This window comes from Ranitomeya variabilis, chromosome 1 (genome assembly GCF_051348905.1).
Source record: "Ranitomeya variabilis isolate aRanVar5 chromosome 1, aRanVar5.hap1, whole genome shotgun sequence".
In the NCBI taxonomy this organism is placed as follows: Eukaryota; Metazoa; Chordata; class Amphibia; order Anura; family Dendrobatidae; genus Ranitomeya; species Ranitomeya variabilis.
In genome coordinates, this window is record NC_135232.1 from 100,757,578 (window position 1) to 100,901,756 (window position 144,179).

At 45.0% G+C, this 144,179-nt stretch overlaps 2 protein-coding genes across 4 annotated transcripts; both read left to right on the forward strand.

Annotated features, from left to right (window-relative positions):
* Positions 1-13,940: 13,940 nt before the first annotated feature.
* On the forward strand, positions 13,941-46,019 carry CDK7 (cyclin dependent kinase 7). 3 transcript variants are annotated; one of them, XM_077286689.1, is made up of 12 exons: positions 13,941-13,990; positions 15,870-15,929; positions 18,894-18,927; positions 32,159-32,226; positions 35,672-35,740; positions 36,999-37,109; positions 37,363-37,481; positions 41,020-41,119; positions 41,206-41,292; positions 42,453-42,602; positions 43,135-43,282; positions 45,686-46,019. In XM_077286689.1, exons 1-12 carry the CDS (start codon positions 13,973-13,975, stop codon positions 45,712-45,714), a joined length of 993 nt encoding a protein of 330 aa, XP_077142804.1. In that variant the 5' UTR covers positions 13,941-13,972; the 3' UTR covers positions 45,715-46,019. The 3 variants fall into 3 exon arrangements, 2 of the variants coding, with proteins under 2 accessions (XP_077142804.1, XP_077142789.1); XM_077286674.1 differs by lacking the exon at positions 13,941-13,990 and adding an exon at positions 14,033-14,228; XR_013221440.1 differs by lacking the exons at positions 13,941-13,990; positions 45,686-46,019 and adding exons at positions 14,069-14,228; positions 43,761-44,758 and having other exon boundaries at positions 43,135-43,393.
* Positions 46,020-53,215: 7,196 nt separating this feature from the next.
* SERINC5 (serine incorporator 5) lies at positions 53,216-113,748 on the forward strand. Its single transcript, XM_077286702.1, has 12 exons — positions 53,216-53,597; positions 78,799-78,966; positions 88,907-89,085; positions 92,167-92,249; positions 95,697-95,790; positions 102,359-102,570; positions 105,155-105,250; positions 106,837-106,963; positions 107,772-107,838; positions 112,819-112,858; positions 113,022-113,166; positions 113,296-113,748. The coding sequence occupies exons 1-12, from the start codon at positions 53,568-53,570 to the stop codon at positions 113,441-113,443; spliced, it is 1,389 nt and encodes a 462-aa protein (XP_077142817.1). The 5' UTR covers positions 53,216-53,567; the 3' UTR covers positions 113,444-113,748.
* The last annotated feature ends 30,431 nt before the right edge of the window (positions 113,749-144,179 follow it).

Genomic DNA, 144,179 nt, shown 5'->3' on the forward strand with positions numbered 1-144,179 from the left:
TCAAGACTGGGTAAGTTCAAACGAAGCACTTTACTGGAACCCTTGACCAGAGCGGGTGGTAGAGTCCTTGGCTCAGAATGACCCATGGGCATAACAGACAGTATGTGGAAGACAAACTTCTTCGTGTATAAGGCTCCTACTTGGAGCTGTAGTTGTCCTTGTAGGACTAGACTGCTCTTTAGCAGGGCTCGGCCATTATCAGGCAACGCCCACACCGGGTTCTGGAGCTGTAGAACGGAGACCATACACCGACTCCGTATGACAGGCGGCTTAGACACACCAAAGCTCCCAGAAGGCAGAGAAACAGTCATAGACTTTAGCGGCAGGGAGTTATTCTCACCAAGGGCAGTCTCTCCTACTGACCCGAGGTTTTTGAGCTTGAGATCCCCTGGACAGAGGCCATCCAGGTGTTCCTCACAACAGCAGCGACATTGTATGCCCTTCTTATGGCTGATTTCAGGCTGCTGCTTTGCCAGCCCACTCTCATCAACCTTCTTAGGCTTCATACGGGTAGCTGCTTTAATGGGTACAGGAACTGGAGGGTCACAGACGGTCATGGCTTGACGTGGGGGTTTCTTCACGGGTTTCGCCCGTCTGGAGCGCCTCTCGGATCTAGATGGGGAAGACTTAACAGGAGCAGCAGGACAAGGCTTGTCAAATACTTTACGGAAGGCCACTAGGAAGGCCCCTAGGTTCATGACGATAGGATCCCCTGCTTCCCAGAGGGGAGTTATCCATATTAGAGCATCTTCGGCCAGGTAGGACATGATGTAACCCACCTTGACCCAGTCAGAGGGAAAACAAGCTGCATTCTGCAGGATGTAGCGTAAGCACTGTTTCAGGAACCCCTGGCATTCTTCAGGATTCCCATAGAACCTAGGTGGGTCAGCTGGGTAGTGCTCCTCCTCATAGGCCTGAAGTTGCTTGAAGAGAGCATTAGAGACTATAATTGGGTCAGAGGTCTCTTCAATCTGAACCACCCTTGGTGGAACAAATTTATCAGGTTGCTCATACGGGCAGAGAGAAAGTTCATCATGCTCTGCGAGCGGTAGGACATGGGATACAGCGGAGGCCATGGCCTGTGCAAACTGTCATGCTCGCGCCCAGACTGGTTGGCGCGGGCGTGCGGGGGAGTGGCCCCACTGGACCACAGACCAAACCTCCCTGGAAGGGGTGTAACTAAGTAGCTTCCTAGGTGTTCGCTGGAGCCTCTGATGATGAGGTCAGACTTGTGCAATAGGAAGCTACCAGGTACCACTCCAGGGTGGAGTCTGGTTGTGGCTGCTGATCCCACCAGGGAACGGAACATAGACAAGCAAGCGGGCACGGCTGGCACATAGGCAGGCAGACGGGTACAACAGGAACACTGTCAGGCAGGCGGGCACGGCTGGCTCTCTGGTAGGCAGGCGGGCACGGCTGGCTCTCTGGCAAGGCAGGCGGGCACGGCTGGCTCTCTGGCAGGACTGGTGGACAAGACTGGTACACTGGAAGAACCGGTAGGGACCGGTCTGCAGGCAGGTATGTAGAACGGGTAAGAACCTGTTCAGACACGAGGACCTAGGAATAAGTAGATAAAGACCGCAAGAGCGGATGCAGAGCGAAAGCACAGGAGCTAGAGCCAAGAACAGAAATGCAGGAGGCGGAGCCAAGAGCAGGAGGCGGAGCCAAGTGCAAAACCGCAGGAGGCGGAGCCAAGAGCTGGAGGCGGAGCCAAGTGCAAACCCCGCAGGAGGCGGAGCCAAGAGCTGGAGGCGGAGCCAAGTGCAGACAGGCGGGAGGCGGAGCCAAGAGCTGGAGGCGGAGCCAAGTGCAGACAGGCAGGAGGCGGAGCCAAGAGCTGGAGGCGGAGCCAAGTGCAGACAGGCAGGAGGCGGAGCCAAGAGCTGGCGGCGGAGCCAAGTGCAGGAGAAGTAGAACCTCAAAGAGCGGAGCCAGGTAGAACCGCAAGGAGCGGAGCCAGGTAGAACCGCAAGGAGCGGAGCCAGGTAGAACCGCAAGGAGCGGAGCCAGGTAGAACCGCAAGGAGCGGAGCCAGGTAGAACCGCAAGGAGCGGAGCCAGGTAGAACCGCAAGGAGCGGAGCCAGGTAGAACCGCAAGGAGCGGAGCCAGGTAGAACCGCAAGGAGCGGAGCCAGGTAGAACCGCAAGGAGCGGAGCCAGGTAGAACCGCAAGGAGCGGAGCCAGGTAGAACCGCAAGGAGCGGAGCCAGGTAGAACCGCAAGGAGCGGAGCCAGGTAGAACCGCAAGGAGCGGAGAGGAGCTGCGGGAGAGGTCTCTGCAGCAAAGCTGAGCAGAGCCACAAAGAATGTGGAGAGAAGCTGCAGCAAGGGATAACTGCAACAGCAGAAGATAAGCTGAGTACAAAGGAGCAGAAACGCAGAAGTGAGGAGCAGAGGTAAAGTAACAAAGGTTCAGAGCAGGCAGAGCTGCAAGAGAGCGGAGTGTAAGCAGACTGAGAATACAAGGAAAGACAACAGGGAAGGAAGCCAAAGACTAGGAGACAGAGATAAGACTAAGTACAGACAAGGCAATGGAACAAGACACAAGGACAAAGACACTGGGACCAGGATATTCTGCCTCCTGGTGGGCGGACAACAAGACCAAGGAAATAACACAGAGAATCCTCCAGAGAGGGAGTAACTCAGAGAAAGGCCAGGCAAACTCAGAAGCAAGACACTAACTGAGCTAACACATTGCACAGGCCCAGACCACTGGGTGGAGCTGAACTAAATACTGGAGGTCTCCTGGCAATTGGTCAGGAACAGATTGGACAGATGCACCTGATTCCTATAAGAACCAGAGAGTTCAGGAGCCGCCCCTCTATACACAGAACTATGAAGCATGCAGAGAGCAGAGACACAGAACATGGAGCTGGCAAGAAACAGAAACCACATCATGACGTGGAGCAGTGGGTAAGATAGTGTGAGAAATGCAAGGCCATGCCGTGATGCCAGCAGAGTTGTTACAATTTCCAAATGAAATGCAAAATTTACTTTAATCTGAAAACAACACCTTGGACCACTGAGCAACAGTCCAGTCTTTTTCCTCCTTGGCCCAGGTAAGACGCTTCTGGCATTATCTATTGGTCATGACTGGCTTGACACAAGGAATGCGACACTTGTAGCTCATGTCTTGGATACCTCTGTGTGTGGTGGCTCTTGAAGCAATGACTCCAGCAGCAGTCCACTCCTTGTGAATCTCCCCCAAATTTTTGAATGGCCTTTTCTTAACAATCATTTCAAGGCTGCAGTTATCCCGGTTGCTTGTACACCTTTTTCTACCACACTTTTTTTCTTCCACTCAACTTTCCATTAATATGCTTGGATACAGCACTCTGTGAACAGCCAGCTTCTTTAGCAATGACCTTTTGTGGCTTACTCTCCTTAAGGAGTGTGTCAATGACTGCCTTCTGGACCTCTGTCAAGTCAGCAGTCTGTAGGAGAAGGAGGTCTTGGGAGGACCAAAGATTACGTGAGGGAAGATATCTGGACATAAGATCAGAGATATATGGAGGAGACAGGTTATGGATGGCTTTGTAGGTCAGTATTAGTAATTTGAACTGGATACGCTGAGGGAATGGGAGCTGGTGAAGAGATTTGCAGAGGGAGGAAGTGGAGGAGTAGCGAGGAGAGAGATGAATTGGTCTGGCAGCAGAGTTATGGATGGACTGGAGAGGTGCAAGAGTGTTAGCAGGGAGGCCACAGAAATGGATGTTGCAGTAGTCGAGGCGGGAGATGAATAATGCATGCACAAGCATTTTAGTAGATTGAGGGTTGAGGATAGGACGGATTCTGGAAATATTTTTGAGCTGGAGGTGGAAGGAGCTTAGATGTGCGGTTTGAAGGACAGGGCAGAGTCAAGGGTTACTCCAAGGCAGCAGACTTCCGGTACAGGGGAAAGCGTGATGTAATTTATTGTGATAGATCAGGTAAGGAAGATCTGTGAAATGGATGAAAGATGATGACAGCTTGAAGTTTTTTGTGGTAATTGTGGATGAGGTTCTTTATTTTCTTAGATGCTAAAGCTGCCCACTCTTCTTGGCAAAAAGCCTACAGTTCCTGTAAATTCCTAGGCTGTCTAGCATGAACTGCGCGCTTGAGATCTCCCCAGAGTGGCTCAAAGATATTGAGGTCAGGAAACTGAGATGGCCAATCCAGAGACTTCACTTTGTTCTGCTGTAGCCAATGACAGGTCGACTTGACTTTGTGTTTTGGATCATTGTCATGTTGGAGCGTCCAAGTACATCCCATGCGCAGCTTCCAGGCTGATGAGTGCAAATTTGCCTCCAGTATTTGCTGATAATGTGCTGCATTCATCCTCCCTTTAACTTTGACCAAGTTTCCTGTGCCTTGTAGTTCATACATCACCAAAACATCAGCGATCCACCTCCGTGCTTTACAGTAGGAATGGTGTTCCTTTCATCATAGGCCTTGTTGACGTTTATGGTTGTGGCCAAAAAGTTCAATTTTGGTCTCATCACTCCAAATTACCTTGTTCCAGAAGTTTTGCGGCTTGTGCTGTTTTACATATTGTAGGTGATATACTTTGTGGCATTTGCACAGTCATGGCTTTGTTCTGGCGACTCGACCATGCAACCCGTTTTTCTTCAAGTGCCTCTTTATTTTGCATCTTGAAACAGCCACACCTCTAGTTTTCAGAGAGTCCAGTATTTCAGCTGATATTATTTGTGGGTTTTTCTTTGCATCCCGAACAATTTTCCTGGCAGTTGTGGACGACATTTTCGTCTGGATCCCAGACACTCACTCAGCTTTTATGCACACACTGATTACAAGCAAACAGGTCAAAGGTGAGGCTGTTCCCTTTAGAAGCCATTCAAACCCATTTGTGTTAAATTCTGTGCATGTTATCAGGCCAAAATCACCAGGGTATGTAAACTTTTGATCAGGGTCATTTGGATGTTTTTGGTTGTCATTATGATTAAGAGAAAACAGAGTACCGTATTTTCCGGCGTATAAGACGACTGGGCGTATAAGACGACCCCCCAACTTTACCAGTTAAAAAATAAAATCTTCTTAAAAGTCGGGGGTCTTCTTATACACCGTATGTCGTCTTATAGGGCCGGTGAATATGTGCCCTTTTGGGGGGGGGGGGGGGGAGTGATCCTGATGACGACGAGGGGGCGTCTCACAGGAAAGTGAGTATCCCCCATTACCTTATCATAGCGCTGCAGCGTGGGGTCTCTGTGCTGGGAGCGGCGGCTGCTGTGCTGGGAGCGGCGGCTGCTGTGCTGTGGTGCGGCGGCTCCTCTTCTGCAGTGTGGGGCCTCTGGTGCTGTGGGGCGGCGGCGTATCTTTATGCAGTCGGGGCTCCTCCGGCATCTCATTAAAGCCTGGAGGCCTCGCCGGCAACTCCATCGGTACAATGCGGTGGCCTCCGGGAAAATGGCCGCTGCTCAGATTCAGATCTCGTCCCGAGATCTCGGGAGACGAGATCTGAATCTGAGCAGCGGCCATTTTCCCGGAGGCAGCTCAATAGGTGCGATCCGGTGGCCTCCGGGAAAATGGCCGCTGGGGGCTGCGCATGCTCAGATTCAGATCTCGTCCCGAAATCTCGGGACACGAGATCTGAATCTAAGCAGCGGCCATTTTCCCGGAGGCCACCGCATTACACCGATGGAGTTGCCGGCGGGGCTTCCAGGCTTTGAGATGCCGGAGGAGCCCCGACTGCATGAAGATACGCCGCCGCCACCGCCCCACAGCACCAGAGGCCCCACACTGCAGAAGAGGAGCCGCCGCACCACAGCACAGCAGCCGCCGCTCCCAGCACAGAGACCCCACGCTGCAGCGCTATGATAAGGTAATGGGGGATACTCACTTTCCTGTGAGACGTCCCCTCGTCGTCATCAGGACCACTCCCCCCCCCCACCCACCATATACACCCGGCGTACAAGGCGATTCCCGGCGTACAAGACGACCCCCGACTTTTAAGAAGATTTTCAGGGGTTAAAAAGTCGTCTTGTACGCCGGAAAATACGGTAGTTTGACAATAAATGGCTTCACCCAACCACTAACCATGAGTGGAGAAAACGTTTTAGTGTTATCATTCACATTCTCTGAAAAAAGGCCAAGAAAGCAAAAATTCTGCGGGGGTATGTAAACTTTTGAGCACAACTGTAAATCACTCTGTTTGTAATAGCTCTATATCAGGGGGGGGCAATTACTTTTCCCGAGGGGCCACGTGAGAGACCGTGACTGTTGTGGAGGGCTGAACCAATAGGCTGAAATTAATTAAGCTCAATATGAATATCAACATATAATTATTAATATGATAATTATAATTAATGTTAATTATCACTCAATATTGAGCGGAATTAAGTAGGCCAACATTACCGTATATTGAACCTGAATAAAACCTCTTCTATAGCCTCTTCATTAACTTCATTAACCCTTCACGTGCTTTTCAGGAATTAATGAAAAGTGACTTGACAGGCATGAAAACGTCTATTTTTACCACCAAAATGATTATAACTTCTGAACAGGTTGCTATAGCTGGAAGACTCTAAGGCCACTATTTGGCCGTGAACTGCCATGACAAACATCAGGACAACACAATCAATATCTTGGGGTGCCGATGGGGTTAAAGTGGAAGTCCCCACACTCTGTTAACCATCTAGATGCCGTAGTCACTATTGTCAGCAGCATTTAATCAGTTAAACGACCATAGTCAGTATCAACACTGATCGTGGCTGATGCAGCAAGTTGTCAGCTATAGTGGACAGCCGACAGCTGCTGGATTGTCACCTCTATGGGGCTGCTATTCTCTTCTATCGCAGGTCAGTAAAAAAAAAGTATTGGTGGTCACTAAGGGGTTAAAAGGAAAGGGACAGGGTGGCTCTTGAGCTATGTGCATTTTACAGTTCCAGCAGTGGATGGCATTTATAGAAATGTCATACCTGCTGTGCTTTTTTTTTTTTTTTTTTTACACTGCCCGATCTGACCTATGGTGCGTTTTTTAAATCCGCTATATGTCAGTTTTTTTTCTGCAGGTACACTGAGTTTTATGTGCAAATTCTCTCCAAAGAATAACAGTAGAAACGGAAAATCGGTAGATAAAAACGCATTTTACTGTGATTCCACTACAGAAACACATGTAATCCACACATGACTGTATCACTAACGTTTTGTCAAAGCCAAATACCAGGAAGTGTAAAAAACAAAGCAGCTTTATTTATAATGTGAAAAACCGCAGAGTCAAAAACACAATAAAAACACAGTGAAAAAAACGCAAGTCACCAGCTTCTCCACCATTACTGAAGATAAACTTAAGCATCTCCCACTCTCAAACCACCTCATGTCGCCCTGTTGGTGTCCCCCAAAGTTCAGTTCTAGGACCCCTGCTCTTCTCCATCTACACCTTTGGCCTGGGATAGCTCATAGAGTCCCAAAGCTTTCAGTATCGTCTACACTGTGTTCCAAGTTATTATGCAAATTGGATTTAAGTGTCAAAATGATTTAATTGTTTTGATTTTCAAATAAACTCGTGGATGGTATTGTGTCTCAGGGCTCAATGGATCACTGAAATCAATCTTAAACACATGTGATAATTAGTTTTCCAGGTGATTCTAGTTAAAGGAAAACTACTTAAAAATGATGTTCCACATTATTAAGCAGGCCAGTTTTCAAGTAACATGGGTAAGAAAAAGGATCTCTCTGCTGCTGAAAAGCATCAAATAGTGCAATGCCTTGGTCAAGGGATGAAAACATTAGATATTTCTTGAAAATTTAAACGTGATCATCGTACTGTTAAGAGATTTGTGGCTGAATTTGAGCACAGTCGTGTTCGTGCTGATAAAGGCATAATGAGGAAGGTTTCTGCCAGGCAAGTTCATCGGATAAAGAGAGCAGCTGCTAAAAAGCCATTACAAAGCAGCAAACAGATATTTGAAGCCGCTGATGCCTCTGGAGTCCCTCAAACCTCAAGGTGTAGGATCCTTCAAAGGCTTGCTGTGGTTCATAAACCTACTATTCGGCCACCCCTAAACAGTGTTCACAAGCAGAAATGGTTGCAGTGGGCCCACACATACATGAAGACTAATTTTCAAACAGTCTTGTTTACTGATGAGTGTTGTTTACCCTGGATGGTCCAGATGGATGGAGTAGTGGATGGTTGGTGGATGGCCACCATGTCCCAACAAGGCTGCAACATCAGCAGGGAGGTGGAGGAGTCATGTTTTGGGCCGAAATCATGGGGAAACAGCTGGTAGGGCCATTTAAGGTTCCCGAAGGTGTGAAAATGACCTCTGCAAAGTATATACAGTTTCTGACAACTTTCTTCCATGGTATAAAAAGCAGAAACGTGCCTTCAGGAGAAAAATCATCTTCATGCTGACAATGCACCATCTCATGCTGCAAAAAATCCCTCTGAGTCATTGGCTGCTATGGGCATAAAAGGAGATAAACTCATGGTGTGGCCACCATCTTCCCCTGACCTCAACCCTATAGAGAACCTTTGGAGGATCATCAAGCCAAAGATCTATGAGGGTGGGAGGCAGTTCACATCAAAACAGGAGCTCTGGGAGGCAAAGAAATACAAGCAGAAACTCTCCAAAAACTCACAAGTTCAATGGATGCAAGAATTGTGAAGGTGATATCAAAGAAGGGCTCCTATGTTAACATGTAACTTGGCCCGTTAGGATGTTTTGGAGTTAAATAGCTTTTTGTTCAGTGAATGTGACCTCCTAATGCTGCAAATTCCACAAATGAGCATTTTCAGTTCTTTAAAACATATCAAATGTTTAGAAATTCTACTGTGCCTAATAATTTGGAACAGTGCATTTTGAGGTTTTATTCATTTTGGAGATTATGCTGTTATTATTGGGAGGTTTCGTCAATAAAATTCGATGTATACTCTAACGGGTGATGACTTTTATTAGACTGACTGTCATTTGGACTGACCAATTAGGAAAATCCGAGAAAAATATAATTTGCATAATAATTTGGAACATAGTGTATATGCTGATGACACACAGATCTATCACTTCCTTACTAATCAAAATCCCACAATGTCTGTCTGCAACTTCATCCTTCTCTGCTCAGTTAATAAAACTTAGCATGGACAAAACCAAATTCATCATCTTTCCCCCCCCCCCCAACAGACCAATCCATCAGTCATTCTCCCCAAGCTTGGTGCCTCGGGGTAACTCTGGACTCTGCTCTCTCCTTGAAACCACATATGCAAGCCCTTTTCATATCCTACTGATTCCAACTCAAAAATATTTCCCAGATCTGTACATTCCTTAACCAAGAATCTGCCAAAAAAACCTAGTCCATGCCCTCATGGTCTCCCTGTCATAACTGGATGGGCTGGTTCTGGCTCCGGCTAGATGGTCTCTGTTTTTCTCCCGGTTCCAGTTTTCGATTACTTTTCGTCCTGGATCAAAAAAAGGCTGATGCCTTGTCCCGGAGCCTGGATCTGGTTTCTCCTCCCGAACCTCCGTCCTCCATTCTTTATCCTGGGGTGGTGGTGGCTGATGTGTTGTCTGGTTTGGAATGGAAGATTTGGGAGACCCAATCTCATGCCCCCAACCCCCCCTCCAAACGGGTTGAAAAGCTGTTTGTCGCAATTCAATTTTGTCTCAGGGTTCTTCAGGAGTTTCATGACTCGGCATTGGGTGGACATCCTGGGATCTCGGCTACTCGTGGGGCCATCGCAATGGTTTTCTGGTGGTCCTCGCTTTCGTCTGATGTGAAGAAGTTTGTGTCTGCATGTGAAGTTTGTGCCCGCGCTAAGAGCTCTCATAATCGGCCGGCCGAGGAATTGGTGCCTTTGCCAGTTCCTGATAGACCCTGGACACATTTGTCCATGGATTTTATCTCCAATCTTCCCTCTTCTAAGGGTAATATTGTCATATGGGTAGTGGTGGACAGGTTTTCTAAACAAGCACATTTTATAGATACCAATAGAGAACCATGAAGACACTGGATCCAAAGTATAACAAGTAAAAACCATAAGTTTTATTACAAAAGATTAAAAACAATACATACCATATATCTAACAGTATAATATAACAATGAGTCAGTACAAGGTCATAACAGAAGCTCCAGACTGATACGGCCCCCTTTATCCTGCCTCATATGTACTAATATGCTCATAGGTCCTTGTTTTACCAAAGAGAGCTGGCTGACTTACAGGATGTATTTCAAGCTATACCCTACCACATATAAAGGTGGGCGCTATAATCAATTGCCGTTTAAACATGAACATCGGCTAACAGTCATAATTACCTGTAGTCATCTTGAACCAGGGAGAGAGGGGTCGGACAGACAGAGCGCACCTTGACGCGCGTTTCACTGCAAACATTTTATACCCTTTGTGGCTTAACCGTCTGCAGAAACCCTATCTAGGTTGTTTGTACAACATGTGGATTGTTTGCATGGTGTGCCCTTGAGTGTGGTGTCTGATCGTGGAGTGCAGTTTGTGTCCAGGTTTTGAAGGGCGTTTTTCAAAAAATTGGGTATTGCGTTGTCTTTTTCGTCCGTATACCATCCAGAGACCAACGGTCAGATGGAACGGACCAACCAGTCGTTGGAGCAAATTTTGCGTTGTCTTTCCCCTTCCAGACAGGAGGATTGGTGTGATGCCTTGTCGTTAGCGGAGATCGCTTTTAATATCTCTGTGAATCATTCCACAGGCATCTCCCCTTTCTTCTGCAATTATGGGGAGTTCTCTCGTTTGAACTCCGGGTGCCCTGGGGCTGATATTGCTGTACAGCGGTTGAGGAATTTATGGTGAGAGGTCCAAAGGAACATTGAGGAGGCTCAGAGGAAGTTTAAGGTTTTTGCAGACAGGAGACGGGCTACGGGACCTTCTCTCTGGGTTGGTTATAAAATGTGGTTGTCAACATGGAACATTAAGCTTAGGGTTCCTTTGGAGAAATTGGGACCTAAGTTTATTGGCCCTATGAAATCATGGAAGTGGTTAACCCTGTGGCTTTTCGTTTGCGCCTCCCATCATCCTTTAACATCTCTAATGTGTTCCATAGGTCCCTGCTGAAACCATTGGGGTCTGTGGATGATGGGTCATTGCTTCCCACACCACCCGTGTTGGTCGATGGTCAGGAGGAGTACAAGGTGGAGCGCATCGTGGATTCTCGGATGGTCCGTCATACTCTCCAGTATCTGGTGCACTGGAAAGGGTATGGTCCTGAGGATCGTTCTTGGGTTCCTGCCAGATCGGTTCATGCCGACCGTCTGGTTCAGTCTTTTCATGCTCAGTTTCCTGAGAAACCTGGGGGTCCAGTGGCCCCCCAATGAGAGGGGGTACTGTCATGACTCTGGATGGGCTGGTTCTGGCTCCGTCCTGGTCAGGTCTGGGTTAAATTATTTTGCCTCTCTTTGGTTTTGGGGCGGCAATTTAATGCTGGTAGTTCCTAGGTTCTAAGTTGGTTATTCTTCCGTCTACCCGGTTTGAGATAGCTGACCCAGGTTATTCGTCTGTAATCGTTGTGCCTCGCTGTGTATGACCCAGTTTGCCCCCTGACTACTGCCCCTCTTTTCTGCTTGGTACGTCTGTCTGTCCTGGCTTTCTGACCCATTGGCTTGTCTCAGACTAATTTGCTGTTTTGCCCCTTGGTACCTCGCTCCTGTCTGGCTCCCGACCCTCGGCTTGGCCTTTGACTACGCCTCTGTTTTAGTACTCTGTGTCCTGTGTTTGTTGTAGACCCTCTGTTCTCGCACGGTAGCTCCACCCCATCTTCCCTGCAGTGATCACGTGACCTGCCTAGCTCAGGTCCTGTGTGCACTGCGTGCCTCATTCCTCCCTACGCTCCCGCTAGCACCCCCTTAGGCTGCCTCTCTACAACACCTGGAGCGCCATTACAATCCCGCCTCCTGCTCTGTGGACTCCCTTCTAACACTCTCGTAACCCTCCGATCTATCCTAAACTCTGCAGCCCGACTAATCCGCCTGTCTCCTCACTTTGCCCCTGCTTCTCCTCTCCACCAATCCCTTCACTGACTGCCATTGCCCAAAGACTCCAGTTCAAAACCCTAACCATGGCATACAAAGCCATCCACAGCCTGTGTCCTCCATCCTCCGATCCTCACAAGATCTCCTTCTCTATTCCCCTCTTCCCACAATCGCATATGATTTCTCCCGTGCATTCGCCCCTCCTCTGGAATTCTCTACTCCAACATATCAGACTCTCAACTACCGTGGAAATGTTCACAAGGAATCTGAAGACCTACCTCTTCCAATAAGCCTACAACATACTGTAACCCTTGTTCCACCGCACTGCTGCACGACCAGCTCTGCCCTCACCTACTGTATCCTCACCCATCCCTTGTAGACTGTGAGCCCTCGCGGGCAGGGTCCTCTCTCCTCCTGTATCAGCCAGTCACTTGTTTTGGTCATGTTTATTGTACTTGTTTTTGTTATGCGTACCCCTACTCACATGTAAACAGCATGGAATAAATGGCGCTATAACAATAAATAACAATATCTAAAAGCAGCAGAAATGCTGCAGTAAATCTGCAAAGTCAAAAGCTCCATGAGAACTGAAGTCTTCTACTTTAGGTTTTGAAAACGTCTGGTGGGAAAAAAGAAAGTGCATGTTTCTATGTAGCGTCTCCTAATGGAAAATGCTCCAAACTAGGCCCTGTCCAATTAGCCTAAAAAGAGGTTTAAAAAAAACAGTGCAAAAATGCTTGAAAAATTGTTCAAAAGCGCTTCAGAAAATTAAGAACTTTTCCCCAAAAATTGGATTTATGGACTTTTTTTGAATTCCATAAAGCAATAAATTGTGTACAAAGACGCCCAGACATTTTGTAGATTTTTATTTGCCTTCCCATTGATTTCTATTGTAAAGTATGTAGCGACTTCACAGCAGTCAACCTCTGAAAAACGCTCCGCTCTCTTCTTTTAACCGACTGGCAGTATGAAAACCTGAAGCATTAAAAAGCCTGAACACGTCTTTAGGGATGGACCCCAAACCGCATGAAAAATAGGTCACATGAACGAACCCTACAGGCACCTGCGGCTGCAGATCAGTAGCGTTACGGTGACACAAAACTCGTAGTTTATATTTCAAGTGGTTAGAAAAAAATTGTAAGAAATAAAAATGTAGCTTGGGTCACGTAATTTCTGATACCTGCAAGGCCTCGTTCACACGGTCAGTAAATGGTCAGTATTTGACCTCAGTCTTTATAAGCCAAAACCAGGAGTGGGTGATAAATACAGAAGTGGTGACATGTTTCTATTATACTGTTCCTCCGATTGTGCCTATCCTGGTTTTGGCTTACAAATACTGAGGTAAAATACTGACCAAATACTGCTAGTGTGAATGTGACCTTAGCAGTCATCCAAGAGACGCTGCCATTGACGCTTTCTCCTGACAGCCCAGCAGTATCACTTATCTGACCGGAGGACACCAGAGGATCGGCCACATACAGTAACGCGGCAATGCTCCTCTGGAGATTAGTTACCTCTGTGTGATAATGGGATTTATGAAATCTTTACTGCTATTATTACTATTATTATTATTTATTTATATAGCACCATTAATTCCATGGTGCTGTACATGAAAAGGGGTTACATCAAAATACAGATATCACTTACAGTAAACAAAACTAACAGTGACAGACTGGTACAGAGGGGCGAGGACCCTGCCCTTGCGCGCTTACATTCTACAGGATACTGCTACTGTAAACCACTGATAATGTTCTGATTAGGAAACCTAGCAGGAAAGTCCCCCGTGTAGCTGCACGCCCGCACACTACACGCTGCGCCTGGTAAAGAGAGAAGGAATCACTGTGTAGAGTCACCGCCCCTTGTTCTAGAACGCAGACGTTTGTAACCATAGAAACCGCCTCAGCACCACACACGGGCACGCACATGGCCCAGTAACCGGACGTGGGATCTACTGGCAGTTACGAGAGTCGCTTACGTCACCGCTAGAGGCAGCGCTTACAGATCAGGAGTCTTCGTTTGTACAGCGGCGTCCTCTGTGTTCTCTATGCAGAGTATCACACAGGTATCACCACAAAGATGGCGCCGTCCGTGCAACCTCTAGTGTTTGGCTGTGTGGCACCTCAGGGCGGCGCTGCAGCCGCGGCCGGAAGTAGAGTGTGGGCGGGGCTAATGTTAAATGCCGGTGTTGTTAGGAAGGTGGAGGTGACCCAGGGATAATGGAGGCTCCCGGGGCTGGAGGCATAGAGGTCCGCTCCCGGGCTAAGCAGTACGAGAAGCTGGAGTTCTTAGGGGAGGGACAGGTGAGTAATGGCACCCCGGACCCTGCTTTTCTGGTATCTGTAGTTCTCCACCTGTGCTGATAGAATGGTCAGGTAATGGTAACATCTTTATGGAGCTGGTTGTCATAGTTCATAGTTACAGTCTTGGAAGGTGATTTTTTTTTTTTTTTTTTTACACTTTTCTTTCCGTATTTCACAATCCATGACCTATTCTTTCCTTGTCCGCAGCCGTATGAGGCTTGTGCTATGGGAGACGACACGTAAGTCTGACTGCCGGTATAACATTCCAAGTGAGGTGGAAAAAAGAGCACATCCGCCATTGTCTGTGGGATGTTGTTTCTACAGCGTCCCTGTGCTGTGATCGCCCGTCCCTGTGCTGCCATCGCCGCCCGTCCCTGTGCTGCCATCGCCGCCCGTCCCTGTGCTGCCATCGCCGCCCGTCCCTGTGCTGCCATCGCCGCCCGTCCCTGTGCTGCCATCGCCGCCCGTCCCTGTGCTGCCATCGCCGCCCGTCCCTGTGCTGCCATCGCCGCCCGTCCCTGTGCTGCCATCGCCGCCCGTCCCTGTGCTGCCATCGCCGCCCGTCGCTGTGCTGCCATCGCCGCCCGTCCCTGTGCTGCCATCGCCGTCCGTCCCCGGGCTTGTTTTTCCCGTGATGAGCTGCAGGTTATTGGTCCCATATTCAGTGTTTAGATCATTGTTTTGGGTGGAGCAGTAACCAGAGAACAGTTTATTTTACTCCTTTATACAGCGCCATTAATTCCACAGCACACTACACACATTATCATCGCTGTCCCCATTGGCCTCACAATCTAGATTCCTTATCAGTATGTCTGTGGAATGTGGGAGGAAACCGGAGAACCTGGAGGAAACCCACACAAACACGGGGAGAACATACAAACTCCTTGCAGATGTTGTCCTTGGTGGGATTTGAACCCAGGACTCCAGCGCTACAAAACAACAGTTAACCACTGAGCCACCGTGCTACCCCTAAGTGCTAATGTATGTATTTAAAAAAAAAAGCGTTTTCTAGTCCTCTGGGACTATAACCTGATCGCTTGTTCTATATACTGCAATGCTACATTATTGCTGTGAATAGCAACAGTGATAATCTGCTATGTAGGCACACTAAGATTGTGGCACTGAGGTTTTACAGCAGACCCCGGCTGCCATGGCAACACAGCAGTACGTATTAATCGCACTGGGGCTGGTGAGCGCGATCGGTCTTACACGCCATTTTAATGTCGCTTTCAGAGATTTGCAGTTGTTATAGTGCAGCGATTGGAGCGAGCTCCAGTCGCTGCTGTTAGAGGCAGGTGCTGGCTGTATAGCACAGCTGGTTTTTGCCTTTTGAGAAGTGGTCTCAGCTTGTGAAGCCGCCCCATAGCAGATATACAAGTCATGGAGCAAGAAGGGGTTGTCCATTACTGAACCTCACTTCAGGACCCCATAGAAATGATACAATCTGGGCTCCTGCAGCGGCGCTGTCATTCTTGATGGGTCATGTGACATTGTTGTCTTATGTGGTCACTGATCGGCTGCAGCATTTACTAATTTGTCTTACTCTGATTCTTTCCCAGCTGCTGCGGCGTCCGTCATATCTGTATGTGGCGTGTAACATGTGTTCCCCAGATTAAGAGTATTTTCTTTGCTTCTTTCTAGTTTGCCACAGTCTACAAAGCGAGGGATAAGAACACGGATAAAATAGTGGCCATTAAGAAGGTGCGTTAAACTCTGACAGTTTTACACTTTTCTACCCATATTTTTTTTTTTTTTTTCTTTTTTTTAAATTGATCCATTGTTTTTAAAATCCGAATTTGGATGTAGTGTTGCTCTGCCTTTCAGATGGCTTGGTTAAAGTGACTGATTCTCTGCAGCTGCTTTGGTCTTTGTTTACTGGCTGCAGCGGTTACGTCACGACTATAGCGCACATCACCGCTGCAGCCAATCACTGAGGTCAGTGGCTGCTGATGTACAAGTCGCTGAGCTCGGTGATTGGCTGCATTGGTGATGAGCGCTGTAGTTCTGATGTCGCCCTAACTGTGCAAGCTGATGATAAACCCTATTCCTGGAAAACCCCTTCAATTACAAATGTCCTATCATTTTGGAACTACAGCTACTATTTAAGCGGGCTGTCTAAATAGCCTGGCAATCGACCGACTAACGAGCAATGTTTTGGGGAGGGTGTTTTGTTGTTTTTTTTAAGCCAGGAAAAAAAATCATCACTCTCGGCAGCACACCTTCCAGGATGTGCTGCATAGAACAATGATATTCTATGTGCACTGAACAATCGTTCTGCGCACATGGGTGTGCAGTTGGCCTGTATAAACAAGATATTAAGGAGAACCTGTCAGCAGGATTTTGCTTAGTAAAGTACACAAACGGCCATGTTAAGGTTTTTTGTTGTTTTTTTGTGTAATGAGTGATTGCATGAAGCTATGATTACAATAAAACTTAAAAAAAATAAAAGGAAGAAATATTAGCACTGCTAACGCTCCCTGCAGGAATGCATTCAGACAAACAATTGCGGATTGCCAGATATACCATATTTTTTGGAATATAAGATGCACCTACGTTTTAGAGAAGGGAAATGGGGGGGGGGGGGGGATGTAAAAGCAAAGAATGTGGTAAAATATTTAATAAAATCCCTGCTGACTCTGTTATGGGGGAGATCTTCTGTTGGAGGGCCACACGTTGGACAGCAGTTTTGCACAACCCTCTGTGGCTCTGCAGCTGTTGCCAAACTACCGCTCCCATCATCCCAACCTGTCCAACCAAGATTGGAGTTGTAGTTTGCAACAGCTGCAGAACCACATTGAAAGGTTTCTCTGCAGTGGAATATAAAAAAAGGAGGCGCATACAAATCGTGATGACAGAACCTATCAATCTCCTTTTTAAAAAAAAAAAAAATAAATTTCACGCTAGCAGCGCCTTTAACGTGGGGAGCACTTGCGCACGTTCATGTCCTGGTGTTCTCCAGCAAAATGAGGGCGGCGCATGCTCAGATTAACTAACGCCAGTCTCCAGCAAAATGGCGGCTGCGCTTGCGCAGATTGGGGTCTCTACTCCATGACAATCCAAGATCTCGATCTGTACATGTGGCACCCCCGCTCCTTTGACGCCGCCGCCCATTTTCCCCCTCCCACAGCGAGCCGCGTAAGCTTCATTCAGACTATAAGATGCACCCCCATATTCCTCCCAAATTTGGGGGGGGGGCTCTGTCTTATAGTTTGAAAAACACGGTAGTGGTGCTCAGCGATTAAAGCAGTACAAAACTGTGAGCAAAAAAAAAAAGCCTGAAAAGCTAATTGATAGAGGCACTCGCCACTGTACGAGAAAAAGCAGCGTTTATTGTGGTTGTTGCATGAGGAGAGGAGACTTTCAGAGGTAAGTGACAGCAGTTTCGTGTAAACTACACTTCTTCCAGATTTGCTTTTTTCACATACTGGTGGTGAGTGCCGCTCTCAATTAGCTTCTCATGCTTTTTTCCTTACAAGAAATATTCGACCACTCATTACACAAAAAGCATTTCCTCACCACATGTATCATTTTTAATCAGTGTAACCGTGCCAAAATGGCCATGTCTGTACTTTACTTAGCAAAATCCTGTTGACAGGTTCCCTTTTAAAGGAACAAATGCTATTAGGCCTCCTTTACGCGTCCTAGTTATTCCTTTACTGGGGAGATCCATGGTCAGTATCCATGTGACATGCGTGTATCCGTCTGCTGTCCTTGTCGCATCCTTGTGACACGTACTGGCGCCTGGGGAAAGCAGTACAGTTAGTTCTTCCCAGGCGCCGGGTGCTGAAGAGTTCTCTCATCATTGTCGCCTGGTCTCCCTGAGATTAGCGAACTGAGCGTGGGAACAGCTGGCAGTAACATTACTGCTCGTCATTGAAGCTGCGCCCCAAGCCAGTAAAGGCTTAGGCTACGTTCACATTTGCGTTGTTGGGCGCAGCAACGCAACCAACAACGCATGTACACAACGCAGCGTTTTGTGACGCATTCGTTGTCATAAGATCCTACAGATCGGGAATTTCGGCGCAGGGAAAACGCTACAAGTAGCGTCCCCTGCACCCTGTCTTGTGTGTCTATATGACGCATGCGTCGTAAAACGCAGTACAACGCATACCGGCGCATGTCCATGCACCCCCCATGTTAAAGATAGGGGCGCATGACGCATGCGTCGACGACGCTGCGCCCAACAACGCAAATGTGAACGTAGCCTAAGCAAACAGCTGTGAGCTGTTATTAATATCCTTTGTACCTTTTGGAATATTGTCATGTTTCCGACATTATTAACATCAGCCCCCAGCCGGCTTTCCCTCTGCTGGTTATCAAAATTACGCTAGAGCCCATGCCATTTTTTTTTTTCTCTTTAATTTTACACAGTGTATATACATAACTCTCATAATTGTTGCCTGGCGGCCCTGATTGCAGGGAGATCAGGCAACAATGATGAGAGCTGCCTTCAGCACCCGGTGCCTGGGATCAGCGCAAACTGTACCGCTTCTTCCCAGGCTCCAGTACGTCTCACACAGATATTATCCGTGCGCGGCACTCATTTTGTCCGTGCTGCGCAAAAAAAAAAAAAAAAGACATGTCTGTGGGTTTTTCAGACGATCCATGTGGAAATTAGTAGTTTTATATTAATTCTATTGTCTTGTTTGTTTTATTATAATACAGATTAAGCTGGGTCACAGAGCAGAAGCCAATGATGGTGAGTTTTTTTTCTGCTCTCTATAGTGCCAACATAATGGATGGCGTTGTACATTTCGGGGCAGTAGCAGGCATACAAGTGTGGGCCTCATTTAGCTGCGTCATGTGTAACACGTCCGCCCCTGCGATTGTACTGAGCTTCCAGCGCCAGGTGACTCTGGGGTTCAGTACTGCTGCATATGACGGGATGTTACACCCAGAATACAGGCTCGTAGACTTGCGTATAAGTGAATAATGCTTTATAGTTTTTAACTACTATGTTTTACTACTGGAAACTAAAAGGAAATTATCACTTAATTGGGGGACACAGGTAACCATGGGTGTATGTTGCGGTCGCTAGAAGGCTGACACTATGCAAAAAAACGTTAACTCCTCCTCAGCAGCATACACCCACCGACTGGCACAAAGCTCGCTAGTTTTAGCTTAGTGTCAGTAGGAGGCAGACCTGGTTCTGACTCCAGATCCGTCCTTTCTACTTAGGCTAGGGTCACATTGCGTTAGGGCAATCCGTTAAGCGCATAGCGCTAGCGGGTTGCGCTAACGCAATGCTTCCCTAGGGTCCGCGTTCGGCGTCCCCGCTAGCGCAGATCCCCGATCTGCACTAGCGAGGAACGGACCTCGGGCGCGCCGCGGACGCTGCAAGCAGCGTCCGAGGTCCGTCACTCAAATGACGCGACATCGCTAGCGCCCGCCCAATGTGGGCGGGCGCTAGCGACGCGCTCACTATTACAGGCTATGGCGGCGTTAATGGACTACGTTAACACCGCGTTATGCCGCGGTGTAACGTAGTCCGTTAAACGAGGTCACATAACGCAATGTGACCCTAGCCTTAGGTCACCTTGTTGAGTGTTAACGTTTCCCTTTATTTTTGAGATTCTTCTTTTTAGGGTAACAAGGTATAATTTCTCACCCTGTTTTCCCAAAATGTAAGCGACCGAGAGAACAGTGTGGTGCCGTCCACATCCTACTTTCCCTGGTCTTCGAGGGAAGACATTATCCCCTGACACTTCTTCAAGCATGTCTTAGGGTGGTTCGTGGTGGCTGGTCCTTGCCTGTTCCCCAGCCCAGCAGTCTCCTCAAAGCGGGCCAGGGGGAAGACTGTCACTTCTCAGTGACTTTTCCCTCCTTAGGGTCGACACAGTCTTCTGCACCGTGTCGGAACACGATGGTGTGGGAAGGAGGATACCACCCCCTCAACTGGGAGCTTCTGATGTCATCCTCTGGATGGTGTAGGAGGTGGGACCTTGACAGACAGGTACTTTATCTCCCTTTCTACAGTGCCCATTTATGGCGGCAGGGGGCATCATTATAGATCTAGCTCCTCTCCTTCCAGAGCGCATTTTCCGGTGCAACAAATTTTATATTTAAAAATGTCGTCCCCGGCTTTCTGGGCCTCCATTCCTTTCCACATCCCCTCTTGTGTGCCAGCCAGTCAGTGCTCCAGGGCTCTCGTTCGTTTTTCCTCCTATGAGAGCTTCTGTTTTGTCTCGGTGAGCTTGGTCATACCCCACCCTCGTGCGCGCCGGCCCATTAGAAGCGCCAGGACTCTCAAGCCCACTTCCCTCCTACAGGAGCATTTATCTCTCAGCGCAGGCTTTCAGTGCGCCTTCCCTGGGCCCAGCCTTCTTCCTTTTTTGCTTCTTCAGCTCCCCATGGTGCTACATCACCGACTGTGGCTCCACAGCATTGTCTTTTCTTTGTACGACCTGCCTCTTTCCACATGCAGTTCCCTGCATCCAGGACTAGGTAAGCTCTGTCCAGGCTATATATATATATATATAAAAAAATAATAATAATAATAATAATATATTCTTTTTTTGTTGTTGTCGTCTTTCTTCTTAGGCTTAGCTTTCGTCAGCAGACCCTTCAACCCCAGGCCTTCACATATACCCAGACCTAGGGTGCTTTGCTCAGTCACTCCCCCACTATTATCCACTACTCTTGTGTCTTCTGTAAAAAAAAAAAAGTCATACCGATCAGACCTCGGGTTTCTGCCCAGATTGCTGTCCTTCCACCATACAAGCCTAACAGGAGCTGCCTGTGACGAAAGCGCAAAACCCTGCCCTGGAGTGGGCTGTAACTGTTTCTCAACCAATCTAACCAAGGTATCCAAGTCCCTGGTACAGGTCCTTGAATGTGTACGTAACCTGTCAGCCACCACCAGTGCTCTGATTGCTCTTTAGGACGAATTGCAGGCACCCACCCATTTCTCTCAGCATAGCAGATCAAGGAAAAGGTCTAAGAAACAGGCACACTCCAGTTTCTCGTCTGTTTCCACTTCTCCCTCCATAACCTCCAGGATGCCCTTGGTTTCCCATCTGGGAAAAGCACTTCGCAGGTAGAAAGCAGTTGGATATCTTATATCGCTTTGCTCTTGATCTTCTCAGAAAATGGGCATACTCCCTGGTCTTGGCCCCTCCTGTCTCATGCCTCTCTGCTAAAACTGTTCTCTCTCCCTGATGGCTCCTTTCTCAAGGAATCCACTGATAGACAGATCAAGGCCCTAACCAAGTCTGCCTTTGAGGCTGCTGGCGCCTCTTTCTCCCACCTTTGCCTCAACTTAGGTAGCCAAGTAGCTTTCCGCCTGGGCAAAACTTCTTCATAAGGGCATCTTATCAATGGTCTCACCGGACGACCTGGCTGATCTTGTGGACCAGACTGCCCACACAGAAATATTCTAGAGATATTGTAGCCTTATGCAGAATTATCTGGCTCAGGCCTGGAATGCATACCAGACAGCCAAAAAGTCCCTTACCAATCTTCCTTTCCAAGGATCTCGACCTTTTGGCTCTAAAATCGGATGCTACCGGTGGTAAGGGTACTTGGCTTCCCCAGCCTAAGCCTAAATGTTCAATCACCAGGAGACGTTCTCTTCAGTTTCACCCCTTTCGTCACTCCTCATCCTCTGGGACTTCCTCCCAGCGAGATTGGTTCCTGGCCCAGCTGGAAAGGAGGAAGTTGCCTTCAAGCCTGCCCCAACTTGGTGCTCTAAGGGTCATCCTGCTAAACCTTCTAGTTACTGATCCAATAGTTACTTCTGCATGATGGGAACCCCCCACCCCCAACTGGGAATCCTCTCGTGGTAGGCTGCCATCTGCTTTTCTGGGACATGTGGTTCTCTATAGACGTCAATGCCTGGGTCAGGGAGAGCTTTACCACAAGTTACAAGATAGAATTTTCTTCTCTGCCATGCAGACATTTTTTAATATCCCGTCCTCCAAGGGACACAGCTGAAGTCTCTGGTGTCTTTCAAGCCATCGACTCCTCCGGGCAGTGGTCATCGTACCCATTCACTCTGAGGAACGCTTCTTGGGTTTCTATTTCGTGGTCCCAAAGATGGATGGCTCACGCCGCCCAATCCTGGATCTTAAGCTACTAACCTGGCAGGTGCGCCTCCATAATTTCCGAATGGAATCACTCCTCTCGGTAGTTGCCTCTATGGAGCCCGTGGAGTTTCTCTGCTCAGTGGACATTCAGCATGCTTACCTCGACATTCTAAATTGCTTGGTGCATCAAAGGTCTCTCCTGTTCGCAGTCCAAAGAGAACACTTATCAGTTCACAGCACTTTCCTTCAGTCTTGTCTCTGCTTCCAGAGTGTTCACTAAGGCCATGATTGCTGTCATGGCCATTCTTTGTTCCAAGGGGATTGTAGTCATTCCATATCTGACAACCTCCTGAACAAGGACCCGTTCTTCCGAGAATGTTCCAAAAGTCTTCAGATCACTGTAGACACTCTTACCCATTTAGGTTGTTGGTGAATAGGGTGAAATTGTCTTTGATCCCGACCCAGCACCTAGTTTTCCTAGGCATGCTGTTCAATACCGACCGTGCAAGATTCCTTCTTCCTGAGGAAAAAAAATCTCTGTTCTTGCCTGGGAGTTAATTTGCTTAAGTCACCCATCCCTACGCTCTCTTTGACTACCGTATATGCTTTCTTAGTTCCCTAGCTGCGCCCTTCAGCTGGCCCTCCTGTCAGCTTGGGACAAAAGGATCTCTTCCCTGAATCTCCCCATAATTCTGCCTCTGACTGAAGCCATTCAGCATAGGAGATGGTTCCTTCCTCTCCGCTGGCAAGTTGTAACGATGGATGCTAGTCTCCTCAGTTGGGGAGCGGTCTTCCTTCATCACACAGTCCAGAGTTGCTGAAATCCTCTCCTCGAGTGAGTAATCTCATCCCCCTCTGTGTTCGGTCAAGTCTGTCAAAGATGGGGCACTCCCGACGTCAGTCTGATGGCATCTCTGATGAATCCCAAAGTTCCTTGCTCTTTCAACTTCTGTTTCTTTTCACTCCTTTTCCTCTGCTCCCCAGACTCGTAAAGAAGATCAAGGCGGAAGGAATTCCAGTCATCCTAGTGGCCCCCGAGTGGGCAAGAAGAGCCTGGTGCAAAGAGTTAATCAACCTACTCCCCGATTAACCTTGAAAACTCCCAGACCGATTAGACATACTCTTTCAGGGTTCCCTCTTCCACCAGAATTCTCAGTCTCTCAGTTTAATGGCATGTCCGTTGAGGCTGCAGTCCTGAGAGACTAACATTTCTCACCACAGGTCATACTGACTGTGAAGGATGGGGTGGATTTATTGGCAGCTTAAAATCCTCTTGAAAATGTGTAGCAGTAACAGGACACCTAGCTCAGCAGGGGGACTAGCCTTCTCAGCTGTAAAGGGAACCTGTCACCAGGTTTGGCTGATAAGAGACACGGCCATCACCTTTCAGGGCTGATATACAGCATTCTATAATGCTGTATAAGCCCCCAACCCGACCTGTAAGAGAAGAAAAATAACTTTTATTATACTCGCCTGCAGGGCGGACCGGTCCAAGGGGTGTTGCACTTCTTGATACAGTGCCTCCCTTCTTCTTGCAATGCCGCCCTCCTGCTTGCTTCGTGTGAATGACTCGTCTCCTCGGCACCACACTCCTGTGCAGGCATACTTCTCTGCCCTGTTGAGGGCAGAGTACTGCAGTGCACAGGTGCTGGGAAAGGTCAAAGAGCCCCGTTGCCTGTGCACTGCAGTACTTTGCTCTCGACAAGACAGAGAAGTATGCCTGCACAGGAGCGCTGTGCCAAGGAGACGCATCATCCACGCGAAGCAAGAAGGAGGACGGGGATCGTAAGAAGATGGGAGGCGCCGGACCTAGACCAGCGACACCCACCGGACCGCCCCGCAGGTGAGTATAATAAGTCATTTTTCTTCTCTTACAGGTCGGGTTGGGGGCTTATATTCAGCATTAAAGAATGCTGTATATCAGCCCTGAAAGGTGATGGCCGTATCTCTTATTGGCCAAAACTGGTGACAGGTTCACTTTAAAGAAAAAATTCACACCCCTCCCCCCCACCACCAGCTAGCTAGTAACCAAACTCCCAGAGGAAGATCTCCTGTGGAGCACATGCCGTATATCTGGTTTGTTCAGACAGCTAGGATTTCATATGGAGAATATGGACTTATTGTACATCCTAGCCACACACCGGTTACATCTTTGAGATCTCTGGAACGGCTGACTGCCTCCCAGGGTCTCAATCTGTTCTAGCGCCTTAGGGTGTGGAGATGCGTAAAATGACTAGTAGGAGCCAGGTAGCAATGCTATGTTTGGTCTCAATGTGTAGCATGGGTCCTGCAGGATCTGAAAAAAAAAACCCGCCTCCCTAGTGCTGTGTGTTAGTTGTTATGACCCATCTTAGATTTTGGAGTTTTTAGCTGCTAGATGCAAGGGTAGAGAATTTAGGTCCAACCCAGGGGGCAGGAGGGGAGTGACCCCCAAGGAGTTAAATACTCGTGTACATCATGGCCTATTGCTTTTCTCTGGGGAGGTTGTGATGACGTATCGTGTGGGTAGAAGTTAAGGTACCGTCACATTAAGCGACGCTGCAGCGATAGCAACAACGATGCCGATCGCTGCAGCGTCGCTGTTTGATCGCTGGAGAGCTGTCATACAGACCGCTCTCCAGCGACCAACGATGCCGAGGTCCCCGGGTAACCAGGGTAAACATCGGGTTGCTAAGCGCAGGGCCGCGCTTAGTAACCCGATGTTTACCCTGGTTACCAGCGTAAAAGTAAAAAAAACAAACAGTACATACTCACCCAGCGTCCCCCAGCTTCTCCTTCCTGACACTGACTGAGCTCCGGCACTAACAGCACAGCGGCTTTCACTTTCACTTTAGGGCCGGCGCTCAGTCAGTGTCAGGAAGCAGACGCTGGGGGAGGTATGACGCTGGGTGAGTATGTACTGTTTGTTTTTTTTACTTTTACGCTGGTAACCAGGGTAAACATCGGGTTACTAAGCGCGGCCCTGCGCTTGGTAACCCGATGTTTACCCTGGTTACCAGTGTAAAACATCGCTGGTATCGTTGCTTTTGGTGTCAAACACAACGATACACGGCGATCGGACGACCAAATAAAGTTCTGGACTTTATTCAGCGACCAGCGACATCACAGCAGGATCCTGATCGCTGCTGCGTGTCAAACTAAACGATATCGCTAGCGAGGACGCTGCAACGTCACGGATCGCTAGCGATATCGTTTAGTGTGACGGTACCTTTAGGGAACAGAGGGGACCACCAGCCTCCCATGTGGCAGCCCCTTACCCACAAGCCAGGCCTTTTATCTGACTGGTAACTGACAATGATATTTTGCATAGTTCTGTACTACAGCTATTGTATTTGCATATCTGACCATTGTATATATAAAACCATTGTGTTATATAGTGTTTTTGTCTATTGTGCCCTTAAAGGGAACCTGTCACACACACCCAACCCCCCCCCCCCCCCCCAGGCGTTTGTAACTAAAAGAGCCACCTTGTGCTGCACTAATGCTGCATTCTGACAATTCATTCTCTTTTACTTCTTCCTGGCACTGCTGCAATAATCGCTTTTGAAATTTGTCCCTCATACCTCAAAATCGCCACGGGGGCAGGTCTTTTCCCCCTAATCCAGACGCCTCACAGCCGTCACTCATGGCCTCTGCGCGCCGCCTCCTCTTCCTTCATTAGCGTCCCCGGCACCTGCGCTGTAAGTTCGAAGGGCAGCGCAACTGCGAATGTCTGAAAAAAAAAAAAAAGAGCGCAGGCGCCGGGGACGCTAATGAAGGAAGAGGAGGTGGCGCGCAGAGGCCATGAGTGACGGCTGTAAGGCGTCTGGATTAGGGGGGGAAAGGCGTGCCCCTGTGGCGATTTTTGAGGTATGAGGGACAAATTTCATAAACTATTATTGCAGCAGTGGCAGGAACAAGAACTAAAAGAGCCACCTTGTCAGAATGCAGCATTAGTGCGGCACAAGGTGGCTCTTTTAGTTACAAGCGCCTGGGGGGGGGTGACAGGTTCCCTTTAAGTATATAACCTTGGGTTGCTTTTTTTATCTAAATCCACAAGTCCGTGATCTCTGCTTTACTTTCCATGCTGCCTGAGCTGGTCTCTGGCCCGATATAATCCTGTTAACGGATTATACTCACCCAGGGGCGGTCCCGCTGCGGTCCGATCCGATGGGCGTCGCGGTCCGGGGCCTCCTATCTTCTTACGATGACGTCCTCTTCTTGTCTTCACGCTGCGGCTCCGGCGCAGGCGTACTTTGTCTGCCCTGTTGAGGGCAGAGCAAAGTGCGTAGGCACCGGGAAAGGTCAGAGAGGCCCAGCGCCTGCGCACTGCAGTACTTTACTCTGCTCTCAACAGGACAGACAAAGTACGCCTGGGCCGGAGCGTGAAGACAAGAAGAGAACGTCATCCTATGAAGATGGGAGGCCCCGGACCGCGACGCCCATCGGACCCGCCCGCCCAGGTGAGTATAATTTAACCTCTCTTTCTCATCTTTCAGGATACATCGGGGGCTTATCTACAGCATTACAGAATGCTGTAGATGAGCCCCTGATGCTGGTGGGCTTAGCTCACCTTCGATTTTGGGGGTGACAGGTTCCCTTTAAGCAACAGCTCGTGTGGAAAAGACTTGGGTATACTAATAGATCACAGACTGCACATGAGTCAACCGTGTGATGCTGCAACAAAAAGGCAAATGCAATTCTGGGATATATTAACAGAAGCATACAGTCTAGATCACGTCGTTATTGCCCTCTACTCCTCTTTGGTCAGGCCTCATCTGGAATACTGTGTCCAGTTTTGGGCAGCACATTTTAAAAAAGACATCAGCAAACTGGAGCAAGTTCAGAGAAGAGCGACCAGAATGGTGACCGGTCTGCAAACTATGTCCTACGAGGAGCGGTTACAGGATTTGGGAATATTTCGCTTGCAAAAAAGACGACTGAGAGGAGTCTTCATAGCTGTCTACAAATATCTGAAGGGCTGTCAGTGTAGCGGAATCATCATTATTCTCATTTGCACATGGAGACACGAGAAGCAATGGAATGAAACTGAAAAGATACAGATTAGATATTACAAAATACTTTTTGACAGTGCGGGTGATCAATGAGAAGAAGAGGTGGACACGAGAGGTGGTGAGTTCTCCTTCAATGGAAGTCTTCAGACAGAGGCTGGACAGACATCTGTCTGAGATGGTTTAGTGATTCCTGCATTGAGCAGGGGGTTGGACACGATGACCCTGGAGGGCCCTACCAAATCTAACATTCTATGATTTCTTTTTGACATGCGATGTATTATTTTCTATATCGTGTCCGCTTGTCCGGCCAGCTCCATACACTGCAGACGCAGGCTGTGTGACATTGTAGCAGCAGTGAATGCTGGCTCTGATAGCTGTTAAAGATGCCAGAAAACATTCTAAAACAATAAGTTTTAAAGTAAAAGAAGCCGGCTGTTAATGGAAAAAGTGCTCAGAAATTGACAGAAAAAAGCTGGTGTTTCATGAAGCATCTTCCTCTTAAAATTCTTCATGAATTGCACGTCAACAGTAAGACAGAGCTGCGCTTGCTCTCTCCTCCTTTTTATTACTTAGGCTTCTTTTACACTTGCTGTGATTTTTGGGGGCCTTTTTTGCGGGCCGTATAGCTGTAGTTTTCACGGTCTGCCGTAAAAACGGGCCACAAAAATCTTGCGGATTGCCGTTTTTCTGGTTTTAGTATAGTAGGGGGAAAAAAGGCGATCTGCAAATATGTTCATGACGTTGGTTTTGCGGCCCCATTGATTTTCAATGGGGGTCGTGACCGTAAGCCGTGAAAATTATCGAGCAGGATATATATATATATATATATATATATATATATATATATATATATATATATATATATATATATATATATATATATATATATATCTCTATCCACACACACATATATATTTACCGTATTATAAATTATCATTTTATTTTTTTTTTACGGCCATTCGGCGTACGGTGCTCTGACAAATTTATGCGGCCCCAAAATCACGGCAAGTGTAAAAGTCTTATACATCTGAAGGTGGAGACAGTGAGGCCGGCGCTGATTAAGCACGGGACTCACTTGTCATACCCTCACGTGAGCCCCTGGAATGCGAGTGCACAAACCACTGGAATAACTGCGCCAAGGGAGGGGACTATAGGTGGTTTTTATCAGGGGCAAACATTCAGATTGAGAAGGGGTGGACAACCCCTTTAAAGCCTATATTTTGTCTTGCAAAAACAAGCACTCGTACAGCTATGTTGATGAAAATATTAAAAACCCATAGCTCTTCAAAGAATGGAGTGCCCAAAAGCGCAAAAAAAAGTGTTCGCAAAACTATGCAATCATCATTTTTATTAAAAATTTGTACATAACTACCGTATATTTTTCTGGTTGTAATGTAATACTTTGGCCACTAGATGGCCTCCTACGACACGTTGTAACTACTAGATAGGCAGCCTACAAGAAGTTCACCCTGAAAACTGTTGTAAAACTAGTTGGAAATCTAGAAAAAAAAAAAAAAACTAGCATCAACTCCGTGTGCAAGAGGACTGCGGAGGATATTATTAGTTACTGTGTGTTGTACTGATCTGTATTGTTTCATTCTGATGCTCTCGTGGTTTGTGTGGGTTTCCTCCAACACTACAAAAACATACTGATAGGAATGTACAGTGGGTAAGGCTACTTTCAAATTAGCGTCGTGCACTGCACGTCGCAGTGCGACGTTGCAGCGCACCGACGCATACTGTGCAAGCGCCGCACAACGGGGGCAGCGGATGCTGTTTTTCAACGTATCCGCTGCCCCATTGTGAGGTGCGGGGAGGAGGGGGTGGAGTTCCGGCTGCGCATGCGTGGTCGGAAAAGACGGGAACGACGCACCAAAAAACGTTACAAGCAACGTTTTTTGGTGGCGACGGTCCGACGCAACCGTCGCACGACGGTTGCGACGTTTGGCAATGAGTCGCTAATGCAAGTCAATGGAGAAAAAACGCATCCTGCAAGCACTTTTACAGGATGCGTTTTTTCTCCAAAACGACGTGCAGTGCACGACGCTAGTGTGAAAGTAGCCTAAGGAAAGTATTCAGACCTCTTTAAATTTTTCACTCTTTCTTTCAATGCAGCCATTTGGTATAATCAAAAAAGTTCATTTTTTTTCTCAATGTACACTCTGCACCCCATCTTGACTGGGGAAAAAAAAAAAACAAATGTAGAAATTTTTGCAAATTTATTAAAAGAAAAACTGAAATATCACATGGTCATAAGCATTCAGACCCTTTGCTCAGACACTCATATTTAAGTCACATGCTGTCCATTTCCTTGTGATCCTCCTTGATGGTTCTACTCCTTCATTGGTGTCCAGCTGTGTTTAATTAAACTGATAGGACTTGATTTGGAAAGGCACACACCTGTCTATATAAGACCTCACGGCTCACAGTGCATGTCAGACCAAATGAGAATCATTAGGTCAAAAGGAACTGGCCAAGGAGCTCAGAGACAGAATTGTGGCAAGTTACAGATCTGGCCAAGGTTACAACAGAATTTCTGCAGTACTCAAGGCTCCTAAGAGCACAGTGGCCTCCATAATCCTTAAAAGGAAGAAGTTTGGGACCACCAGAAGTCTTTCTAGACCTGGCTGTCCAGCCAAACTGAGCAATCGTGGGAGAAGAGCCTTGGTGAGAGAGGTAAAGAAGAACCCCAAGATCACTGTGGCTGAGCTCCAGAGATGCAGTAGGGAGATGGGAGAAAGTTCCACAAAGTCAACTATCACTACAGACCTCCACCAGTCAGGCCTTTATGGCAGAGTCACCCGACGGAAGACTCTCCTCAGTGCAAGACATGAAAGCCTGCATAGTTTGCTAAAAAACACATGAAGGTCTCCCAGATTATGAGAAAAAAAGATAGACCTTTTTGGTGATAAATCTAAGCAGTATGTGTGGAGAAAACCAGGCACTGCTCATCACCTGCCCAATACAATCCCAACAGTGAAACATGGTGGTGGCAGCATCATGCTATAGGGGTGTTTTCCAGCTGCAGGGACAGGACAACTGGTTGTCATTGAAGGAAACAAGATTGTGGCCAAGTACAGAGATCCTGGATGAAAACCTCTTCCAGAGTGCTCTGGACCTCAGACTTGGCTGAAGATTCACCTTCCAACAAGACCATGACCCTAAGCACACAGCTAAAATAACAAAGCAGTGGCTTCAGACCAACTCTGTGACCATTCTTGACTGGCCCAGCCAGAGCCCTGACCTAAACCCAATTGAGCATCTCTGGAGAGACCTGAAAATGGCTGTCCACCAACGTTCACCATCCAACCTGATGGAACTGGAGAGAATCTGCAAGGAAGAATGGCAGAGGATCCCCAAATCCAGGTGTGAAAAACTTCCCAAGACTCATGGCTGTACTAGCTCAAAAGGTGCTTCTACTCAATACTGAGCAAATTATGAACATGTGATACTTCAGTTTTTCTTAATTTGCAAAAATTTCGACATTTCGGTTTTTGTTTTTGTTTTTTCAGTCAAGATGGGGTGCAGAGTGTACATTGAGATAAAAAAAAACACCTTTTTTGAATTTACCAAATGGCTGCAATGAAATACTTAAAGGGGTCTGAATACTTTCCGTACCCACTGTAGATTATGAGCCCCAATGGGGACAGCGATGATATCTGTACAGCTCTGTGGAATATGTTGGTGCTCTATAAGCAAAGCATAATTCCTATATTGGTTAATACTGTTATTGGTGTTACACAATTCTACAATGGGGCTTTTTTTTAAGCCTAAGCTATTTCATGAGCAGCTCAAGGGATATCACAAATTCCATACTGTCAATGTCTAGTTTTATTAGAAAAGATGTTTTATTTGCATATTTCTTAAAATTAAAAATCCCCCTTCATTTGCCTGATCTGGTGGCATTCCCCCCTTCATGTGCAGATGTTGTCCTCCTCTCCGCTCGCTCTCCTGCTGTGGGAGCTTCATAATGAACGTTTGTGGCTACTGAGGAGCGGTCTGGGAATGTGCCGGTCGCTGACCCCACCGCGGTGACTCCTCATTCACCACAGCCGTGTTTGTCACCTTCCTGTCTCTGGCCGGGGTACAGGAGCTGCTTAGTTGTGGCTTATAGATGGTTATGTCTTGTGTTACTGTTTGCCATCATTCATGTTGTAATATGGTTTCCATAGGACGCAGTAAAGTTATTCAGTACATGACTGGGGAACCGATCAGTATCACATGTCGGGTTATTGGCTTTTGGGCTTTGAAAGTCTAAATTATTATAAATTTGAGATTAGCCTCATACATTTCTGCCAATGTGTTGTAGAGATATTGAAAATTGACTTCTCAACTTTTTAAAGGGAATCTGTCACCAGGTGTTTGCTACCTTATCTGAGAGCAGCATAATGTACAGAGACCCTGATTCCAGCGATTATCACTTAGCTGCTTAGTGTATTTTTTTATAAAATCAGTGTTTTATCTGCAGGAGATAATCACTACAGGACAATTAAACCTGCTGCCAAGTAGTCCAACCATAGACCCACCACCGATTGTCAGCTTTCTGTGTACACTGTGCATAGGCAGAAAGCTTCCAAATTAGTGGTGTGGGCGGGGTTATACAGAGCTCAGCATTCAGAGAACTACCAGATGTGCAGCAGAGAAAACTGATTTGATCAGAACTGAAGCATCAAGCAAAGTAAGTGATACATTGCTGGAATCGGGGTCTGTGCCCCGACCTTATGCTTCTCAGATGGGGGAGCAAAAACCTGGTGACGGATTCCCTTTAAAAGGGTGATCTGGGGATTGAGGTGAAATGGGGTAAGATTTATTTTCGGTAATTTCACTCACCAGTAATCTGTACAAGACCATCATCATGCAGTATCAGATATCGTCAAATGTATTTTCTAACACCTGATCTTATTGTTTACAGGTATAAACAGAACCGCACTAAGAGAAATCAAACTTCTGCAAGAGTTAAGTCACCCGAATATTATAGGTGTAAGTATGGTGTGTTCTCCACCAGAACGTGTCCTAATTCCTCCTATACCGATACTTTTCTGCTCCACAGTTAAGAGCTGAACTAATGGTTAGAGGTAAATAAAAAAAAAAATGGGGTTAAGATACCAAAAGTAGCAACACTTGCCCCACCGGCGCTTCAGTGCCCTTCCAGTCTGTTCTTACTGCTTCAAAAAAAAATGATGTGAGCCTGCTGCTGCCAATCAGTACAGTACTGGCGGTGGGGTTCTTCCCTTATTTTATTGCTCCTCTTTTCCAGCATTAATGCATTATGGTCTCCTGACAATCTTTGTTCAGATGCTAGGAGTTTCAATTCTGTGAAGAAAAAAAAAAAAAAAATAACAGTGCCGTCCTGCGTGTCCCGTCAACAGGGTGCCGTCCCTCTATTTTTTTTTTTTTTTAATACATATATAAAGAATGAATGAAATTACAATTCTCCTCCTATACTTTGCAGTGTTAATCACATACAGCACACGGATGACATCTGTGTGCTGTACGTGTTTTTCATGGACCCATAGACTTGTCATTTGTACGCCCAGAAAAAAAAAAAAAAACGGACATGTCTCCATGTGGTTCATATGATCTGTGCGAAAACATGGACATGAGAAGATCACCATAGGTCATAATGGGGGTACATGTGGTATTCGTGGGGGGGGGGGGGGGGAAGGTGCTACAAGTACATGTGACAGGGAGCCTTATGATGCTAACTAGTTTGCCTAAAGAAGGGCCAGTGTGGGACCACCAGTGCATTAGTGTGAGGACCACCAGTGCATTAGTGTGAGGACCACCAGTGCATTAGTGTGAGGACCACCAGTGCATTAGTGTGAGGACCACCAGTGCATTAGTGTGAGGACCACCAGTGCATTAGTGTGAGGACCACCAGTGCGTTAGTGTGAGGACCACCAGCGCGTTAGTGTGAGGACCACCAGCACATTAGTGTGAGGATCACCAGCGCATTAGTGTGAGGACCACCAGCGCATTAGTGTGAGGACCACCAGCGCATTAGTGTGAGGACCACCTGTGCATTAGTGTGAGGACCACCAGTGCATTAGTGTGAGGACCACCAGTGCATTAGTGTGAGGACCACCAGTGCATTAGTGTGAGGACCACCAGTGCGTTAGTGTGAGGACCACAAGCACATTAGTGGTGCTGGAGCTTTTGGTGGGTTTAGAGGTAGCACCGTTTTATTTTATTACGTTTGCTGCTACCTTGTGTTCAAGGAGATGGGTAACCTGACAAAATGTATCTGTGTCGCCAGTCTAGCTGTAAATAGTACGGAGTTGATGTTCACTGACTAATGTCTCCCACCCTTTGCGGAGTCTCTATGCTGCTGTCCATCTGTGCGCGCTCCGTGTAAACCAGAAACAGGACGCCTCTATAGCAATTTGTTGATATATATATTAGCTGAAGAGCCAGGCGTTGCGTGGGCATAGTAAATATCTGTGGTTAGTTATAGCACCTCACTTCTCTCATTTTCCCCTTCACTTCTCTTTTTCCCCCTCACATCTCTTATTTTCCCCCTCACTCCTCTCATTCCACCCTAACACTTGTCATTTCGACCTCACATCCGTCATTTTCCGATCACTCCACTATTTTCCCTCACTCCTCTCATTTTGCACTCACACCTTTTCATTTTCACCTTACACCTCTCATTTTCACCTCACACCTCTCATTTTCCCCTCAGTATATACATGTTTGTCATCTCCCTTATATATAGTATACACCTGTATGTCATCTCCTCCTGTATATAGTATATATGTGTCATCTCCTCCTGTATATATTATGTACCTGTGTCATCTCCTCCTGTATATAGTATATACCAGTATGTCATCTCCCTTATATATAGTGTACACCTGTATGTCATCTCCTCCTGTATATAGTATATATGTGTCATCTCCCCTGTATATAGTATATACGTGTGTCATCTCCCCTGTATATAGTATATATGTGTCATCTCCCCTGTATATAGTATGTTTGTGTCATATCCCCTGTAAATAGTATATACCTGTGTGTCATCTCCTCCTGTATATAGTATATATCTGTATGTCATCTCCCCTGTAAATAGTATATACCTCTGTGTCATCTCCTCCTGTATATAGTATATATCTGTGTCATCTCCTCCTGCATATAGTATATACCTGTGTGTCATCTCCCCTGTAAATAGTATATACGTGTGTCATCTCCCCTGTAAATAGTATATACCTGTGTGTCATCTCCTCCTGTATATAGTATATATCTGTATGTCATCTCCTCCTGTATTAGCCCTCGTTCACACGTTATTTGGTCAGTATTTTTACCTCAGTATTTGTAAGCTAAATTGGCAGCCTGATAAATCCCCAGCCAACAGTAAGCCCACCCCCTGGCAGTATATATTAGCTCACACATACACATAATAGACTGGTCATGTGACTGACAGCTGCCGTATTTCCTATATGGTACATTTGTTGCTCTTGTAGTTTGCTTATTAATCAGATTTTTATTTTTGAAGGATAATACCAGACTTGTGTGTGTTTTAGGGCGAGTTTCGTGTGTCAAGTTGTGTGTGTTGAGTTGCGTGTGGCGACATGCATGTAGCGACTTTTGTGAGATGAGTTTTGTGTGGCGACATGCGTGTAGCAACTTTTTGTGTGTCGAGTTGCATGTGACAGGTTAGTGTAGCAAGTTGTGTGCAGCAAGTTCTGCGCATGGCGAGTTCTGTGTGTGGTGCGTTTTGAGTATGTGCAAGTTTTGTATGAGGCAACTTTTGCATGTGTTGCAACTTTTGTGCATGTGGCAATTTTTCAGCGTGAGCCTAGTTTTGCATGTGGCGAGTTTTGCGCGTGGCGAGTTTTCCATGAGGTGAGTTTTGCACGTGTGGCGAGTTTTGCACGTGGCGAGTTTTGCGCGTGGCGAGTTTTCCATGAGGTGAGTTTTGCACGTGTGGCGAGTTTTGCATGTGGAGAGTTTTGCGCGTGGCGAGTTTTGAGCGGCGACTTTTGTGTTTCGACTTTTATGTGGCGAGGTTGGTGTATGTGTGGTGAAATGTGCGCTGAGGGTGGTATGTGTTCAAGCACGTGGTAGTGTGTGGCGCATTTTGTGTGTGTGTTCATATCCCCGTGGTGGTGTGGTGATTATCCCATGTCGGGGCCCCACCTTAGCAACTGTACAGTATATACTCTTTGGCGCCATCGCTCTTATTCTTTAAGTCCCCCTTGTTCACATCTGGCAGCTGTCAATTTGCCTCCAACACTTTTCCTTTCACTTTTTCCCCATTATGTAGATAGGGGCAAAATTGTTTGGTGAATTGGAACGCGCGGGGTTAAAATTTCGCCTCACAACATAGCCTATGACGCTCTCGGGGTCTCAGCTTTATATATTAGATGGAAGGTTGTATCTGTTATGTTACGTGGAGATTGTAAGCAATCCTTGATGAAATCTGTCATTGCAGCTTTTGGACGCCTTCGGCCATAAATCAAACATAAGTCTAGTGTTTGACTTCATGGAAACAGACCTAGAGGTAAGACGATGGCTGATGTCAGTGATATTAGGCTGTTTGTGATTAATTAACCATCGTATTTGGTCTATTGTAATTGTTTGTTTTTGGTCTAAGCAGGTTTAGGATGGGATATCTCTATTGGGCTATGTGCACACGTAAGAAAAGAGGTGCAGAATTTTCTGCACAAAATCCACATCTCCTGGCAGAATCCGCAGCTGCGGATTTAGTGCTGTTTTTGTGCGGAATTGATGCGGATTTTGTGCAGTTTTTCCCAATGCGGATTTCTATTATGGAGGGGTGCAGAAACGCTGCAGATCCGCACAAAAGAAGTTACATGCACTTCTTTGAAATCCGCAGCAATTCCGCACTGATTTTTCTGCACCATGTGCACAGCTTTTTTTTTTTTTTTTTTTTTTAAATTTACATTGATTTACATTGTTACTGTAAATCACAGTGCGGATCTGCAGCGTTTCTGCGCGGAAAAAAACGCTGCGCATCCGCACTAAATCCGCATAGTGTGCACACAGCCTTAAGATTGGTCATCTAGCCATAATATGTGCAACAAAAAAATCTTGTGAGCCAGGGTTTGAGGCCTCGTCGGTCACACACAAATGGAGTGTTCCAAGAACCGCCTGTAGAGATGAGCAGTTTGGTTCCTGCTGCCGAGGTCCAGTGTCCAGTCATGTCTTCTGCACCAAGAATCCTCAGCAGCTTCCTAGGCACCATGATGTCATAGGGCCTAGCAAGCACCAGATGTGGGCACAGAGGTGAAGACCACCCATCACAGAGAACCAGACTGGACATCAGACCAGGGCAGCACGAATCCGATCGATGATCTCTAATAGACAGTTGGTTTTCTCTGGTCTCCCTTTGAAGGGTATTCTGATGTAAGAAAGTTATCTCCATTATGTGATAATTGTTAGATTTGTGAGTCCCACTGCTGGATCTCCACAAATTGCATCCTCCTTCTCCCATGGCCAGGAGGACTTGTGGCAGTCGTGCTCCCTGCTGCTCGATTTAAAGTCTTTGGCGCTTGACTATCTTTGCGAACACCATAGACTTCTAAGGAGCCTGAAGAATGATGGTGCTCCCAATGGTAGGACCAACAACAGGCCAACATCTGGTGGGATGTAATAACTTTCTCAGGCTGCAAATTCCCTTTAAGGCTATATTCACACCACTATTGGTCACTGTGGAAAACATCCACCATTGTTGTGTAATTACCGAATGTAATAACACGTGAATAATAAGTACTGAGGTGATATTATTATTTCTTCAGGCAATTATAAGGGATACGAGCTTGGTCCTAACACCGGCACATATTAAGTCTTACATGCTGATGACCCTGCAAGGTCTGGAGTACTTGCATCACCTGTGGATCCTGCATAGGGTGAGTGATTCTGTATGTTTGCTACCTGTAAGATGAAGCGGTGAGACCGCATGTGAAGGACCACCAAAGGCAAAGCTTTCCTCTTAGGCTGGAGCCACATATGTACTTCTCAAAAGTTTTTGGTGCAAATTCTTTACCTAAAGCCAGGAGTGGACTGCTAATTTTATCATGTTTACGTGTGGTACGTGTGATATTAGCACAGGAGGACTCAGTCCTCATGTCATATTTCTGACATCCAGCTTGTCTTTTGCAGGATTTAAAGCCAAACAATTTGCTGCTTGATGAGAATGGAGTCCTTAAACTGGCCGATTTTGGTCTTGCAAAATCATTTGGGAGTCCAAATAGAATTTACACTCACCAAGTGGTAACCAGGTATGTGACGTGGTTGTATTATGTGAGTAAGGGGCTTTGTGCGCACACAGTTTTTGGAGCAGGAACTGAGCAGAAACTCTGCAAGTCGTAAAATTCTTCAAAAGCTTGAAGGTTCTGCTCCAACAAATCTTAGCAAATACAGTACAGACCAAAAGTTTGGACACACCTTCTCATTTAAAGGGAACCTGTCACCCCCAAAATGGAAGGTGAGCTAAGCCCACCGGTATCAGGGGCATTCTGTAATGCTGTAGATAAGCCCCCGATGTGTCCTGAAAGATGAGAAAAAGAGGTTACATTATACTCTCCCAGGGGCGGTCCCGCTGCGGTCCTGTCCGATGGGTGTAACGGTACTGTCCGATGGGTGTAACGGTACTGTCCGGTGCCTCCCATCTTCATAGGATGATGTAAAGTGCAGGGTTTTCCTCCTAATAATACTGAAACTTATGGTATCAAAAGAGGAACTCTCCCTACACCTCTATTGAGATCCGATATCAACTATTAACGCCAAAATTGACTACTAATAATTAATATCCACTTAACACCTCAACGTTATCTATTCCTTACACTATATACTAACTGAGACAAAACAGTGTAACAATAAAGGATATTTATTACACACACACAAGTCTGCAGTCTATAACATACATATATATTTATACCCAAGCTGGCGACTATACGGATACTACAACTCTAATACAGTAATCTCACTACAGTATACAATAATATAACAATATCACACAGTAATAACCCACCCTGGATTACCTGTCTAAATTACCCAAATCACACATACAATATCATCCCTCCCACCTATGTCTCGGCTATCCCTGAGGCCTAGTATACTCCGCCATGTGTGTAAGTCCATCCTTGTCCCAGGAATCCAGCAAGAGAGCGAGAACCACCTGGTCTTGTCCCTTATATGTGACCAACTAAAAGAGGTGTGACCAGCCCCAGGTATGGGGGATGAGGCCACGGTCTATTGTCCACTAAGATACATCCCCCTCAGTCCTAAATGAAACTTGTTTTTCTAGCTCATGGCAGCTTTGTTTTATAGCGGCTGGAAGGGGGGCTTTGCTCCATGTGGCATACATGTGTATATAAATGTGTATATACATAAAACATGCACTAAACACATCTCTATATAGAGATATACATTTTGGGGCATTTCCCTTCTTCTACACATGACATCCTCTTCTTGTCTTCACGCGTGAAGAGGACGTGATCGTAAGAAGATGGGAGGCCCCGGACCGGACCGCGACGCCCACCGCAGTGGGGACCGCCCCTGGGTGAGTATAATCTAACCTCTTTTTCTCATCTTTCAGGATACATCGGGGGCTTATCTACAGCATTACAGAATGCTGTAGATAAGCCCCTGATGCCGGTGGGCTTAGCTCACCTTCCATTTTGGGGGTGACAGGTTCCCTTTAAAGATTTTTCTGTATTTTCATGACTGAAAATTGTACAATCACACTGAAGGCATCAAAACTATGAATTAACACATGTGGAATTATATACTTGACAAAAAAGTGTGAAACAACTGAAATTATGTCTTATATTCTAGGTTCTTCACAGTAGCCACCTTTTGCTTTGATGACTGCTTGCACACTCTTGGCATTCTCTTGATGAGCTTCAAGAGTTAGTCACCGGAAATGGTTTTCACTTCACAGGTGTGCCCTGTCAGGTTTAATAAGTGAGATTTCTTGCCTTATAAATGGGGTTGGGACCATCAGTTGTGGTGTGCAGAAGTCTGGTGGATACACAGCTGATAGTCCTACTGAATAGACTGTTAGCTGCTTTTTTCTTGCCATATTACAAATTCTAAGTAAAGAAAAACGAGTGGCCATCATTACTTTAAGAAATGAAGGTCAGTCGGTCCGAAAAATTGGGCAAACTTTGCAAGTGTCCCCAAGTGCAGTGGCAAAAACCATCAAGCGCTACAAAGAAACTGGCTCACATGAGGACCACCCCAGGAAAGGAAGACCAAGAGTCACCTCTGCTTCTGAGGATAAGTTTATCAGAGTCACCAGCCTCAGAAATCGCAGGTTAACAGCAGCTCAGATAAGACACCAGGTCAATGCCACACAGAGTTCTAGCAGCAGACACATCTCTACAACAACTGTTAAGAGGAGACTTTGTGCAGCAGGCCTTCATGGTAAAATAGCTGCTAAGAAACCACTGCTAAGGACAGACAACAAGCAGAAGAGACTTGTTTGGACTAAAGAACACAAGGAATGGACATTAGACCAGTGGAAATCTGTGCTTTGGTCTGATTAGTCCAAATTTGAGATCTTTGGGTCCAACCACCGTGTCTTTGTGCGACGCAGAAAAGGTGAACGGATGGACTCTACATGCCTGGTTCCCACCGTGAAGCATGGAGGAGGAGGTGTGCTGATGTGGAGGTGCTGTGCTGGTGACACTGTTGGGGATTTATTCAAAATTGAAGGCATACTGAACCAGCATGGCTACCACAGCATCTTGCAGCGGCATGCTATTCCATCCGGTTTGCGTTTAGTTGGACCATCATTTATTTTTCAACAGGACAATGACCCCAAACACACCTCCAGGCTGTGTAAGGGCTATTTGACCAAGAAGAGGAGTGATAGGGTGCAACGCCAGATGACCTGGTCTCCACAGTCACCAGACCTGAATCCAATCAAGATGGTTTGGGGTGAGTTGGACCTCAGAGTGAAGGCAAAAGGGCCAACAAGTGCTAAGCATCTCTGGGAACTCCTTCAAGATTGTTGGAAGACCATTTCAGACTACCTCTTGAAGCTCATCAAGAGAATGCCAAGAGTGTGCAAAGCAGTCATCAAAGCAAAAGGTGGCTATTTTGAAGAACCTAGAATATAAGACATAATTTCAGGTGTTTCACACTTTTTTGTTAAGTATATAATTCCCCATGTGTTAATTCATAGTTTTGATGCCTTCAGTGTGAATGTACAATTTTCATAGTCATGAAAATACAGAAGAATCTTTAAATGAGAAGGTGTGTCCAAACTTTTGGTCTGTACTGTGGACCGTGCACATAGGCAGAGGCGACAACAGCGAGGAGCTACATAGGTGTCGTCTCCAGATAAATCTTCATTCTTCGTGCTTTCCAAAAGGAAGGGGCGTGGGGTGCGCCCCCTGATGACTGATAGCTCAGACCATGACTGTCTTCCAGGCTCTCGGCAAGAGGCGGTTTTTGCCTCTGCAGCATGGTGGTCGGATCCAGTAATACAGCTTCAGAGCACTGATGGTGGCTGCTCGCACCATGCGCTATGCCTAGGTAACCAGCCACACCGACACTGCAACGTTGTAGCTCACCTGAGCGGTAATCTGTCAAATTAAAAATCCTCTCCTTTTGCAAGGATTTTTGGTAATGGGTAAATTGCAAACTTGCATTCTGCAATTTTACCCATTCATGAATTTGAGACATCACCTTTTTAAGAAAAAAAAAAAAAAACGACCTAGATCCTGGACAGTTACATTTATTACATTAATTTATTTCACCGGGTTATATCTAAACTTCTTCTTTTTTTTTTTTTTTTTTGCCTTTTAGGTGGTATCGGTCGCCTGAGTTACTCTTTGGGGCTAAGATGTATGGTGTCGGCGTGGACATGTGGGCAGTGGGTTGTATTCTAGCAGAACTCCTGCTAAGGGTAAGTTATAGAATTTGAGTTGATGCTAATGAGGAAAAAATAAAGAATGAAAGCTCTTCTATAACGTGTCACTATTTCTAATTTAGGTCCCATTTCTACCTGGGGATTCTGATCTTGATCAACTTACAAAAATATTTGAGACTTTGGGCACCCCAACAGAGGAGCAGTGGCCTGTGAGTATCCTGTCTGTCTCGATGTGCTCCAAGTTAGAGGGCAATGTGAAGGTTAAAGATGGCCAACCAAGGCGGAACTCGTATGATTAGTATTGATGAGTGAACGTGCTGGGATAAGGTGGTATCTGAGCATGCTCGTGTGCTAACCGAGTGTATTCGGCGTGCTTGAGAAATATGTTCCAAGTCTTCACACCTGTATTTCTTGTGGCTGTTTGACAGCTGCGACACATGGAGGGATTGTGTAACAAACAGGCAATCTCTGCATGTGTTGCAGCTGTTGAACAGCCACAAGACATGCAGCCGCGGGGACTGGAACATATTTTTCAAGTGCACCGAAGACACTCTGTTAGCACCTGAGCATGCTCAGATAACACCTTATCCAAGCACGTTCGCTTACCACTAATGATCATTGGGCCTAAAGACTCAGTGTGCCGCCTTAGGCTGGGGCAATGTTGCGAGATTGGCTGCAACACCTGCCTAAAAACCAAAGTTTGCTACATCGCAACATAATGGTGAATGGGGCTGCATTGTTTCCCCCAAGGGTACTTTCACAAGAAAGTTGGTAAAAATATGACATGGTAGGATGACTTGTGACTTGCTTGTTGCAGTACCCTTTCTTTTATGGCGTTGCAATGTGACACCAACACCTAGAGAACTTGGGTCGTTAGACAGGTGTTGCTGATAAAGTCACCGTGTAATGTGTCATCCTAATGGCGCTCTCTACAATATGAGCAATATGTTAATCTCCGTTTTTTGAAGCTAGAGGACTACAGAATCTGATGAAAATGACCCCACCCCCCCAAACCTCCTGAAGCATTCCTTATAGATCAAACATTATCCGTAATGCAGTGCAATGCAATAGTACCGGAGCTCGATACCACTTATTTATGTGATAGGTGATGGCATGCTGGTCCCTAGGGGTTGTGACTACTTCAAGCCCTACCAGTCTTAAGAGCGAAACTCCGAGCCCCAACTGAATGGAGCGAAGGACCAATGTGTACTTGTGCTCCACTCATTGTCTGTGTTGCTTCTGGAGAAAGCGAAGGGACGTGCTTGGCCGCCTCGTGCAGTCCCATAGAGCATGAATGGTGCAGCATTTGTTATTGTGGGCTCTTTTTTTTTTTTTTTTTTTTTTTTTAAACATTGTCTTTGTTTTGCAGGGCATGTCCAGTTTACCAGATTACGTGACATTTAAAAGCTTTCCTGGGATGTCTCTCCATCTTATATTCAGCGCAGCAGGAGACGATCTCCTCGAGCTTCTACAGGGTTTATTCACTTTCAATCCTTGTGCAAGATTCACAGCTTCACAAGTATGTTTCCTTTTTGTTTTTTTAGATATCGCAGAAAACAAACGTTGGCGTCCGTTGTGTGAATAGTTGTATATTCTTAGATTAGCCATTAATAACTTGTTCACTCCACACGATGCAGCTGGCACATAATGTGGATCAGGAAACATTGAGAAGGATTTGTTTGGCCAAATATTGGCGAATTCAGTTCCAACTGCCTGATGTTTATGACCACCGACGGGATATTCGGGAGGCTCCTCAGTGGATGACTAATTACACCGAAATCTGCATGTTCCACGGACAGTCATCTAATGTGTTTTGGGTGCTTGACTGGGTCCCCCGAATCGCTACATCTCCGCAAGGAAAAAGTAGAAGCTATGTCAACTTTCACCAGCAATTTCTATAAGATATGAGATGGACGTATAGTGATCTTCCACAAGAAAGGGGCTCCTCAGTAGTTCCTTCAGTTTATTGTATTGGTGTTATTTCTGTTAGCTCTGCTGACATATCTTGAGTACTATTCGTTTTGGTAATCTCTTCTTTTTCATTGGTTTAGGCATTGCGGAAAAAGTATTTCTGTAACAGACCAGCACCAACACCTGGGCACCTATTACCAAGACCCAACTGTTCTGTGGAAGCACTGAAAGAACAGCAAAATATTACCTTAGGCATCAAAAGGAAACGCGTGGAAGGCCCAGAACAAAGTAGGTGACTGACTGGGACTGAGCGAGAGTAGAGCAGGTACCACTGAAAACATAGACAGACCTACAGCGCGGCACATGGGTGCAAAGCGGGATGTGCCAAAGAGCGAGCATGTAGTCTTAGGTAAACTGAAGACCGCGCACACGGTGTAAATTTTTAGGTGATTTATTGAAGCCTACGCGTTTCAAGAGCTTTCCTGCTCTCTTCTTAAGGAAAGCTCTTGAAACGCGTAGGCTTCAATAAATCACCTAAAAATTTACACCGTGTGCGCGGTCTTCAGTTTACCTAAGACTACTACTCTCAACATCCTTGTGGATTTTTGTGGAGACCTGCTGCTGCGGTCAAGCACACATGGGAGTTGTGACCTAGTTTCACAACTCAACTAGGTGAGTACATTCCCTGCAAAGGGTTGTATGTTTTTCCTCAACAGTGTGACACATTGGGGGCGCCTTGTGTTTTTTTTCATTTACAAAGAGAGAGCATGATCACACATGATCGTAAAATTGTCATATCGGCGCTACACATGTAAAAAGAATAACATTTTACCAAGTATTGTATATTCTACGCATAAACACTCAAACTTCCAAAAAAGGGTCGGCCTAATCTTATATGAAAAACACCCTTGTATAGTGGTTCTGTCTTATGCAGACCATTAATAATAGCAGGGAAAAAAATATTATCTAAGTGCAGTGGTGAGCAAAAGTTTTAGGCAGATGTAAAAATAATGGTGCAAAGTAAGAATGCTTTGGAAAATAGAAGGGGTAATAATTTGTATCAGTAAACAAAGGGGAATTCTAAATCAAACCAATATTTTGTGTGGCCATCAAGAGATAGAGGGGGGAAAAATATATATACTGGATATATTAAATGCAAAAAAGTATGCTAAACTGTGTCTGCAGCACAAGCCTAATTCCATGACTTGAAAATCCTAACTAAGGAAGCCTTGGGCCCTGATTCCACAAAGCTTTTACAGCAGAAAACTGGCGTAAAACTCTTTTGCAAAGTTGCAAACTTTTTGTGCAACTTGAAGTTCTGCAAAAATATTGCGACTTTTGTTGTTTTCACACCAGTTTTGGCCAGCTCTGCTAAACTGGGCAAAGCTGGGACAAGGCATGACGCCCGCTTGTCTATTTAGTGACACTCTGGGCTGTATTGTACACCACAGATCTCACTCCAGTCCCTGACCAGCGTGAGATTTGTGGCAAGGAGCACTGCACTTTTAACGTGCCTTTGACTGCAGCATGCTCCTTCATCAAAACTGTCGTGACCAAGGCCGGTCTTGAGGCATCTGTGCCAAGATGCATAAATTGTGACACTTAAGCGATAGGAATCAAACAAAAAGATGGCGACGGTGGAGAAAAATGTTCGTGTATCTCTGTGCTGTGCAGCTTCCTCAGGGGTTCCTTATGTATTTCAATGTAGTAATGTTGATATTGTTTTTCTCTTGAAATACCAATAAAGTTGTTTCTAATCACAGTAGATGGATGTGCAGTTGTCATGCGACATTTCTGACTCTGATACATTGTTTAGTTTTCTGGCGAAATGATGAATATTTGAATATTCTTAATCTTGTAAACTTGTTTCCCATCCTTACCTGTCCTGTAAATGTTATCTTTTACTAATGCATCCAATGTTCCAGAAAATATCTTTATCCGGTAATGAACTTTGTGGGCTTTTTTTTTTTTTTTTTTTTTTTTTTTTTTTTAAGTACAGTATAGTGTGTAGATAATACAGTTGTCATTTACTGTTGGGTGACTGTTCAGTCCAGAATATTTCATAATCCAGCATCTATCCTGTGCCATCAGGGTGCGTGCAGATATATGGAATTTACCACTAAATTTGCTATCACATAAGGTATGGGCATGCTAGGAACAGCAGTCAAAAACTCTGTGCAAGACCTGCATGCAATCGGCAGCACAAACCTGTTTTGTCCCTTTTTTTTTTTTTTTTTTTCTTTTACTGTATGACAAAATTTAACAGGCCAATATATCAATGTGGGATCAGTCCTGCTACTCTTACGTCAGCAAAACGCACTGTCAAGGCGTATGCAAAGCTGAAGTCATTCAACCATATGTGATTTTTGTTGGCGCCATCTGGATTTTCCTGTTTTTTGGGAGGTTTTTTTACGTCATTCGCTCTACTCTGTGCTCACATCATTTGATCCCGTTAATGGAGATATACATCAATATGCCAATAACTGAGTGTACATTGGCATATGTCATCCATTGGCAAAAAGTATACCGCATGGTTGCTGTGTAAAATATATATTTATACTCCTTTTATTTCTATTCCGTACCTAATCTTTTATAATTTCCTAATCTGATAGTTTTGTGATACAGATTTAAAGTGTGGTCTTCCATACTAATCTGAGTTTGACCATTTTTTTTTTCTTTTGTTTTTTTCAGAGGACATTGTGAAAAAGTTGAGCTTCTGAAGGCGTGCTATTACTGTGAATAATTGCTGCTATAAGAAACCACTTCAATCTTTGGACATCGACACATACTGGACGGGAAGATCGACTCTGTAATATACTGTATAATAGTTTTTCCTACTGTTCATAGTAACATGTAATTTTTTTTTTTTTAAACCTTCGCCAACCTGTATAAACATCTCACCAAAAGATTCATAAATATAATTATATTTATAGATTATTATTTTCGTTTTACAAGTTATGAATCTGGTTAGAGTTGCAGTTTACTGGAATGATCTGTAGTAAAACTTCCCTTTGATGTACACAAAGCTAATCTTCTCCATTTCTTGGATATTCCTTTAGGCTCAGATGGCAATCTGAAGTGTGACCTGTACAAATAATGTCACCTCTCTCTGGAGATCAGGGCTTACGTCCTCAGTCCGGTGACCACTGTCTACAAAGGCAGAATCCGCGGTGCCGCCCATCGCCCGTGTTACCGTAACACTACCTGATCTCTGGTGTTCCCTTGTGTACACTCTTTATTTCACAGAAGTGGGAAATCATCTTTTTTAGTAACTGACAAGATCATTACTTTGTATCATTGATACTGGCGTAATATACTTATTACTGTGTGACTAGACGTTGGTTTATTAATCGGTCATGAAATATTGTGGCAACGGTATAGCTGTTGTGGTATTTGTGTGCAGACTGTGCTATGATTTGAGGGTCTGCCTACACGGACAGACTGGCAGCATGAGGAGACTGCCGTTCGGGAAACGTTTTTACCAATCTGCGGCCATTTACATGCCTGTCCATACTGGCAGACCAACGTAAACAATGCGCACTGAGCGATCTATACAAGATCATGCGTTAAGCGTATAGGCTGCCATAGGTTTCAGCTTTGTGAGTCCTGTTTATCCAGAACGATGCACCACCCAAAATTTTTTTTTTTTTTTAAATCTTTGTCGACAGCCCGTTCACACGGCAAGATGAGCATGTGTTACAATGCGCCTCAATATTATGCTCCTTAACAATTATTATGCTCCTTGATGTCTCCTCATATAAATGGCATTACTTATGATCTATGAAAAGAGATTTCCACAGAGTAGGTGATTGTCCCCACTGATCACTGCACCTCTTCTGTGCGGTGCTGCTTCAGTCTATGGGACCATCAGATGGCTGAGAACAGCACGTGGCTCATCCCATCAGACACATACCGTACATTGAATGGAGCAGTGCTTGGCCGTCACTCCAAACATCACTGTGGTCCATAAACGTCCATCCTGGGGAATGGCTCTGTAAGCTTGGTTTGACAAATCACGAAATACAGACAACTAACCGCAGGTCCTCCTCCTCAGACTCAACTGCTTGGTAGACTTCTACAAAGCTGCGTTCTGGTCTGGAGACCTGCGGGTGGTCGCTACTCTGGAGGATTCATGTCAGAAATGTGAAACTGGCCTTTGGATTTTCTAATGGCGCCTTCTGTACCATATCCACTCAGTCGGTTTTACTGCAGTTTTCAGGTTGTCTGTGGCCACATCTTTAGCGGCACTCTAGATCTCCAGTTTTACCTGTTTCTTTGAGGCTGCGGTCCCACAGGATGACTTCTCCACAAGCACATAGGTTTAACATTGAGACGTTCTGTTGCTGCAAAGTTGTGCATTTATTTGCCGCTGCAATCACCCTCCCTGTGACAGTGTCCCCGTCTGACCAACCACTGTGAATATTTTTCTTCTTGATGCCTACATTGTACCATCTGGTGCTTGCTAGGATAAAACCGCAGCAGAAATGATATGTGACTGTACCATTACGACCCCCACCTCCGTGCCGGCTCATTAATGCCCCCCTCCCCTGCATCAGCTCTTGTTATCCACCCTCAACAAATACGTTTTCTTTTGTGGCCAGAACAATATACACATTCAGTGGAAATGCAAATGGCTGCCCCGCCATTGTGAGGTCAGGGATCTGTGTGAATGAGCACTTCTCAGAGCTGGGCCCCAGTGAAATGTGACTCCCTAGTTCTGGGCTTCCTCCTCTTTATCTAGAGTTGAAATGGCTTCAATTGTTCCCTAATTGGCCGCTTTGAGGAGAGCCAGACAGCGGGGATCGGCTACGAAGAAAAGGCCTTTCCAGACCACATTAGTCCATGACATGTCGCCTCTGTCTGCTATTTGGGGAATTCTTGTTTTCATACTCGATCCTTTTCATAAGCAAACGTACCGTATGTCTCCCTCGTGTATTTGGTGGATGCCAAGTACCACTTGACCAGGGTGACATGTTATTGCCTCATTAAATGTAACCATTTCTTATACTGACACGCCTGTGTGCATTCTTTTTAGCTTTATTAATACTGTACATGCCAGTTATACCTCTTAACCATCAAAAAGTTAATTTATTTCAGTTCTTCAATACAAAAAGTGAAACTCATATTTTATATAGTCATTACAAACAGAGTGATCAATTTCAAGTGTTTATTTCTGTTAATGTTGATGATTATGGCTTACAGCCAATGAAAACCCAAAAGTCATTATCTCAGTAAATTAGAATACTTTATAACACAAGCTTGAAAAATAATTTTAATATCCGAAATGTTGGCCTACTGAAATGTATGTTCAGTAAATGCACTCAATACTTGGTCGGGGCTCCTTTTGCATCAATTACTGCATCAATGCGGCGTGGCATGGAGGCGATCAGCCTGGGGCACTGCTGGAGATGGAAATTTAATTCTCCAGCAGGACTTGGCACCTGTCCACACTGCCAAATGTACCAATACCTGGTTTAAAAACAACAGTATCACTGTGCTTGATTGGCCAGCAAACTCGCCTGACCTTGATCCCATAAATAATATATGGGGTATTGTCAAGAGGAAGATGAGACACCAGACCCAATAATGCAGATGAGGTGAAGGCTGCTATCAAGGCAACCTGGGCTTCCATAACACCTCAGCAGTACCACAGGCTGATCGCCTCCATGCCACGCCGCATTGATGCAGTAATTGATGCAAAAAAAGCCCCGACCAGGTATTGAGTGCATTTACTGAACATATGTTTCAGTAGGCCAACACTTCAGATTTTATAACACCAGCTTGAAAAAATAATTTTAAAGAATTCTAATTTACTGAGATAATGCCTTTTGGGTTTTCATTGGCTGTAATCCATAATCATTAACAGAAATAAACACTTGAAATAGATCACTGTCTGTAATGACTCTATATAAGGAGTTTCACTTTTTGTATTGAAGAACTGAAATTAACTTTTTGATGATATTCTAATTTTGTGAGATGCACAAGTATGTGCATGTATCACTATATAAGACATTTTAAAATGTCATGTAAAAGAATCCTATGAAAAAGAATTATTCCAGAACTTTGTCCACTTTTAATGTCCCCTGTAAGGTGTACAAATTCATTGAGAAACACAAACCAGTTTTTTGGGGAAAATAAAACATAAATAATGTGGTTGCGTAAGTGTGAGCACCCTCTTATAATTGGAGGGTTGTGTTCAGAATTGGTCAATCACATTTACACTCATGTTACATAGTAGTCAGTACACATTGACCATGATTCTGATTATCCTCATATAAAGTTTAGCTGCTCTAGTAGGATTTTTCTGACAGTTTTAGTTGCATTTTACACCAAATACCAAGGTCAGTAAACAGCTTAGAACACATCAAAGGGATCTCATTATTGAAAGTTATAAAAAATAAAAAAAAATGTCCAAGGCATTAAATATACCATGGAACGCTGTGAAGACGTGTTTAAGAAGTGACTTGAATTTGGCACAACAGTGACATTACCTAGAACTGTATGTCCCTCAAATATTGATGAAAAGACGAGAAACAAAAATTGGCCAAGAAGTCTACAACAACATTAAAGGAACTGCGGGAATTTCTGGCAAGTACTGATTATATACTGCATGTGACAATCTCCCATATTCTTCATACAAGCCCGGCTGTTTTACCAAAACCTACATCAAGTCTACCAAAGCAAGTGGGGAAAAAAATGTTATAGTCTGATGAGATTGAACTTATTAGCCATAAATCCAAAAGGTATATTTAACGCAAAGCTAATACTGTGCATCACCAAGAGAACATCATACCCACAGTGAAGCATGGTGGAGGCATTATTATGCTTTGGGGCTGGTTTTCAGCAGCTGGAACTTGGACTTTGGTCAAGGTTATTAACTGCTCCAAACAGTTACCGTATTTTTCAGACTATAAGACGAGCTTTTTCCCAAAAAGTCTTGGGAGGAAAATGGGGAGTGCATTTTATAGTGCAAACGCAGGCTTACCGGGAGGTTGTGGCAGTGCTGAGTGCACCTGAGCAAGGGTCCCTTCTTCAAGATGTCGGCGGCAGATATGTGGTGGCACCGTGTTCACGGTGAGCAGAGTGCATCACCAGTTTCCCTGAGGCCATCTTCCTGAAGCCGTGGGCCTCCAGAGGCTTCAGGAAAATGGCCACCGGAGGCCGCACGTGCACAGACTGAAAACTCGACTTCAGGAAAATGGCCGCTGAGACCTCAATCTGCGCACGCGTGGCCTTATGCTCACTGTGGACACCGGGCCACGGCACCGCCACATTTCTTCCACCGGCATCCTGAAGATGGGACCCTGCTCAGGTGCACTCCACACCGCCTCCGGCATCTTGAGGATGGGACCCTACTCCAGTTCTGCCTCACCGCCAACATCCGACCCGCAGCATCGCACCCCAGGACTTCTGCATTGCCCCACTTCTGCCACCGCTGGCATCCTGAGGAAGGGACCCTGCCTCCTGTGACCCCGCTGTACCACCGCCGGCTCTCAGGTAAGGCTACTTTCACATTTCCGTCTTTCCTCTGCTGCAAAAAAATTTGCAGTATCCTGCATTTTCCCATAGACTTGTATTAGCGACGGATGGACACACGTTTCGTCCGTCGTGCACTGGATCCTGTGGAATGTGACGGCCCGTCTTTTGCAAAAAACGTTCAAGGGAACGTTTTTCTGTACGTTGTATCCAGTGTTTCCGACTGCGCATATCCAGCAGGAAATCTCGCACTCACTCTCTTTCCTCCCCGGGACTACAGACGGAAATGTGAAAGGACAAACTTCTGACGGTACGTCGCGCCGACGCTTTGTGACGGGTGACTACTGACGGAAATGTGAAAGAAGCCCTAGATACCTTAAATTCGGACAATAAGACTGACCCCAATCTTATAAAAATCTTTTTTCTGCTATTTTCCACCCCAAAATTTGAGGTGCGGCTTATGGTCTGGAAAATACGGTAATTTTTCAAAAAATCACTACATAACATCCCATTGTACTCGTGTGTATGTATAGTGGTTTCACCACACAACACCCCGCTGTACTGATGTATCACTGGACAATACCCTGCTGTACAGGTGTATCACTACATAACTCGGCTCTGAACTGGTGTATGGCTACACAACACCCCTCTGTACTACACCACACTATGCTGTACAGGTGTATCACTACACAACACCCCACTGTACTGCTGTATCGCTACACAACACCCCACTGTACAGGTGTATCGCTACACAACACCCCACTGTACAGGTGTATCGCTACACAACACCCCACTGTACTGCTGTATCGCTACACAACACCCCACTGTACTGCTGTATCGCTACACAACACCCCACTGTACAGGTGTATCGCTACACAACACCCCTCTATACTACACAACACTATGCTGTACAGGTGTATCACTACACAACACCCCACTGTACTGCTGTATCGCTACACAACACCCCTCTGTACTACACAACACTATGCTGTACAGGTGTATCACTACACAACACCCCACTGTACTGCTGTATCGCTACACAACACCCCACTGTACTGCTGTATCGCTACACAACACCCCACTGTACTGCTGTATCGCTACACAACACCCCACTGTACTGCTGTATCGCTACACAACACCCCACTGTACTGCTGTATCGTTACACCACACTCCTCCTGTATTACACAACACCATGCTGGACTGGTGTATCACTGCACAATACCCTGATGTACAGGTGTTGCACTACATAACACCCCTCTGTATGTGTGTATCACCACACAACACTCCACTGTACTGGTGTATCGCTACACAACGCCCCGCTGCACGTGTGTATCACTGCGCTGTACATGTTTGTGATCGCACAATACCCCACTGTATGTGTTTCACTCCAGAACACCCCGCTATGCTGCTGTATCACCGCACGACACCCCGCCGTTCTCTAGTGTATCACCGCTCGACACCCCGCCGTCCTCCCGTGTATCACCGCACAACACCCCGCCGTCCTCTCGTGTATCACCGCACAGCACCCCGCCGTCCTCCCGTGTATCACCGCACAGCACCCCGCCGTCCTCCCGTGTATCACCGCACAACATCCCGCCGTCCTCCCGTGTATCACCGCACAGCACCCCGCCGTCCTCCCGTGTATCACCGCACAGCGTCCTCCCGTGTATCACCGCACAACACCCCGCCGTCCTCCCGTGTATCACCGCACAGCACCCCGCCGTCCTCCCGTGTATCACCGCACAGCACCCCGCCGTCCTCCCGTGTATCACCGCACAGCGTCCTCCCGTGTATCACCGCACAACATCCCGCCGTCCTCCCATGTATCACCGCACAACACCCCGCCGTCCTCCCGTGTATCACCGCACAACACCCCGCCGTCCTCCCGTGTATCACCGCACAGCACCCCGCCGTCCTCCCGTGTATCACCGCACAGCGTCCTCCCGTGTATCACCGCACAACATCCCGCCGTCCTCCCATGTATCACCGCACAACATCCCGCCGTCCTCCCGTGTATCACCGCACAACACCCCGCCGTCCTCCCGTGTATCACCGCACAGCACCCCGCCGTCCTCCCGTGTATCACCGCACAACACCCCGCCGTCCTCCCGTGTATTACCGCACAGCACCCCGCCGTGCTCTTGTGTATCACCGCCCAGCACCCCGCCGTCCTCCCGTGTATCACCGCCCAGCACCCCGCCGTCCTCCCGTGTATCACCGCACAGCACCCCGCCGTGCTCTTGTGTATCACCGCCCAGCACCCCGCCGTCCTCCCGTGTATCACCGCACAACACCCCGCCGTCCTCCCGTGTATCACCGCACAGCACCCCGCCGTCCTCCCGTGTATCACCGCACAACACCCCGCCGTCCTCCCGTGTATTACCGCACAGCACCCCGCCGTGCTCTTGTGTATCACCGCCCAGCACCCCGCCGTCCTCCCGTGTATCACCGCCCAGCACCCCGCCGTCCTCCCGTGTATCACCGCCCAGCACCCCGCCGTCCTCCCGTGTATCACCGCCCAGCACCCCGCCGTCCTCCCGTGTATCACCGCACAACACCCCGCCGTCCTCCCGTGTATCACCGCCCAGCACCCCGCCGTCCTCCCGTGTATCACCGCCCAGCACCCCGCCGTCCTCCCGTGTATCACCGCCCAGCACCCCGCCGTCCTCCCGTGTATCACCGCACAACACCCCGCCGTCTTCCCGTGTATCACCGCCCAGCACCCCGCCGTCCTCTTGTATATGTATAGTGGGCAGCCCCGTGTATCACCACGTAGCCCCAGCTGTCAGTGTCCCGTGGAGTGGGCTGCTCCATGTGTCCCGGGTGGTGACACGGTCTGGCCCGTCCTCCAATCCTCCTGCCTCGCTGACGACAGCGGAAACTGCGGCTGCTCATTATCCTCCTGGCACCGGGGTCCTGGAGCTGCACAGCCCGCGGGTCACCCCGGGACACTAGCCGGAGCCACACACCGGGGAGACCCGCATATTACACGGGGGCGCGGGGAGTGTACTGCAGACATTCCTGATCGGAGACGCGCAGGAGCCTGTGGGAGACGGTCCGCTCCTCTGCCCGTGCAGCCATTGTCTCAGCCAGGACCATGTCTGCTGCTGGATGCTGCGCCCGGCAGGTAAGCCTCACTAGGACTACAACTCCCAGCATGGCAGGTGCACAACTAGCCTGTCATCCCGGGGCTCACACACACAGGTGTGATGGCAGTAATACATGCGACGAGTTCTGACATTACAGTCCCCTGATCTGATGGGGGTTATGATACTGCTTTGCTATCAGACACTCAATGGGAATGAAACCACTTCTTCATCACAGTTTTCGCTATGGGAATATTACACCTGGAGTGAGTGGTATGGGTGATAATTCTGGGATAAATATTTTTGCCATTAATGTGAATGATGGGAGTTGTAATACCTCTCTGGTCAGAACCAATGGGCAGTAATTCCAATAGACAAAATGAGAATCTCAAGTATTATTATTCCTGCATGACCATCTCCAATTTCGCCTGCGGTGCGTCTGATGGGAGTTGTTGGCCGTCCTACCAGCCAAAGAATAAATGCTGGCCCTCGCAAGTTAGGTGAACTCCACGATTCCCTAATCTGTCAGTGTTTGATAAATTTTTTCACATTTTCTTGCACTTTTCCTTTCATACATTTGGTATATTCTGACACAGTCCAATATTTACATCATATTAATTTACTGGTCTTATGCATAACTCTCCTGCCCGGCTGGTCCGGCGTGCCTCTCCTGCCCGGCTGGTCCGGCGTGCCTCTCCTGCCCGGCTGGTCCGGCGTGCCTCTCCTGCCCGGCTGGTCCGGCGTGCCTCTCCTGCCCGGCTGGTCCGGCGTGCCTCTCCTGCCCGGCTGGTCCGGCGTGCCTCTCCTGCCCAGCTGGTCCGGCGTGCCTCTCCTGCCCGGCTGGTCCGGCGTGCCTCTCCTGCCCGGCTGGTCCGGCGTGTCTCCCCTGCCCGGCTGGTCCGGCGTGTCTCCCCTGCCCGGCTGGTCCGGCGTGTCTCCCCTGCCCGGCTGGTCCGGCGTGCCTCTCCTGCCCGGCTGGTCCGGCGTGCCTCTCCTGCCCGGCTGGTCCGGCGTGCCTCTCCTGCCCGGCTGGTCCGGCGTGCCTCTCCTGCCCGGCTGGTCCGGCGTGCCTCTCCTGCCCGGCTGGTCCGGCGTGCCTCCCCTGCCCGGCTGGTCCGGCGTGCCTCCCCTGCCCGGCTGGTCCGGCGTGTCTCCCCTGCCCGGCTGGTCCGGCGTGCCTCTCCTGCCCGGCTGGTCCGGCGTGCCTCTCCTGCCCGGCTGGTCCGGCGTGCCTCTCCTGCCCGGCTGGTCCGGCGTGCCTCTCCTGCCCGGCTGGTCCGGCGTGCCTCCCCTGCCCGGCTGGTCCGGCGTGTCTCCCCTGCCCTGCTTGTCTGGAGTGCCTCCCCTGCCCAGCTGGTCCGGCATGTCTCCCCGGTCTGGCGTGTCTCCCCTGCCCTGCTTGTCTGGAGTGCCTCTCCTGCCCGGCTGGTCCAGCGTGCCTCTCCTGCCCGGCTGGTCCGGCGTGCCTCCCCTGCCCGGCTGGTCCGGCATGCCCCTCCTGCCCGGCTGGTCCGGCGTGTCTCCCCTGCCCAGCTGGTCCGGCATGTCTCCCCGGTCTGGCGTGCCTCCCCTGCCCTACTTGTCTGGCGTGCCTCCCCTGCCCGGCTTGTCTGGCGTGCCTGCCCTGCCCAGCTGGTCCGGCATGCCTCCCCTGCCCGGCTTGTCTGGCGTGCCTCCCCTGCCCGACTTGTCTGGCGTGCCTCCCCTGCCCGGCTTGTCTGGCGTGCCTCCCCTGCCCGGCTGGTCTGGCGTGCCTCCCCTGCCCGGCTGGCCTGGCATGCCTCCCCGGCCCGGTGTACGTCCCCTGCCTAATTGGACCGGCGTGTCTCCCTTGCCTTCCACTGGCAAAATCATCCCCAGAGGTGGCGAGACCCCCTGCGAAACACTGATCACAGCTATAGTGCCCTGATCCCCAGGAGCTTGTCTCGGGGCAGATTCATGTCCGGAGATCTGTTTTATTTGCTTACACCCCCTGTAACCTGTCTGCCTGGGCTACACTGGACATAACTGTGGTCACTGCGGCTTTATTTATTTTCTAAGGAGGAAATAAATCACTACTGTGGGCTGGATCCACAAAGTTTTTTTCAAGGATTTTTTTTCCTTCAGTGAATCCGCTCTAAAATCCACAAAATAAAAACAGGAATAAAAAAGGTGTATGCAACTGATGAAGGAGATCTTGATAGAATCTGCTCCAAACCAGGCACTGGCCAATCAAAAGGCTGCAAACAAACCTGCTCCAGGAAGAGAACTCTCCCAGAGATCTGTGCCCTGTAATATGGGAGCTTGGCTCCGCAGCCCCGTCCTCAGCTGTGCACGCGCCGCCTCCGTCCTCTTCATTGTCTATTGCAGTGCAGAGTGGCGCTTATTATTTCCATCAGTCCCATAGGCAGTAGATGGAGCGTAGGTCGCCCATGTGCCCCTCCGATCAGGTCAGGATGGGTCTGCAGAGCCTGCACTGGGGGTCTCTTCAGGGGAGGGGATACCGTGATCATCCTTTCCCCAGCGCAGGCCGGCAAAAGTGCGCCAAACTGCTGGAATATAGACGATCAGCCAGAGTAAATGGGCCATTACTAGCGAAGTCCTGGGCTCTCTGCTAGTCTATATTACTGTGCCATAGAGAAGAGCGTGAGCGCTGCAGCCAATCAGTGACCTCAGCAGTGTGACCATTCACAATAGATAGTGGTGGGCTGTTCTCGCGCCTGAATCCTCCACCTTTGTTTTCTACAACAGATCCGCTATCGGCCTCCTTTGTCGCCAAGGATAAAAGTATCTGTAGTCCGAATTCAGACATGCCGGATCCTTATCGCCCCTCACATCTGTCGGTGGAGATTCGGGGGGCTCACATACACATTACACGGTCAGACAATCTCCACCAACGTTGGTCTAATATGTGTATTTGGGCCGCTGGGACCCCCGTATGGCCTGACAGGGTCCAAAATATAAATCCTAACCGTAAAGCTTCAGCCAGAATATCCCCCTCCTTCCCTTCGCCCACAGGTCTCCCTCCATTGTATCATTTGTTTGTCTTCCTCGGAGCTGAAGTTTCTGCTTCATTGTATCAGTGAGAACACAAGTCTCATCTTCGTTTTCTTGGAGGCCGTCCAGTATTGTTTTGGCTCGGTGCGGAGGACTGAGATCACTCCCATTTTCTTTGTGGGCTCCGGCTGCAGTCTTTGCTATCACTGTACAGTACATGCCGCTGTCGTGTATTCACATAGTAACTATTGTCAGTCTGTGGGAAAATGAATCGAAGCCTAGAAAACGTCAGAGCACATAATGCTGCGGAGGAAATTGTAGTCACGTGCCGTCCCAAAACTGCCAGTGCAACATCTGCCCGTCCTTGGCATAGGGTGGGCCGCTACTTTCCTTCCTTTTCAATCAGACTTCCAATCTCTCTTATTGGCGTTTTATAAGAGTAGCAAAAATGGATTTTAGAAATAGCGCCACCATTGTCTATGGGCATTGTCTGGTATTGCAACTTGGGGCTGACTGCAATGCCCCAGAGGCACCATTTTTAGAAGAGAGCATAGCCGTTATAGGACATGCAGTCCAGTTGTCATCCGTTAAGAAAATCCAGGACCATCCGTAAAATTAGGGCACTCTTTTACCCCATCCGTAAAAAAAAAATATTCGAGGTGTGAATGATGTTTTTGAGGTTGAAGGAACTTATATATAGTATAATAACAGAGCTTATTGTAACTTGTATTCTTAACTGTAGCATATAGTCAATAATTTACTGTTTTTTATAAAGTTTATATCAATCAGTAAATCATATTGTTCCTGTTATTCAGCCCTTGTATCTTGATCAACATCCCCCAGTACAAAATGACAATGTGATGCCCCACAGTCCCCACACACAGTATGTCTCCTTAAAGCCCCACACACAGTATGATGTCTCCTTACACAGTGTTATGTCATAAAAAAGCCCCCACACACATTATTCCGTCACTACAAAGCCCCCCACATAGTATTTAGTGCCCCCAAAGCATCCCTGACAGAATGATGTCGCTTCACAGCTTCACTCCTCCCTTCGCAGAATTATGTAAAAAAAAAACCTCCCCTAACCCCGTTCCTTCGCTGCTCCGTTCTGCGCTGTGTTCAGCTGGCGCAATGTAGGGATGTTATTGTGCCTGCTGCACACTCGGATGCAAAGGCTCAATGATAGAAGAGGGAGCTGGCGCCTCCCTGTTCCATTATTGTGTTCTCTGGCATCTGCATCCCGAGGATTCAGATACCGGTGAAAGTGAGACATCGGGCAGGGGGCAACTGTGTGGTGCAGGACGCCTCTGCATATTGTACGCACATACTGTGGCCTTTGGCTGTCCTAGTCCAAGGGCAGCACCGAAACAGCCAAAGGGCCGCACCTTGTCCACGTCTGGTCTAATGTGTATAGGGGGATAAAGTCTGTTTTTGGACAACCTGGAGGTCAACAATAGTCTACAGGCTTCTGTCTTTGGCTACTACTGGTTCTGCAGGACAACAGCTGGGAATGTGAAATGTATGTGATATCCGATCACTCTGACTGCCGGCCATAGTAATTCCTATTTAAAGGGCTGCTAAACTTTATACACCATCGGACCTTCTTTGGGAAAATCCCTATACAGGTTTGGCCATTTGCGTAACGATAATAGAAGCTATGCAGAGATGATAGTTACACTCCTTACAGATATCGGCAGGAGACTGGGTTGTGTTTGTCAAAGGCCAAAGTATAAAAGCCCCTCAAAGGAACACAAAAGATAAAATTCTTCTCAATTTCTGTGCTTTCAATGGAGTCTAGTGTCCTCTGTTATCAGGGTTTCGTTAATGGCAGATTTTATTTCTTTGGAATCAAAACTGCTGGATTCCAATAAGTTGGACGGGTTCCATTATTTCTGTATGGATCAGTCATGGAACCACCAGAAATGGTGTGCAGGAGTACACAGAACCTGGGCGCACCACTAAAGGAAAAAATAGTGCAATAGTAAGAACCCAGGCTTATACAAGTCATTTTTGAAAACTATGTTATCTGATGATAGAGAGAAACTTACAAGCCACAAGAAAATAAATGAGCGAAACGACAATTTACCTCAGAGTGAAATTCCAGGTGACAACAGAGGTGAACGATACCGAATGACAACATTGTGATAATGTGAGTCATGGAGCTCGGCGTGGCTGAGTTTACATTAGGATTGCAAAGCCTCGTGCACACCAGTAAATTCGGAGCATTTCCCTCTCTGTCGGTCCTCTAAGTTCATCTCCTCATGGAGAAACAGAACCACCTAGATCTGCCAAAGGCTTCTCGCCCAATCAACCAGTACCCTGTTCTGTACAGTTGAGGGGCAAAAACTCTAAATGACTGTCTGCCGATACATAGACTTTCCTGGGGAAGAAGATTGTACTATGGCTAAATATCATATATCTGGCAATGGCAGAAAAACTGTATGATACTAGCTCATGTTGGTCATCACAGTCGTTCGACTTGGCCAAACAATGACGTGAATAGGACAAGCGACCTATCTAGGAAAGATTGTTCATGGACGAAACTATTCATACATGGCGACTTGGTTTATGAAGATCAGAGTTTGTCATTGGTTGGACAAAGTTATTGTTGTTAACTTTCACCCCATGAACATTGCGAATTTTTGTGTGCCCACCTATGGTCGTGGTAAGGATTAGACATTTATCGAAGCTGTCGTAAATGGATGATACTAAAGAGCCAGCTGAGATAGTACAGCCATAGCCTGATACTGCTGCCCACAGATTAGGTCCGCTGTCAGGTTCTTTTTCAAGGGTTGTTATATTGGGGAAAAATAAACATTGCCCAAAATATAAAAAAAAAATGAACACAAAAACCTATTTGTAATAATAGGTCGTTTTCTAATGATACTTTCCCATTAACAATCTCGTTTTCTTCCTGGTGTCACTCCCTTTTAGATGTGGGAGACATCCTATGATAAATATAATAATGTTCTCACAGCTTTTTTCTTACTATTCGGAATGTTATGGACATTTTTTTACGACTAAGGTCTGGCTCTGTTTCCAAACCTCGGGGAACGAGAAATTCCTCTGCAGCCCTGGATGTAATTATTGGAATATTTCTGCTACTAAAGAGAGACTCTGATAACAAAGAGTGAATCTCCACAATGACTAATGATCATAGACAATTTCCTTCTCCTTTTACCTAGAAATCCCCACCGCTTCTATACACCCAGGACATTCTGCTGGAAAGTGTTTGGAAAGACTATGGGGCAGATTATTTGCATAGACCCTATCCAAAAGTGCACCAAAAATTGGCACCTAATGTCCCCTCAAGTTTTAGACAATTATTTTTGGCTCATACATTGAAGGGTCGTGACATAGAGGAGAAGCTGGCATAGCTTTAAATGCGTCAGCAGGAACAAAAAGCGACGTAAAGTACAGTGTATATATGAGGGGGATCGTGCTTGATCAGCTAGAGGTGTAGGATATGCTCGCAGACTTCACATTACTGTCCCCGTGTAGTACTGCATTGTAAGTCGTTAGGCAGACTGATCAGTAGGATCTTGAATGCATCAAAACTTTTAAAATAATGGCGCCCATTTCATGGCTGCTGTAATGTGCACCGATAGTGTGTGTCTAAAAATGTTGTAAGTCCTAAATCAATTTTGTAATTTTGCAACTTATAGTAACCCCAACCCTTTAGAGACAGCTTTCAGCGCTGTTGATGTAAGCACAAAAGCGTTTAAAAAATATAATAAACTTGGCGCACTCTGAAGAAAGTGGCCAGACATAAACCATATCTTTAAAGAAGATCTGTCACTTGCTCAAAAAAAATAGTTAAATACTTTGTAAAAAAAAAAAAGAAAATCTGAGCTACCCTGATTCTGCTTTTTTTTTTATTATAGGCTGCAACACTCAATTGCAGAGATATTCACATTTGTTGCTATCAGAGTGCACTATGTGAAATCTCTGCCTATAGTGCAATTGGGCGTTTCTTCACAGTCCTCTCTGGGGTCATGCACTTTCACCCCTTCCTCCTATTTGCTGCCAGCCACAGCTCAACAACATCTGAGACTGAGCTACCGAACTGTGATTGGCAGCATCTGGGAAGGAGGTGTGAAAACACACACCACAAGAGAAGACTGTGAAGAAACACCCAGTCGGTCTGCAAGGAGAGATTTCACATAGTGCGCTCTAAGGGCTTGTTCACACTTTGCAGATTTTGCTGCGGATTTTTCCGCAGCGGATTTGGAAAAACCGCAGTGCAAAACCGCTGCGGTTTTCACTGCGGATTTTCCTGCGGTTTCTTCTGCGGATTCCTCTGCGGGTTTTCAACAGCACTTTCCTATTGGTGCATGTTGAAAACTGCTGCGGAATCCGCAGAAAGAAGTGACATGCTCCTTCTTTTTTCCGCAGCAATTCCGCGCGGTTTTTAAAGGGATTTTCCGCAATGTGGGAACAGCGGATTTTGTTTTCCATAGGGTAACATTGTACTGTACCCTGCATGGGAAACTGCTGCGGATCCGCAGCGTCAAATTCGCTGCGGATCCGCAGCAAAAACCGCAAAGTGTGAACATAGCCTAAAAGCAACAAATGTGAATATCTCTGTTGTACAGCGACACAGTGCAAAATGGGAAAGAGTGGCAGAATCAGGGATTTTTGCTAACTTTTTTTTTTTTTTTTTTTTTATCAAGCGATGGGTCCTCTTTAACTGGCACCCCATAGTAACCTATGGTTACTGTACATTAGGCATCTGCTCTTCCTTCAGGTATTTTCTGGGAATCCCCAATCTGGTTCCATTGAACTCTGATTTATTTAGCTCATGGTGTGTACAAGCCCCAATCTGAGAAACCAGAAAGTTAATATTTTCATGTTCTAAAATAAATTTTTTTAAATAAATATATATATATATATATATATATATATATATTGTCTAAGGGGTACTTCTGTCTTTCTGTCCGCAACTTCCGTGACGGAAATCCCGCGTCGCTGATTTGGTCTCGCCAGCTGTTTGTCATGGCTGCCGCGACCAATCAGCGACGGGCACAGTCCGATTAGTCCCTCCTTACTCCCCTGCAGTCAGTGCCCGGCGCACGCATACTCCCCTCCGGTCACCGCTAACACAGGGTTAATACCAGCGGTAACGGACCGCGTTATGCCGCGGGTAACGCACTCTGTTATTGCTGCTATTAACCCTGTGTGTCCCCAACTTTTTACTATTGATGCTGCCTATGCAGCATCAATAGTAAAAAGATGTAATGTTAAAAATAAAAAAAAAATAAAAAAACCTACTATTCTCACCCTCCGTAGTCCGCCGAGCCGCACGCGGCTGCCGCCATCTTTTGTTCCCAGAGATGCATTGCGAAATTAACAAGAAGACTTAGCGGTCTCGCGAGACCGCTAAGTCATGTGGGTAATTTTGCATTGCATAGTGGGAACGGAAGATGGCGGCAGCCGCGCGTGCATCGTGAGAGCTTCGCTGGATCCCGGTGGGTGAGTATATAACTATTTTTTATTTTAATTATTTTTTTAAACAGGGATATGGTGCCCACACTGCTATATACTACGTGGGCTGTGTTATATACCGCGTGGCTGCTATATACTACGTGAACAGTGTTATATACTATGTGGGCTGTGTTATATACTACGTGGCCAGTGTTAGATACTATGTGGGCTGTGTTTTGTACTGCGTGGTTTTGTACTGCGTGGGCTGTGCTATATATTACGTGCCCAGTGTTATATACTACGTCGCCTGTGTTATATACTGCGTGGCTGTTATATACTGCGTGGGCTGTGTTATATAGTACGTGAGCTGTGTTATATACTACGTGGGAAATGTTATATACTGTTTGGGTTGTGTTATATACTGCGTGGCCACTGTTATATATTGCATGGCCTGTATTAACGCATCGGGTATTCTACAATATGTATGTATGTATGTACGGTATATAGCAGCCACATAGTATATAGCACAGGCCACGTACTAATTGTCTGCTATATACTACGTGGCCTGTGCTATATACTATGTGGCTGCTATATACATACATGCATATTCTAGAATACCCGATGCGTTAGAATCGGGCCACCATCTAGCACTGTATACACTCTGTAATTTGAAGCTTGTCAGCCTCAATGCAAAATCCCAAGCCGGGCCCCAAACTATCATGGATCTTTACTAGTATTGGTCTTCTCACATGGCCAGAGGCTCTACGTGTGAAACACAGATTATTCTGGGGTTTTTTTTTAAGTTGGCAACTTTTTTTACACTGGCTGATTATTTGGAACAAGAATTCTAAAGAACTCTCATTTCTCAATTACTATTTCCGTGTAAGGCTACTTTCACATTTCCGTCGGTAGTCGCCCGTCACAAAGCGTCGGCGCGACGTTCCGACAGAAGTGTGTGCTTTCACATTTCTGTCTGCAGTCCCGGGCAGGAAAGAGACAGAGAGTGAGATTTCCTGCCGGGCATGCGCAGACGGAAAAACAGGATGGAACGCACAGAAAAACGTTCCCTTGAACGTTTTTTTCCAGACGACGGGCCGCCAAAATTCGACGCAACCAGTGTACGACGGACGCAACGTGTGACCATAAGTCGCGATCCGTCTGCAATACAAGTCTATGGGAAAAAAACGCATCCTGCGGGCAAATTTGCAGGATGCATTTTTTCCCCAAAACGACGCATTGTGACGGATACAAAACAATGTAAGTGTGAAAGTAGCCTAAGGCTACTTTCACACTAGTCCGTCAGGACGGGCCGTCGCAAACCGTCGGCCCGACGTACCGACGGACAGTGTGTTAAGTAGAACAACGGGGGCAGCGGATACATCATACAGCGGATGTCCGGGGAGGTGGGGGCGGAGTTCCAGCCGCGCATGCGCGGTCGGAAATGGCGAACACGACGCACAAAAAAAGTTACATGTAACTTTTTTTGTGCCGACGGTCCGCCAAAACATGACGCATCCGTCGCATGACGGATGCGACGTGTGGCCATACGTCGCAATGCGTCGCTAATGCAAGCCTATGGAGATAAAACGCATCCTGCGGGCAACTTTGCAGCATGCGTTTTTTCTCCAAAACGATGCATTGCGACGTACAGCAAGCGACGCTAGTGTGAAAGTAGCCTAAGCCAGCTGCTGATCACCCATTGAATGAGGAAAATGCTCATTCATCAGGTGAAGGCATCTTTTGTGGTGCACGAAAGATCATTGTTCTTGGCCAATCCTGTGTAAACAGAATTTGTGCTGCTGAGAACAATTTATTACTGATCATACTGATCGTTAAGTGCCTGTGTAAACCGGCCATTAGACAACGGCCAGTCGGTAAATATTTGCGGGTCGGCAGTCGATTTGGTTAATGTAAACCCAACTTTAGACTTGAGATCCCTGAGGTGGCTTTTGGTTAGATTTGAGATCTCCAAAAGAGACAAGCAGATTACAAGACTTCTGATAGTCTCCCTAGGGGACAAAGGATCTGACATGTTGAAATCCGAGTGTCCTATCCTTCTTTTCCCTAATGTCAGGGGAAGTCACTGGTCCTGATACACGTCGAGCTACAGATAAAGTTACTGATGTTTCAGGAGAACTTGCTGCAGAATGTCGATGTCTGACTCAAGCCTCTCCCTCTGTCCCCTTCCCCTCTCCATAGAATCTTATGAGCACCAGCTGTCATGTCCTATCTCAGTAATGGGAAAGTCTGTATACGTTAAAGACAGATTCTACCCGTGAATTGAGAATTTTGAGTGTGAATTATGAGTCATGGAGGAGAAAGAAGCAGATTTATCCGATAAGATTTATGTACTATTAATTTATGGAGAAAAATAATTAAACCAATGTAGTTTTGTATGTGTTACTTATCCATGGGATTGTCTACGCAAAATCATATGAATGCCATAGCGGGAAAATAATTAAAGAGGTTGCCCACTACTTTAGCGTTGATGACCTTTCCTTATACCCGGCACCCCCGCTGATCAGCTATTATCAGTGGCAGCTGCCGGCCGGAACTACTCCCTTGCGGAGCTGGCCGCCTTCTTTCAGTGGCCCCTGCAGGGTACTACACATCCGGTTCCTATGGATTGTGAATAGGTGGCGAATGTGTAGTACCAAGGCCCGGCCACTATCAGACAGACAGCTGTGCAAGTGAGTACTTCTAGACGGCCACCACAGACACTGATAACAGCCGATCGGTGGGGGTGCCAGGTGTCAGACCGATCAAACTTTGATGACTTATCTTAAGGATAGTTCATCAATGCTAAAGTAGTGGACAACCTCTTTAAGAGCAGCTCCATAACAGCGGCTCTCCCTCAGGAGGACTCCGCACCTACATGCAGCAAATAAAATGAATGGAACACCATGTGTCTGTACAGCAGTCTGTGATATCTGCTGATTAGTGGGAGGTTAGAAGTCTGGAGACAACCCCTTTAAGAAGCCAACACCCATGGGTAGAAGTGAGGACATGCCAGTTGCTTTCTTGAGTAGAAGATATCTCTGAACTTTCTGTTTGATCTCCAAGTCTCAGGTTTGTTCTGTACAGTCTTCTGTTGTGTGCCGGCCCAGAACGCGGCAGCGCCATCATACAGAGGAGCACACAGCGTCTTATCTCCGGTGTAAATTGGGTGCAGCCTTGAATTTCTGGTATCTCCAACACAAAACAAAGAAGCCAGTGATACAGACCAAGATGAAACCTGAGAATAGAAAAATAACTGAAGACTTGGCAAAGAGTTCACCACTATGACAAAAAATGCAAGCCAGTGTATATAAGGGGGAAAACAATACCACATCGATACAAGTCCTGTGATATGAGAAATACTCCGTGCGATACAACAAACCCTTGGATTGATTTTTAGCTTCTTCTAGTCCACTAAATTATCTGTCCATGGAAAACAAATCAGAAAATGCTCACAACATTTTTTTGCAAAATGCCACAGCTAGTGATCATTCAACCCCTTAAAGGAAACCTGTCACCAGTGTCCCCCAATCGCGCCTCTGCGCAGGCCGAGTTTGCTGTGCCCTGCTGATGGCAGATCAAAGTCGTATAATGCACATGTGCCGCTTTTACTTCCTGGCAGGGCTGTGGAGTCGGTAAGCCAAACCTCCGACTCCTCAATTTCAATGACTCCAACTCCACCAAAATGGGCTCCGACTCCACAGCCTTGCTTCCAGGTCCTCGGTGCTCTTTGGCCTCCTCCGGCACATGCGCATTACAGTACTGTACTCTGCTGTCGGCAGGTCAGAGGGAAGACCGCCTGCGCAGGAGCCCAATGGGGGACACTGTGTGGATGACGTAGATGTGCTATCCACATGAAGCAGAGGAAGAGGACAGTGATTGTGGGAAGAGAGAAGGCACCACAGCAAGAAGAGCAAAGCCTCACAGCAAGAAGAGCAAAGCCTATCTGACCAAACTGCACCATATAGGGGGATTATAAAGGTAATATTTTGTATTATGCAGAGAAGACTGGGGACTTATACACTCCTTACTAGAATACTTTAAAAGAGGCCTGAAAGGTGGTGGCCTTAGTTTATATTGGGAAAACCTGGTGACATATAACTGTTGTCCTAATACTCAAAAGCTGGAGACTATCTCTCCCAAGCTGAAACCCCCTCCCCATACACACGTTCAGCTCTACCTTTTACAACTGCTGCCCAAAACATTTCTACCCTTGGCTACAGATAAACCCAAACCAGTCCTTTACCGTCCTGCTAATTTACCTCCATCCTCGCCTGTCGCCACCTCTTCTCTTTGCCGGATTTCTCTCTTGCTGCCTCCGAATCTCTTGAATTCTCTCTCTCAGGTAATGAAACTTGTCCCTATCGCCAAAATGTTTAACCAGTTTCTGAAAACTCACTTATTGTTCTACCTGGCAATAACCTTAGATGGCTGTTAGCCAAACTCTCAGTTGACCAATTCCCTCCGCAGACTCCATACACATTAATGCTCATTGAGAGAGGTGTACTCTGCTGCTAGACATTTCGGGTGGTGGATGATCTCCCCAAATAACAAATGGATCAATCATGTTATAATTGACCCTGTTTCTATTTCGCTCGCCCCATAACAAACGATGACCACTTCTTTTCTCCCATCTTCTGTGTCCATAGTCCCCGCTTACTCCTGTCCATCCCCTCTGTCATGTACAGTACAGGACTGTGTGACCTATCGCTAGTATATTGTGATCTGATCGACCTGGCTCTGTGTGGGCATTATCCATTCCTGGTCCTGGTGGATGCCACGTCAGGGCAAGGTGTGGGAGGTTCCTCTGATGATATAAGGAGGGTTATCCCTCTCTGTGACTGCAGGTATAGCAGACGTGTGTGACCTAGATTTGGCTTTTCTTCCCTTGACCCTCTGCCGTTGTACGCAATATCATGTGGCCCGGGATTGCTGATAGTTCATGGAAAGAGGTTTCCTGGTATTGGCCGACAATTACGGACATTTCAGGTGCAAGACTGATTTCTGCCTTTTCCTGGAAGACTGACTGTTCTACATTACTTACAAGCAGTGTAAAAATCTGCGGTGACTCCGAGGCCCAAGAGGCTTCATAATTCCTTGATCTTTTCTCTCCCATTTAAGGCTTCAGTCACACATCTGTGTGACACGTACCATTGTTGTCAGTCTTTTTTTCCAGGACAGGCACGGCCCTATAGAGTTTCATTGAGCCCTAGATGCATCAGTTTTAAAACGTTCGTGAGACTGTTTGCGCTCTTCTTCTTCTCCTCTGTTTTGCAGATCAGACTCTTATTAAAGGCTTGTTCCCTTTCAGATGATGTTCAGCCCTGGTTGCAGTTTGTTACATAACAAACCGTGTTGTACTCACCTTCCCCGAGTCCACCAACAAGTCTCCGCTGCTGCTCCAGGTGTCTAGCATTGGCTTCAGCCCAGCAATCGGTGTGTTCAGAGACTCTGAAAGGGGCATTCCATCTGCACAGCCAAAGCCTCTGAGCTCACTGATTGGCTGTCGACGTAACGTCAGCGCCGCAGCCAATGACAGCGGCTGAGAGTTACTGGTGGCCCTTGGGAAGCTGAGTACTGGGCAGTATGTTACGCCTTAACAAACTGCAGCCAGAGCAGAAATTGTCTGAAAGGGAACAACCCCTTTAAAATTTACAGCAATCTGTATAAAACCGGATGATACACTAAAGACAGACTTTGCACTTCAGTTTTCCATCTGAGTTTCATCAGTATTTTTTTTTAAGAAGCCCTCCTCCTTCCATCAAACTTTTTATCCCACTTAATATATTGCAATCATATTATGTAGCACTGTGTACTTACAATTGCTAATTTTGCCTTTCTACCCAGTTCTTTTTTCTCTCTTATGTGTGGAAACAGGAAGTCTCTTTTCCCTGCATGAATTATCCCCCCCTCTTCATCTCCTGACTCATCTGTTCCCTCCTCCCCCTGCCAGGGACTTTTGCAGTGACTCATGCAGGGAAAGTTGACCTCCTGTTTCTACATAGATATTAGAAGGATTCAGCTAGTCAGTTTTTCATCACATGATGTTATAGCCCTAACGGTAAAGAGAAGAATTAGCTGGGTAGAAAGGCAAAATGAGCAATTGTAAGTACTCTGTGCCATATAATATGATATGATGACTGCAATATATTAAGAGGATAAAAACTTCGATGAGGAGCGTAAGAAGAGTGCTTCTTTAACTGATACATTTTTAAGACTCAATGTCTGAACTTTTTTTTATATCCAATCTAGTGCCTCAGAGAAAACAATGGAAGCTGCTTGGTTACCACTTGAAAAGAAAATCCATCTGTTTCTCTCTGATGGTAACGCTCACTCGGGTGTGTGAATGGAGCCTTATATGAAGTATGACTGAAAATTAATTTGGTAATATTACAAAAATTAAAGTGTTCATCTGAAGAAAATAAGCCCCATCAACTGGGGTAAATATATTTTTTTTATAAAAAATGGCATGAAGGTTCAAAAGATAAATGTGCAGCAGTTATTACTCATTTTAATGCATCTTTTTTGTTGCAGAATTGTCTTGCTGCAGTTTTAGTGCTGATTTTTTGCTTTGTTTGTGGTTCTTCCTGCTTCTGTTATATCACATCCCTTCCCTGTAGAAAGCCACCTCTGTGTTTTTGGGCTGGAAATGCATGTAAAGCTTATTTAAAAAAAAAAAAAAGAAGAGCAGCTATACTTGTACATGTGTATTTTGATGCCAAAAATTAGCTTCTCATTGAAGTTTGTTGGGGGGGGGGGGGAACATCAAAACGCAGACACAATTGACATACTGCAGATGTTAACAATCACGCCGCATGTCAGATTGTGAGGGGCTAAAAAAAATGCAACGTGTACATAAGATCTGAGAAATCTTATTGACTTTGCTGGTACGCTATTCTGTGGGGGTGGGGGGTTTAGGACGAAAAAACATATTATATGCATTGATCCCCGGGGTATATGAACATCATTGAAGAAGGACGCCATTGTGACTTGATGTGTCCTAGTATTGCAAGGTTCCCATTTATTTGAATGGCCAACGAGAAATTGTACATCTTCCCAGCGGCAGCGATCTGGAGACGAGCCCTTTACTTCTTCTTATCCATATGATAACAATGTCCCATAAAGTTGTTATCACACAGGTCTAATTGCTCAGTTCTTACTGATTTTTAGAACAGTAGCATCTAATCACCATTCCAGGCAGGAAAATGGGCCGCACAAAAAAAGAGACGGATATATAGGGTTTATGCTGGTCCATTTTGCCAATCGAATTTACACATTCAGGTGAATGGGTCAGTGAAAACAATGAAGAAAGGACAGTACCTTGTTAGCATCTGTGTTCTCTCCGTTATAGGGTGCTTTTCAAAAAATCTATAAATGACAATATAACAAGAGGTAGGCATTAGACTTGTAAAGATAAGAAAATCAGTCATTTGTTCTAAAAATCACAATCCAAATAATAGAAAACACAAAGGACATTCCTACTTCTAGGAAAGAAAAGAGCAGGAGAGCCAAGAAAAGGGAAAGAAAGAGAAGGAAAAAATAGGGGAGGAGGATATGGATGTCATCAGTCTCCACATGAACATTATACGTCTGTCAGCCAAGAGTCAAGATCTGGAGTTTCTCTGAACATAGTCCATGCAGTCCAAGTGTTAAATTTTTTCTTTCTCTACCAGGTTTTTGGGCTACCAACTCTTCCATTCTATAGGCCTCATACACCTCAAGTGGCTGTCAGCCAAATGATGGCTCGTCAGATTGTGTGGCTAGCAGCTGTCTCATCCAGATTTTCCATTCACGGGAGACGTTTCTCTGTCGAGCGCGTCTGTGCTGTCTAGAAGACAGTTGTTGACAGACACTTCTGGTGTCAGCTTATGACGGGAGAACAATAGAATTGGCAGTCCAAAATCATACTTGTCAGATTGTCAACTCCTTCGGCCATTATCTGTGCGCCTGCCCCCACACCTTAGACTGCCTACCGAACTCATCAGTTTCTGAGGTTCGGACAACGTTGGTCTGATGTCTATATGGGTCTCAAGAGTACAAGAGGAAGAGGGGCCAATTGCTTCCAACATTTGGGCATAAGTTCAAGGAAGATTGTGCAGGACCAGCGTTATTTTCTAGGGGTATCCAGAATGTCCAGCCTGTTCTGTCATCCTGGGAAGAAGGGATCATCATGTAGAAAAGTAAAGGGGCCCGAGATGGAGATTAAGGATAAGGAAGATCTAGCACAGTCTAGAAAGCAGAGGAGATCTTTGGTGAGTAATGGGTTGGACTTCGAGGCAGGACGAATGGTAACAGCAGACCACAGGATCGCTAAAAGGTTTAGTCCAGATCATGAGAACTCTAGACGCACCCACTTCTTAGAAGATCATGATAAAATAAATCATGAGTGCAGGTTTCCAGTACTGCATTGTGATACATCGTTGTCCTTTTTCTTTTCTTTAACTAACTGGTGAGCTTGGGGAAACCTCAATCCTTTTTTTATCTTGGCATACAAAAAAATGATGATCCACAGAGACCAAACAGATGAAAATGTCCACCTTAGGACTCTTTCACACATGCATCGTGTGATGTACGTCGCAATCCGTCATTTTGGGCAAAAACTGGATCCTGCAAATGTGCCCGCAGGATGCGTTTTTTGCCCATTGACTTGTATTGCCGTCGTGCACTGGATCCGCCGTGTTTTGACGGACTGTCGGCACGAAAAAACGTTCAAGGGAACGTTTTTTCGTACGTCGGAACCGCCATTTCCGACCGCGCATGCGCAGCCGGAACTCCGCCCCTTCCTCCCCGGACTTTTGAATGGGCAGCGGATGCGTTGAAAAACTCCATCCGCTGCCCACGTTGTGCACAAATTTCACAACGTGTGTCGGTACGGCGCGCCGGTGCTTAGCGATGGACCCGTATCGACGCAAGTGTGAAAGTAGCCTTAGTGCGGATGTGAAAAAAACAAAAAAAAACATCAATGACTTGTGAATAAGGGTTTCTGAAAATTCTGGTTTCCAGACCATCAGTAATGAAAGCTGTTACATGAACATTTCTAGCTGTTCTTCATATAGAACTTATTTCCTGAGCCGTTTCTTTTGATCTCTCAGATGAGAATATTTGCATGTCTTATATGTGATATGTGCAGTATTAGACTTTTCCTGTCCTTTTATGCCCATCTGAAGTATAATCGTTACCCTCAATCCTTAAAACACAAAAAACAATCCCCACCTAAAAAGTAGTGTAGATTCCTCTCTGTATTGGATCTTCTGTTCATACTTTCATATCTGTGTTTTATAGAGGGAGATTATAATCGGGTTTTGGTAAATATAATTTTGGAATACGGAATGGGGGAGGGAATAATCGGTGCGACGTTCTCTCTGTTGGAGCAATAAATTTATAGTAAAGGTTAATGGATTAAATATGGTTGAAATTACCGTACACAGAGCGAAATACATGACCCGCATGGCCTATCATACACCTGTCTAGTAAATTTGTGAGTTTGTTTATAAACCATAATCCAGGTATTCTTACTTTTGCACATGTCATTTGTTCTGCAGCTTGTTTTCTTGGACATCTGCCTCCAATTAGAAACCGGCTTAAAGGACACCCATCATCATGAAAATTTTGTCCAATCTGTACTCTGGCTCCATTATATAGAGCAGGAGGAGCTGAGCAGATTTACCGTATATATGGTTTTGTGCGAAAACATTCAGTATAATCTGTGTTTTAATCCTTTATTTCTTCTCTTTCTGTGATTTTTGGTCCAGCGGGCATCCCATCAGTGACTGACAGCTTTCTTTGTACAGGCGTGCATACAGAGATGGCTGTCAGTCACTGATTAGACCGCTCACTGGACTATAAACACCAGAAAGATTAAATGATTAAACCCCAGATTATTATTTATTCCCACTGCACCCTTGTATATTCTGTATTGTTAGTGTGGTTGTCTGGTTTTTTGTTGTTGTTGCTTGATTTTATTCTGCCATACTGCTCTAGAGATATAGACTTTTTTTTTTATTTAGAGGTAATGTTTATAGTTTTTACAAGGGGGCGGTGCTCACAGGCTAAGCAGCCTAAACACGCCCCTGAGGAATCCTCAGAGTACCGCCCCCTTTTAAAAGACCATAGAAATTGTCACTTAATAAAAAAGCTCATATCTCTAGAGCTGTGTGGAGGATTTAAGAAAAAAAATAGAATTCTCAGGAGCTGCATGAATAAAATATGAGCAAAAAACTTTCCACTTTTGACCTATCTGGAGCCAGTCTGCTTTAATGCTAGGAATGATTCATTACCGGGGAATAACCATTTCCATAAAAAAATAATAGATATATTGTAGTACAGGAACACAATCCTGACACTAGGAGCTTGAGTTTGTTCACACAACGGCTTTTTCCTAGGGATTCCACCTGAAGAAGTGCCACAAACCGATTTGCAAAAAATGAACATAATGCACAGCATTGTAAAAACAACATTTCTGTGCACGTTTTGTTGTAAATAACTTAATTTAACCGCAATAAGGTTCAGAAACCATGTAGTAGTTAAAAGAAGTAGCATGTTTATTTGGGCAGCCTACGCTATAAAGCAGCTCGCTAGCTATAGTTTAAATAATAGAAAAGGCCACTGCACAAATTACAGCAAGGAAAAAGCTTGCCAGCTTTAGGGCAGCACGGTGACTCAGTGGTTAGCACTGTTGCTTTGCAGCGCTGGGCTCTTGGGTTCAAATCCCACCAAGTACAACATCTGCAAGGACTTTGTATCTTTTCCCCATGTTTGTGTGGATTTCCTCCGGGTTCTCTAGTTTCCTCCCACACTCCAAAGACATACTAATAGGAAATTTAGATTGTGAGCCCCAATGGGGACAGTGATGATGTCTGCTTAATAAATGGCATATAAAATAAGTGAAATAAATCCGTTCCATCTTCAGCTTGCGGTTGGTGAAAGGTTCATCTCATTAGACAATGGAAGTCTTCAGGCAGAGTAGAGGGGGGAGGTTTCTGCTGCAGCTGGTTGTCATACAGCCACACATGACAGTGAGGATAAAGTGCAGGAGGAGGCGACATGACTGAATTCCTGAGATACCCAAAATCTTTTCTCTGTATGTGCACACACGTTGTGGATTTTGCTGCGGATCCGCAGCGGTTTTGATGCTGCGGATTCACAGCTTTTTTCCATGAGTTTACAGTACCATGTAAACCTATGGAAAACAAAATCCACAGTGCACATGCTGCGGAAAAAAACACGCGGAAACGCTGCGTTGTTTATTTTTTGTGCGGATTCCACAGCGGTTTACACCTGCTCCATAATAGGAATCCGCAGGTGTAAAACCGCAGGTGGAATCCGCACAAAAACCGCATAAAATCCGCAGTAAATCCGCAGGTAAAACGCAGTGCTTTTTACCTGCGGATTTCTCAAAACAGATGCGGAAAAATCCGCAGAGGTTCCATCTACGTGTGCACATACCCTTTATATATTTTTCATTTTAATTGTAATATTAAATACAAAATTGCATCAAGGAGAAGGTTAAGAGATGAATTTCTGGGATAATTATTGATTTTCTTTGCGCAATTTCTGTGTTTAGAATTCCTTTCAAAACCTTCATTAAACCTGCAGGATACAGAACGGTAATAATAAAAGGTGGACATGTGTGATCATTGTGTCCATTCGCTCCACCATCATGGAGAACACAGGAAGCATCTGCTGTGGATCCAGTGGTCAGTTCTGCTCAGAAAGCAATGGTGTATTTGTGGTGTGTGGCTTGTTGTCATTCCTAGGGATACACAGTGATTGTAATGGAGGGTTCACAAAACCAAAGGGTCTTGTTGTCCCTTAGAGGCCTTTAATTGTGGTCTCCATGATGATAGCCCACCTGACTGAGCTTCTTCATGTCGAGCTGTGTCCCTTACCATAGACCTTCTGTACTCGCCGTTTACATTCCTTTTTTAGAAAAGAAAAAATAAATGAAGAAATAGAAGACGCATGTTGGCTACAGATGAAAAACCACCCGGCTGTCATTTTGTCTCCACATTTAGCTTATTACTGGTGTGCTTTTCGCTAGGCCTGCTATTATGGTGCTAAATACAGAGCAAACTGTGAGGAGCCCTGTGATTTGGATGGAAACACTGTGCCAGAACGGTTTTAATGTGATGTCCAGTACTGAGTAGACATTGACCCTCCCTTAGCAAAGTATGGCGCTCTGTAGGCACTGTTTGGCACTACTTCATCACAGAATGACACTGTGGATATTATACTACTACTATATTGGATGAGTATGGCACCATGCGGGCACAGTATGGTACTGATTGGGTACTTTTTAGTTTCATATGGCCACTGTATAACAGTCTGGGAGTTGCTTGTATGCACCATATATGAACAGCTTACGGCACTGTCTGGGCACTGCACGACTCGGCTGTTCACACGGTCAATATTTGGTCAGTTTTTACCTCAGTATTTGTAAGCCAAAACCAGGAGTTGGTGATAAATACAGAAGTGGTGACGTGTTTCTATTTCCCTCTTCTGGTTTTGACTTACAAATACTGAGGTAAAATACTTACCAAATACTGAGCGTGTGAACGTGGGCTAACACTCCATGACAGTAAATGGCGGTGGTATATTTTATATCCTTATTTTTACTTTCTAAGAAAGTTGTGAGAAATGTTTATGTTGGTGTGGCCGATATCCGGCAATGTTGCAGTGCCCTTTGTGTCACATATGTGTCTGTGATAAAATCTTAGGTATGCTCATTTGTCCTTTTATCATAAAATATATCTTGTACTTACAATTTGGACAGTAGATAGTGGCCACAGGGGTGTAGCAAAATCGGATCAGGGGCTGCAATCACGCCCAGGTCCTGGAGCTTAGGTGGGTCTAAAAGGACACTTTTGTACATATGAGAAAACCAAATACGATTAAAGGCCTGTGATAATTTGGGGTCCTGTTGTAGATTTTTTGTTGGGGCCCAAAAGCTTTGTTACCCCATGGATATGAGATCATCACCTATGGGCATAATGGAGGGCGGTGGTGTAAATTGAGACCATAAGACCATGTGCACATTAGTCTTTTTTCCCCCAAGATTCTCTTGACTACACTTCGCCCAGGGGCAAACATATCATTGGTGCTACCTGTGCTGCCACATAGGGGCCCAAGAAAGAATGGGCCCATGTATACCAGTTACAATTCCACATTTTTAGGAGCTCTCGGTCAGCAAAGGGCCCATATATTGTTCTTGCACAGGGGCCCTTTGCTGTCTGTGTCTGCCAGTGACTTTGTCTGTATATTTGATGAATGGTAGCGTGTACGACGCACTGTATCCCAGGCCGTCATTGAATATACACGGTTTCCCTCATTTCATCAGAATAGATATTTCTTTGCACAGAGTCAACAAGGTGCTGGAAACTTTCTCCTGTAGAAACCTGTATGGTGGGAGACGTCTGTGTGTAGCGTGCACGGCAGACTCTGTGCGCTCTGTAGTCGTCTGACCATGTTTGCTTCTGGACTCTCTGGAATGGGATCTGATGACTGTGCTGCTTATATAGTGAAGATAAACACCCCTAGTGTCCTGTACATTCCAGGGCTTGTGAATCCTCCGCCGCTTGGGACCCGGCCCTTCCCACAACTGAAAGAGACTTTGTCAATTACGAAAATGACTATAAAGACTTTAATCTTTATAATCTTCCATGTATAATAACTTATAAGGTGCGCAGTCACCTTTTGTTTTATCTACACGACCACGTAATTGTGAATGACAATGCCTTAAAGGGGCTTCCCATAATATTCCATTCCCTTCTCGCTGACTTGCCCCAATTGCCATTAATTGTACTTAATGCATTAGTTAAACACAGGCAACAATACATATACAATAATGAAATACTAGATGCTCACGCTTTTACTCCACATCAGAGTCCCTTAGGCTTCTTTCACACTTCAGTCGTTTGGCGTCAGTCACTTCCGACAAAGTGACAGATCGACGGATCCGTCACAATTGTTGAAAAAACGGATGTAACGGATCCGTTTTTTTGACGGATCCGTTACTCGGGGGTTGTATATACTTTTTGGAGCATGCGCAATTGAAAAAAAATGAAAAAACGGATTGGGGCGACGGATCCGTCGAAATAACGGTCGCGACGGATCCGTCGCCCATAGGTGGCCATTCTATGGAATGACGGACGCGATGGATCCGTCGCGATCCGTCATTTCAACGGAGACAAAAAACGTTGCAATGACCGTCAATGTCTAGATGACGTCCGCTAAATTTTGACGGATCCGTCGCATGACGGATGGAACGGACGATCATCCGTCACAATCCGTCGCTAATGCAAGTCTATGGGGAAAAAACGGATCCGTCGAAAAAAAAACGGATCCGTTTTTTGAGGAAAATGGCGGATTTAGACTGACGCCAAACAACTGAAGTGTGAAAGAGGCCTTATCTTCCCTGTCCGTCTTCTGTTCACGATGGCTGCAGGCGTCCCAGCCCGTATGTCCCATGTGATGTCTGCAGCCAATCAGTGGCTTCTGTGGTATACGTTCAGAGAGTAAAAGCATGAGCAAATATTTTTATATATATATATATATATATATATATATATATATATGTATGTATTGCTGCCTGTGTGCATTATCTTGGACTAGCCCTTTAAAGGGAACCTGCCATGCCAAAAAATTGAGTCTTTTCTGGAGACAACATTTTATAGAGCCAGAGGAGCTGAGCAATTTGATGTATGGTTATGTATGAAGAAATTCTGCATTCTCCAATTCTACTGGAGCTTAGTAATGGGGGGAGGTACTGAAGAATAGTAGTGGGAGGAGGTACTGGAGCTTAGTAGTGGGAGGAGGTACTGGAGCTTAGTAGTTGGAGGAGGTACTGGAGCTTAGTAGTGGGGGAGGTACTGGAGCTTAGTAGTGGGGGAGGTCTGGAGCTTAGTAGTGGGGGGAGGTACTGGAGCTTAGTTGGGGAGGTACTGGGGCTTAGCTGGGGGAGCTACTAGAACTTAGTAGTGGGGGAGGTTACTGAAGCTTAGCTGGGGGAGGTACTGGAGCTGAGAAGTGGTATGAGGTACTGGAGCTTAGCTGAGGGAGGTACTGGAGCTTAGTAGTGGGGGAGTTACTGAAGCTTAGCTGGGGGAGGTACTGGAGCTTATCTGGGGGAGCTACTAGAACTTAGTAGTGGGGGAGGTTACTGAAGCTTAGCTGGGGGAGGTACTGGAGCTGAGAAGTGGTATGAGGTACTGGAGCTTAGTTGGGGGAGGTACTGGGGCTTAGCTGGGGGAGTTACTGGAGTTTTTCCGGTGTGAAGTTACTGGAGCTTAATAGTGTGGGAAGTAACTGGGATTTAGCGGGTGGGGAGTTACTGGAGCTTAGTAGTGGGGGTTTGTTACTGGAGTTTAGCGGGTGGGCACTTAATGGTGCTTAGTAGTGGGATTGGTGGAGGTTACTGGAGCTTAGTGAGGATGGATCCTTAGCTAGGGATGTACAAGAGTTTAACAAGGAGAGGTACTGGATCTTGAAGAATACAAGTTTTAAAGATCCAGAAAAAAACAAGTTTCCTTTAGTTTGCTTTGTATTAAAAATGAGGAGAAACCACTAACATAATCCAAATGTAAATGAGCTGTTGTGTTTGCGTGGCCTCCAGACGTCATCTGTAATTGCTGTGGAGTCACAGCAAGTGTTTAATTCCACTGTTGTGCCAACATGGGAGAAATAAAGCATTACACGTGTCATTGAAAATAAATGGGTTGTGCACTACCTGGAGAACCCCATTTTCAGTAGTTTCCACAGTAAAATAAAAAATTAATGTGCTCATCTCGCGCCACTGACACTGGATTTTCCGCGGTTTGTGTAGCATTATTATACCACGCGAGCCCTGCAGCCAATCAGCGGCCGTTATTGGGCTGCTGCGCTCCCTCTTTTGCTTGCCTGACATTTGTCCTAGAGAAGTCAAAGCGCAGCAGCCCAATAGCGGCCGATTATTGAGTGCAGGGGGTCACTTGAGCTTTGGGAGACCTGGTGCCGACATCACTGGAAATTGAGAGTCTGGGAGCCAAGTATGTTATTTTTATTTTACAAGGGGGACTGCTTCATTTAAAAGGGGCTGTCCAGGGAGGACCAAGGGCCATTTTCTATGGGCAGATAAAGTGCTCGTAACCATATGGGAGCTCGTTTAGATTTCCAACACTTTCTTTCACATTTCATAGCAGATGATCTGGTAACTCTACTGATGGGATGAATTATGGCTATAATTATTGTTATTATGTCATTTTGGCTCATTTGTGCTCGCACTGATAACTATACTTATCCTGGCAGGTGGATACATGCTTAGAAAAGCTGCACCTGTATACAGATCATGTGATGATAAAACACTTGCAATGTCACTTCTTAAGTGTTTGGATTTTATTTTTGTCATTTTTCTACTAAGGGGGTTTTTAAAAGATTTTTTGGATGATCTTTGGGGATGTGACCCATCATGGAGCAGCGCAACCACTTCACTAGTGTGACTGCTCCTGGGACCACCACTCACCGCATTAAAGTGAACTGGGCTGAACTTCTTGGGCCCCCAATCATCACAAATGGATAACCTCTCCAAAATCAAGCAATGAATGCCATGCATGCTATGTATACAGTATGTGTATACGCCCCAATGCCGGTCATATTGGCTCATGGTCCCAAATATTATCATGTACACGCCACGTACACATTTAGGTACAAGATGGAGAATGGGAGGAAGGTCAGAAGTCCACATTTTCCACCTCTCAGCAGAACTGCATGCAGCAACCTAAAGTCTGCCATAAACAGCATATTCTTTATTTTATGTGTTAGTGTAGAGATTGATTGAATTTAATATCTTTTTTTTGTCTTCTTTTGCAGGTGGCCTGCTGCTGCGGGGCTGCGGCCTGCGCCCTGTGCTGTACGTGCTGCCCGAAGATCAAGCAGTCCACCAGCACCCGCATTATGTATGCCTTTTTCTTCATTCTGGTCACCATACTCTGCGCTGTCATGATGTCCACGAGTGTGGCCAAACTAATGGAAGACCATGTAAGTTATCCATGAAGGGAAGGAAACTAGAATATGAAAACCCAGCAGCCATTCTACAATTTTACATTGATGTCCTAAAGGGAATCCATCGACAGGTTTTTGCTTTATAATCTGAAAGCAGCATAATGAAGAGTCCCTAATTTCAACAATGTATCACTTACTAGGCTGAGAGTTGCTGTTTCAATAAAATCTGTGTTTTATCAGCAGGAGATTATGACTTCAGGACTAGGCTTTCTGCCTATGCACAGTGTACACAGAAAGCTGCCAATTGGTGTGGGCGGGGTTGTACAGAGCTCAGCATTCAGAGAACTGCTAGATCTGGAGCAGAGAAAACAGTGATTGTATCAAAATGACAGCAAGCAGCCCAGTCAGTGACACATCACTGGAGTCAAGGTCTCTGCCCCTACATTATGCTGCTCTTAGATCACATAGTAAAAACCTGGTGATAGTTTCCGTTTAACATATTACGACTACAATAATTCAGTGCGATCATTAATGTACTCTGATCGATCAGGCAAAATAAAAACATTTTTAGATTGCAATTGGGTGGGAAAGATGCTGCTGTGTGTAGATGTTTCTGTTACATGCTTGTTATGGCGCCTCCTCGTGTTCTACGGATTTGCTTAAAAAATCTCCACCTAAGGCTTTGTTCACACAAGTCTTGTTTTCAGTGAGTTTTTTTATCCAAATTTTCAGCTACGTTTTCCAGTGAAAGTAAAGTCTGAGATTTCAGAAATCTCATGTACCCAGCTTGTTTTTCTTGTTGTTGTTTGGATTAGACCAGTTTAATTAAATGAGCGATATGTACGAAGTAATAATTGGCTGACCAAGGTGTGAAATTGAGCAAAGCCTCAGCAATGGCTGACGAAAGTGTAAAAGTAAACAGTGTCCTACTAAGAAACGATTACATACTCATCCGTAAAAAATAAGCCCATTAAAAATATATATAAGTCGGATCCGTCCACTTATGAAAAGCCAAAGGTCCATCTATGCAAAAGAAAATTGCAAAAAATTGCCATCGGAATGAGGCCTTAGTCCCCATTCACACTGCATTCTTCCCGTTGGCTTATGTCCAAACCCCCCCGCAAAACGGAATTGTATTTTTTACCTGGTGTAAATGCTGCTGTCCTGAATCCGTAGATGTTTTTCTTCCGTTTCTTCTTCTCTTCCCTGTATATAAATCACATCTTCTTAGTCAAGTGGGTGTGGCCCGCAAGAATATGGCTACAGAGGACAGGTGAGGGCCACACCCACTTGGTTAAAAGGACTAGATTTGCATAAAGGGTAGAGCAGGTCATATCTCGGAAACAGAGAAGGGCAAAAAAACTGGAGAACAGCATCATTTACACTAAGTGTACAGGCTCTATTTAAGTTAAAAGGAAAAAATAAAGAAGAAAAGACCCCTTATACTGACATATAAACACAGGTAATCTTTATTGATTAACAAAAAAAAATGAAAGGGAAACATTGAAAAACATATAAATGGTGAGTAGACATGAAAAATCAATGATGATAACACATGAGTCAGGGTCGCTTCATAATCAAAACTACTAGATGAATAAAAGACGGGAATCCGGGTAGAAAAAGAACAACAATACGGAAAATGTGTACTACAGCAGTATTGATGTGCAGTGATTGTATGGTTGCGGTGCAAGGACCAATAAAAAATAAATAAATAAGCCAATATGAATAAGTATGAAAAAATAAATAATTGTAATATAAATATAATAATAGAAATGACTGATTATGTACCACATCAACATTAAAATGTTAATGCAAAAGGGATTGTAGGGCAAATATTAATAAATAAATAGAAATACATTATAGAATTCATATCATTCAGTTACACATTGTCCATCAGTAGTTTTAACACAAAAACAAAATAAGGGAAATTTATATTCAGATCATCTGAGTAACATCAGTACATCACTTAAGAATGTAGATCCCTTATAAAAAAAATATATATAATTATTGCATAGAATAAAGTGCCTAGTGCATAAAGTTCTTTCCATACCCTATAAGATCTATTCAAATCAACTTTATCATACCGTCAGTCACGTGCCACCGTATGCCCCTCGACGCGCGTTTTGCATCCTGCTTCATCAGAAGGGATTTATTCTATGCAATACTATAGGGGTCCTTTCTTTTTTATATTTCTGTTGGAGGAGTACTTTTTATTGCCCTTTTGGGCCATGTTTTTTTCCCTTTACATTCAGCCTTTATTAAAGAGTGATTACTGACCCTGCAATACTACATACGTGGGCTGTCGCACACATGACATATTTTTTTTAGTCTGATTCAGAAATTTAGCACACAGTACAGTATATACAAGTGAATGAGTTTTTTGAAATCCCTAGTCACATAAAGTGGATAAAACTGAAGAAATGGGTCAGCACACATGCTGGTGTACATGCAGTGTGTAAAAGGTAGAGGATCTTGCTCCACAAAAGTGCAGAAAACTTTATTTGTGGATATATACAAATGCCATACGAAGGTCAAAGTATCACGATGTAGATGTTTTAACCAGGTCTCTGCTTGTAAGAAGTCCTGCATAAAGTTACCGGCCACCTCTGCATACAGAGCCTGGTACAAAGACCAGCAGGTCAGGTAGTGATGGAAGTGTTGAAGGGGAGTATTTGGGCTTCTTCACATCTTGCGTTATTGGCGCAGAACAAGGCACGCAGCATTTTACGGTACCAGTAAAGTGAATGAGATTTCTGGAATTAAACGGAATCTGTCAGCAGGTTTTTGTTGCGTAATCTGAGAACAGCATGAAGTAGGGGTTAAAGCACAGATTTTAACTATGTGTCCCATGTCTGACTGTGTGCTGCTGTTTACTTACACTGAAGGAAAAAAAACGAAAGTGTAAAAAATCTGTATCTTGCGCTGTGTGTTTTCTGCCAATTCTCCAGTTTATGCAGCAGAAAAGTTTACTGCAAATACTAAACAAGTGCACATGCTCTTACTCGTACTGTTGTGTGATGGCTTTGCTGCAGGAGAGACTGTTGCACTTCACAAAATAAATGGCATTATGGCAGGGCTGTAGAGTCAGAAGTTTGGCTTACCAACTCCACAGCCCTGTCGTGGCAGTGAAGTCTGAGTCAGAGCCCATTTTGGTGGAGTCGGTGTCATGGAAATTGAGGAGTCGGAGGTTTGGCATACCGACTCCACAGCCTTGATTATGGGGAAGAAAAATTATGTGGAGATATTGAAGCCGCATCTCAAGACATCAGCCGGGAAGTCAGGGCTTGGGTGCGAAAGTGTCTTCTAAATAGGCAGTGGTGATAAGAACTCTTTAAGCCATTGTTCCATGACTTTGGTAGTATGTTTGGGAAGCCATAGACTGACCCCAATCAGTGGGCATCCACAGACTGATTTTCTAATTATAACTTATCAAAAGTGTCCCTAAAGGACCCAAATTTCTAGCAAACCTCATCCAGGTCGTGGCATTGCACGCCCTAAAGAAACCCCAAAGGAATACAAGGTCCCTTCTATTCAAATATAAGACCTATGCAAAACAACTTTAACCTATCATCACTCAGTCATGTGTCACCATATGCCCTGGTGAAGCAGGATGCAAAATGCTTGTCAAGGGGCATATGGTGACCCATCACAGACGGTATGATAAAGTTGATTTGCATAGGTCTTATAGGGAATGGAAAGAACTTTAAGCACTAGGCACTTTATTCTATGCAATGTGAGATCCGGCCCTTTGCATTAACCCTGTGTCTGCACCCACATCTCCTTGCTCCCCATACTTTGTCTGCACCCAATTCCCCCTCTCACTTGCCCCCATGCTCTCTGCACCCATCCCCATTGCTCCCAATGCTCCCCATTGCTCCCAGTGTATGCGCCACTGCTCTGTCACATCCTTTACTGAACGTTGACATCATTGGAGCAGTTGCTAATCAGTAAGAGCTCTTGAAAGGATGTAATGGTTCCAGATTAGTGCAAAGCTTGAGATCTCTAGATAACCTGTGCATAGCAAGTGAGTGTGAGGGGCCGTGGAGGGTCACGGATCCCTATTTGCATGCCGGTATCCCACAATCGGGAAGGTTGGACCCAACTTTTGCTATAAAGTTAGGATTAGTTTTGGCTGTCTACTTTTGATAAATTCTACTTGGAATCAGTATGAGGCTGCCCACTGATTTCTTAAATAAAAAGGGCAACCGCAGACTGGTGATAGGCTCAAGTGGAAAGAAAACTCACAAAGTCCTTACCTCAGTCCTATAGGAAATCTATGGGCAGAATTGAAAAGCGAGGAAGCCTACAAACCTGAGTAAGGGTACTGTCACACAGTGGCACTTTGGTCGCTACGACGGCACGATCCGTGACGTTCCAGCGATATCCATACGATATCGCAGTGTCTGACACGCTACTGCGATCAGGGACCCCGCTGAGAATCGTACGTCGTAGCAGATCGTTTGAAACTTTCTTTCATCGTCTAGTGTCCCGCTGTGGCGGCATGATTGCATCGTGTGACAAAGGTGTGCACGATATTGTATACGATGTGCGCATAATAACCAATGGCTTCTACATCGCAAATACGTCATGAAATTATCGCTCCAGCGCCGTGCATTGCAAAGTGTGACCGCAGTCTACGACGCTGGAGCGATAATGAAACGACGCTGCAACGTCACGGATCGTGCCGTCGTAGCGACCAAAGTGCCACTGTGTGACAGTACCCTTACACTATTTGGAGAAATGGGCCTGAATTCCCAAAACTTACTGTGAGAAGCTGATGGAAGGCGACCTGAAACGCTTGACAAGTCAGACAATTTAAAGGCAATGCTACAAAATACTAATCGCTTGTATGTAAACTTATTCTATTACTCGATGTTGGTGCAGTGGGTAAAGCATTACACATCCTTGCAGTTGTCTACGTCTCTCAGCATTTCCGATTCTCCCTCGGTCCTCCATTTAGAAGCAATAATCTGCATACTTGTCTCAGCCGCAGCATCTCCTCTCGCAGCAGCAGATGGAAAATCTGAGGCAGAAGCCATGAGCAGAAACGTTCTGGAAGCAAAAAGATTATTATCCTGAAATAAACCCAGAGGCTATTCCTATTATAACATGGATTATTCCAAGCGCAGATCCAGTGTGTAGAAGTATACGGGACGGTGTTTGTACAGTGTGGTGAGGAATTTCTCACCCTCTGGTTGTAGATTCAGTATAAATCAATCTCCTCTAATGGGCGTCACATGGATAATCCAATTATATGGTCTTGCATTATGGACACCATCACTGAGCATGCATGAAATTACATTACCAACAGAACATGCCTGATTCTCTTTTCTGCAGACCTCCCCAACATCATGCACTCAATTAATTGTTCTAGTCCAGATTCAGTGAGGCAGCAACAAGACAAATTTAGCCTCTGAGAAATCGGATTACGGCAGCTGCCTATAGAAGTCTACAGAAAGGGGAGGAGGAGACGTGCGCTGCTGCACACAGAAGTCTATGCAGAGGGGAGGAGCAGACTCGTGCTTCTGCACACAGAAGTCTATGCAGAGGGGAGGAGCAGACGCGCGCTGCTGCACAGAGATGGAGACACACATAGGCTCGCTTCTGCTTCTAGTAAATTATTAAATAAACACCAATTCGGACTAACGTAGTAAGGCGCCAAATGAAGAGAACCAGAATATTATAACATTAAATTTATTAATACACAATAAAAAACGTGTAACCTGGGGGGACACTGTGCTGTGCTGCTATGCCTTAATAAGTATTTAGAGTTGCACTAAAATAATAGGATACCATAAAAATATAATATTCAGATCAGTGACCTCCTAAAAAAAAATATATACGGTATATATAATGCACCAAATATATAAACTACTCAGTAGGATAAAGGCAAGAATAATATGAGTTTGTAAATGAAACCTATTACCTAAATAGTGATGTGGAGCACAGCCGTGGGAAAACCTGTGTCCCTCCTCACCCCAACGCACGTTTCACATCCTGCTTCTTCTAGTTCACAAGTCTTAAAATTCATGATATACACACACCTTGGTTTATCCTTAAAATTCACTATTTAAAGGGAACCTGCCTGGCCTTGACTGTCCCCCATCTGCTGCCATAGTGGTATTGGTGCAGATTTATTTATTCTAATCAGATATTTTATGTGATTATTACGGATGTTGCAATGTTTGAAGGATGAACATTTGATCCATAGGGAACGAGAGCGGGACATCTCTTCCCACGGGTTTGTCCTATTTCCGATCTTCTAATTGCACCTTCTTGGGAGTGATTGACCAACTGGGTGTGAACAACAGGGCGTCTCTGGGGATGCAGCCGTGGTTTTGATTGGCCAGTGTCAAAGGATATAATTAAACGTCCAAGGAAAAGTTCTGTGGTACACTCCCAGTTGGTTAATGGGAAAATTTGCATCTGTATTTCCAGGGGGCATAACTTTGAGGGTCACAAAAGAAAAACTGTTCCAGAACCAGTGGAGCAGCACCTATTTGAGGAGGTGTTCTGTTTAAGCAAAAAAAAATAAAAATCCAGTGAATGGTCTTTAAAGGAACATTACCGGATAAAGATTTATTTTATGCACCATATACATGTTATATGGTGCATAAAATAGCGATTCAGCGAGCGTACCCTGACATGCCCGTCCTCTGCAGGTCCTGCTTATTACTTTGCACCATTTTTACCTGTAGTGTTGTATTTCCAGTTCAGATTCTTGCTTTTGCGAGTGCAGAGGGTGCACTTGAACATATGGGTGTTTTATGTATTTTTGAATAATGGGCTAACCGTTCTATTATAGTTTTATGATTATTTTTATTTTTAAATTGCCTCACACCTAGTTCACTCACTGTTCCTGTTCTGCTGTCATTTACAGAAGTAGTTAGCGATTAACTGTCGCTTTCATTTATTTTTTTATTTTTATAACTCAATAGCGCACAAATAATAAACTTTGTAATATATCTTATCAAATAAATCTGCTGCTTTCTCCTCCTGAACTGATCTTTCATTCTCAAATATTTCAAATCACGGGTAAAAAAAATCATCTGTTTTCAGTGAGCACAGACTTTCCCATTATTGTGATAGGAGATGATAGTTGGTGATGATAACGTTCTATGGAGAGAGGAGGCAGAGCTGGAGGCAGACACAGTCATTCTAAGAGATGATAGTTGGTGATCATAAGGTTCTATGGAGAGAGGAGGCAGAGCTGGAGACAGAGACATTCTAGGAGATGATAGTTGGTGATCATAACGTTCTATGGAGGAAGGAGGAAGCGCTGGAGACACAGACATTCTAAAAGATGATAGTTGGTGATCATAACGTTCTATGGAGGAAGGAGGAAGAGCTGGAGACACAGACATTCTAAGAGATGATAGTTGGTGATCATAAGGTTCTATGCAGAGCTGGAAGCAGACACAGGCATTCTAAGAGATGATAGTTGGTGATCATAACGTTCTATGGAGGAAGGAGGAAGAGCTGGAGACACAGACATTCTAGGAGATGATAGTTGGTGATCATAACGTTATATGGAGAGAGGAGGCAGAGCTGGAGACACAGGCATTCTAGGAGATGATAGTTGGTGATCATAACGTTCTATGGGGGAAGGAGGAAGAGCTGGAGACACTGGCATTCTAAGAGATGATAGTTGGTGATCATAACGTTCTATGGAGGAAGAGCTGGAGACACAGACACATTCTAGGAAATGATAGTTGGTGATCATAACGTTCTATGGAGGAAGGAGGAAGAGATCGAGGCAGACACAGACATTCTAGGAGATGATAGTTGGTGATCATAACGTTCTATGGAGGAAGGAGTAAGAGCTGGAGACACAGACATTCTAGGAGATGATAGTTGGTGATCATAACGTTCTATGGGGGAAGGAGGAAGAGCTGGAGACACAGGCATTCTAGGAGATGATAGTTGGTGATCATAACGTTCTATGGGAGAAGGAGGAAGAGCTGGAGACACTGGCATTCTAAGAGATGATAGTTGGTGATCATAACGTTCTATGGAGGAAGAGCTGGAGACACAGACACATTCTAGGAAATGATAGTTGGTGATCATAACGAACGTTCTATGGAGGAAGGAGGAAGAGATCGAGGCAGACACAGACATTCTAGGAGATGATAGTTGGTGATCATAAGGTTCTATGGAGAGAGGAGGCAGAGCTGGAGACACAGACATTCTAGGAGATGATAGTTGGTGATCATAACGTTCTATGGAGGAAGGAGTAAGAGCTGGAGACACAGACATTCTAGGAGATGATAGTTGGTGATCATAACGTTCTATGGGGGAAGGAGGAAGAGCTGGAGACACAGGCATTCTAGGAGATGATAGTTGGTGATCATAACGTTCTATGGGAGAAGGAGGAAGAGCTGGAGACACTGGCATTCTAAGAGATGATAGTTGGTGATCATAACGTTCTATGGAGGAAGAGCTGGAGACACAGACACATTCTAGGAAATGATAGTTGGTGATCATAACGAACGTTCTATGGAGGAAGGAGGAAGAGATCGAGGCAGACACAGACATTCTAGGAGATGATAGTTGGTGATCATAAGGTTCTATGGAGAGAGGAGGCAGAGCTGGAGACACAGACATTCTAGGAGATGATAGTTGGTGATCATAACGTTCTATGGAGGAAGGAGTAAGAGCTGGAGACACAGACATTCTAGGAGATGATAGTTGGTGATCATAACGTTCTATGGGGGAAGGAGGAAGAGCTGGAGACACAGGCATTCTAGGAGATGATAGTTGGTGATCATAACGTTCTATGGGAGAAGGAGGAAGAGCTGGAGACACTGGCATTCTAAGAGATGATAGTTGGTGATCATAACGTTCTATGGAGGAAGAGCTGGAGACACAGACACATTCTAGGAAATGATAGTTGGTGATCATAACGAACGTTCTATGGAGGAAGGAGGAAGAGATCGAGGCAGACACAGACATTCTAGGAGATGATAGTTGGTGATCATAAGGTTCTATGGAGAGAGGAGGCAGAGCTGGAGACACAGACATTCTAGGAGATGATAGTTGGTGATCATAACGTTCTATGGAGGAAGGAGTAAGAGCTGGAGACACAGACATTCTAGGAGATGATAGTTGGTGATCATAACGTTCTGTTGAGGAAGGAGGAAGAGCTGGAGGCAGACACAGTCATTCTAAGAGATGATAGTTGGTGATCATAAGGTTCTATGGAGAGAGGAGGCAGAGCTGGAGACACAGACATTCTAGGAGATGATAGTTGGTGATCATAACGTTCTATGGAGGAAGGAGGAAGCGCTGGAGACACAGACATTCTAAAAGATGATAGTTGGTGATCATAACGTTCTATGGAGGAAGGAGGAAGAGCTGGAGACACAGACATTCTAGGAGATGATAGTTGGTGATCATAACGTTCTGTTGAGGAAGGAGGAAGAGCTGGAGACACAGACATTCTAGGAGATGATAGTTGGTGATCATAACGTTCTATGGAGGAAGGAGGAAGCGCTGGAGACACAGACATTCTAAAAGATGATAGTTGGTGATCATAACGTTCTATGGAGGAAGGAGGAAGAGCTGGAGACACAGACATTCTAGGAGATGATAGTTGGTGATCATAACGTTCTGTTGAGGAAGGAGGAAGAGCTGGAGACACAGACATTCTAGGAGATGATAGTTGGTGATCATAACGTTCTGTTGAGGAAGGAGGAAGAGCTGGAGGCAGACACAGACATTCTAAGAGATCACAGTTGGTGATCATAACGCCCTGGTGAAATGAGGAGGAAGAGCTGGAGGCAGACACACATTCTGATGCATGTTCTCCTGAGACCACAGTTACACTTTAAGACACAGAGCCAAGAATGTATGGAATGTTGATGGCTGCGGTATACAATGTATGTGAAGACTATTATACCAAGTGAAGCCTTACTGTGGGAGTGACCATGATGTGAGATATTCCTGACCTGCCTCTTTATATCTTTATTTGCACTAGATTCCATTTTATGGAGACATCTGTGAGCGTCTGCAGGCTGGACAGAAATGTGACAAGCTGGTTGGGTACTCGGCCGTGTACAGAGTCTGCTTTGGCATGGCCTGCTTCTTCTTTCTACTCTTCATCCTTACAATAAACATTAAGAACAGTAGAGGCTGCCGAGCTTACCTCCACAACGGGTAAAAACTATTGTCCTGTTATTCCACCATTTATCATTATAATTATGCACATTACTTAAGGGGAACCTGTCAACGTTGTTCAAGCAGGTTAGTCTGTGGACAGCACGGTATAGAGAAGAAGAGGAACAGAATCATTTGCGGGTTTGTTGGGAAAGGACTCGGGTAACCTTGCATTTCCATTGACATCCTTGCTGCTTGTATGGATAGGAGTCCAGAAGGCGGTCCTACTAGTTATTCACAGGACTCTCTGCATGCATCGCTATACAGTGAAGACTGTCATTCACTAGTAGGACCACCCACTGGACTCGCATTTATACAAACACCAGTGAATCAATGAATAAAATGCAAGTTTTATTGAAGCTTTTCCCACAAAAATGTACATCAGTTTGATCAGCTCCTCCTGCTCTATAACATCCCGCCTGCAGATCACCATTTTTAATATGACATGTTAACTTTTAAAGGGTTTGTCCACTACTGATATTGAAAAGATATAGCGAGGATAGATCATCATTATTGGATTAGTGGGGTCCCCATAAACAGCTGTCACCATCTCCTTCAGCTATTGGATGTAAACCGTGTACAGATCAGATCACCGCACACAGATCCATACATTGTTTAGTGACCACTCCATGGTACTACAGATCTGCAGAACCTGGGAAGCGGCTACTAAACTGTGTATGGCGCTGCTGTGTCATCTGTACACAATTTACATCTGGACACCACTGGAGATGGTAACATCTGATTATGGGGGTACCAGCTGTTTGATTCCTTCCTTCCTTGATATTAAAGGGAATCTGTCAGTGGAATCAACCTTCGTAAGCCATCTGCACGGGCATGCATAGGAGGCTGAATAAAATGGTACGTTGATATCTGTGATCCGATGTGTTATTCCAGAGAAATCCTTGATTTTTTAATATGTAAATGAGCTGTTAAGCTCTATGGGCCGGACATAGATCTCCCTTAGAATCTGCCTCTAGAGACTATTCTAAATTAAAGGGGGCATTACCAGTGTGAGGCATGTTAGGCTATTAAAACATCTGATCAATGGGCATGCTGATAAAAAAAAATAATGTTCCAGAGAGTAAAGACCATGTTCTGGCTTCCCAAGTGAAAGAGCTAAACCTCTACTAAATCGAATGATTATTGCCTAATCGTGGTCAAGAATCAAGGGGTTGAACAGGAGTAGGGAAATAGCTGTTTTTTTTTTCCGAAACGGTTCCACCCCTATCCATGGGCTGTGTTTGGCATTGCAGATTAGCTCAATTAAAATGAAATTAATTGAAGTATGGTGCAATACCAGGCACAACCTGTGGGCAGATGGAGCAATGATATAAGGAAGAAAACAGACAATTTTTCGAATTATATACATTAAGCACCCTGGCGGCCCCCTGGCCACTGAGACAGCCCAACTGGTGCCTATGTTACTGTAAGGTGCACAGGGCGGTAGTCATGGGTGAGGGGCTGCTATGTTTCCACACCCTGACACCCCACAAGTAAAAAGTGTCCTGTCATGTGCTGTGTGTGAATCGGATAACACTCACTTTTTATCCAGAGGACTCAGCTTGCTCCGCGATTGCGGACCCGGATGCTCCCGCACAGTCACAGCAGACACTTTGTCCTTTTTAAATAGTTCCGCTTTACTCAGCAGATCCAGTTCAGTTTTGGTCACGGATACAGCACAATACCTTAAGGTGGTAACAGTTTCTTCCGCCTGCGCTATCCCTCTCTTTGCTGACACTTCTTGCCCCTGCGATTTTCAGCACTGCTCCGCAGCTTCCCAGATTCCCAACCTGATTTCTCTTTGTGGATCCCCTCTCAGCTTCCTCTTGGGGAAAGAAAGCAAGGCTGGCTCCTCCATACCTAATTCAGGCCGTTGGCCTCTGACATTACGGGATGGACCACCGAACTTGCTCATGCTGCTCACTGTCTGTATATATCTTGTTCTTTAGCCCAGTGGCCCCAAACTTCTGCTACAGACTCTTATCTGATATCATCAACACTATCTCTAAATCCCCCTAAAACCAGGAAGTGCTTTCCCTTATATTTACCCATGCCCCTCCCAACCTGGGGCGGTTTCTATCTCAATTAACTATTACCTTTTTATACTTAACTATTTTCTGATCCTATTGTCCCTCCACTGCACTTCCCCGCCCCTAACTATATCTATCACTTTATCTTATTCCTACACTCGAGTCCTAACTTTATAATGTCCTTATCTTACTATAATACCGCTATCCTATACCACTACAATATCACTACATAATATCATTAAAACACATTTATGTCATCGTTAACAAAGTATGCATGGGTCATCCACTATAGAATCGTACTAACGATGTAATTTACATTATTACTTATGAACTGCTCACTTAGTGCTCGCAGCGTTCTATGCACTTAAAGTCCACGAAAAATGCACCCGCTTTAGTAGTGAGGAAAGACGAGCACGCTTGTGCCAGACATACTCTTACATTAGTACCTGGGTATTTTTGTATTCTGAGCTCCGCTGGTTATATAGTCATTTTTTTGTAGGCTATTATTTGAGAACCATTCTGTGTATCAAGTGTCTGCAGTTCCTTGCTTTTATAAGCTTTCATTCTTACGTAGGGGTGAAGCGAGTTGCTAATAAATGGTCGATATAGAGGGGCACACCATGCGATATACCACCAGCAAACCTTACCATAGTCACCTGGACATAACCGTCCCACCGTAAGGTGCTCACACACTACAGATGGCTGACGGTCTTTACTCTCTGCACCCACGGTCATGCATGTAATCTTAATAAGGTTAATAGGCTTCTCTCCCATGGAAACAAATGATTGGGCATATTGAAATCCAACATGGGTTAACCCTTCCCACACCCAACGTCTGTCTGGGAAAAGTTAGAACACCCCCACACACAGTAGATGGTGGGCTTAATACACCTGTTCTTCTGTTCCTGATATTGTTGGAATAAGCCCTGGGAGATTCCTGTACCAGCTTAGTTAGTTTTATTCTGACAAAACACCTTAGTTGTTGTTTGTTTTTACGGAGGCAGAAGTTATAAAATGAAGTGATATCCTGACTCTTCTTTTTTTTCCCCAGCTTCTGGCTTATCAAGTTTCTGCTGCTAGTGGGGATGTGTTCTGGAGCATTCTTCATTCCTGATCAGGAGACATTCCTCTATGGTAGGTTTATTAAATCTGATCACTCACTGCTTACCCAGACGCTGCACCAGACTACACAGGGTTGTTTGTAGTCTGTTACTATGGAGACACACAGGTCTGCACAGAGGATGCAGATTCACACACCGGTCTGCGCAGAGGATGCATAGTCACACACCGGTCTGCATTGAGGATGCAGATTCACACACCAGTCTGCACAGAGGATGCATAGTCACACACCAGTCTGCACAGAGGATGCATAGTCACACACCGGTCTGCACTGAGGATGCATAGTCACACACCGGTCTGCACAGAGGATGCATAGTCACACACCGGTCTGCACAGAGGATGCATAGTCACACACCGGTCTGCACAGAGGATGCATAGTCACACATCGGTCTGCACAGAGGATGCATAGTTACACACTGGTCTGCACAGAGGATGCATAGTCACACACCGGTCTGCACAGAGGATGCATAGTCACGCACTGGTCTGCACAGAGGATGCATAGTCTGCACAGAGGATGCAGATTCACACACCGGTCTGCACAGAGGATGCATAGTCACACACCGGTCTGCACAGAGGATGCATAGTCGCACACCGGTCTGCACAGAGGATGCATAGTCGCACACCGGTCTGCACAGAGGATGCATAGTCACACACCGGTCTGCACAGAGGACGCATACCGGTAGTCACATACCGGTCTGCACAGAGGATGCATAGTCACATACCGGTCTGCACAGAGGATGCATAGTCACACACCAGTCTGCACAGGGGATGCATAGTCACACAGCGGTCTGCACAGAGGATGCATAGTCACACAGCGGTCTGCACAGAGGACGCATAGTCACACACCGGTCTGTACAGAGGACGCATAGTCACATACCGGTCTGCACAGGAGCATTTTAAATGAAAACTATTTGCAATATTTCTTCATTTTCCATGCATATGGACCGTAAAGGTAAGTTTACACCCGATGTTTTTGCAGCAGTTTTTTGCTGTGTTTTTATACCAATTATAAGCTGCTTTTTTTAGTACCAGGAAATGCTATGAGTTTTCAGGCATCTCATTGAACACATGATAGTTTTTTTATTTTCCTTACTGAATAGGAAAACTGCAGCATGTCACTTTCAGCTTTTTAGCTAACTTTATATACTGTAGACAAATGACACATAATCTGCACATAAAAAGCCTGGCAAACCCTGCTTTTTGCAAGAAGCTTTTTTTTTTGTTTTTTGTTTGTTTGTTTTTTACTGCCAAGAGAGCAGGTTTTGGCTGCAGAAAAGCTGCTTCAAAAAAGCAATGTGTGAACTTAGCCTAAGGAGAACCTGTCATCAGGTTTTCCCTATATAAGCTATAATCTCCTCCTATCTGTTCCGTTTAAAAGCAATTCTGTAACATTTTCATTGGCGCCCAGCTGCCTCGCATACCTATGAACATGCCTTTTATAATTGTCCTGCACTGGTCCAATGAGTGTTTCTGGACCGTAATCGGGTCAAAAATGCTTTTAAATCGTGACGGAAATGTGGTGGTTATAGCTTATATAGGGAAAACCTGGCGATAGGATCTCGTTGAAAGAAAAATAAATAAAAGTGGTCATCATTTTAGACTAAGTTGTTGTTTAGATTGTTTGGGATTTTTTTGGTGTGCTTTTTTTTTTTTTTTCTTTTTTAATGGAAAAGATATAATTAATAATAAAGTGGTCACATCTTTTTAATTCTGGACAAAAGATCTGTAAAGATCATCACTTTTCACTTCATATTTCTAAAATGAATTGCATGTCCATATACAGGTCCTTCTCAAAAAATTAGCATATAGTGTTAAATTTCATTATTTACTATAATGTAATGATTACAATTAAACTTTCATATATTATAGATTCATTATCCACCAACTGAAATTTGTCAGGTCTTTTATTGTTTTAATACTGATGATTTTGGCATACAACTCCTGATAACCCAAAAAACCTGTCTCAATAAATTAGCATATCAAGAAAAGGGTCTCTAAACGACCTATTACCCTAATCTTCTGAATCAACTAATTAACTCTAAACACATGCAAAAGATACCTGAGGCTTTTAAAAACTCCCTGCCTGGTTCATTACTCAAAACCCCCATCATGGGTAAGACTAGCGACCTGACAGATGTCAAGAAGGCCATCATTGACACCCTCAAGCAAGAGGGTAAGACCCAGAAAGAAATTTCTCAACAAATAGGCTGTTCCCAGAGTGCTGTATCAAGGCACCTCAATGGTAAGTCTGTTGGAAGGAAACAATGTGGCAGAAAACGCTGTACAACGAGAAGAGGTGACCGGACCCTGAGGAAGATTGTGGAGAAGGACCGATTCCAGACCTTGGGGAACCTGAGGAAGCAGTGGACTGAGTCTGGTGTGGAAACATCCAGAGCCACCGTGCACAGGCGTGTGCAGGAAATGGGCTACAGGTGCCGCATTCCCCAGGTAAAGCCACTTTTGAACCATAAACAGCGGCAGAAGCGCCTGACCTGGGCTACAGAGAAGCAGCACTGGACTGTTGCTAAGTGGTCCCAAGTACTTTTTTCTGATGAAAGCAAATTTTGCATGTCATTCGGAAATCAAGGTGCCAGAGTCTGGAGGAAGACTGGGGAGAAGGAAATGCCAAAATGCCTGAAGTCCAGTGTCAAGTACCCACAGTCAGTGATGGTGTGGGGTGCCATGTCAGCTGCTGGTGTTGGTCCACTGTGTTTCATCAAGGGCAGGGTCAATGCAGCTAGCTATCAGGAGATTTTGGAGCACTTCATGCTTCCATCGGCTGAAATGCTTTATGGAGATGAAGATTTCATTTTTCAGCACGACCTGGCACCTGCTCACAGTGCCAAAACCACTGGTAAATGGTTTACTGACCATGGTATTACTGTGCTCAATTGGCCTGCCAACTCTCCTGACCTGAACCCCATAGAGAATCTGTGGGATATTGTGAAGAGAAAGTTGAGAGACGCAAGACCCAACACTCTGGATGAGCTTAAGGCCGCTATTGAAGCATCCTGGGCCTCCATAACATCTCAGCAGTGTCACAGGCTGATTGCCTCCATGCCACGCCGCATTGAAGCAGTCATTTCTGCCAAAGGATTCCCGACCAAGTATTGAGTGCATAACTGAACATTATTATTTGATGGTTTTTTTGTTTGTTATTAAAAAACACTTTTATTTGATTGGACGGGTGAAATATACTAATTTATTGAGACAGGTTTTTTGGGTTATCAGGAGTTGTATGCCAAAATCATCAGTATTAAAACAATAAAAGACCTGACAAATTTCAGTTGGTGGATAACGAATCTATAATATATGAAAGTTTAATTGTAATCATTACATTATGGTAAATAATGAAATTTAACACTATATGCTAATTTTTTGAGAAGGACCTGTATATTAAAAATGTCAACAACAAATTCATAGTTTACATATCAATTTAGAATTATTTTTCTTTTTTTGCAGTGTGGCGTTACATTGGAGCATGTTTTGGCTTTATCTTTCTGGTCATCCAGCTCATGCTGTTGGTGGAATTTGCTCACAAATGGAATAAGAATTGGTATGTCGTATTTATTGGTGACCAACAGCACTGCGGCTCGGTTGTGGCTTGCATTATTGCTGATTTTACTCTATTTTTAATATTTTTAATCCCCCAACTTGTCTATTATAAAAGTACTAAAATGAGCTTTACTCGCCCAGCGCTGGCTCTTTGCCGCTGCCCCTGGTCTTTGTCGCTAGGCTGCAATGGTGACAGTGTAGTCAACCTGAGATCATTGAGCAAAGTGATTGGCTGCAATTGTCATGTGCTGTGGTCAAAAGCATCTAAAGCAGCGCTGAGTGAGTAACAGTTAAAAAAAAAAAACTCTTGGAAAACCACGTTAACTTAAAAATTCAGGACTCCATTTAAAAAAAAAAGTTAAGAATGGTACGGAATTATAAAGTACAAAGGAAACCTAATAAAATGGACCCTAATGGTTGTGTCAACTTTAAAGAGATTTTCTGGAATTTTAGCATTGATCCTCCTGAGGACCAGGAAGATCACCAGCATGGAGGAGGGGTGTTGCTCCAGCAGCACAGCACCTGACATAGCAACGTCTTTACATGAGACTGTGCCTAGTGCTGCAGCTCTGCTGGGTTCACTTGAAAAGATAGGATAAGTCTGTGATGTAAAATCCTTGAAAAAAAAAACAACTTCATGGATCAAACATGGCTGATCAAAAACTGGAACATTGCCAGTCTGTTGTTTGAAGGCGACACATAAAAGTGCTCCAGGCTACAACCTCTGACCACACCGTCCGCTTTACACAATGACCTGTTTGTGAATAGATTCGGCCTCATGTGACTTGCCAAAAAATACCAGTTTCTTTGTGGTTTGATGGATTTTAACATCACAGACGTTTTCTATTTTTTTTCTACTTTGATTTATGGCAGAGTCATAAAAAAATGACTTGTTAAAGGTCTCCCTACAAAGACCAGTCAGACTAACCAGATGTTGTGCAACCACGTGAGCTCAATGTGCAGAGTGACAAGCCAGGCCTTACATGTCAGAGTAAGGAGACTTATATGCTGTGCATTCTTCTCTGGGAAATTAAATATGCAAATTGCCTCTTCAAAACTATAAAATAATATTTTTTTATATAGCGCCAACATATTTCTTGGGAACCTTATAACAAGAGTAACACCTAGATCATCAATTTAAATGAGGAGTGAGAACCCTGCTCACAAGCGCTCACAATGTTTGTGGGGAAAGGAGTGACGCTAAAGGTAAAAAGTGCTTGTGTTGTGTGCCCAACCATTATTATAATTATATAAATATATAATTATACTTTACGGTATTCATTTATAGCTGCATGAACCGGTCACCAGTCAGTATCTCTTTATGTACAGATAAGACATGCAGTTGTGTGGGGAAGACTGGTGAAAGAAGGAAAATATGGAAAGGGCAGATTAGAAGTGATGTGTTCCTCTCTCTAAAGAGATGTGTTTTTAATGACACGCTTAAGTCTTGGGAAATTAACTGGATTGTCTCGGGTAGTGCATTCTAGAGAACTGGCGCTGCATGAGGAAAGTCTTGGAAACAGATGTGGGAGGTTAAGATTATAGAGGATCTTAGTCTTGGATCATTAACAAGAAGGAGTGGTAGACAGATGGAGGGGATATGTAGAGGGATACTGCACTATGGAGAGCTTTGTGGGTGAGATAGGTAAGTGTATACTGTTTTCTTTAGCAGACAGGCAACCAGTACAATGACTGGCACAAGGTGGAAGCATCGGTGTAGTGGCTGGATAGAAATATGAGCCAGCATTCAGGATATACTGGAGAGCCGAGGCGTAGCTAGGATTTTGGTTCGGGGGGGGCGAAGCTTCTGAGTGGGCCCCTTACCAGGTAACCTTGATTACAACTCGGTGGCGCGCCCTAATACTGGAGGAGAACCTCAGCAGATGACCGCGCTATTACTGCAGATAATCTCTATATAACGACCAACATGGATATTACCGCCATATGCTCAGTGGTAGATACCAGCCCTACAGAACATATAACAGATCACTGCACAGTTACAGATAATGTCTTACCGCTGACGTCCTTTCTGATGGAATCGTTCATTTTTCCCGTCTTTTCCATCTGGCCCAGACCAACATGACAACTTCTTCCAGCTACAACTCATCTGCAGAGAATACAACAAAGACACATTTCACTTCTCATATTCCAGCCCATCAGCATCTATTCCCAACCTGCACAAACTCCTCATCCTGCTGATATCCCAAATACTGAGCCGCTGCTGTCGTATGTGTCCCTATTACTGCACCTGATACCCCAATACTTAGCCGCTGCTGCCGTATGTGTCCCTATTACTGCACCTGATACCCCAATACTGAGCCGCTGCTGCCGTATGTGTCCCTATTACTGCACCTGATACCCCAATACTGAGCCGCTGCTGCCGTATGTGTCCCTATTACTGCACCCGATACCCCAATATTGAGCCGCTGCTGCCATATGGATTACTGCACCCGATACCCCAATATTGAGCCGCTGCTGTCGTATGTGACCATATAACTGCACCTGATACCCCAATACTGAGCCGCTGCTGCCGTATGTGTCCCTATTACTGCACCTGATACCCCGATACTGAGCCGCTGCTGCCGTATGTGTCCTTATTACTGCACCTGCTGTGTGGTTCTGTTATGGAAATTTGGTTTGGATAAATCTATCCCTGTGTGTGCTGCGGCCGTTCCCATGCAGGAGGGAGCTCCCCTTGCAACTGGATCCAGGCGAGCTGAAAAGTAGTCTAAAGGTCTCTGCTTTCCCCCTGAAGCTGCGTCAGGACTCCAGCAGCAAGGCCTTCTTTTTCCATCAGGTAGAGACGGAATGGCTTCTCGTAGTCGGGTAGGCCTAGTGCTGGCGCTGAGACTACAGAGCCTTTTAACTTCTTGAACGAGCTGAAGGCTGCATCTGTCAGGAGGAATGGGGTTACGTTGACGCAATCATACAGAGGCTGCATTAGGACTGAGGCATCAGGGATCCAGGCTCTGCAATACGAAACTAGACACCGGAAGGCCTGTAGCGCCTTTGGAGTTGTTGGAGGAACCATCTTCTCCACTGTGGTCTTCCGGTCATCTGTCAGGTGTTTCACCTGGTGAGCAATACAGTGTCCCTGGAATGTAACTCGCTTCAGACACCACTGGACGTTGTTCTTTGAGACCTTGCAGTGCTGCTCCCCCAGGTAGAGTAGGAAAGGCAAGAAATGGGCTTTACATGTGTCAAAGTCAACTGCACAAAGGAGTAGATCGTCCACGTATTGTAGCAGGGTTACTTCTGCATGTTCTGTGACCCTGTTGGCGAGGACTGTGGACATTGCTTTGGTGAACCGTGAAGGGGCTGTTCTGGGCCCGCTGTGGCATCACTGTCCGTGTGTGCTGTGCCCCCTGGTGCGTTAAGGCAAACAGGTACTGGTCATCCGGGTGAAGGGGAACACTGAAGAAAACATTAGCCAGGTCGGTCACTGTGAACACTTTTGCTGTGGCAGGCACATTTGAGAGCAGAGTGTGCGGATTCGGCACAATTGGAGTTTCAAACACCATGACGTCATTCACAGCTCTCAGGTCATGTACCATTCTGAACTTGGCTGGCTCTCCTTTTACAGTCTTTTTCTTGACAGGGAAAAGCGGGGTATTGCAAGGCGCGATGTGCAAGGAACAATGATTCCTATTTCCAGGTAGACCTTCAGTTGGTCAGAGGCAGCTTGACTCTAGGCCTGGCCTGGGCCTTATGAGGATACGGGGTACCTGGCTTGAGTGACACCCGTACTGGGGCAACTTGAGGTTTTACCACGTCCTGGGGTCCCTTAGACCATAGACTTTCTGGTACTACGTCCAGTACCTCCTTGGGTAGGCCTCATCGATTGTTTGAGATTCTTGTAGGGCCGCCAGCATGATTCTTCTTGGGTCAGGGATGAAGAAAGTGTCACGGTCCCATCTTCCTGGAACACTGTGGTTGCCTTCAGCTTCTGCAGTAGGTCCGCTCCCAGCAGGTTGAGTGGCAGGTCCTTGACACCACAAACTGGGACAGGATAGAGTGTCCTGGCTGAGTGCACACGCTCAGAGGCTTTGTAAGCTGAGAATGTCTGACTTGACCATCAATGCCCATGCGAGACACAGAGGATTCTGAAAAGCAGGTGGGATCAGGGAGTTCCACAGGTCTCATCACACTTGCACTGGTGTGCAGAAGAAAAGATCTGACAACGCCATCCACTTTTCAAACTATGTATGTACAATAAATCATCAGTATTGAAGGAATGTTATTGACACAATGGTGTCCAGTCTCATTCCTTGAGCACTCAAAATACTCCGTCTTAGGGTACGTTCACACAGGACTTTTTTGCTGCTTTTTTTTGCTGCTTTTTTTTATGCTAATTTAGGTGCGTTTTTTTGGTGCGTTTTTGGTGCGTTTTTTGGGTATGTTCACACAGGACTTTTTTGCTGCAGATTTTTGCTGCAGATTTTTGCTGCTTTTTTTTATGCCAATTTTCAGCTGCTAGGACACCTGGCAATGGCTCTTCATACCTTACTACCAGGAACTCCCTCACAATAGATCACAATCAGGACACCTCACAATGGCTCTTCACACCTCACAATGGCTCACAATGGCTCTTCACACCTCACTTACAGGAACTCCCTCACAATAGATCACAATCAGGACACCTCACAATGGCTCACAATGGCTCTTCACACCTCACTACCAGGAACTCCCTCACAATAGATCACAAACAGGACACCTCACAATAGCTCTTCACACCTCACAATGGCTCACAATGGCTCTTCACACCTCACTAACCACACCCCTAAGCTCTTGGCTGTGAGATCCCTTCCTGCTGGCCATGATTTTCTGCACAAAAAAAGCAGCAAATAATGCTACATGCGTTTTTTCAGCGTTTTTGCAGCGTTTTTTTCATCACCCATTCAAGTCAATGGGTGAAAAAACGCTGCAAAAACGCTGAAAGAAGTGACATGCCCTATGTCCAAAAAAAGCAGCAAAGCAGAAAAAACTGATCAAACAAAAAACCAACGTGTGTGCATGAGATTTCTGAAATCTCATAGGCTTTACTGGTACTGTAAAAAGCAGCTGAAAATTAGCATAAAAAAAAGCAGCAAAAAAAAGCAGCAAAAAAGTCCTGTGTGAACGTACCCTTATTGGGAACGGCCGCAGCACACACAGGGATAGATTTATCCAAACCAAATTTCCATAACAGTTCTCTGTGCCCTCTAAATTCTAAAGCAACTCTCTACAATATAGTAATGCCAGGTGCAAGTGCCCATATTTTGCCCCTAGAAAGTAATAATGCGTGCGATGATAGTTACAGTAGCGTAGCTCCGGGTGGGCCCCCTCAGAGCACTGGGCTCTAGCGCTATTGCTGGAGAGGGAAGATAGTTTATAGTGTGGAAAACCACCAAATTGTTCATTGCATTAATCAGGATGGTATTGAATCGGAGAAACAGTAAGGCTATGTGCACACGTTGCGGATAGGGGTGCAGAATTTCCTGCACAAAATCCGCATCTCCTGGCAGAAACCGCAGGTGCAGATTTGCCGCGGATTTTATGCTTATTTTGTGCGGTTTTTATGCGGAATTGATGCTGATTTTGTGCGGTTTTTACCACTGCGGATATCTATAATGGAAGGGTGCAGAAATGCTGCAGATCCGCACAAAAGAAGTGACATGCACTTCTTTCAATCCGCAGCGTTTCCGCCCGGATTTTTCCGCACCATCTGCACAGCTTTTTTTTTTTTCCATTGACTTAGATTGTACTGTAAATCACAGTGCGGTTCTGCAGCGTTTCTGCGCGGAAAAATCCGCTGCGGATCCGCACTAAATCCACATCGTGTGCACATAGCCTAAGGGCTTTTACAGTTCTCTTGGAAAGAAGAGGGAGGATTCTTAAGATGTTAAGTGAATTTGACAAGAGCGTGTAAGTGACTGAATATAGGCAATGAAGGAGACATAAACCCAAGATAACCGTGTGTCACCTAGAAGAAACGAGCAAGAAACTATATGACAGGTGGATGGTGAGAGGCTGATGAGAGTATAAGAAACATATCCTAGGGTAATAAGATTAATAGTGTTTTGCCTTTTAGTATTTAGTGTGTCCCAACACCAACTTTTGTATGTAAAGGTGGCTGACTACTGGCACTGTATTTATGGGGTTACTGTATTGTATGGTGTAGTCTGCTATGCTACGCTATACAGTTAATTAAAAAGTTATGTTGATGCCAATTAATAAAAATACCCGCATTTGGCATGCATCAGCGTTGAGGTCTGATCATCCGCTTCCTCCTCTGCAAGGCGCAAAGCAAACCGCCTTGTAAACCTGGTGCAATCCATGGCGTAAGCACCTGTGGATCCAGTGCGCGGTTCCAGGCGGCAGGGCATACTTCCCTCTGGTTTGGAGACAATACTTGTACTCAGCGATCGGGTGCTCTTCAGTCTTCCTAGGTGTTGTCAGTGTGCTCATCATGGGCCATCTTTCCACGTGTAACGACTGCCCTTGTGATATTTTACATATGTACTTATAGTCTTACTTTCTCCGGAATATTATATCATTAACCTCCATGCCGGTCTACTTTCTTCTATCAGGACTGCTGGAGCGCAGCATAATAAGCTCTGGAATGGAGCCTTGGCCATCGTCATCCTCGTATTGTACACTGTCGCACTTGGCGCCCTCGCCTTATTAATATGGCTCTATACACATCCTGAACATTGCCTTCTGAATAAAATTCTGCTTGGTGTGAACGGTGGTCTGTGCTTTCTGTTGGCCATCGTTTCCATACTGCCCTGCGTGATAAGAAGTAAGTATGAACCAAGCTGTGTATGTGTCGTGGGCTCATCATGTCATGGGTCATATATGTACGTGGACTGTGTGCTGTGTCTGACACACCTTTTTTTTTCCACCTCGCAGTTTTTTAGGTTTTGCTCACATTTCATTAGGGCTTTACATTTAGCTACTACATCAGAGTATGGGAACCCCATGGTTACTTCTGCTTTGGCCATCAACTTTTCTCTGTGTAATTACCTTTGTACATGATTCCTGTGTTACTGCATGACGACATGTATTTGGGGCTAAAAATCATTTTTGCAATTCGGTTTTATAAAATTTTGCACCATTTTTGCTTTTAAAAACTTTCTGATTACCTTAACATTTAACTTTGATGTGGTCTTTAGTAATAAATCATCTGAGAGGGGCTTTAAAAAAAAAAAAAAAAAAAAAAAGACAGACAGGAGTTGCAGAATTCCCATCAGACTGTCATGGCGGGCTGACTAACAGGTTCTTAACCGCTGTAACTACTTCCAGATCGCCCATAGTCTTAAAGGGAATCTGTCACCAGGTTTGTGCTACCCTATCTGAGGGCAGCATGATGTAGGGGCAGAGACCCCAGGATTCCAACAATATATCACTTATTAGGCTGCTTGCTATCATTTTGATAAAATCATTGTTTTTTCTGCTGCAGGTCTAGCAGTTCTCTGAATGCTGAGCTCTGTATAACCCCGCCCACACCGCTGATTAGCTGCTTTCTGACTATACACAGTGTTCCCTTAAAGCTGCCAATCAGTGGTGGGGGCGGGGTCATACAGAGCTCATGAATATGGAGGACTACATGGCAGCAGGGTTACTAGTCCTCAAATGAGCTCCTGCTGGTAAAACACTGATTTATTTATTTTTTTTCATTTTATTTTATTTTAAGTCAAAACTACAGCAAGCGGCCCAGTATGTGACACATCGCTATAATCACGGTCTTTGTCTCTACATTATGCTATTCTCAGATTAGGTGGCAAAAACCTGCTGACAGATTCCCCTTCGGATGGTCACCATAATACTCTGCAATGATGTTCTAAAACGTCATTACAGGGTAATTAGCAGCACTCGCCATAGAGAAAGCAAAAATGGTTTATTACCGTCTCTCCCTCTCTGATTGCTGTGTATACAGTATAGAATTTTCGGACAGTATTTCCTCACCAAGACCCAGTGATGAAGTCATGGTCAGGTGTAGAGAAGGAGCCAGAGCTGCTGGGTCATAACAAGCCTAGATCAGCTTTATTACACAGGCAGAAAGTTGCATTTTCCCTGTAACCGGCAATAATATGCAATCCTCAGTTACTGTGGAAATCGGACAGAAGAAAAAGTATTTAAATGTTGAAATGCCCCCCCCCCCCCCGATGGCCGCTAGCAGCCCAAATCACCATTACTAGCTCAGTCGGAACACCAAACAAAACCAAGAACGCGTGTCCAATATATAAAAATAATTATTTCAGGAAGGGGAACAGAAATTCTAACGTGTTTTAGTGGTCCTTTTTATGGCTTTCAAAAACTATTTAAAAAGAAAAGAAGTGTAAAACAGGCACATATTTTTTTTTCCCCCCAGTATTACCTGTATCCCTAAATAAGACGTTATGAAAGTAACAAAAATTGGGTCTCAGATAGTACAGAAAAAAATCCAAGAATTAGTTGAATACCAGATGGAGAAAAATTTAAGGGATTTTAAAACCACTTCTATGAAACAAACAGAAAATGTGCCCTCTCAAGAATGGGGGGATGGAATGGCCTAGTCTTGATCTGGTTAACTCTGACAGCGTATGCTATACAGAGACATATTGGGCATACGTACAGGACATGTCTAGACATAGTGCTGTATAGAGGCATTTGTTATGAGGGGCTCTGGGACTGGCACAGCCAAGCTGCAGAATCTCGTCTATGTCTGATCCATGTGAGACCTGAATTGGTACAGAACTTTCTCAGTATGTGGCCGTGAGACGCATCAGTTCTTTGTAAGGCTGTGTGCACATGATGCGGAATTTGTGCGGATCCGCCGTGGATTTTTCCGCGCAGAAACGCTGCAGTTCCGCACAGTGATCAGACATAGACGAGATTCTGCAGCTTGGCTGTGCCAGTCCCAGAGCCCCTCATAACAAATGCCTCTATACAGCACTATGGCTAGACATGTCCTGTACGTAAATGTCCTATGTAAATCAATAGGGGAAAAAAAAGCAGTGCTAATGGTGCGGAAAAATCCACACTGAATCCGCTGCGGGTTGAAAAGAAGTGCATGTCACTTCTTTTGTGCGGAACTGCAGCGTTTCTGCACCCTTCCATTATAGAAATCCGCAGGGGTAAAAACCGCTGAAAATCCGCAGCAAATCCGCACCTGCGGTTTCTGTCAGGAGATGCAGATTTTGTGCGGATATTCTGCACCCCAATCCGCAACGTGTGCACATAGCCTAATAGTCTTCTCCATTCTCCAGATGTTATGTAGTCACGCTTAGTAACGTGCTGTGGGCATTTTCCTGTCAGTTCTCCTTGTCAGGTTTTCCTTATACAAAGCATTCTGTACTTCGTCAGACACTGGAGTGATTTTTCTCTCCTTTTCTTTACCTCAGATCACCCCCAGTCGGGATTGCTGCAGTCGGGAGTCATCAGCTGCTATGTCATGTATCTGACCTTTTCGTCTTTTTCTAACAAGCCACCAGAATACAGTAAGTGGTATCATCGTACATCACCTATATATGAGAGACGTACCTGGACCGCCCCTGCAGGCCTTTATACATTAGTCTTGTGCGATACAAAAGCTTAAAGACGGGAAATGAAAGGATGCCATGTTTTTTACTACATCTATTCTAGATTGCTGAAGTTAGAGGAGCTGATTACTTGTGTACAATCATAGACACCATTCATTGTCCATAGATATCTACATGTGCACCATGTGTGTGCACCATGTGGATGAGCAGATATAACACTTCTCCTGATTTAGGCCTAGTTCCAGTGAAGAGAAATCTCAGTGCTTCAGCTACCAGGACATCATGGACAATTGTAGCTTCCAACTTTGGGAACAGTTAGGGGAAGACCCTTTCCTGTTCCCCATAACTATGCTTGGACCACAAAGCCAGGTCCATGCAGACATGGTTGGAGGAACTCAATGTGGAAGAACATGGCCGGTCGCTCAGAGCCCGGACCTCAACCCCATCTGACACCTCTGGGATGAACTAGAACAGAGATTGTGATCTCGGCCATCTCATCCTACATCAGTGTCTGACCTCACAAATGTTCTGGGTGAATGGGCAAATATTCCCAGAAGACACCTCCAAAATTTGAGTAAACCTTCTCAGAAGAGCGGGAGCCGTTATAGATGCCGAGGGGGGAAAGATTCAGTAATAATACCTGTGGATGTAGAATGGTAGGGCTTAGAAGCTCCTGTAGGTGTAACATGTAGGGTCTCAATACTTATGTCCATGTCTATGTGTATATATGGTTTTATGATGGTATTCCATATTGTTTGGTGTGTCAGAGCTCTGCAGTGACAATCTGGATGGGCCTGGGAGGAGGAATAGGAGCTCACTCATGATGGAGAATTTCTGTGCATCATAGTTGTACTTGCGAAAGCCCAGATATGGCCGAAACGTTGCCTTGTCTTCTTGCTGTGCCCCGTTTTTAAATTATGGAATAAAGATCTATCTTTTTATAAGGATTTGTTTTTTGGTGCCTCGGTTTCCTAGGACTGCTGTTTCTAATCCTGATATATTGTTACAGTAATCTTTTAATATATTAAAGGGAATCTATCAGCCGGTTTTTGATATTTAATCTGAGAGCAGTAGAATGTGGGGCAAATACCCTGATTCCAGGGATGTCACTTGCTTAGCAGCTCGCTGTAGTTACAGTACAATCATTGTTTTATCAGTAGATTATCAATGCAGGACTAGGTGACATGTGCCAGGCAGTCCAGCTAATCTGTGTAACCCCGCCCCCACCACTGATTGGCAGCTTACTGACAATGTGCAGTATACACAGGAAGCTGTCATTCAGGTGTGTGGGCCGGGCTATACAGAGCTCAGTAGTCATAGTACTGCTATATGTACAGCAGATAAAACAGGGATTCTGTTAAAAATGCAGCTAGTAGCCCAGTAAGTGACACATCATTGGAATCAGGGTCTCTGCCCCTACATCATGCTGCTCTTAGATTCCATAGTGAAACTTGCTGACAGATTCCATTTAACACGGCTCTTTGTGCTTTTTCATTACATCTGCCTTTTAATCTTATCAGTTCTGTTTTGTCTGTTCTGTCTAGCTCTGGATGATACTGGAAAGAACATTACGGTCTGTGTGCCCAGCTTCACTAATGGAATAAGCCCGGATGAGCGTTGGGTGTCCTTGCTGGGCGCCATCATTCTTCTCGGCTGCATATTATACTCTTGGTAAGTGAGGTTTTTCCCCTGGTATAATGGAAGTAAAGATATGTGCGAAAACTCTAAGTCTCAAGGTCGGTGACATCCAAACCTCCAATAACAGCATGTTCTAACATGCAGAACCATTGCAACCTTTCTCTACAGATCCCAGAGAAATCAAAAGGGACGAGTCTACAATTTAAAGAGATTGGTTCAACTTCTGAAATGATGAATATTGAAAAGTACTCGTAAAAACGAGCAACTCTGCATTTTACGCCTTATTAAGTCTTCCAGAATGGGGGGATATTAATTTCTGTAGTTTACAGCTTCTTACCGGCCACCATTTTAGTCTACCATCAGTGGTTGGTTTCCTAGATAAGTTGCACACACTTGCTAGTTCTTTGCTATAGAGCTTGTAAGTGCTGCTTGGCTGCACCGCTGTGCTCCTCTGATGTTACAAGGGCAAAGCTGCCCCTGCTTGCAGAAGATGGAAGAAGAGAATGACCCATTAATATTATCCAATGGTCAACACAATTTCTATAAATGAGCCCTAGTTTTCATATCACAGCCTCAATTCGTATGGCGTGTTCAGACCTGCAGGTTTGTTGCATTAGTTTGGGCTATACACAATCCTTTTTAGTCGCCCGATCGGGGTTATTTTGGCAGCGAGCACATGGATATTTGCAAGCCCCGTTCCAATGAATGGGAAACTTATAGAAATTCCAACAAATCTGCCCCGAGAGACTCTCTCCATATTGTCACCAGCGTTCATTGTGAGTGTATCCTGCAGAATGTCGTGTCTGTGTCCTCAGCATAAAACATGTTTGTCTTCTTGCAGTCTCACATCGACAACACGATCGAGCTGTGACGCCCTCATGGGAAGATACGGACCCCCCGAAGAAGAAGTAAGCAAACATCTGCTTTCATTCCCACAGTTATTCCCCCAAATTTCCAACAATTAGCTGCTCAGAAATGTCTTCACGATCTGAGTCACTCATGAGTCAAACATCTTTTTTACATGAATTTTCAACACTGTAAGTTTATTATTTTTAATACAATGTAGATATTTTCCCCCAATACATAAATGTTATGCAGAATAGGAGGCGGCAGGCGTAATGAGGGCAAGTATGCAGCTGTTATATATAGTATTATTATTATTATTATTATTAGGTCATTCAGACATATTTAGTATATATTTTATGTTTTATCAGTATGAACCTTCGACCAATTTAACCCTTAAACTCTGGTCTCTGTAGTCCATTTCTCCGTTTTCCATATTTTTGGGTGTCGCTTAGAGATGAATGAAGAAAGTCGCATGACCTGCTATGAAATACTGACCTGGCGCTGGACAAGATCCCTGTGAACCACCTCCTGCTTAATTCATTAACCAGCTGGGTCCAACTACGTGTGTGCGCCATGCCGAAGCGATGACGTTGCACCAGGCCAGCTTATTAAGGGAGGCGCTGGGAATGGCGGCAGGTTGGAGGAGGTTCGCAGGGATACTGTCCTTCCGCTACAGAATACAGACCTGCCCGTTAGACCAGGGTACGATTTGCTCATCTCTAGTGGCTATTTGTACTATAATTTTAATTATTTGCTCCAACTGGAAAAGTGACATGAATTTGGCTTTGTGGATCTGTAACCGCTGTTGGTTAGACTCTTGTGCCATGTGGTTTGTTAAAGGGATTCGGTCGGTAGGATCAATCCTCCTAAGCAGTCTATACGGGCGGCCATGTAGGTCACAGAACCTTGAATAAAATGATACCGCTGTGATCTTATATCTTACTCCAGAGAAATCCATGTGTTTCTTATGTGTGAATGAGCTGTTAAGATCTATGGACCGGACATAGATCTCAGTGAGAATCTGTCTTTAGTTAATATTTTCAATGAAAGGGGGAGTTACCAGTGTGAGACATGTAGATCTGGAGAGCAGCCTGTCAGTCATTACATGTCTCACACTGGTAATGCCTCCTTTCCTTTAATATACTCATACTGGAAGCCGATTGTCAGGAAGATCTCTGTCCGGCCCAAAGATCTTAACAGCTCATTTTCATATTAAGAAAAAAAGCGGATTTCACTGGAATAAGGCATCAGAGATAAGTTTTGATCAATTTATGTCTGGGTACAGAGACCTCCACTGAGCACTAAAACTGAGGGTCAGAAGAGCGAAGTCAGACAGTGCTCTCCTCCGAGACTGAAGATGGGCTTAATTAAAAGGGCTATGAACCCATCTTCAGTTAATAAGTTCAGCGCCTGCCCCTTGGTTTTAACAATCATGGGGGTCTCAACACCCGAATCCCCATCAATCAAAACATTTAGCGAGTTTTTTGTGAAAGTGCAGTTGCTCTATCAAACGTATCTGTCTGTGAGAAATAGGAGTTAGGAGCTGGTGTCCTTGCTGTAAGCTGCTTCCAGCTGAAGGTTTTCTATGTATTTTTTTTTTTACTTTTACTACCGTGATCAAAGCTTGCACACGAGGCAATAATCTTCCTGTTTCTGCAGCTGTGTCTGTCTCTTTTTTGCTTTCATCAGTTTTGGTTGCTGCAGTTATTGCAGATGTATGTAATCCAGGGGTTTTCTAGAGGTATATTGAGTGCTTTTATTAAATTATTAAATTGTAGTTAAAGAGGATCTGCCATCAGGGTTTTATTATCACAGATGAGAAAACCATGATATAGGGGCAGAGGCTCTGATTCCAGCAATATATCACTTCCTGGGTTGCTTGCTGCAGTTTTGGTAAAATCATTATTTTTTTCTACTAGTTTTCTCTGTATAACCCCGCCCCCACCACTGATTGGTAGCTTTTTGTGTACATAGGAAAAAAGCTGTCAATCATTGGTTGTGGTCGTACAGAGCTCGTGAATACAGAGGACTACATGGCATGTGGCAACTAGTCCTCTAATTTTATCAAAACTACAGGAAGCAGCCCAGTAAGTGAAAGATCGCTGGAATCAGGATCTCTGTCTTTACATTTTGCTGCTTTCAGGTTAGATGGCAAAAAAAGGATGTCTGATTCCCTTTAATTTGTCGCTTCAATTTATTATCCTGGAAAATCCAATAATTCCATAGGGCTATTCACACATCCATTTTATCATGGACCTGTGTGATCCTTCTGGTCCATTTTTGCAGATGATATGGCAGATCTTATTCATATCTATGAGATTGCCAAAAATGCTGATGCCCCTAGAAGCCATATGTATACTCGCCCGCTTTCCCAGATCTATTTATTGCAAATACAAATGTAGCCTTAGGGACTGTCAGCACGGGCATCATAGACTTACATGGCAGAGTCTGATCAGCGAAAAGGATCAGCATAGGGCATGCCCAGAATTTAATGGAAAATAACAATAGATTGGATTTACATTAAATTCTATAGCTCCATAAAATAGAAATCGCATGGATGAGACATGCTATCGCATGAATAGGCCCTTGCTATTTCAGACTGGACCGTTTAAATATATGAACTTTAATTAGTTTGCGACATAAAATTTTCAATAAATGGTTGTGATTGGTACAGACAGTGGTGCTTTATAGAAATACATAGGGTCGCATGTACTTGACATATTAAGGCATGCAGATTCAGTGCCTCCTTCATGGTTTAGATCTGGCCCAGAATACATTTCCTTCTCTATTTTGTGGACATGATTTCTTTGTTCTGAACATCTGTTTCCTGTACGTCTTTCTAGTTCTGATTTCCGTAATTCCAGAGCGATCCTCGGAGCGCTCCTTACTGCTTGTGTGCTATATACCCAGTCTCTGGGCTGTATTCTCCGGTAGTGTAACCCGCTCCCCGCTATTACCACAACTACTGATGGGCGAACGTTCATTAGAGAACTACTTTATATCACTGTTCCATAGTAAGCCAGATACTGAAAGCGTGGTCAGCTGCCAAGTGTGCGGAAACAATTGGCACCACCAAATGCTACTCAGGGGATCAACCTAAAGCATTCTTAGTAATGGCGTGGTTAGAAAAAGATGCAGGCTAAATAAGGGATCTCCAATATATACAAATATGAATTTATTGAAATATTCAAAAACGAAAAAAACACATAAAAAATGTAAAACCAAAAGATGGTAATGGATACACAATAAGACATGCCCACAATATGGCAATGACTGACCTCCTGCAACAGCTATTATGGTAAAAAAACTGCTGGACCCTAATGCTAATCAAGATCGCAGTCCCCAATAAAATATTGGTATTGTATATAAATAATAGGCAAAAAAATTATTCTAATGTCTTTGTGTGACCAAAGTACAGGCAAAATGCTAGCACATAATGGATAAACTGTTATCTCCCGGATTCCTTTTTGTGACCAGAATATAGAAGAAACACAAATACTGGCAAATATGCCCAGCACCACGCACAGAGTCCAAAGATGTGATGCAAAACAAGCTAATATGGTCACATAAAAAAGGACATTAGATGGAATCATGAGAAAGTATGTAGGACTGAGAACAAGCTATGAACCCAGACCGTGACCAGATCAATTGGAATAAGGATGATGCACAAAAGGCATCTGATTAAAGCGACCGGAGTCAAACCTGAATGTGCCAGGATGAGGAGAATATGGATGGGGCCACATTGGCGGACAATATTGTGGAGGACGGGCAAACCATGCGAGTATTGGCCCAGACGTGTGTGGCTTCTTCAGGGGACGTGTGTAGGCGCCATAGTGGATTTGTGATCTGCGTCCTTGGCAATCCTTATCTCCAGTGGGGCACAATCCCAACCTCACTCACAGAAGACTAGTTTTGCATGAGCCACTTAACCAGTCAATTTCTTTTAGTAAAGATTTGGACCCCAATTTTGTGGCGCAACAAAGGTCCTGATGTGTGAATGAAGCCTTAGATATATATTACAGGATTTCAGATTTCTATGCCACACTATTATACATTTCTATTACCTTGATTTTTTATTTTTTTGGGGGGGTCAGACTGTCAAAAACAATCTTGCCATGTTCCATTACATGCTCTACACAGGAACCTTCATGGAGATGCAATGAGTATATCTCCATGAGGCAGCACGCCATAATGCAGCGCTACAGCACAGAGCAGCAGGCACCACCAAGTGCCCCGGATGGGAAGAAAATCTTTCAAAGAGATGTCTCTGGTCTCACCGTGAAAGTATGTTTAGAAAGATTTTAAGAAACGAGGCCTCCAAATGAGGAGTGCACTCCTAAGGGGTTGGCTCACTTTTGTTAATGAGTAAAATGGCAAAGTGCTTGTTAAAAGGAGCAACTTTGCAATTTATCTCTTCAACTTGGCCAGTTTCAGTGTCTCTGCACTCTCCCGAAGCTGTCTCGGATTGCAGCTTTGGAGAACGTTCAGTTTGAGAGTAACCAAGCTGGTGGTCCGAATTCTCAATCATCAGGAAGCCGGGAGGCAGGGGAGCTGTGCGCTCCCGAAGAATGAAGATCAGAAAATCCAATTAAGGCAAATTTCTGTCTATTGGCCACCAGGGAGTCTCCTTTCAAATTTTAGTCCAAGGCATAAAAATGATTACAAATAAGATGTAAGCAATCTAAAAGGATTATGTTGTCTAGAATAACATGTCTGACGTTCAATTGTTGCCCCATTTACATGGAGACAACCAAGGAGTAATTTATCATAGATTCCATTCTGTATGAAAAGCACTTTTGGTAAGTTTGAGGGAGCTGCTAGTAGTATACCATTGGAAGGTTGTACTATTGGCCGTTGATACCATTTAATGACTTTTTTCCGTATCACTTCAATAGATAATGACTTGTACATGACATCACAATTAATGACAGGTTACAACATCCAGCATGTAAGAGGACACTCTGTGGAAGGCAACGTGCAAGATGCCTCAAGGTGTAGCGTGGACGCCGACAATCTGATCTTCTACATTTGTGTGTCTGCAGGTGGCGCGTTGCTGTTTTTGCTGTGGAAACCATCATGACGGTAAAAACTTGTTATTGTTTATGTCTTCAGTATAAACGCACGTGTTTAGGTATATTACTCTATTCCACTCCTTCAGGGGCTCCATAAAAGCGCTCACCATTGTGCCGATAAAATTATTTGTTTTTAACTTTCTAGTAACTTTTTTTTTGTATGCACTGAACAGACCAAGAGGAAAGAGTTGAAGCAAAGGGGGGACAGATGGTGGCGTACGATGAGGAGTTGAAGACCACGTATAGCTACGCCGGCTTCCACTTTATCTTCTTTCTTGGTACTTTGTACATGATGATGACAATCACCAACTGGTTCCAGTGAGTAGCAGGACGTTCTCCCCAGCTTGTCAGCCGTTCACTTCTCATGACCTGATCATTCTTGATACCATCTTCCCAGACTTCTCTCTACTGATGTTTTGACCCAAAGGTTTCTCTTTTTCTCAACAGTTACGACTACGCTGACATAGAAAAGTTATTTGTCGGAAGCTGGTCCCCATTCTGGATCAAGATGGGGTCCTGTTGGGTGTGTGTGGCTGTCTACCTCTGGACTTTACTGGCCCCCGTGTGCTGCTCAAGAGGAGGATACGTGGTCTAAATATCTGATCTGACATCGTGACTTACCTGTTACATGCCCTTAATCCAGATGGGGCAGAACATCCGTTTGTTTGTTTTTTACATTTTCTTTTCTGATTTTTACTTTTTTCCTAAAGCATATTGTGCCGGACATAAAGGATTTTTTATTTTTTTATTTTTGTTTTTTTAGAAAAGTGTTCTTCTAGCGTGTGCAGGAACATGTAGACCGGTCCGCGTTCTGTTGTGAGAGTCACAATGTGTTTGTCTTTTATGTCTTCAGAACAATCTTACAATTTTTGTTGTTAATTACATTTTTTTTTAACTCTTAAAACATGTTTTTTAATCTTTGTGAACGGGGCTGTATTTAGATGTACTACGACACTAACTCAAAAAAGCAAGCAATGTTCAGCCATAGTGTGTCAAGCAGAGCAAAGCAATGGTAATGGCTTGGGGCGGATAAGTAGAGTGTTTGTTTGCTCTTCGATTAGGGATGTTTAATAGATGCAGATTTTGTTACACTAGAACTTATATTTATTTAGCTTCAGACGTCTTCCTCAGAACGTGCCCTCTTGCCTTGACTTATTTTAAGTCACCCTGAAAATGCTGATCAATCCAAGAGCATGGTGTTACCGAGCAGGAGGAGCCGAGCAGATTGATCTTTAGGTTGAGAATCTGGAGATTCAATTCAATCTTAAAATTAATTGATTGAATTTTCTGCTCTTTTTATTTTTTAGGAGTCCAGTGGGCGGCCTCAGCAGTCCATCAATGAATAGGACCTCCCACTGGACTACTAAGCTTAAAAAGTGCCCTTATTAAAATGACTAAGGTACAGATTTCACTTTTCCTACACAACTCTATATCAGTCAGTTGGCTCAGCCTGCCCGATGACATGCTGTCTGCAGACTGGACTTTGTGTTTGCTGTGACCGTTTCCCTTTAAGGCTACGTTCCCACAACGAGATTTTGGTGAGTTTTTGATGATGCAGATTTTCTTCAACCATTGAATAAAATGAGTTACATGCATTTTTTTCAAAAGTACGCAGCGTAAAAAATTCACCAAGAACTCATTGGGGGAATGTAGGCAAACTATAAAACATGTGTACGTAACTTTTTATATTTCTCTGTACTTTTGTCTAATATATCATGTTCACTTGAAATAAGCATTATACATTTAGTTTGACTGTAGACCTAATTGGAAAGAGTAAGATAGTAGGGGAAGATGGTGGATACCGTGACGCCATACAGCCCCAGTGCCTCCCGTCTTGGTGACAACAGTCAAAGGCAAATCCACCTTATACACAATGTTTCCTCCCAGCGTTGGGGTGCGTCTGTTCCCATAGATAGCAGATTGGTGGCAGGTCTGAAAGACATCTGTAGAATGTCTATGTGCAGCGTTACACATAATTGGACCGATTCATCAAGACTGGCGTAGTGCACAACCACCGTTTTGATGGAGTAGAAGATGCACACACCATTTAATGAATTTGCCATGCTTCGTGCCAGAAATGCTACTCCAGTCGCGGACTGTAGTAGCACTTCTGCTGTGCAAAACGCCGGCACTTTTGATGAATCGGATTGGACATGCCAAGACCTGTTCCTACCCACCTCCACCTATTTCATGATCCAAAGTGGCGTGAAAATGGCAAAAGTAACAGTTTTGTGGCTTTTAAAGGTTTTGCGCCACTTTTGTGGCGTAAACGCGTCGATGAATCGGCCCCAATGCCTACACAGTGTAATCTGTACTATAGATGACGCACGTCCGGGTACTGCATTTTTTAAGACAGTGTTTGCTTTATGTTCCGTTTCATTGTAAAGTTGGACAATTTAGTATTTTTAGCTCCGATGCGGCCATATCTTTTTGTGTGCTATTCTGTTTGGTTTAGTGATTATTATTGTTTAGTTGTTTTGTTATGTTTTTGTTTTGTTTTTTGTTTTTTAAGGACTTTTTATTATACTTTTAGAGGGCTGTTTCCAGCTTCATTGCTTAGGTCAGTAATTACATAGATTTCATTTTTATTGTTTTAGTCAATTGGATGGTAATTACAAACGTTGTACACTCGGCAAATCCATTCCATTGACAGACACGGATTTACTGTGATAGTTAATCATTAAAGGGAATGTGTCGTCTGTATAGACCAAAAAAATGAGAAATCTTACAATTTTCACACTGGTCACAGGGGCTCTTCTAGACTCTCCCTTTCTTGTTTCAGCATATCCTCATGTACTTCACAACAATGAACAGACTCTGGTCCTATCTTTCATATTGAAGCATCTAATGAGCGTGTGCAATGGTCATTGTGAAGGGAGAAGGAGCTGCGACATCACCTAATGTGAATGGTGGACCCAGTGTTCTCATCTGTCTATAGACGTGTTACCTGATAGTGTCATCCTGCCTCTGATGATAATGAGTCTGCTGAAAATTATTCTGTTAAGAAGGGAAGTATTGTTCTAAAATAGTGCCAGTTACCAGTGTGATAACTGAAACCTTTCTAATTTTTGTTATGCAGATAGTGATATGAAAGCATCACATATCGCTGATATCATGGGTTTTCATGCCTCAAAGAAGCACCAAAAAGTAAATGGCTATTCCATGGGTCCAGTTTTAGGAGTCCTTGTTGTATGACTCACTTTTATAAGAAATAAAGGGATAACATTAATTCTGTGAATATCATACACGGATGTTCTAGCTTCATGTAAATTTTGTATTTTAGTAATCTGGTCATTCTGGATATGCAAGTGGTGAATTTGGTGCAAAAGACCTATTCGGTTTTGACCACTTCACACTTAGAGCCAAATAAACAAATGTCATGGCTGCTTCTGCTCATCTGCTCTCTGATAGTAAGGGCTAGGAGTTAGATGTACTCGGGTCATTAGTATTATATATTGATTATGTGTCTGTCCGCAAACCACAAGGACCAATCACAAATGACCATTTAATTATTCTGCGCAATAAAAACCAGTGTCTGAAAGGCGTTGTTAGTTTATGGGATACAGTGGTGTTAAAAAGTGTTTGCCCCCTTCCTGATTTCCTATTCTTTTGCATGTTTGTCACACTTTAAATGTTTCAGATCACCAAACAAATGTAAATATTAGACAAAGATAAAAGAAGTAAACGCAAAATGCAGTTTTTAAATGAAGATCTTTATTATTAAGGGGAAAAAGAAATCCAAACCTACAGGGCCCTGTGTGAAAAAGTGATTGCCCCCTAAACCTAATAACTGGTTGGGCCGCCATTACCAGCAGAAGCTGCAATCAAGCGTTTGCGATAACTGGCAATGAGTCTTTTACAATGCTCTGGAGAAATTTTGGCCCACCCATCTTTGCAGAATTGTTGTAGTTCAGCAGTGCATTGGATGTTGTTGTGGGGTCTTTAGTGACCTCTTGGATGAGTTGCTGTTGCACTCTTGGGGTAATTTTGGTCAGCCGGCCTCTCCTGGGAAGGTTCACCGCTGTTCCATGTTTTCGCCTTTTGTGGATAATGGCTGTCACTCTGGTTTGCTGGAGTCCCAAAGCTTTAGAAATGGCTTTATAACCTTTTCCAGACTGATAGATCTCAATTATTTTGTTTCTGATTTGTTCCGAAATTTCTTTGGATTGCGGCATGATGTCAAGCTTTTGAGGACCTTTTGGTCTACTTCACTTTGTCAGGCAGGTCCTATTTAAGTGATTTCTTGATTGCGAACAGGTGCGGCTGTAATGAGGCCTCGGTGTGGCTAGGGAATTTGAACTCAGATTCCCACAGATGTGATAAACCACAGTTAACTTATGTTTTTTTTGGGGGGTGCAATCACTTTTTCACACAGGGCCCTGAAGGTTTGGATTTCTTTAATAAGAAGAACCTTCATTTAAAAACTGCATTTTGTGATTACTTGTTTTATCTTAGGCTAATATTTACATTTGTTTGGTGATCTGAAACATTTAAGTGTGACAAACATGCAAAAGAATAGGAAATCAGGAAGGGGCAAACACTTTTTCACATACCTGTGTATGCAATATAATAAATATGTGTGTGTATATATGATATATATATATATATATATATATATATATATATATATATATATATATATATATACACACACATGCATATTATGTATATACATATGTTTTGTGTGTGTATATATATTCACACATATATATATATGTGTGTGTGAATATATATACACACAAAACATATGTATATACATAATATGCATGTGTGTGTGTGTATGTGTATATATATATATATATATATATATATATATATATATATATATATATATATATATATATATATATATATATATATATATAATACGTTTATTATGTATATACATAGATATATATGTATTGTGTGCGTATATAACACGCACACAATACATATGTGTAGGGAAAATACAGCAGATTTTCAGCTACATATTTGCTTGCAGAAAATCCTTTGCGTTTTACAGTGACAGCATAGTGCATGAGATTTTACGAAATGTCCCTCCCAAGCAGTGAAAAATATTAACGGTGTAAATTGACAGGATCTGTGCGTTGTAGATCTGCAGCATGTTCAGTTTATGCTGTGGATATAGCCGCGAGATTCATCCTTTGCATTGCTTCCCCGCACCTTTTTCTCAGTGATCTCGGTAAGTCCCCCGTGGTCACCTCTGCTTAGAGGTCCGCAGTAAACGTGTTCCTTGGGAACGTGGCCTAACATATGAAGAGATAACTGATTATACTGTAGACTGGACAAAAAGCGTGCAATTCTCACCGTGTATTGTTCTGCAATCTGTGGTAGATTGTGTATGACTAGAGAGAGATTACTTTTTTTCCATTTATTACCATTTTTATAATATATTTGTATTTGTTATATCTCAGTCGTACATTGGATTATTCTGAGTAAAGTGGCTTTATTAAAGATCGTATATTATATTCTATAGTAATATAAACCATATAAAGGCTATGCATAAGCACATGTACATAATTATAACATTGCCAAAAACTTTATTTACTTTGTTACTTGAAGCTGTGAATCTTCCAGAGCCATAAAAACACAGCTTTATGTCCTTGTTCTGATAGTTGGAACTATATTAATATAAAATGACTGTGCTTCTCTGACTGAGTGCAACTTGGGATAGAGAGGTAGGTGCTGAGCTTGGTGATCTATTGGTTTTTGTGATTTGATTCAATATTTTCATATAAAAGCCTGTTTATCTTCTGGAGGACTTGTAGAGAAGCATGGGAGTTATAATTCCTCCTCCCACACAGAGAAAACCTGCAGATCCTACTTTCTCCGCCCACTTATAGAGAAAGCCTGTGAGTCTTGCTTGCCCCGCTGACTTATCGAGAAAGCCTGTGAGTCCTGCTTGCCTCACCCACTTATCGAGAAAGCCTGTGAGTCCTGCTTGCCCCGCCCATTTATCGAGAAAGCGTGTGAGTCCTGCATGCCCCACTGACTTATAAAGCCTGTGAGTCTTGCTTGCCCCACCCACTTATAGAGAAAGCCTGTTAGTCCTACATGCCCCACTCACTTATAGAGAAAGCCTGTGAGTCTTGCTTGTCCCACCCACTTATAGAGAAAGCCTGTTAGTCCTACATGCCCCACTCACTTATAGAGAAAGCCTGTGAGTCTTGCTTGCCCCACCTACTTATAGAGAAAGCCTGTGAGTCCTGCTTTCGCTGCTTACACATAGAGAGAGACTATATCTTGTTTAGACATAGAGAAAGCCTGTGAGTCCTACTTCCACCACTCACACATACAGAAAGCTTCTGAGTCCTGCTTTTCCTGCCCACTCGTAGAGAAAGCCTTTGTTTTGCTTATCCCGCTTACATATAGAGAAATCCTGTGAGTCCTGCTCTTCCTGCCCACACATAGAGAAAGACTGTGAGTCCTGCTTACCCTGCCCACTCATAGAGAAAGACTGAGTCCTGCTTCTTCTACCAACTTATAGAGGGAGGCTGTGAGTCCTGCTTTCCATGCCCACACATACGGTGACAGTTTTTCTGTGTATGTGTATATATATATATATATATAATTTTAGTTACAAAGCTTTTTAACTGAAAATACTATGTCAACCTATAAAAACCAAGTATTCCCAAGCTCCGCTTCTTCCTCTCACTCCTCAGCTGCCCCCAGGTAGGGTAACATAAGATGGATGTTCCTTATGGAGCTGTTGTGCTATAGATACATAGAACTGTCCTTCTCCTGTGATCCAGATACACTGGAAGCTTTGACTTGTAGAAGGCCAGGCCTGGGTAATGTGCCTAACTCATCACACTCTTGGATTCTGTAATTAATGACCCTAGTCCAGTACTGTGCAAACCATCTCTTATAACTATGTCATTAGCGCTGTCTGAGAAATGTTCTTCCATTTGTCTCCTCTAAATCAGACATCACAGACGCCCGAGATCAGATTATGAAGTTGGACTGAAATTATCCAAATAATCTGCATTATGTGCCGGTTCTCCATTATACCAGAGCTGGTTTATCTCTAGAAACGTTACTCTGGGTATATACCGTACGTTATATATCTGTAAATCATTTGCTCCTGAGTGCAATAATTTACTAACCAATCTACATTGTGAAACCGAAAAACATCGAATACGCATTGCAATACTTTTTATCCGCTTTGAGCTATACTTACTGGCTGTATTAATAAGATCTGTCGTTCTCGATCTTTTAAATGTGAAAAGGGAATAATAAGTGTATAAAAGCATATTTCATATTTTTGTACAGTATGAGGGAATAGGGGGACAGAGAAGAATCCAGTCCAAACTAATCATTCTGCAGATGCTTGTCATGTTAGATACCTTTTTGCTAAAAAAAAAAAAAATTGTTTTGTAAAGTCTGTAACATTTTGTGCACATTTTGGATTAAAATTCAATCCACGTCCCCTTCTCTCTGCGGATGCATTGTTACATTTTCCTGTAGCCTCGATCGTATTTTATATTTTAGTATTGTAGTTTGGTTTCCGGTACCATCTGGTTTGTGTTACTCATCAGAACTTTAATTGTAGCATAAATGGAACAATGCGTTTTTGACATTAATTACTGTGGAATTCTCCAAACATTCTTACATGGCAGTGAGTCGTCTAGTTTTCTTTACTTACAAAGGATGCACTTTAAAAAAAAAAAAAAAACCTTTCATAAAATATTATTTTAGATCTCAAATCGAATTAAAGGTGTATGAAATCTGGAAATAAGGTCTGTATTTTTAAGTAATGGCGCCACCCTTGTGTATTGGCTGTGTCAGGTATTGCAGCTTATTATTATTTTTTATTATTATAACACCATTTATTCCATGGCGCTTTACATGCGAAAAGGGGTATACATAATTACAAACAAGTACAATAACCCTGAACAAAACGAGTCACCGACTGTTACAGAAGGAGAGAGAACCCTGCCCGCGAGGGCTCACAATATACTCCATTCATTTCAAAGACAGACCTCCACAACTCATTTAATGTCATCCTAGTGTATGAGTGAAATCTTAAATGTATTTTCATGAACTTTAATCCTGCAGCGTCACATATGCTAGTGAAGCAGGACTAGTCCGGTGGGACGTCTCTTCCCTTAGACTAGTCCTGCCTCGTATTTTTCATTAGCACCTCTCTGGGCATGATTGACAGCCTGCTTATAATGCAGAGTATTCAGCTGTCAATCATATCTGAGGAGGCGGGGTTACATAATCCAATGCAGGACTAGTCCGGGGAAAGAGACGTCTCTCCGGACTAGTCCTTCTTCATTAGCATCTACAGTGCTGCAGGATAAAAGGTCGCTCTTCAACTACTGCAACACTAGTCAGGAGGTCTGAAAGGTTACCTTTAAAATTTACCCTGACTTTGCATTGGAAAAGCAGCATATCACATACTTGCGGTCACATGACACCTGCTCCTAACATCTGAGAATCCTGATAATGCGCGCAGTGCGGATTCTTGGGCCCAAAACCTGGACAACCCCTTTGATGAGAATAAGGAATGAGCGCACTGTCATTTGGTGCCACTGGAAATCCCATATTACCATGACATCATCTGCAAAGAGCTTGTATGTTCTTGGCGTGTCCAATCCCTTAGCCTGGACACCCCCAAAATATGGTTTGATTTTCTATTAAATTGACCCCAGTGTAAGTGTTTCTACCTGATGAAGAACATCAGGTCAGAGATCAGAAGTGGCTGTATACATTAAAGGGGTTGTCCAGTTAAAAAAAAAAAAGTAATCTGTGCACAGGATAGGTGATAATGTGTTGATCAGTGGTGTCCCACCTGCACCGGCCTGCAGAACAGAGAACTTAGTCTTGTTACAAAACAGTGTGGCAGGTCAGACACCCAACCACTGCTCCATATATTCTGAGTCCTTCAGGAAAAGCTGAGGACAGCACCATAGGGAATGAGTGGATTGTGGGTCATAGATGTACATTGCTAGTCCACTTTAATGGAGATAAAATGTCCCTGTTCTGCCGAATGGATCAGGTCCCAGTTGTTGGCCTCCCACTGATCAACAAGATATCCTCTGTGGATAGATGATAACTCGCTTTCACTAGACAATCCATATTAATGTAAAGGTTGATTAAAACTTAGTGATCTACTATCACCATAGTGATCTACTGTCCAAAAGCTAGATCATTAATATTAAAGAACCAGATAACCCCTCTAATCATGATTCCATACTTGTTCCCATTTTTTAGTGTTCTAGTCTTAAATCCTCTTAATGTAAAAATTCAAGAGTTTTTCCATCTCGTGCTCTTGAGTAACCAGCCAGTGTAATATTACCCAAGTCTTCAGCTCAAATCTCCAGAATTGAGACCAAGAAAAAAACACGACAGGGCTTTGTCTTGAAAAAAAAAAAGTAGAAAGTGGGTTAAAAGGGGTTGTCCAGCTTGCGGCTCATGTCTGCGAGTCACTCTACGTGACTGCAGAATTGTGAATCCGCAGAGTGCAGTGAATCCTCCGAGCGCAGTGTATGCACTGTCAGGATTCTCCGGTGCCGGGACTTGATGGACACGTGACTACAAGTATGTGATTTGGCCATGTGCTGACTAGCCATGGCCAGAAAATTGAGCGAGGCCAGACACGTCTAGTCAGAATGTGGCTGGAAGTATGCAAATCACATACCTGTGGTCACATGACTGAGTGCCCGCTCCTAGTGCTTGCTCCAGATATTCCTGACAGCGTACATTGTGCGCGCTGTGAGGATCCACAAATCTGCAGTCATATTGAGTGAGTGCATATTTGTTCCCCAAGACCGTACAACCACTTTAATAGAAATTAAAAATGTATATAAACGATTCATACCATCATTCCTGCTCTATTTGCGTCTGGCTTTGGACCAAAAGTTGCAGCCTAATGGGCTTCTACATCAATTTAGCATTCTGTCCAATGGCCATTTCTATATTGTTGAATATTTTTTCAGTAAAAGCATCAGTGGAATGGAGTCTCCTTAGAAGAAAAGCTTAGACTTTGTGTAAGGATTGAAATCCAAGCAGACTGCGATGTTCTTGGAACAGTGGATATTCATCTGGGGTACATAGCAGACCCCATAGCAGTCCTCCTATAACAAAATGTGTACATCATTTTTTTTTACTAGCTTGTCGAGATAAGATAGCAGCTGCGTGCGCACAACACTGTTCCAGTGTCTGCAGTAATAGGAAATTGTGCTTACACATTATTTGAGATAAGACACATTTATTTTTTGGCAACATGCACAAACTTCAACCACAAGTTATTTTCTTCCTGTTATCGTCCATTTTTGGATTCCCTTAAGAAAACATTCAGCTTTTTTTCACATCATGCAAAAGGATAATGTTTACGCTTTAAGAAGTATTTCCATCTGAGCTGTTTATACACATACATGCAGTCAGCACCAATATAGGGGCTACTTACAAATAGAAAACATTGCTTTCCTATACATTTATGTCAATGGAGGATTTCAATCCACTTCTTTCCCATATAAAGAATGCACCTATAGATGTTATCGGTCGCTACACCAGCTGAAACTATAATCCATAGGGCCAAATCCATGTCTGTCTTCTACAGTTGTGTGAAAAATTATTCCTGATTTCCTATTCTTTTGCATGTTGTTCACACTTAAATATTTCAGATCTCCAAACAAATGTAAATATTAGACAAAGATAACACATGTAACCACAAAATGCAGTTTGTAAATGAGGGTCTTTATTATTAAGGGAAAAAGAAATCCAAACCTACAGAACCCTGTGTGAAAAAGTGTCTATTCAGCAGGGTCTATATATTGTTGCAAACGATTATCATCAACAGGGGGTGGGGAGTTGGGGGGATTGGAAATAGTGTAAATCAAGCCCAAGTATCAAAATTAGACACAAAAAAGTACTAATAATAGCAATGTAGGTTCAGAAGTCCAAAGACACTGACATGTTCTTTATTTCTTAAGCCTGGTGTTTGGTGTTTACGTTGCCCCTTTTTCTATTTAAAAAGCCCTAATGTATAGTTTTTAGCTTTTGTATAATTTTTTTGTGTGGTGGGGAGATTTTGATAATTTATTATGTAAAAAAAAACTGGGATGCTTAGAAGTTGCGCAGAACATTTCTGGTATTTGTGGGCCAATTCTCAGGCTGCTTGACGTGTGAACTATAGAGCATCTTTCTACAGAATTTCATCTCTCATGATTGATGCCTTAGGATGTGATCTGCATTATGGGGAGTGGAAAGATTTTATCTGAAGTTGTTCTAGTTTTTCTTCAAAATCAGGCAGAAGATGGGAGTGTCAGCCATCGGTTCAGTTGTCATTTCTGTGAAATTAAAGTCACGTTATGTTTCCTATTATAAAGCCTTTTATATCCTTTTTAAACACTGTATTCTTAATAAAGTTTTGATGTATAAGTAACGTGTGTAGCCTTCTCTTCAATTTCGTTTTGCAAAGAATTGATCTAGTCAGGTGTTTTTACGTGGCACAATTATCCATTGAGTCACTTTAATCCAACAGTTCTTCTTAGCTCTCACGGATAAGGCGAAGTGCACAGTTTATAGGAATACTAAAGTCACCACATAAACATACCTACGATTCATTTCGGAAAATAGACGCTTAAAGGGATTTTCTCATCTTAATTGTACGCGAACGCATCACTCCCCCGCCTCCCGGATTCATGCTTGCCGGGGATGGTGCACTACTGCTTGAATGACGGTGCACTATGATGCTCGACACAATAGAAATTTTGCCTCTGCAAAATCGGTGGGGCGCACTGACACAAAAACTGGTGGGATCAGAAGCTGACAGTGCACTCCTGCAATTCGGCAAGTTTCAGGCAGCACTTACAAGCTCTAGCAAAGAGCTCTCACAAAGAGCTTGTAAGCACGACTCTCCTTTCCTAGGAGACCAGCTAACGCCAATAGACTGCAGAAGTGGCCGATAACCTAGGCAATGAGCAGTACACAATAAAATTAAAAATCCCTTGATTCTTGAGAATGATAGGTATTTTCAGAATAAGTGAATTGCCAAGTTCCTTGTTTTTATAATAATTTTGCAACTTTAGGCCTTTATGATGATCAGAATAACTTCTTTTTTTTTTTTTACTTTTTTTTAAATCAAAGCCCCAAGGAGTGCCATAAGACTTCCCAAAGTGGGCTAGGACCACCTACTTTGGTGTGTGATCTATGTACATTTCACCACTTTTGAGCTTCGGATGAGACTGAATTTGCCAGAATTGTTTGCAAAAATTGGTAGTGTCGAATCCTTAATACGGTTATTTCTCCTTCGCCTCATTGGGGGACACAGACCATGGGTGTATGCTGCTGCCACCAGGAGGCTGACACTAAGTATTACAAAGAAAGTGATCTCCTCCCCTGCAGTATACACCCCTCTGCTGGCTCCCAGCTAACCAGTTCTTGCTTAGTGTCCGTAGGAGGCACACGGACTGGTCTGCTATTCAGACCCGAAGAATCTTTTTACTTTTACCTTTTACCGGACGAAGGGGGCGACGGATTCTTTCATGTTCCGATCTCCCCCGAACCAACAACAGGCGAGCACGGGAGTTTCACCTCTCCGTATCCTCTCCTGCGACGTGGGAAGCCACTGCCTGAGCTGATTCTAGGGGCGACGGGCCCCTTCATGGGACCGATCTCCCCCTCCCTTATCAGACGAGCACTGGAGTGTCACCTTCAGTATCCTCTTCTGCAGCCAGGCCTATTGCCGGACATCAGCCCTGACCACCAGGTTTTACCCTCGGCTGTTCAGAGGCACAATCCAATGTGGCGTCCGAGCAGCCCCCACTGCACCACCACTATTAAGAGCGGATGGTACAAGGAGGCAGACGGTTCCTCTCCTCCTCCCTAACAAACGGATGATGGATTGAGGTTTATCCCTGCACCGTCCACGCTGCACAGAACAGCGCTGAAACCCACATCCGCGGCGGCTCCATGCCGGGACGCGCAACGATGGTGAGTGGACCCATCTTCAGAGGGATATCCATAAAGGCAGCCTTAGCCACTTTCCTGTGGCCCACCTCTCTGAGGTAACGCTCTGGCCGGCTACAAAAATTTAGCCCCTTGCTTCGGCCGATGTGTAGGCCGCATCCCGGAAGTCTCCTGAAACGCCCCGCTGGTGTCGCCCGCCTGCTACAGAAATTTAGGCCCCGGCTTGGGCCTATTCAGCATCGTGTCCGTCGCTCCGCCCCCCGAGTTGGCGCTTCTCGCTCTCTGCGAGATTTTATCTACTCTGCAGCTCACAGTGGCCATCTTGGTCCACCCGGCCGGCTCACACTGAGGCAACGATTTTTAGCATTAAGGGGGCACAACCACTCTACATCAAGGCATTAAACGCGCAAGTATTCTCCGTTCTTAAAGGCACATGTAGTATTATCTGGTTTTAAAGGCGCAGGTCCAGTATTGTCTGGTCTTAAAGGCGCATGACCAGTATTCTCTGTTCTTAAAGGCGCATGACCAGTATTCTCTGTTCTTAAAGGCGCATGTCCAGTATTGGCTGGTCGTAAAGGCGCTGGTCCAATATTGTCTGTTCTTAAGGGCGCATGTCCAGTATTGTCTGGTCTTAAAGTCGCATGTCCCGTATTGTCTGTTCTTAAAGGCGCATGTCCAGTATTCTCTGTTCTTAAAGGCGCATGTCCAGTATTGGCTGGTCGTAAAGGCGCAGGTCCAATATTGTCTGTTCTTAAGGGCGCATGTCCAGTATTGTCTGGTCTTAAAGGCGCATGTCTAGTATTGTCTGGTCTTAAAGGCACGTGACCAGTTTTCCCTGGTCTTAAAGGCGCATGGCCAGCATACCCTGGTCTTACGCACATGGCCAGTATGCCCTGGTCTTAAAGGCGCATGGCCAGCATACCCTGGTCTTACGCACATGGCCAGTATGCCCTGGTCTTAAAGGCACGTGACCAGTATTCCTGGTCTTAACAACACGTAACCAGTATTCCCTGGTCTTAAAGACGCATGACCAGTACTTCTTGGTCTTAAGGGCACATGTCCAGTATTACCTGGTCTTAAAGGCACATGACCAGTATGTCCTGGTCTTAAAGGCACGTGACCAGTATGCCCTGGTCTTACACACTTGGCCAGTATGCCCTGGTCTTAAAGGCACATGACCAGTACGACCTGGTTTTTAAAGGCACATGACCAGTATGCCCTGGTCTTAAAGGAACATGATCAGTATGCCCTGGTCTTAAAGGCACGTGACCAATATGCCCTGGACTTAAAGGCACATGACCAGTATGCCCTGGTCTTAAAGGCACGTGACCAATATGCCCTGGACTTAAAGACACATAACCAGTATGCCCTGGTCTTCAAAGCATATGACAAGTATGTCCTGGTTCTTAAAGGCACATGACCAGCATGCCCTCCTCCTAAAGGCACAAGACCAGTATACCCTGGTCTTAAAGACGCACGACCAGTATTCCCTAGTCTTAAAGGCGCATGACCAGTATTTACTGGTCTTAAGGGCACATCATCAATCCGAAGCTGGTCACCCTAACTGAGCTCTGGAGCCTTCGCCACTCATCCCCTAACCGCAACCCATGGTTTTCTCAGACCAAGAGATTGAATCCCTCTGTGAACCCTCTGTGGCTCGGAGTGCTCGCAGGACCAAGATACATGGTCCCTCTCCTACATGGGAGCGTCCGCTAGCAGGGGCCGCAAGTGTTCTAGAAAAACGTACAGGCGTCTGCAAAACGGAAGTTTTTAATTTCCTAATCTCTCCCCCATGATTTGTTGAGAACAACGCTGAATATGGATCGCATATTGCCTTGGATTGCAACAGCTTCAGAAAAGGAGGGACTCTCCTATTTATACCATCAACAAATCGACGAGCAATTCACTGGACAGAAGCCGCTAAGTAGGTTGCCATACCTGGTCTGATTTTTATGGGCGACGGGTCCTTTTAAGGGCACCGATTCCCCCCACATCTTCAACAGACGAACACATGCAGTGTTGCCTCCATGTATCCTCTTCTGCATCCAGGCCTAATGCCAAACAACCTGCCCTGTCCACCCGGAGACCTCAACTCTGGGGATGTACAGAGGCACACATCTTTGGCGTCCGAGCACCCCCCTTTGTATCAATTTAGGGGATGATGCAAGAAAGCAGACGATTCCTCTCCACGTCCCTGTTAACAGAATGGTGGATCAAAGGTTCCTAATTTTCTACTCTGCACGAAGATGGCAAGAGGCCTGCTGGTTGCAGCCCCGCATTCTGCCACTTGGCAGTCTAACCGGGTGGAATTTCTTGTGGTATACCTACCAGTATCCCTGCCCGATGTATCAATAATTAAAAAACCACAGACGGTCGGATAGCAAATCTGGTTCGTTCTGTCTTGTGGCTTCGGGTTCAGCGCTCTACCCTTCTTTAGCGCCACATGATGTTGCTTGACCAATAGTCTCCTGGTCAGAGACCTTATCTACTTCAATTCAAATCAAATCTTCTGAGCGGGAGACTAACAAGGGATCGTATTTTTTCTACAGACCCATCCAGCAGTAGAAGCATTGTCCTGGACAGTCTAGATCTAAGAGATCTTGGTTTCACGAAGGAGAAAATGAAAAGTATGATCATTCCTGGACCTCAAACTTCTAACAACCTTTGACAAGGCCCTCCTTTTTCAGATGCAGTTCCTCCGCTCAGCCATTACTTCAACAACAACAACAACAACAAAAAAAAAGAAAAAAAAAAAAAAAGTGGAGTTTTCTGGCATCCTTCGACATTCGGTTTTCTTACCCTCACCTTCCTACTTTTTTCCCCTCTACAATTATCTCTTCTCCTTTCCATTCGCGAACAGCATTTTCAAGTCACGACCTCGCCCTTCAGCCTGGCTACTGCACCACAGTGGTCGCAACGCTCATAGCAGTTGTCATGTGCTTCTTGCACCCTAGAAACATGGTCGTCCTGCCCTACTCGGTCGACTTTCTAGCCGCTCTACAAGGACTACGCTAAGTTGTCTATATCACTTGCAATACCCTCTCACTTGGGCTAGCAGCTAAACTTAGACAAGTTTTTTCCTCATTCCCAGCCCAGCAGATCCTCTTTGACGATGATCCTACACAAGAAGGATGGTAATTCTCTCTCTCGAGTCAAGGTCGTGGCCCTTCAACACAGAGCTTGTGCACTTGATCACTCATTCCCTCGGTTCATTCAATTAGCTAGGAGGGTTCTGAGCAATAAGACGAAAACGGAAGTAGTTTTCTTTTGCTCCGCTCGTTTTCAGCAAGTCAATCAGGCTTTCAAAAGGTAGTCTCTAAGCTCCTTCCTCATCCAGAGCCTTCTTCTGGTCCAATGGTTATTAGGGATACCAATGCCCGTCTTCTTCTCCCGATCATTTCTCTGGGGATCCGAACAGTACGGCTAATCCTACAGCAGGTCCACTGCCCTTAGGCGGGTCAACCATCCATCTTCAATTTGGATAATGCCACGGCTGTGCCATACGTCAATCATCTCGCAGGTACCCACAGTCAAGCGCCATGGCCGAGGTACCTCGCACTCTCTGATGGGCCGAGATCTATCATTCGGTGATCTCAACAGTACATGTCCCTGGAGTAGAACACTGGGTGGCTGACATATTCAGCCGTCAGGGTTTTCTCCTCATGTGAGTGGGAACTTCACTCGGAAGTCTTCCTTCACATCTGCCTTCACTGGAGTACTCCAGATGTAGGTCGGATGGCGTCCAAGCTGAACGCCTATGTACTCCAGTTCAAGGTTTGGCTTCAAGATCCAAGTCCATCGCAGTGCATACTCCGTTTCTTCCACGGTACCAATTTCCATAACTCCTCTTCCACTACGTCTTGAGATCTTTTTGGAAGCAGAAAAGGCCCCCAGTGATCCCGGGAGACCCGCACTGACCATGTCAGGTTTTCTCGCTTGCGGTACTAGTATTTCTCCATCTTATTTCACCAAAACTGGAAATATGGACCTTCTCGCAGGGAGCCTTCACCTGTAGTTCTTCCCTACCGCGTACCGTTAGATCTGGGGGACCTTAATGGTCCTGGGGATCTTACAGTAGACTCCTTTTTCGATCCAGAAAGACTTTACTATCAGGGAACGTCACTCCCCTTTTTTCTCTGCGTTCTTGTCATCCTGATGAGTCTTCAGAGCTTGCCACTCTGTTCTTTTCAGTCTTTTTTCCTTATTACCATCAATGCATCGTTGCCCTCAAGCCATCCCCTTCCCTCGTTGCCAAGGTGGTTTTGTATTCCCACTGTTGCAGGGGCATCGTCCTTTCGGCTCCAGTCCACACAACGGAATGGGTTCTCCATAATCTGGAAGAAGTGAGTGCTCCAAGTGGGTACGTATCGAGGACGGCGTCCTTCCGAAGGTTGGACACTTTGCTTGGGCTTCTCGATGGTAAGTAGGCTTCCCGACGGTCACAGGAAGGGTTTAGCCGTGTTCATCGGCCACGTTAGCCTGGTGGATTCTTTTCACCATCCAGGAGTCCTTCCGTGCTAGATGTCAGCCTATCTCCCTGTCTCAGGGCTCTAGGCACCAGGCGTCGGCAAGCACGACCGCAAGCTTGCGAATTCTTCCAGTCCGCATGCATTCTTGAAGCACTATAATTCACACACTTCCACAGATGTGAGTCTGGGCAGGCGGACTTTGCAGGCCGCCTTGGCGCACTTGTAAGTAGCGGTTACACGGCCTGATCTGATGTTGTCCCCACCCAGGGACTGCTTTGGGACGTCCCATGGTCTGTGTCCCCCAATGAGGCGAAGGAGAAATAGGGATTTTTGTGTACTCACCGTAAAATCCTTTTCTCCGAGCCATTCATTGGGGGACACAGCTCCCTCCCTATTATTAGTTGTATTTGTTTTTATCATTTGATATGTTATACTCTCATATATAATGTGACATACTATACGCTTATATGTTGTTATTGATCTCCTACTGCTTTTGCACCGAACTGGTTAGCTGGGAGCCAGCAGAGGGGTGTATACTGCAGGGGAGGAGCTAACTTTCTTTGTAATACTTAGTGTCAGCCTCCTGGTGGCAGCAGCATACACCCATGGTCTGTGTCCCCCAATGAATGGCTCGGAGAAAAGGATTTTACGGTGAGTACACAAAAATCCCTATTTCAAATTGCAATTCAATATGTAAAGAAAAACATTAATTATGTCCCTCTGAACCTTTAACTAAGCATATACATAAGATAACTACCGTATGTCTCCTGACTCCACCATGAGCATGAATGCCCAAATCGCCCCTACTTTCCCTGAGACTGCCCTTATAGGTCTTACATTGATGACCCTATCCCCAGGATGGGTGATAACTTGTTGATCAGTGGGAGTCTGACTGCAGTTACCTGCACCGATCGGCAGATCATGGAACCTTTATTTATGTTACAAGATGGCATGGCAGTCGGACCGCTGCACCATCCATTTCCTATAGGGCTGCTGGAAACGGACGACTTCATGACATGGGTTTCCATGGCTGAGCAGCTGCACGCAAGTTTCATATCCCCAATCACAATGCCGAGCATCAGAATGGTATAAAGCATACTGCAACTGGTCTCTGGAGCAGTAGAAAAGTGTTCTGTAGATTAATGTTTCTCTAGCTGATCGTCTGATGGACCAGTCTGTATTTGGCAAATGCCAGAACTTTACCTGCCTGACTGCATTGTGCCATCTCTATGGTGCAGGAGGGATAATACTATGGCGATGTGTTTCAGGGGTGGGCATAGACAGTGGCGGACACTGACAGCTTTGGGCCCCTGTGCAAGAAATGTGTCTGGGCCCCCCTCCCTGCCCAGCATCATACCTCCCAACTTTTGAAGATGGGAAAGAGGGACCAAGCTTGCGGCGCGCAACGCGCGCGGCGGCAAATTTTAGGCCATGCCTCTGGCCACACCCATTCATAACTAGTCACACCCATATCCACATCCCAACCACACCCATTTAGCACTGCTGATCACACTTTCATAAAGAATAATTATAAATAAAAAAATATGGCCACACAGTGCTCCATACTGTATAATGGCCACACATGATGCTCCATTCTGTATAATGACCGCACATGAGGCTCCATACTGTATAATGACCGCACATAATGCTCCATACTGTATAATGACCACACATGATGCTCCATACTGTATAATGACCCCACATGATGCTGCATACTGTATAATGGCCACACATGATGCTCCATACTGTATATTGACCGCACATGATGCTGCATACTGTATAATGGCCACACATGATGCTCCATACTGTATAATGACCGCACATGATGCTCCATACTGTATAATGACCGCACATGATGCTCCATACTGTATATTGACCGCACATGATGCTGCATACTGTATAATGGCTACACATGATGCTCCATACTGTATAATGACTGCACATGATGCTCCATACTGTATAATGACCGCACATGATGCTCCATACTGTATATTGACCGCACATGATGCTGCATACTGTATAATGGCCACACATGATGCTCCATACTGTATAATGACCGCACATGATGCTCCATACTGTATAATGACCGCACATGATGCTCCATACTGTATATTGACCGCACATGACGCTCCATACTGTATAATGGCCACACATGATGCTCCATACTGTATAATGACTGCACATGAGGCTCCATACTGTATATACTGTGCACTGTACTATGTGCACATATATAGTGTTATATACACTGAGCACTGACCAGGCTGCAGGAACTCACATTATAATATACTATATTATAATGTGAGTTCCTGCAGCCTGGTCAGTGCTCAGTGCACATAACACTATATATGTGCACATAGTACAAATATATATCTGATATATAATGTGGGATGTCCTGGAGCCGGGCTCAGGGTCACACAGTGCAGGGTGAGGATCACTGTGACTTATTGCTGCAGCTTCAGCTTACATGCAGATCGGGTGACGCTGGAGCCGAGACCTTATCTGTATGTAAACTAAGGGTACCGTCACACAGTGAAATTTCCATCGCTGCGACGGCACGATTCGTGACGTCGCAGCGATCGTATGATTATCGCTCCAGCGTCGTAGACTGCGGTCACACTTTGCAATCACGGCGCTGGAGCGATGCCGAAGTCCCCGGGTAACCAGGGTAAACATCGGGTTACTAAGCGCAGGGCCGCGCTTAGTAACCCGATGTTTACCCTGGTTACCAGCGTTAACGTAAAAAAAACAAACAGTACATACTTACATTCCGGTGTCTGTCCCCGGCGTTCTGCTTCTCTCCACTGTGTAAGCGCCATAGCCGGAAAGCAGAGCGGTGACGTCACCGCGTCACCGCTGTGCTCGCTTTCCGGCCGGCAGGCGCTCACACAGTGGAGAGAAGCTGAGACGCCGGAGGACAGACACCGGAATGTAAGTATGTACTGTTTGTTTTTTTAACGTTTACGCTGGTAACCAGGGTAAACATCGGGTTACTAAGCGCGGCCCTGCGCTTAGTTACCCGATGTTTACCCTGGTTACAAGCGAACACATCGCTGGATCGCTGTCACACACAACGATCCAGCGATGTCAGCGGGTGATCAAGCGACGAAAGAAAGTTCCAAACGATGTGCTACGACGTACGATTCTCAGCAGGATCCCTGATCGCTGCTGCGTGTCAGACACTGCGATATCGTAACGATATCGCTAGAACGTCACGAATCGTACCGTCGTAGCGATGGAAATTTCACTGTGTGACGGTACCCTTAAGGTGGTGCAATAAATCTCACAGTACAGAGAGATCCTCTACAGAAAGCAGATAAGAAAGCAGGAGTGAGATGAAGCCCGTCACATACCTCCTGCCGGGACCCCATGGCTTTCTACTAACTTCATCTCTCCTCTCCGGCGCGCAGGTGACGTCAGATAAGCAGACACACAGGCTCCTGCTGTGTCTGCAATAGGAGGATGCCGGCCGGCACTTGTACACTGCTAATACAGTGCGGGGCCTGCACCCGTGCACCGATCTACTGCAGCAGCACAAAGCCGGGCCCCTGTATGTCCCTGCCTGCAAGGGCCCCCCTCCACCTCCGGGCCCCGGTGCGGCTGCACCGGTTGAACCGGCGGTAGGTCCGCCCCTGGGCATAGACCTCTTGGTTCTAGTGAAAGGAAATCTTAATGCTGAAGCATAGAAGACATTTAGGGCAATTATAGCTTCCATCTTTGCGGGAACAGTTTGAGGAAGGTCCTTTTCTGTTCCAGCATAACTGCCCCAGTGAAAGCAAAGTCCATCAAGGCAAGGATGAGGGAGTTTTGTGTGAACGTTCCCTTGTGAATGCCTCTTCATGCCGTGCAGGCTGCTGCCAACACAGTATGCAGAGGAGGAGTGTTAGGCCACGCTCAGTATTTAATCAGTATTTTACCTCAGTATTTATAAGCCAAAATCAGAGGAAAAGTATAATAGAAACATGTCACCTCTTCTGTATTTATCACCCACTCCTGGTTTTGGCTAACAAATACTGAGGTAAAAACTGATCAAATACTAAATGTGTGAACGTGGCCTTAGCGATGGAAAGCAGGGGGCCTGTGTGGGGATGACCATGTTTGTTCCTTCAGTCACGGCGTTAACTGCGCCATAACACGTCTTCCCCTTTTGACTGTTGTACTGTTTAATGCATTGTTACAAAAACCATTAAGTAAAAAAACCTTAATAAAATAAATACATAAGCTTGGCTTTTACAAACCAGAGACACACTAAGGTTGAAGCATAAGCTATCATTTGAACAGAATACTGAGCTAAGTTGCCAGAGAAGTCAGTGATTGAAAATCCACCAAGAGAAATTTGGTTGCATTTTCATTTAAAGGAGTTTTCTATTACTATGATATTGATGACTTACCCCTAGGATGGGTCATCTATATCAGATCGGTGGGATGCTCAAATGAAGCGGATCTGCAGTGCCTGGAAGAGGTCACCAAACAGCATGATGGAGCTGCCATGTTCTGCTCCATACACTGATCACATCCAGCAGGTGCAGTGTGTCAGATCGCCACCACCAATCCTATAACCAACCTTATCAGTATCACAGCAGTGGACAAGTCCTTTAGGCCAAGTTCAGACAGCCATCCTGAATCCCAGGCAAGTCACTTTGGCAAACAGTGGACATGACTGGTTCCATGTGCTCGTCCATAAATCGGACCAGACACAGTGCATGCTGCGATTTTTCTTCATAGATCGTAGGTCTTAGTAGAAAATCGTCCATGTGCGGTGGCACACTGGCTATAGTGGAGGTGTGTTCTCCATCTGTGGTCCACAGTGCATAAAGACTGCGAACATCCATAACACACATGTCTGAACAAGCCCTGAAGGTTTGTGAGATCAGGAACTAGCATTTGAACATCTGGAAGTTTTTCTCTATTTTCGGGAATACTTTACAGGAATCGACCTGTTTGGTTTGTTAGGGTAACAGGAGCAAAAAATGATTCCGTTTGTACCAGTTTGGGTCCCAGTTGTTTTATTTATGTAGCTTACACTTGTACTCAGATGTTGTCTGTGAAGTACATCTTGGATGAAAAGAAATGGTCAGGATTCATTACAGCCTGTTATTTTGAAGTGGAAACATCTCATCAGTTTGTGGTTCCCTGTCTGCTGCATTTTCAGTAGAATATATGCAGATCTATAATTTTGTGTCTCCTTGAACAACCACAGCATACATAGTCTTTCCAGAATCATATAGTGCTAAGGTAAGTAAATTCATGGTGAGAGACAGCATGTATACATAGACAGGAGCATGGCAATGATGTGACTCCCAAAACTGGACTTCTGTGTGTCAAAATAGTATGTTGTACATCCTTAATAAATATCATAAGTATATGTATATATGTGTCTTTTTCCTTGTTATGTTTAGCTAAATAAGTTCCCCTACAATTATCTAGTAACCAATGGCCAATAATATCTTATTTAGTTTCGAGTAAAAATATCACAGATGTCTTAAATACAGTGTGTGGACATATAAGTATTCATATATATCTCTAGAAGAACTACTGAGGTGCCTTTGTAGCACGACAGTGTTAAGGCCCCGTCTCACATAGCGAGATCGCTGCTGAGTCACAAGTTTTGTGACGCAACAGCGACCTCCATAGCGATCTCGCTATGTGTGACACGTACCAGCGATCAGGCCCCTGCTGCGAGATCGCTGGTCGTGTCGGAATGGCCTGGACCTTTTTTTGGTCGTTGAGGCCCCGCTGACATCGCTGAATCGGTGTGTGTGACACCGATCCAGCGATGTCTTCACTGGTAACCAGGGTAAACATCGGGTTACTAAGCGCAGGGCCGCGCTTAGTAACCCGATGTTTACCCTGGTTACCAGCGTAAATGTAAAAAAAAACAAACAATACATACTCACCATCTGATGTCCGTCAGGTCCCTTGCCGTCTGCTTCCTGCTCTCACTGACTGCCGGCCGTACAGTGAGAAGTGAGAGCACAGCAGTGACGTCACCGCTGCGCTCTGCTCTCGCTGTACGGCCGGATCTCAGTCAGAGCAGGAAGCAGACGGCAAGGGACCTGGACACCGAAAGGCGAGTATGTACTGTTTGTTTTTTTTGGTAACCAGGGTAAACATCGGGTTACTAAGCGCGGCCCTGCGCTTAGTAACCCGATGTTTACCCTGGTTACCCGGGTGCTGCAGGGGGACTTCGGCATCGTTGAAGACAGTTTCAACGATGCCGAAGTCGTTCCCCTGATCGTTGGTCGCTGGAGAGAGCTGTCTGTGTGACAGCTCTCCAGCGACCACACAGCGACTTACCAACGATCACGGCCAGGTCGTATCGCTGGTCGTGATCGTTGGTAAATCGCGAGACGGGGCCTTTAGGGCTTGCTCAGATGACTATCATATGTACATGTACTCTCCGTGTCAAAATCAGATAGTACTCGGACCAATGTTACTCAATAATGCTGTTCAGATGACTCCTTCACAAGGAGCGAGTGTCCATGTGATAAAGTATAGCCCCTTCTACATTTTAGATGAGATGAGCCTATTTAAGACACTGGGTGCGCAACAAAAAAATAATCCACTGCATGCGGATCATTCACATTGCATCTCATTTTTAAGGCTACATTGCAATTCTTAGCATGTGAAACTGTATTGGTCTCGAGAACACATGGATAGCAGACTGATGAAAATCAGAAGATTTTTCTTGCATTCATCTGAACCTGGCTTTACACACAGCCAAGATTATTGCATGAGTAAAAGGGGAACTATTTAAAGTAACACAAAATCTAGAAATGAATGGTTCGGTCTCTGCATCTTCTCAAGTGCAGCTTTTCAGTGCACATTAGAAATATACCACAAATGTCCCAGAAGTGAACAGAAGTAGTGATGAGTGAACGTGCTCTGATAAGGTGTTATCCGTGCATGCCCATGTGCTAACTGTCTTTGGCATGCTCGAATAATATGCTCCAGTGCCCACGGCTGCATGTCTCGCGGTTGTCCGACAGCCGCATCACACGCAGGGATTGCCTATTTGTTAGACACTATCTAAATGCGTTAAATCTGTCAAGTGTGAACATCTCTCTTGATTTCACGTTTGCTGTTTACTAATTGTCCTGTGTTTGCATCTAAATGCTCAAAGTTTTCTTTCACTTGATGTTTTGTGATTTTTTTCTGCCCAGTATGGGTGTTTGTATATCTTGCATAGTAATGCCTGCTATGGTCTCTTGCTAATTGCTTAATTATTTAGCAAGGTAAATTGATCCTACATTCCAGTAGACACTTTCGATATATTCATATCTGGCTTAGGGAGAGCATGTGTGCCATATATTTCTAAGTGTCTCGCCAGTTAAACATGGCATGTGGACAAGGCAGGAGACAGGTAGGCTGTGCCAGATATTTAAACAAATATTGTTCAGTTGTACTACACTATTTAATTTTCATAACTCTTTGCTTCATATATGTTCTGCCTGCTGCTTTTTTCACCTCTACCGCCTTTTTACACATTGTGCTCACTCTCCACATCAGCCCTTCTTTACTCCCCTCTCCCATGTTCAATGCTGAGGCTCTACTGACATTTCTCAATAACTTCAAACCATCCACTACCACGACACAGTGCACAAAACACTCACACAAATCATTGAACCACCTGCTCTTTCGCTTTTTTCTCCTCCTAGTCCTAGATGGTGACATCTCCCCTAACCCTGGGTCTCCTTCCACTATTATATCGAACTCTCATCCTGCAATACATAGAAACCTTGCCAATCTTATAAACACTGTGTTTGCCTTCTTTTGTCCCTTTTTTGATTGTGCCATCTGGAACTCACGATCAGCGTGCAACAAACTCCTCTATATCCAGGATATATTCCTTTCCAATTCCCTTAACCTCCTGACTCTCACTGAAACTTGGATCCAACAGTCTGACATGTCCACATGGGAGAGCTGCTGCTGTTCTCCCATGTGGTGGGCTACAATTCTCACATAGCCCCAGACCTGAGAACACAGAAGGTGGAGGTGTTGGTCTGCTCCTCTCATCACAATGTGCTTTCCAGGTTATCCTCCCAGTAAGCTCACTTACTCTTCCTTTGTTTAAAGTCCACACTGTTAGATGCTCCAAACCCATCTCTCTGAAAGTGACTGTTGTGTATCGCTCTCCGAGCTCCTGTCAGTTTCTGGATCACTTTGCCACTTAGCTGCCATACTTGCTATCCTGTGACATACCCACTCTCATCATGGGGAACTTTAACATCCCCATTGATGATGCCCTCTCCCCATCTGCCACTCATTTTCTTTCTCTAACCTCCTCCTTTGGCCTTTCACAGGCTACTAACTCTCCTATGCATGAAGACAGGAATACACTGGACCTGGTCTTCTCCCAACGCTACTCAGTACATGACTTTACTAACCCCCCTCCCCCGCTCTCTGACCCTTTTTTTTTCTCTGTCAAGAAATGTCTTCACACAAAGGACATTCCCATTTATCACCATAGAGAAATTGAAGTGCCATCATTACCCAGCAGTTTATGAACAATATACAGTCATCTTTAGCTGCCATCTCCTACTTCCCCTGTCTAGACTCAGCGGAGTTAAGGAGAGCTTACATCCGACTGTGTGTGTGTCAGATGTTATTTCTTTAGCGTGCACTTGATGAATATCCAATTAGGCCAGGAGTAGGCAACTATTGAACATTTCTTCAATTTCTTTTAGGGACCATAACACATAATTTACTGAAAAATGAAAAAATTACATGTGGGGTGATATGGTGTAACAAAACTCAATTCCACCATTATTTTGGATGTTTGTTTTGTATGGTGTTTAATGTGTGACAAAATGACCCTTAACAACTTCACGACACGTGCTTAGTGCAGCACTGATGTTTGTCTATGGTCGGCAGATTTGTTCTTATCGGGACCCCCACGTACCTTTTAAATGCGTGAATTCCGATGCAGGAGGCTGGTTGTGATCCCTGACCTCATAGAGACCCGATTGGTTCAGGTTCTGATGACATCAGCGTCATGCCAGCCAATGAGAGCAATTACTAGTAAAGTTTGTTGTAGTAACAAACTTTTTCTGGTGATTCTCCTCATAAAACATTTTCTCCTCTGATCTTCTGTCAGTGAGAGATCAGAGGAGAAACAGTGTGACAAATTCCCTGTTCAAGCCACCCCTATGTTATCTGTCATTCTTCCTAGGATCCACTATGAAACGCTCATGAGATTTTGCCATTTTAATGACAATAGTCAATGCCTGCCCAGAACATGACAGACTACACTCACCGGCCACTTTATTAGGTACACCATGCTAGTAACGGGTTGGACCCCCTTTTGCCTTCAGAACTGCCTCAATTCTTCGTGGCATAGATTCAACAAGGTGCTGGAAGCATTCCTCAGAGATTTTGGTCCATATTGACATGATGGCATCACACAGTTGCCGCAGATTTGTCGGCTGCACATCCCAAAGATGCTCCATACAAGGCAGGATGGATCCATGCTTTCATGTTGTTTACGCCAAATTCTGACCCTACCATCCGAATGTCGCAGCAGAAATCGAGACTCATCAGACCAAGCAACGTTTTTCCAATCTTCTACTGTCCAATTTCGATGAGCTTGTACAAATTGTAGCCTCAGTTTCCTGTTCTTAGCTGAAAGGAGTGGTACCCGGTGTGGTCTTCTGCTGCTGTAGCCCATCTGCCTCAAAGTTCGACGCACTGTGCGTTCAGAGATGCTCTTAGGCCTACCTTGGTTGTAACGGGTGGCGATTTGAGTCACTGTTGCCTTTCTATCAGCTCGAACCAGTCTGCCCATTCTCCTCTGACCTCTGGCATCAACAAGGCATTTCCGCCCACAGAACTGCCGCTCACTGCATTTTTTTTCTTTTTCAGACCATTCTCTGTAAACCCTAGAGATGGTTGTGCGTGAAAATCCCAGTAGATCAGCAGTTTCTGAAATACTCAGACCAGCCCTTCTGGCACCAACAACCATGCCACGTTCAAAGGCACTCAAATCACCTTTCTTCCCCATACTGATGCTCGGTTTGAACTGCAGGAGATTGTCTTGACCATGTCTACATGCCTAAATGCACTGAGTTGCCGCCATGTGATTGGCTGATTAGAAATTAAGTGTTAACAAGAAGTTGGACAGGTGTACCTAATAAAGTGGCCAGTGAGTGTATATAAAATCAGACTCATCATGGAAGACTTAACAGAAACGTTCTTAAGGCTCTACACCCCAACACAAAACATTTCTATTGATGAATGAATTGTAAAATTCAAAGGAAGACTGAACCTCATGCAATTTATTCCATCTAAGAGGGCAAGGTTTGGAATAAAGCTGTATAAAATGAGCGAGTGTTAAATCGGATACACATCAACTTTTCACATTTATGAGGGGAAAGACGGCCAACAAAACCCACCAGGATGCCCTAATTATCTGGGGAGCTGATAAGTCCATTTTTACCAAAAGGCTAGAACCTGTATGTAGATAATTACTGCATCAGCATGCAACTAATTTAAAAGTCTGGTTGAACATACCATAGGGGCTTGTGGGACCATTCGTAAAACCGGCAGAGGTTTCTACAACCAACGAAAAGTTCCTAAAGGGTCAGTTAGGGACTATATGCAATGGAGAGCTGCTGGCCCTTAAGTATAAGGATAAAAAAGATATTTTTATCCTCAGCTTGATCCACACAGATGCCACAAGGGCCACTGTAAAACTAGGATCCACTACTACAAAGCAAAAGCCTGTGTCAGTCATTGACTACAAAAAATACATGGAGGGTGTGGACCTTACAGACCAGGTTCTACAGCCATACCAGGTATCAAGAAAATCATATACCCGGTATAGAAATGTAGCCATTTATTTGTTTCAAGTGGCCACATACTGTACTTGTATAATTATTTTGTGTTGTTCAAAAAGAAGGAAATTGAGATTCTTCCCTTGCATGTGCAGCGCCCCAGAGTCCTGGTCGTTGCAGTACTGATGCTCCGCCGCTAAGGGGAGTGATGGTACGTGTGATGGCACTTAAGGAGTTCACCTGACCAGGTATCACAGACACCAATACACTTCATAGTCTGGCCTCCAGGGGGAGCAAAGGGCACTATGTATTAGGCCACTCCTCACAATTTGGTAAAACTGGGGGTTGGATAGAAAGTTAGACAGAAGCTGACTGGGTTGGAACCAGGCAACATCCTGTGGCAGAGGGTGTTGCAGGGGAAGATTCAGGGGGGTCCCTGTCAGGGGTGGGATCCTGACAGAGGCCTAGCGAACAAGACAGAGCGTTAAGGAACCGCGCCTGCACTACATTGCGGCGGTATCTCAAGAAAGGACAAGAAGCGAGGTTTATTGTGAAGAGTGAGAAACGAGATCATAGCAAAAAGGAGATAACACCAGTAGGAGTCGTGCTGTAAGATCGAGGCAACATCCTACTGAGGCACGTAGTCGGTGGCCAAAACGCTGAGGAAGTATTGGGCTCCAAGCATTACTTCAAACCAACGGCAGGACAGTTAATTATAGGTTGGCTGTCTCACCTAAATCACCTAAGCAGACATAGGGGGCAACTATGGGAGAGGGGCGTCAGTAGGGTCCCGGAAGAACTCCAGGCCTACCCGTCATACGGGTGCGTCCCAGCCATATCATCTGGGGGACGGAGAAGAACATCAGAACAGACATAAGTTGTGGGAAAGAACATCAGAAACAGACACAACAGTTGTGAGGACTATCCCGTGGTGCTCAGCAGGGAAGTACTACAACACACTGGCGCTAGAAGGTAGGCACAGATTTCCACCTGCAAAGGGAACTCTGGAGGTGCCATCGGACCGGCCGGTCTCAGCCAGCCCTGTTCACCGTACTCTGGATTGAAGATCTTGAAGCCTTCAGTAAAGAGGTAAAGAGACTACAACCCTGTGTCCTCGTTATTCACCGCGACTAGTGTTGAGCATTCCGATACCGCAAGTATCGGGTATCGGCCGATACTTGCGGGTATCCGAATTCCGATACCGAGATCCGATACTTTTGCGGTATTGGGTATCGGTATCGAAACAACATTAATGTGTAAAATACAACATTAATGTGTAAAATAAAGAATTAAAATAAAAAATATTGCTATACTCACCTCTCCGACGCAGCCTGGACCTCACCGAGGGAACCGGCAGCGTTGTTTGCTTAAAATGCGCGCGTTTCCTGCCTCCCGCGACGTCACGGCTTCTGATTGGTCGCGTGCCGCCCATGTGGCCTCGACACGACCAATCACAGCAAGCCGTGACATAATTTTCAGGTCCTGGATGCCTAATTCTAGGCATTCAGGATTTTAAAATTACGTTCCGGCTTGTGATTGGTCGCGTCGCGGTCACATGGGCGACACGACCAATCACAAGCCGTGACGTCACGGGAGGCAGGACACGCGCGCATTTTAAAATTACGTCACGGCTTGTGATTGGTTGCGTGCCGCCCATGTGGCCGCGACGCGACCAATCACAGCAAGCCGTGACGTAATTTCAGGTCCTGAATGCAGAAATAGGCATTCAGGACCTGAAATTACGTCACGGCTTGCTGTGATTGGTCGCGTCGTGGCCACATGGGCGGCACGCAACCAATCACAAGCCGTGACGTAATTTTAAAATGCGCGCGTGTCCTGCCTCCCGTGACGTCACACGGCTTGTGATTGGTCGTGTCGCCCATGTGACCGCGACGCGACCAATCACAAGCCGGAATGTAATTTTAAAATCCTGAATGCCTAGAATTAGGCTTCCAGGACCTCAAAATTACGTCACGGCTTGCTGTGATTGGTCGCGTCGCGGCCACATGGGCGGCACGCGACCAATCAGAAGCCGTGACGTCACGGAAGGAAGGAAACGCGCGCATTTTAAGCACAGAACGCTGCCGGTTCCCTCGGTGAGGTCCAGGCTGCGTCGGAGAGGTGAGTATAGCAATATTTTTTATTTTAATTCTTTATTTTACACATTAATATGGTTCCCAGGGCCTGAAGGAGAGTTTCCTCTCCTTCAGACCCTGGGAACCATCAGGAATACCGTCCGATACATGAGTCCCATTGACTTGTATTGGTATCGGGTATCGGTATCGGATTAGATCCGATACTTTGCCGGTATCGGCCGATACTTTCCGATACCGATACTTTCAAGTATCGGACGGTATCGCTCAACACTAACCGCGACCTGCACCACGCTCCACCACCTACACCTTTCATTGGACGCCCCTTAGCAGGGTCACGGACCGGGTCTAGCCACCGTGACAACCCCAGAACTGAGACAGAGAGGCCCGGTATCGAGTGCCCCGCGTCTGGGGGCGCTCCACATGCTTATTTCTGGAAATCATACACGGAGTGAAAATGGTCACTACACCTATAAATGAATTCCCAGAGGGGTGTCATTTCCAAAATGGGGTCACTTCGGGGGGGGGGGAATCTGCCGTTCTGCCACTTAGCGCCTCTGAAAATTGCCAGAACTTACCTATCTACCTATTTTCCCATGTAAAAAGTAAAATCTGGGGGCAAAACAACATTTTAGTAGTAAAAAATGTAATTATTATCTCTTCACCACTCAACGTTATACAATTCTGCCTGACTGCACTGACCTCGCTGCCTCCTCATCACTACCGAAGCTACCACCTCACCAACACCGGAGCTCCCGCAACCCCCAACCTACTGCCTCCTTCCCCATAATCCTGTAAAATGTAAGCCCACAAGGGCAGGGTCCTCGCCCCTCTGTATCAGTCTGTCATTGTAAGTTTGTCTACTGTAAGTGATATCTGTAACCTGTATGTAACCCCTTCTCATGTACAGCACCATGGAATCAATGGTGCTATATAAATAATAATAATAATTCTATTGAACAGCTGTGGTTTCAGTATGCACACTGCACCATTAGATGAATTAATTCAGAGGAGTAGGCTGTAAAATGAGGTCACTTATGAAGGGGGGGTTCTGCAGTTCTGGCTCCTCAGGGTCTCTGACA

Excerpts from the sequence above, each read along its gene's own strand:
- CDK7 (XM_077286674.1), top strand. The coding sequence starts at position 14,145 with ATGGAGGCTCCCGGGGCTGGAGGCATAGAGGTCCGCTCCCGGGCTAAG. Across the intron at positions 37,110-37,362 it reads ACCTGTGGATCCTGCATAGG|GATTTAAAGCCAAACAATTT; the intron begins GTGAGTGATTCT and ends TGTCTTTTGCAG. Across the intron at positions 37,482-41,019 it reads ACTCACCAAGTGGTAACCAG|GTGGTATCGGTCGCCTGAGT; the intron begins GTATGTGACGTG and ends TTTGCCTTTTAG.
- SERINC5 (XM_077286702.1), top strand. The coding sequence starts at position 53,568 with ATGTCTGCTGCTGGATGCTGCGCCCGGCAG. Across the intron at positions 102,571-105,154 it reads ACTGCCCTGCGTGATAAGAA|ATCACCCCCAGTCGGGATTG; the intron begins GTAAGTATGAAC and ends TCTTTACCTCAG. Across the intron at positions 106,964-107,771 it reads GGCTGCATATTATACTCTTG|TCTCACATCGACAACACGAT; the intron begins GTAAGTGAGGTT and ends GTCTTCTTGCAG.